This window comes from Aquarana catesbeiana, linkage group LG05, assembly GCF_042186555.1.
Source record: "Aquarana catesbeiana isolate 2022-GZ linkage group LG05, ASM4218655v1, whole genome shotgun sequence".
NCBI classification, from domain to species: Eukaryota; Metazoa; Chordata; class Amphibia; order Anura; family Ranidae; genus Aquarana; species Aquarana catesbeiana.
In genome coordinates, this window is record NC_133328.1 from 68,730,111 (window position 1) to 68,857,054 (window position 126,944).

Here is a 126,944-nt window from a genome sequence, read left to right on the forward strand (position 1 = left end):
GGTCTCTAACATCCACCAGCTCCATGATGCCGTCATGGAGGAGTGGAAGAGGACTCCAGTGGCAACCTGTGAAGCTCTGGTGATCTCCATGCCCAAGAGGCTTAAGGCAGTGCTGGAAAAAAATGTTGGCCACACAAAATATTGACACTTTGGGCCCAATATGGACATTTTCACTTAGGGGTGTACCCACTTTTGTTGCCAGCGGTTTAGACATTAATAGCTGTGTGTTGAGTTATTTTGAGGGGACAGCAAATTTACACTGTTATACAAGCTGCACACTCACTGCTTTACATTGTAGTAAAGTGTCATTTCTTCAGTGTTGTCACATGAAAAGAAGATATAATAAAATATTTACAGAAATTTGAGGGGTGTACTCACTTTTGTGAGATACTGTATATTGGACAAGACAAAAAAAAACATAAGGAGAAATTTCCCTGTTCTAAGGCGCTTTTTGTCATGCATTGTGTGATGTATTGTTCTCCTTCATCTACCATTTTAGTTGAAAGGTTGCTTACTAGAGGCTTCCTGCTACTCAGGGCCTTCTTTATCAGAGAATAGGTGCAGGAACTCCCCCAATTCCAAGTCGCCCCTTGTCTCTGCCCCCTACCACCCTTTGTAGAAAATACAGAAGTATCATTGTAATTTGTAGGAATGTGTTAATGGTAACAAGAAAAGCAGTACAATAGATCTCCTGAAGCCAGCAACAATAGACCCCCGATCAGCAACAACAGACCCCCCCAGCAACAATAGATTCCCCCAGCAACGCCAGAGCCTTGGCAACAATATACCCCCGCAGAAACAATAGATCTACCACGCGCAACAATAGACCCCTTCCAACAATAGAGTTCCCCCCTCCAGCAACAATAGATCTCCCAGCAACCTGCATCAGTACACTCCTCCCTCAACAGTAGATCCCTCCCAGCAACAATTGACCCCTCCCAACAACATAAGACACCCCGGCAACAATGGACCCCCCACCAGCAACAATAGATCCCCCGCTAATGATAGACCCCTCAACAACAATAGATCCCCCAGCAGCCAGCATCAATAGACCCTCCAGCACCCTCCAGCACACCCCAGCAATTATATACATTAGTGCTGGAGGTGCCAGAACTGCTTCTCCTGGGGAAAAAAAGCCCTGCTGCTCCTCCTATCATTGCTGGACAGAGCCAGAACATTAGATGGTCAGGAAAGGTGCAAGATGGGCAGAGGAGGTAAAAGGCAGGCAATGTGCTGGGTGTATGACCAATAGTTGCTACTAGGAATACAAGTACAGTAAAACCTTGGTTTGAGAGCGTTTTGCAAAACAAGCAACATTTTTAAATAAATTTTGACTTGATATACAAGCGATGTCTTGATATACAAGTAGCGTCAAGTCACAACTGAGTATAAAAGAGAAGAGAGGTGTCTCTAAGTGTAGCAATATGGTTACATTTAATGAAAGTACAACATTTAGCAACGTATTACTACACTTAGAGGCGCCCCTCTTCTCTTTTATACCCTGTAGCTCCTGCTGGATTTTGCTTCTAATCCCCATGTATTTGTGGATGGGCATTTTAGGTTACACAACCTGGTCACATTGCTATAATCTTTTTATATGGACTATAAACTGAAGGACCTATGAATAAATGGTTGTGGAATGAATCTTTTGAGTTTCCATTATTTCTTATGGGGAAATTTGGTTTGATATACAAGTGCTTTGGATTACAAGCATGCTTCTGGAACGAATTATGCTCGCAATCCAAGGTTTTACTGTAGTGGGAAAGAGTGCATCCTATATAGACTATCACTGTACAGCACTGCGGCAGTGTAATAAAGAGCAGCTGTCAATTATGGGCAGTTCCAGGCAGGCAACATGAAAATGAGTGAGATTCTAATGCTATCCAACAAATGTCAGAAAGATCTTTTCCTGAAGTCTGTGCTGTGTAACTTTCACTCTCTCTATCTATATTCCTCGCTCTCTCCTATTACATCATACTAATCACTCATCACTCAAGGCGGGTTTGAAACTGATTGGGTAGTGGGAGAAACTAGTAAGTACCAATATGTTTTACATCAGGTTTTCTGTTTAGGGAAAGACAGCGAGGGGCCTGCAGTGAATGTGTTTGGGAATTCCAGTCTTATATGCTGTATCTTGTTTCTATCATATAATGTAATAATATCTATAATGTTTCCCGGCTTATTTGACTGGACCCTCTTTTCTGTGCCCTGTTTCTGCAAAAGTTCTAATATTAAGTCTGTAATTTGCATATTTTGGTTATATAACCCTTTCCAGTCCACAATCTATATTATAAACCCTGTATTATTATAATAATAATACAGTATATTAATATTCCCAGAGGACATGTTAATAAATATCTTCTCCTATGACAGTCAGCAGCTGCCACTCTGAGTGTCTGCTGCCTCTCAATCCTTGCTGTCAGTAACAGCCAAGGTTCCCATTGATGATCGTAAACCACTCTGATTGGTTTCTGATCCTCAGTGGGGACCTTGGCTGTCAGCTCTAACACAGTGATCACATGCAGGCTGGCAGGAGTAAAATGAAAGTGCCATATACCTAATAGTTTAACTGTCAGATACAGTTGTACCATTAAAAATAATAACATAATAAAAGTACAAAAAATGTAAACAAAACAAAAAATACTTTTTTTTTTTTTTAAACTTTTGCATATGTGTCAGCCTATAAAAAAGAGCAGGAGTTTTGTTATCTAAACAGTGTACTCAATACAAACCTTTTATTTTCTTAATATGTGTAAAATGATTTAGGCCTGCTTATTAGACTAATGCCCTGTACACACGGTCGGACATTGATCGGACATTCCGACAACAAAATCCATGGATTTTTTCCGACAAATGTTGGCTCAAACTTGTCTTGCATACACACGGTCACACAAAGTTGTCGGAAAATCCGATCGTTCTGAACGCGGTGACGTAAAACACGTACGTCGGGACTATAAACGGGGCAGTAGCCAATAGCTTTAGTCTCTTCATTTATTCTGAGCATGCGTGGCACTTTGTGCGTCGGATTTGTGTACACACAATCGGAATTTCCGACAACGGATTTTGTTGTCGGAAAATTTTATAGCAAGCTCTCAAACTTCGACCGTGTGTACAGGGCATTAGAGCTATTTTTGGGACAACTGTCACAGCACAATTTGGCCTGGGCATCCAGGCATTGTTGACCTGGGGTGAAGATAGGGTTAATGCTTAACACTTGGTAATATTTGAGAATATTGCTTATGAAGAGGAAACACATGTACACATATAAGTTTTAAAGGAGAAGTAAAGCCAAAGGTTGTTTGGCTGTACTTCTGTGGATCAATTCGTTCTGCACTCCTGTGACCCATTTTCAGCAAATAGCGGGCTAAAACCCGCTGTCGGCTGACATCACAGAGCCAGTCCAGGCTTGGGAAAGATTGTGACCATATGGTCAGGATCTGCCCACATGCCTGGACCGGCACACCGGGTCAGCCTCTCAGCGAGCCGCCCCCTCCACAGCCCAGCGCTCCAGTGTGTGTGTGTGTGTGTGTGTGTGTGTGTGTGTGTGTGTGTGTGTTGGGGGGGGGGGCAGAGAGCCGGTGACTAACAGTCACCAGCTCTCTCCTGATGGAGTTTTGAGAACCGAGTGATCAGCTATGTTTAATCGCTTGGTTCTCAGTGTTAGAGCTGGCGGGGGACAGATGCTGAATCCAGCTAGGTAAGCATGATTATAAAGAAAACATTTCCATACTTCTCTTTTACGTTAGTGTCAATCATAGGACTCAAGCATTGCAAGGTGAGAGTGTTAACCAATTGTATACAAGTATCAGACTCAATAGTTAGTCAAACCCAGTATGTGAACAAGTGCTTCTGAGTTGCTTTGACTTGTGTTTGAGTTGTTCTGATTTGCCTTTTGGTGTTTAAGAAGTTGCTTCAAGCTGCTTCTGAGTTTCTTGTTTATTCACTTAGACCAGTGGTCTTCAAACTGCGGCCCTTTTTTTGCCTTTATCTGGCCATTGAGGCATAATTCCTGCCACTAACACCAACAATGGAGCACTATTCCTTCCACTGACACCAACAGTTTGAGGACGGCCCCTTCCTGTTCCAACATGACTGCGCACCAGTGCACAAAGCACGGTTCATAAAGACATGGATGAGCGAGTTTGGGGTGGAGGAACTTGACTGGCCTGACCTCAACCCGATAGGACACCTTTGGGATTAATTAGAGCAGAGACTGCGAGCCAGGCCTTCTCGTCCAACATCAGTGCCTCACCTCACAAATGTGCTTCTGGAAGAATGGTCAAACCTTCCCATAGACACACTCTTAAACCTTGTGGACAGCCTTCCCAGAAGAGTTGAAGCTGTTATAGTTGCAAAGGGTGGGCCAACTCAATATTGAACCCTGCAGACTAAGACTGGGATGCCATTAAAGTTCATGTGCATATAAAGGCAGGCATCCCAATACTTTTGGCAATATAGTGTATATTTCTATGGCAGTGCCTTTACTCAGTTGGGCCTTGTGTAGAAAGTGGGACCCCAACTGAGATAGCTGTGCTGAAATTATATGTGCAGTCCTTGTATGTGTTTTAAAAGCTTTAATGCAGTTAAACTTCTTACCTGAATTAAGAAGCTTTCTCTTGCTTCTCAGCAGTTTTGCCAACCTCCCAAAGTGAAATTTACTGACTGCACACCACAAATTTACTGACAACACCCATTTTTTTTTTTTTGCTGGTGGAACACAAATTTACTGACACTTCAAAAAAGTACATAAAATGACCATTTTCAGTGCAAAACAGTGCAAATATCAATATTTTAGCTACAAACATATAGCTAGTGCTATTAGCAATGTGTTTAAGGTATAACAAAAAACATATTTCTCCTTTTACATGAAGGTTAGGGTAATATAACCCAGCAGAGCTCTGTGGACCCTGATGTAAGGGGGTATGCTGGGGACTCTTGTGTAAAGGGAAACTCTGATGTAAGGGGGTCTCTGATCACCAGAGCCCCCCACCTTACACAAGAGGCCACAGAGTTCCCCTTTACATCAAAATCCACAGGGTTCCCCCTTACAGTTTCAGGGGAAACTCTGTAGGCCCTGTTGTAAAGGGGCCCAAACATAATATTCCCCACACACACGTTCCTGAAAATGGCTGTAGTAATGATGGGTACTGACCATGGACTGGAAACCATAGGGTAGAAATATCATCAGCACACCAAGGATTCCTCAGAAAGATCCAAAGCTTTATTCATATGGTCACACGGTACACATACGGCAATGTTTTAGAGTCATGCAGGGCCCTTTCGTGGCTCCGAAACGTTGCCGTATGTGTACTGTGTGACCATATGAATAAAGCTTTGGATCCTTCTGAGGAATCCGCAGATCATCCATGATGTAAAGGGGAACTCTGATGTAAGGGCGTCTCTGGCCACCAGAGCCCCCCTTCCTTACATAAGATTACACTGAGTTCCCCCTTACATCAGAGTCTGCAGGATTCCCCCATACAGTGCAAAGGGAAACTCCGCAGACCCTGATGTAAAGGCGAACACTGTGGACCATGATGTAAGGGGGAATGCTGCGGACTCTGGTGTAAAGGGGAACTCTGATGTAAGGCGGTCTCTGGTCACCAGAGCCGCCCCCCCCCCCGCCCCTTATATCAGAGTCCGCAGCATTTCCCTTTACATCAGAGTTTCCCTTTACATCAGGCTCCGCAGAATTCCCCCTTGCACTGTAATGCCCTGTACACACAATCAGATTTTCAGACAACAAAACCGTGGATTTTTTTCCGAAGGATGTTGGCTCAAACTTGTCTTGCATACACACGGTCACACAAATGTTGTTGGAAATTCCGAACGTCAAGAATGCGAGCCGAGAAAAAGGAAGTTTAATAGCCAGTTCAATAGCCTTCTGCATGACTCAGAGCATGTGTGAACTTTTGTGCAACGGACTTGTGTACACACAATCGGACTTTCCGACAACAAGTTTTGTTGTCGGAAAATTTGAGAACCTGCTCTCAAATATTTGTTTGCGGAAATTCCGACAGCAAATGTTCGATGGAGCATACACACGGCGAACTTTCAGACAAGCTCACAGCGAACATTTCCTGTCGGAAACTCCGATTGTGAGTACGCGGCATAAGGGGGAAACCTGCAGACTCTGATGTAAAGGGGAACTCTGAGGATACTGATTTAAGGGGGAATTCCGGGAACTCTGATGTGGGGGAGGACTCTGGTGACCAGAGACCACCTTCTGCAGAGTGAATACACTAAGGTAAGGGGGGTTACTGATACAAGGGGGAACTTTTATATCCATATCCCCCCACCTTAGTGTATTCACTTCCTGCTTACGTCAGTGATCCCTCCCCCCACAGAGACTGTGTGGTGACTAGCGAGGCTGGAATAATTTCACACTGACCTCATCCATAAGAGTTCGGTCCTCTGGGCGGCTCGCTCCGAGTACTCCTCTGCTTTCAGTCATCAAATCCTAATTCTGTCCTCCACCACCAGTCCTCCTCCTCCACCACCAGTCCTCCACCACCAGTCCCCGATGCTGCCCCGTGGCTACATTCTTAACGGACATTTATGGAAGTTTGTAAATCGGACAGTATTTACAAACTGTACATTTACGAACAGTTGGCAACCCTGTTTCTCAGGCTCAACAGTCCCTACGTTGAACTCAGGCTTCCCATGCACACATCAGGATGAAAGCAGCTTTCCATTAAACAGGGTGCTGGCCTTTGATGGCAGAATTTAGACCAGTAAAGTTTCTTGTGTATGCTTCAGTACAGCCTCAGATCTTTTATCCCTCCAACTAGTAAAGATTCCTCCCACAAGTACAGATCTCCCCACGGTAGAGTTTCTGCCCCAGTACAAATATTCCTTAGTACAGATCTCCCCTTAATACATTCTCTAACCCCATTGTGGATTTCCTCCCACAATACAGCTCCCCCTAGTACAGATCTACCCCCGCCCCCCCCCTTCCCAGTATAGACCACCAGTCACCATTAAGTAAGCAGGTGCTTCCAAGAAGGTTATAAAGAGTTAAACAGTTTTCTCTTGCTGTGTTCATGCTCTCCAGCTAAGTAGGTCAGCAAGGTACAAAGTGTAATAATGTTTTACTGTTGCTCTGTGTCCTCAGGTTGACCTGTCGGGCTGGTGGTGTCAAGGTAGTAAGGGTTAATGCTTTTCCCTCTCTTTTAATTATGTCACCACCCCCTGCAGATCATACCGTTTGAAACGGGCTCACTAAGTGCCCTGTGGGAGCTGTTGGGGAAAGACTGCCAAGATGTAGCCGTTACTCTGCCGGAGTGGATCACCCCCTTTTTGTGGGGGCGGTGAAAGTCCAGTTGCGGTTCTAAGTGGGGTCTGGAGCCTGTAGACCCTCATGAGCTTATAGCTGCCAGTTATGGTCTTGTTTACCTAAATAGACTCTTGCCTTGAGAGGACTTCTTTTATGAACTTTGCCATCTGCCTAAGGTGCAGTCACTTTATTGGGCTCTTTGAGAACCCTATACAGGAATGAGTGTGAAGATGTCATTTGAAAACTGTTCCTGTGTTATCCTTAACTTATTCAGTAAAGATCTTTTGTTGTTCTGCCTAGTCTGATGTTTTTTTTTAAAGAGTGAAGGGGACTGAAGTTAGAGAACATACAGTATAGAGTCTATGAATAGAATGCTGTCCAGAGAAAGCTAGATTGCCTTAGCCAATGACTACCATACTTGTGTCACTTGCTAATCAGCCAACCAACCAGGAAATGGGTGACATAGCAAAGGTAACGAAGGGGTGTTATGCTTAGCCCCCACACACTGGGACTGACCCCGTGACACAGATTAACTATCTACCTAGCCTGGAGTCACAGGAAAAGGAGATGTAGTAGGGCCCCAGGAGAGAGAACAAGCATGGAGTTGGGAAAAAATGCATTTCCTGTATCCAGTTGCAACAGTGGGATCAGTGGGGTGACAGAATTGCAATTGCTGAGTTCGTGGGGACTAGTACATGACCTGCGGTACCAGCTTTGAAATGCTACACACCTGGGGAAGTGGTGTTCTCTAACAGAAGTGTGTCCAAAGGGCTTAGTGTTAACAGTGTGAGAAGTATGGCCATGGATTACAAGGAGTAAACTGTGCAAGTTGTTGCTTACTTTTAAAGTCTGGAGTCCTGCCTTAATGTTGATTTCACATTACCCGCAGTTCCTGCCTGTGATTCAGAAAATAGCGAGTGCAGTTCCACAGTGTCCCCACTAGGATATATTAAGTCCCGCCCACAACTACATTCCCTCTCCACCAACCAGTACTCTGCGGAGTTATGTGACCGGAGCCGAGGAGGGGATAAGGAGAGCCTCCCTCCCTCTGAACTGCTGCTGCCAGTCTGACAGATGGCAGTTGCAGTGCTTTTATTGTGCCGTGCCCGTCGGCAACGCTGTATCCTGGCCTAGGCCAACAAGGCCCAGGCCTAGGGCAGCACTTTGCAGGGGGGCAGCACAGAAAGAGTCCCCGTCAGGTTGCGCTAAACTGTTAGTATAGCACCAGTCTTATGGGGCGGACTGGTTTGGGGGGCAAATTAGTCTAGCGCCCCCATAAAGCGGCCTCACTGCTTCAGGTATGTGAGTGGCTGGCATTCTGCAACTGCCGCTTCTAATTTTGACTGCCCTCTCATCCTGGACCACAAATCTTCCTCACTGTGCTATATGTTTTCTGCTGCACCATTGGCATGATTATATCTTCTTAGTCCTCTCCATAAAATTATCAGAGATCTGTGCTTAAAGTAGAACTATTGCAACACTTTTTTTTATCATTTTGTATTTGTAAGGGAGGGTTATAACCCCTGTCAATTTATTTTTTACCATCCCTGTCCCATTGCAGAGATTTCCCTTCACTTCCTGCCCCATAGCCAAACCAGAAGTGAGAGGAAATCTATGCAAATTAAGGGAATCCGTTGCCCCCCCCCCCGCCCTCAGAACTAGTGTCCCCACTCGAAAATTTCAGGGCGGGTCTTAAACAGCAAGGGGTGTGGCCTTGAGGAAGGGTGGGTGATATTTAAATTAGGGGATGCATGAGTTTAGTCAGGCCTAAGGTAGCACAAAACCTAAATACACTGCTGCCCCGTCAGCAGTAGTTGCAGCACCACAGATACTCCGGGGGGGTGGAAGTTTGAACCCCCATTATTTCTCCCCTTATCTACACCCCTGTTCCCCTGTTCAGTGTCCCCTATCTCTGGTGTCCCCCACAAGAAATGCTTGGGTGATGTCTCCCTCATAAAATAGTAACATTCTTAGGCATCACTCCCAATGGTCTGAGCCTTTGGAGTCTGGGCCACCTCCATTATTTCTACTCAGGTTAGTGCCATAAGCTCAAAAGAAAATACTTTTCCAGAAACGTCTGGAAAACCAACAAGCCGGCAGTTATTCCATACTACACTTAGCACAGCACCCTAGAGCCTACTCAACAGCATCTAGCAGATTATGTAACATAGAAAACACCACAGCAATCTGACGGAGACTTTTACAAAACAGCAAAACAAAAAATTATTAAAGCAGGCTTTAGGGTACACATCTCTACACAGACAGCAAAATACAGTCCCTTGAAAAAATATTCATACCCCTTGAAATTTTCCACATTTTGATCTTGTTACAACCAAAAACGTAAATGTATTTTATTGGGATTTTATGTGATAGACCAACACAAAATGGCACATAATTGTGAAGTGAAAGGAAAATGATAAATGGTTTTCAAAATTTTTAACAAATAAATATGTGAAAAGTGTGGCATGCGTTTGTATTCAGCCTCCCTAAGTCAATACTTTGTAGAACCACCTTTCACTGCAATTACAGCTGCAAGTCTTTTTGGGGATGTCTCTACCAGCTTTGCACATCTAGAGAGTGACATTTTTGCCCTTTCTTCATTGCAAAATAGCTCAAGCTCTGTCAGATTGGATGGAGAGCAATTGTGATCAGCAATTTTCAAATCTTGCCACAGATTCTCAATTGGATTTAGGTCTAGACTTTGACTGGGCCATTCTAACACATGAATATTCTTTGATCTAAACCCTCCCATTGTAGCTCTGGCTATATGTTTACGATCATTGTCCTGCTGGAAGGTGAGCCTTCTCCCTAGTCTCAAGTCTTTTGCAGACTCTAACAGGTTTTCTTCTAATGCTGTGTACACACGACCGGACTTTTCGACCGAACTGGTCCGACAGAACGAATCCGTTGGACATTCCGATCATGTGTTCGCTTCATCGGACCTTTATCGGACCTTTTGTGTCGAAAATTCAGACGGACCTAGAAATAGAGCATGTTTCAAATCTTTCTGATGGACTCGAGTCCGATCGAAAAATCCGTTCGTCTGTATGCTAGTCCGACGGACAAATAAGGAAACAAGGGCAGCTATTGGCTACCGGCTATGAACTTCCTTATTCTAGTCTGGTTGTACGTCATCACGTTCGAAACAATCGGACTTTGGTTTGATCGTGTGTAGGCAAGTCCGTTTCCTTGGAACTCCGTCGCAACTCAGTCGGAACTCCGTCAAAAAGTCCTTTGGAGTTCAGGTGGACGAGAAGTCTGCTCGTGTGTACGCGGCATAAGAGTGCCCTGTATTTGGCTCCATCCATCTTCCCATTAACTCTGACCAGCTTCCCTTTCCCTGCTAAAGAAAACCATCTTTACAACAGTATGCTGCCACCACCATGTTTCTCGGTGGGGATGGTGTGTTCAGGGTGATGTGCAGTGTTAGTTTTCCGCCACACATAGTGTTTTGCTTATAGGCCAATAAGTTCAATTTTGGTCTCATCTGACCAGAGCACCTTCTCCCACATGTTTGCTGTGTCCCCCACATGGCTTCTCACAAACTGCAATCAGGACTTCTTATGGCTTTCTTTCAACAATGGCTTTCTTCTTCCACTCTTCCATAAAGGTCAGATTTGTGGAGTGCACAACTAATAGTTGTCCTGTGGACAGATTCTCCCACCTGAGCTGTGGATCTCTGCAGCTCCTCCAGAGTTACCATGGGCTTCTTGACTGCTTTTCTGATTAATGGTCTCCTTGCCAGGCCTGTCAGTTTAGGCGGACGGCCATGTCTTGGTAGGTTTGCAGTTGTGTCATACTCTTTCCATTTTCGGATGATGGATTGAACAGTGCTCTGTGAGATGTTCAAAGCTTGGGATATTTTTTTTATAACCTCACCCTACTTTAAACTTCTCCACAACTTTATCCCTGACCTGTCTGGTGTGTTCCTTGGCCTTCATGATGCTGTTAGTTCACTAAGGTTCTCTAATAAACCTCTGGGGGCTTTACAGAACAGCTGTATTTATACTGAGATTAAATTATACACAGGTGGACTCTATTTACTAATTAGGTGACTTCTGAAGGCAATTGGTTCCACTAGATCAGTGTTTTTCAATTCCAGTCCTTAAGGTTCACCAACAGGTCATGTTTTCAGGCTCTCTATTATTTTGCACAGGTGATTTGATCAGTTTCACTGCCTTAGTAATTACTGCAGCCATTTCATCTGAGGGAAATCCTGAAAACATGACCCGTTGGTGCACCTTGAGGACTGGAATTGAAAAACACTGCACTAGGTTCTATTTAGGGGTATCAGAGTAAAGGGGGGGGGGGGTTGAATACAAATGCACGCCACACTTTTCAGATATTTAAGTGTAAAAAATTTGGAAAACCATTTATCATTTTTCTTCCACTTCACAGTTATGTGCCACTTTGTTGGTCTATCGCAAAAAATCCCAGTAAAATACTTTTACACTTTTGGTTGTAACATGAAAAAATGTGGAAAATTTCAAGGGGTGTGATTACTTTTTCAAGGTATGTGCGTAGAGGTGTGTTCTTTTTTTGTAGTGTTAGGCGGGTGCTTTGTAATGCTCAGTACATTGACGTGTTTTGACTTATTTTGAAGCGCGTTTCATTACGTTTTTAAATTTTGAGTCAATGCATGCATTAAGATTCAACAGTGTAAATATGCCATAATTGTATAACTTATAGAGGAAATTCACCCATTTACATTAAAAAAATGTTGATGGTCTTTTATCCAGAAAAAAAAAAACATACTCACAAGCCCAGAGAATCCTGTATTATCAGTTTGTCTGCTAGCACTCATCTGCTGCACATCTAGTCCCACGTCATCATCTTTGTTTGCTAGTTATCAGGGAGCTGGCTGTCTTTTCTGTGTTCTTGCAGCCGGCTCCCTGATGCTGTTACACAAGATGAATGATGATTTATCTATCTTTGTGGGGAACCCCCCTGGATATCTCAGGAGGCAGCAGGAAGAGGATTCAAGCCATTCTCGCCTAGGTAAGAATGGCGGCGAGGATGGGATTGGCAGCAAATCGTCTTAAAAAAGGTAAATAAAAGCTTCTTTAAAATGTGGGAGGATTGGGGTGGTGGAAAGATAATTTTTAGAGTGAATGGATGCTTTTAAGTTAATAAAGATGCAAGCTTTTAGCATGCCTTATATTCTGTTTTCAGAAGGCATCTAAGGCTTATCCAAAGCTTGCAGCTTTAAAGTTATTGTAAAGGTTGTGATTTTGTTTTTAAAAAAAAAATAACAAACATGTTATACTTATCTGCCTTGTGAAATGGTTTTGCACAGAGCAGCCCCCATCCTCTTCTTTTTGGGTCCCCTGCCAGCGGTCCTGTCACTTCACCTCTGCCAAGTTCCCCCAAAAGTAAGCCTCTTGCTATGGGGGCACTCAAGCAGCTTGCTCCCGCTCTCCTCTCATTGGCTTAATGGCTGTGATTGACAGCAGCAAGTGCCAATGGCTTCTGCTTCTGTGATTCTGTGGTTGACAGCAGCAAGTGCCAATGGCTTCTGTGTGAGCCAATGAGGAGAGAGACACCCAGGAGAGCCACTGCTCATGCACATCGCTGGATTGAGATAGGGCTCAGGTAAGTATAGGGGGGGGAGCTGCACCCAGAAGGTTTTTTACCTTCATACATAGAAGATAAAGGCAAACAAAGGGCCGCATCCATCCCCCAGGCCGCAGTTTGGAGACCACTGGGTTAGACAATACGTTTTCACTCAAAAAGTTCTGCAAGTTCAAATCTCAAAATGGAGACACCAACAGCAATACCATTTTTTTGTCAGAATGGGGAAAGGTTAGAACCCTTGGGAGATTCACTTTTTGTTGTTTGGTTGAGTGCAGGATGGGGGTGTGTGTGTGTGTGTGTGTGTGGGGGGGGGGGGGGGGGTTAATGGAGTTAGCTTTTGACAGGATCTCTGACCAATAACATTCATCCATTGTTGAAATATCATTGAATATTATTATTCATTAGTGTATTATTATTTTTTTACATTATTATTATGAATACTATTACATGTATTTATTAGTGTAGCTGATTTCTACAGAGTTTATTATTTCATCCAAGACTTATAAATACATTTTCCTTATAATGTTTTAGCCTGTCTAGTTCAGCAGTAAATGGGTTGGTTCTTTGAGGAACAAGGTGAACATTGTAAATGAAAATGTTTTATGAGTTTGGGTTGGAAAATAAGGACGCTCTCGCAGACAGTGTCCAGGGCTGCCATGTGAAAAAAGTCCTGGAGTGTAACTTCTTCACACCTCTTCTGCCAGATCCTCCATCACTGGTCCCAGGGCAGCTCTTAAGAAATGTGTGACATGGAAGAGATCCAGTCACTGGAGGGGTGTAACTGATTGAGTATTTGACAAATGAGTGTTTAATGGTTGTATCCAGAACCAAGCTATCTGCTACAGGTTCTAGAAGGAGCTGTCATTTTAGAAAAAGGCAAAAACTTAAGGTGAACATTTCAGTAATTTCACAATTCTTTTTTAATATATTCCTGACATGTCACAATGTAAGAAATACTGTAATATTTCAAAAAAGCTGTACCTTTTATCAGTAAAAAGTCATTGAGTAACAGTCCAGTGATGTTGCTTAGGTTGAGATGATATGAGTCTGCTGCAGGCAGAAGGAAGCATTTTTTTGGTCTCCTCTCCCCTAGTGATGAGCCTGCAACATTATAACTATGTAGTATGTCACGAGGGGAGAGGTTGTAGCATGGGGCTGATCTGTATCAGATATCTGTGAACTGAGCCACAAACTGTACAGGATTTACATCATTGTCACATCTCTGAGCAAGCATCTAAGTCCAAAAAGTCCAGGAAGTAGATGTTGACCCTGGGTGATACCTGCACAACAATGGCTCCATCCTTCTAGGGGTAAAAAGTTGAACAACTGATTGTCAGAGTAATCTCTGTGAGAGGTAAAAATTACCTTATTCATAACCTAGCCATCATGCACGTAACCACTTTCTACTGGTGTTATGCATATATGCAGCAGCAGAGCAGGTAGATCTTAATTCCCAGTTGGCACACATATGCATTTCTGCAACACCAAGGTTCTGCACGCTTCCAATATATTGAATGAGCCGTCACTGAGCGTTCTTGGTTATTGTTCGTGATTGGGGGCCCATCTTGATGATTTCCAATCATGTGACCACTTTAATCTCTGACAAGTCTCAAACAGCAAAGTGTCACCAGCACACCATCAATGTATCAAAAGGGGGATTTATTTGTTACAAACAAATATTTGTTCTAATATTTTGTTTGTGATGAAAAATGCCCCTTTTGGGGAGAGTTCTATTTACTTCCTGTGCTGTCCGACACCTGTCCATAATACTGGGACCCTTACACTCATTTCCTAACCAGGTCACAGATGGCAAGGAAGCCCTGATAGATGTTCTATACCTCTCCCACTCTATTCAAAACATGTTTGGGCTGGAGTTTTTAAATTTTTTAGTTCAGTGAAGTGTATGACCAAAATTATAATTACATGCTTCTCACAGATCAGTGGCTAATAATAGTATATGAGACTGAAAGAGTTTTTGTACAGAAGTATCTGTCTTACAAGAGCTAAGCAATTTTGAATGGAGCATTTTTTGTTTTGTTGATACAGCACAGACACTTTCATACCAGCTCTTATCAACCTATCTACCAGAGACATACCATCAACCTAGCAGAATATATGTCTGGATTGTGGAAGGACATCTTACAGTGGCGGTGCGTCCATTAGGGGGCGCTCAGGCGCTGCCCCCTCTATCCCGCCACCCCCCTCTGTGTAGTATGGATAGATTTATGCATAGCATGAATCTATCAATGGCTGCCACCACCCCCTATTGAGGCGCCGGCCCCTTTTTGGATGTCGGGCGCCTGAATTCCAGCGGTGGGGGGTGTTTTGGAAGCACCTGATTAGAGCCTTAGGCTCTAATGGGCTTCAAACAAGGTGAACTTGTGGCGCACAGCATTGCACTACAAGCCCACCCAAATGTGTTAGAAAAGCGAATGAATATTCGCTTTTCTAAAACTGAACCGCCTCTCAGCCAATCAGGAGGCCCAGATCTAATACCCATCACCTGATTGGGTGAAAGCATCGGCGCTGTGATTGGATGCCTAGAATAAGGAAGATGAGGCAAATGGAGGACACAGGAGCCGCCGCCGTCACCCGCTGCTCGTCCCACAGCTCCCTGACTGACCTGCTGCCTGATCCGCTACCAAGATGTGGTAAGTGCCAGGCAGTCAGTGGGCGAGCAGGGGGGGTGTTGCAGTGGCGGCATTTGATGGGCACAGTGGTGGCATTTGATGGACACAGTGGTGGCATTTGATGGACACAGTGGTGGCATTTGGCGGGCACAGTGGCGGCATTTGACGGGCACAGTGGTGGCATTTGGTGGACACAGTGGTGGCATTTGGCAGACACAGTGGTGGCATTTGGCGGACACAGTGGCTGCATTTGATGGGCACAGTGGCTGCATTTGATGTTTTTTTTTCAGTATTTTTCTGAATTTTGCGCCCCCCCAAAAAATTTTAAACAACAGCCACCACTGCATCTGAAGTAAATATTACATAGTAACATAGGCTGAAAAAAGACACAAGCCCATCTAGTTCAACCAACACATGGTGGATATCTTTGAGGAGAACCCAGGACTACAGTGGGGTGGAGTGTGGCAGAGTGCCTCTTTATCTACAGTACAGTGCAAGTCCCTTTGATTCAAACTCCCACAATCCTCTGGGTTCCCATCATCCCCTGAGCTCTTGGATACGCCCAGGGGATATAAGTTCCAGCTCTTCCCTGCTTTCTGTGCTCATAGAAACCCTGCCTGATAGGACAGCAGTGACTAGGCAAGTGAGCTGTCACCAGGTGCTGGGTTCTCCCGTTAAGTCTGGTGTGCAGAACACCAGCAATGAGCACAAGAGCACGCAACATGTATCTAAGCCCCAGTCACTGGAGAGGACTTTGCTACAGTTCCTTTGGAGAGGCTGCCCATGAAGTGGGGTGGCCCTATCTTCAGCCACCAGAACCTCCTGACCGAAGACAACAGCAGCAGTGCTAGTGTGAAGCCTGTGCCAACCCAGATGCACGCAGCCATGAGCTTCCCAGGACCTTCCTTCATAAGGTGGACATGTGAGAAATAATTGTCTTCTTTCTCCCAGAAGCTGAACTGACATCAGGAACTCTACTGCCATCTATTGGCCATTTGTAGAATTGTTCTTATATGTTCTATTGCTGTGTTCCCTACTGTTCTATACTATACTCCCCAGCCCATATGATATGCCCTATGCAATGTTATGTTGATTACCATTGTTTAGTAAAGTAGAATTTGCATATCACCACTGGTCTGATCATTTGGCTGATACCACTACACAACAGTAACATAGGCTGAAAAAAGACACATGGCCATCTAGTTCAACCAACCCATGGTGGATATTTTTTGATGAGAACCCAGGACAAGAGGGCTGCATGGCAGGGTAACTCACCCCTTAGCCAACCTGAAAACATTTAAGCAAATCTTCAGTTTAATCTTCCCATATACACATATACAAATGCATTCACTATTCACCCTCGCCACGCTCCAGTGCTCCTCCCACTTTATCTTAAACCAGTGGAACTCCTTTGGGTTGAATGGGGCCTATCATTATCTGACCTCCCTCTTGTGAGCCCAGAGCACCATGGACCCACCCCCCGGGAGGCATCATCATATCACCTTGGGCTTACAGTTCAATGCCATAAAGAATGACACTGAGCTCATAATATGAGTGCTTTTCTCTGCAGCATTGAGTACCTCCCACCATCATAGAACAGGTAGACCATTCCCTTCTGTCAGGTGACCACAAAAAAGACACCTGGAAAAAGGTATATATGCTGATCATTTAAAAAAATATTATCTGTGGAGGGGCTGTATGTTACTGGAGTTTATCTTTAACCAAGAAGGGGAGTCAGAAAAGTCCAGTGGCCTGTTCTTTGAGAATTAATTGATTCACAGTGCCTGCAGCTACTGAGATCAATGAGGGCTTGTTGAAAAGCTAATTTAATGTTTGTTAAGAATATGTTAATTCTTGAATATCCTGACCGCATGGTAAAACTTTAACCATATGTGTATTGGAGCTTATTTACCTGCCAAAACATTTTTATTTTTGTCCTGCAATTTCTGCAATTTGCACAGTCCTGCCGCAGAGCAGAGCTGGTTGAGTTTTCTCTACTACAGTTTAGGCATTAAAGCAAGGTCATTTTCCTAACCCAAGCCTGTGATTGGACAGTGAAGGGGAAGCAGCAGATGGATGAGTGTTTCTTCTGTCCACTGGTCAACACATAAGCACTGCAGCATACTTCTATTTCCTAATTGTGCTAAACACAGGGTTGCAAGAGGCTGAATCTAATGCACAGCTGCTTTAAAAAATACACTTATTGATGTTATTAATGAATATGCAGCTTTATAATGAATTAGTGTTTTTTTTAATTATTGCCTGAAGTTCAGCATTAAGGGTGAATACTGTATATTGGGCATCATGTTTGTATTCTGGGCTTAGTGACAAGATCTTCCCAGGAAAATCTCGAACTACATTCTCAATGGCTGTGGAAACTTACAGCCTTCTTTATTATGAAAAGTCTGTTAAAACCCAAATGTCTCTGCCGGAGTCCTTGTATAATATAAAGAGCTGGTTGCTGGTTACATTACTCAGCATCTATCCATGGATGGAATATCAGTTTGACGTAGACACAACCTTTGAGTGGAGCTTTTTATATTGTGCATAAGCAGGGGTTACCACGCTAAGGCCCCTTTCACACGGGCATCGTCAGTTTAGCCACGTTAAAAACGTATCAGTTCTTATCCGTTATTTCATCCGTCTTCATCCGTCATCCGTTCCGTTAATCTCCGTTTTCATCCGTTAATGTACACGTTTACATCCGTTTTTTCATCCGTTTTTGTATCCGTTTTCATCTATTTACAGCAGTTTCTTTGCATTTAAGGAAATTACCCAGAAAGCATTGCTCCACCCATCCTACATTGCCATGCGTGAACAATTTGCCGACTACTTTCTATCTCCATCAGGAGAAGTTTCATGGCAGTACCAATATATATATATATATATATATATATATATATATATAAATAATGCAGTGCACATTTAAATGTATTAATTCATTAATTTGGGTATTTCATTGTGTTTTGATGGCATAAAAAGACACAAAAGCACATGATATGTTCAGAACAGTTTTAGTTTTATTATTCTGCATAACCCTTTTAAAATAAAGGTTTTTTCACTTTGTTTTTTTATTTGTCAAAGTATGAACTTTGAATTATTTCTTCAAGACGGATCTTAACTGATCGGACGTTGACGGACATTGTCAGTTAACGTCAGTTAATATCCGTTTTGACGGATCTGGACGTAGCTTTGTACGTTAAAAAAAACGGATAAAAACGGAAGCGGAGGTTAACTGATGGTAACGCATGGCCATCCGTTTGCCCATAGGAATGCATTGTCGTCCGTCGACGGATGGAAGAAAAACGGATAGACGGTCCGTCCGTGTGAAAGGGGCCTAAGGATCTCTGCTTTGCCAGTCATTTGAAACAAACAAACAAACAAACAAAAAAGTCATTAAACTGGAGTTCTTTTAAAACTATTTGAATTCTTTACAAATACAAATCTTTTTTTATTGTTCAGAACATATTGGATGTCAGCATTGTATATGACATTTGGAGGAGTCAGTTGATAATGTGTATAATTACCATTATTTTTATACAGCAGACCTTAATTTTACATCTATATTTATCTTGGATTCTGACCTATGCCGGTGTGTAATTGTTCAGAGAATTATGAACAAAATGTCAAGTTATCCCTTCCTGCTGGGGTCCTGCAGTCAGCATATTCACAGTACTGAATGTGACAAGGTGGTCTTTACTCCCACTGAATCATTAAGTGTATACAAACAGTCCATCTACTGATGTATATATGCAAGGAAATTGTTCAAGCCATAAATAATATACAGACTTGTGTTTTTTATTTCTTCTCTATTTTTTAAAATTTTTTTTGTGTGTGTGTATATTTTATTGTTATTTGACATTACTTTCACAGCAAGAAAAAAAACAGCAAATAAATAAATCATTTAAAAATCGAAATCGACATTACAGAAATAAATAACAGCCTAATTTTTCTCTGATTTTTTCATAATGCACATTTTCACATCCCTAAATAAGTAAAATTAAGCCTAGTACACATGGGTCAATGCCAGGGGACATCGGCCAGTGCATGGCAGCCGGTCCTTTAGGCCGGCTTCTATTGGACAAGTATGGATAACCAGCAGCCACTCGGCTCCTGATCGGAGCTCTCAGCCAATAGGAGGGGGGGGGCAGCATCTGTCTTTTTATCGAACTATGCTGGCCACCCAGGGTCTTCCCCTGATCCCGGTATTTCTTATTTTTTTTTGTTTTATTTTTACCCCACAGGGTTGTATTACTGCTCTAGGACTTCCTACATAGGGCTGGACAAATGGAGATGCTTATTGTTTTGCCCTCCCAGTTACGAATATTCTACATGCGTTAAATCTGTTGCACTGAGTATGCCTTGAATCTGTTAAGCTGCCTTTGAAGCTGAGGCGGATATTCAATATGTGTCTCTGATATGCGTATGCTCATGCCTTAAATTGTACAATGCAACTGTTGGTTCAATAAAGGAATTACAAAAAAAAAAAAAGGTCTCCTTCACATTGGTTAGTTATAGTTATGCATGTTTTACTCTGTGTTACCACAATGCATGTAAACAGTGTGGCGCATGGCAGTGCCATTCCTTTTGAATGGTACCCTCACCCTGAGCAGTGTTACAGTAATGGGCAACGTGTCTGCACTGCAGCATATCACAATGTACATGCCATGTGTTGCTGTGCACTGTTAAAAAAAAAAAAAGTGCATGTCCATGCAACCCATTAAAAAATTAATAAGTTGCCTTATTGCAGTGCAATTGCATGTTCTTTAACTGGTACATAACTGCATGTGCAGGGGGCCATGTGAATCAATGTGACAACCGGGTGACTAACATTTTCAGAAAGAGAATTCAGCAAAATCAGCCCCCATGCTTACTTTAGTGTTAAGGGTTAAATAGACCCCGTCGCCAACTTAAAACATTGCAGTATGTTAAATATGCAGCTTTTTTCCTTTTCATAAACAATATTTATTTGCTATAATGTGCCCCTGATTTTGCTAGAGAGTTCTGACACTACAGAGTCAATTCCCTAGCACAGCCACAGTCCCCCTCCCTCTTTCATGTCATAGCCCTCTCCTCTTCTATGAATCCTTAATTACCATCTGTGTTGGCCCAGCTCCTCTGCCCCTCAGTTCCCTACATAATCTTTTAGGTAGAGGCCACGGGAGGAGCAAATGGGAATATTATAGAGCATCACTTGAGTTACAGCTCTGAGTTTACTAGAATGATGGTACTCAGAAGCATTCTCAGGACTATTGGATGTCTACACAAGAGAAGCTTTTACAGGTAAATAACATGAATAAAAGACATAAATTTAATATATAATCCTATAGGAAGATTGTTGTTAAAATAAATCGTCTGACGACAGGGTCACACTAATGCCCTGTACACACGGTTGGACATTGATCGGACATTCCGACAACAAAATCCATGGATTTTTTCTGACGGATGTTGGCTCAAACTTGTCTTGCATACACACAGTCACACAAAGTTGTCGGAAAATCCGATCGTTCTAAATGCGGTGACGTAAAACACGTACGTCGGGACTATAAACGGGGCAGTAGCCAATAGCTTTTGTCTCTTAATTTATTATGAGCATGCGTGGCACTTTGTGCGTTGGATTTGTGTACACACGATCGGAATTTCCGACAACGGATTTTGTTGTCGGAAAATTTTATAGTCTGCTCTCAAACTTTGTGTGTCGGAAATTCCGATGGAAAATGTGTGATGAAGCCCACACACGGCTGAAATTTCCGAAAACAAGGTTCTATCACACATTTTCCGTTGGAAAATCCGACCATGTGTACAGGGCATAAGTATCATTGGTAAAAGTGTTAAGGGTTAGGTTTAAGTGGTTCTAAAGGATAGCCATTTTTTACCATAAAGTAAAACTATAGGCAAAACCTTTTTTTTTTCATTGTGGATAGAGTAAGGAAGGTTTATGACCCCCTCTAAGGTTTATTGTTGCCATCTGTGTCGCATTGGGGAGATTTCCCTTCACTTCCTGTCCCATAGCCAAACAGGAAGAGAGAGGAAATCCCTGCAAATGAAGTGAATCTCTTGGGGAACCCCAGGTCACAAAACCTAGTGTCCCCATTGGAAAATGTCCCTTCTAATACTTTTCTGGGAACAACCCAAAATTTGGGATTTTCTTTTACTTTCTCTTTCAATGAGAGTGGTAAACAGGACAAATAGAGAGGATGAATCTCCCTAATGGGAACACAGACCTCAATAAAAACCTGACAGAGGTTCTAATCCTTCTCCACTCTCTTCAAAATGAAAAAAAAAAAATTTCTTTAGTTATACAGTAATACCTCAGATTGAGAGTAACGCAGTTAACGAGCGTTTCGCAATACGAGCTATTATTTTTTAAAAATCCTGACTCGGTTTGCGAGTGTTGTCTCGCAAAATGAGCAGGATTCAAGCCTCTTCAGTGTGCAGTACCGCATTTGACCAGAGGTGCAGGGGCGCTGGTGACACTCAGAGCCGTTCGGAGACGCTCAGATGCACTCGGAAACATTCGGAAATACTTGGAAACACTCTGTTTCCGAGCCTCTCCGAGGCTTTCGAGTGCATCTGAGCAGCTCTGAACAGTCTCCGAATATTTCCGAGTCTCTCCTGCACCCCCCCTCACCTTTGGCCACATGCGGTACTGCATACAATAGAAGTCAATGTGGAACAAATTATCTTCGTTTCCATTGACTTCTATGGGGAAACTGGCTTTGATATGCGACTGCTTTGGATTACAAGCATTCTCCTGGAACGGATTATACTGGTAATCCAAGGTTCCACTGTACTTTAATGCATTCCCTGCATTAGGGTAAAAAATGTCCCAGTAAAAGTATCGCGCCCCTCCACCTCCTTATATACTTACCTAATTCCTCACTGGATCCAGTGCTGTGCTCGTCTGTAGCTCTCTCCCTGCTCAGGCTTTGCTGAGGCAGTGGGAGCCATTGGCTCCTGCTGCTGTCAATCAAATCCTGTAAAGAGGGAGTGGGGGTGCAGGGCTGAGCCGCACAATGTGTTTAAATGGAGGCACACAGCCTGGCTCGGGAGCAAGCACACAGGTGCGCCACCATAGGAAGCAGCTTCTTGCACAGAGAAAAGAAGGAGTGGAGAACATTGGCTGGAGGCCTTAGCAGAGGAGGTTGAGTACCGCTGTGTACAATACCCTTGCACAGAGCAGGTAAGTATAACATGCTTGTTATGGTATCCTTCCATGAAGGTCCATGTTTAGGCACTTCTGTCATGGTGTGATAACACTTTCTCTCTGTTGCCTAATAGCTCCCTTGTGTTTTCGCCTCTTTATATGTGCTGCTGGCAGCTACTTCAAGCTGCCATGCCAACACATTGCACAGCCGTAGTCTGGTGTTGTCACCATCAGGAAGCTGATATGCAGCTGTAACTGGAGTGAAGTGCATATAGACAGGAAGTGGCTGTAATGGTCAATAGCACTTTCTTGAAAAGATAAAAAAGTAAAACTGTTTTCTAAAAGAAAAGAAAATGATAATTGCTTTTGTTACCTAGTGCTTCACCAAACAAAATGTCATCCAATTAATGTTCATATATATTTTACGCATCTGTTGTTGGCACTGAAACCCCTGGTTTCTTCGCATCAAAATGTACTAGTGTTTTGCGTATGCTATATATGTTGCTTCCATCTCTGAGTGCCTGTTTATATTTGTATCTATATTATAACCCTTACTATAAGGGTCGGTTCACACATGGGCAACACGACTTTAGCGCGACTTTGTACCGCGACTTCAACGCGGCTTCAGCGCGACTTCAGCGCGACTTCGGCAAATTACGAGGCGACTTGAAGTCGCCTCCATGACAGGCGACTTCGCCTGTGGCCAATCACCTCTCTGGGAGGGAGGGGGGGAGGGAGGGGTTTTCTCTGCAAAGTCGCTTGACTTTACAGAGAGATCCGACTTGCAGGCGACTTACATTGAGTTGAATGGGTACAAGTCGCCTACAAGTCGGATAGAAGTAGTACAGGAGTCTTTTCTGAAGTCGGAGCGACTTCAGTAGTGTCAATTAAGACGCTCCCATTGCCTACCATGTTAACCTAAATGCAAAGCGACTTGGGGCGACTTGGGGCGACTTGAGGGCGTACAAGTCGGATCCCAAGTCGCCCCAGTGTGAACCGACCCTTAAAAGTGGAGCATATAATAATGCATTAATATGTATAATGTATCAATATTTATTTACATGTATTTATTTGCAGTATATTATTTATTTGTATAGCATTTTTGATTGAATTATTCATAAAGTTACAACATGTTTGGTATCCTTTACCCTTATCTCTATCCTTTTAGAGAACCCGCATATTAACACAATTATGTGTCTACTGCTTTGTCTATCTGCAGAGCATCAAAAAGGGTTTGTGTCAAAAATGAGTATTACATACACATGAAACCATTTTTAGTTGCAAGATGGGACTATATTGGTGTAGCAACAATGTTTTTATTCCATTCCATTCTATTTTATTGTCACATGTGATAATCCCACAAAATCTATAAAACCACTTGACATGTCTATACAATATCACACTACCAGTGATATAATAGTGTGTCATAACATAACTTTCTCCTGATTGAATCAGGGTTATGTGTATTCATGGCGTAAAGCCACTTCTTCGGGTCCCGATCTTTTTCGTCACTCCAATTTTCACATCCACATTGTTACATATGTCGGCATTTTCCAAGCTGTTCTATATTAAACCATATGTACAATTTTTGTACAGTTTATATATACTTTATTACAACTTGAACTTTATTTTCCTAGAGTAATAATAACATTTTAGCTCCAAATGTATATCATGTCCTTCAACCATTTTAGCTGTCCTTTAATGACAATATATAGCAGCCATTCTCAACAATGGTTCTGTGAAACCACAGGGTTTCTTCAGAGGTTGCTAGAGGATTGACCTCCCATTTGATGGTGCCTACATAGTCCAGAGGGACCAATGCTACCTGGAAGAGCCAGTAGCAAAACACCAATGATTTTTTTTATCTGTCTGTAAGGGTGCCATTCTGACTACCATTATAAGGAGAACAATCTTCCCAATGACCACCAGTGTAAGGTGCATTTTTCTCACTAACTCCTGAGTAATTTTTCTTCTGGGGTAAAAGATTTGAAAAAGTTTGCTCTCTCCCTTTTCTCCTTCCATGGCACTACATAAACGTTTAGAGATGAGGGGCATATAAGGGGGACTCGACTTATTTCCACATGGCCGTCACGCGCAGCTTGGCTCTGTCTATACATACAAGGTTGCAAGGCGTCACACAGGTGTTCAGCCCAAACCACTTACTGTCACATGTCGGTCCTTGACTTCCTCTCCCCATCCTCCTGGTCATAGTCAGGCCGGTACAAGGGGTGGGCAGAAGGGGCGGATGCCCTGGGCGGAGCAATTTATTGTAGGAAGGGGGCGCAGTCTTGGCAGTGTGCTGTTAAACCGGTGTTGCTAACCGGCCATAAAAACAAGGCACTTTCTCCCTGTCCGTAAATGTCCGTGATAGCACAAATGTGCCTGTAAAAAATAGCAGCGGCTGGGTCGGCTTTGAAGTGCACATGCACAGTTCTGATGAGCTGCCCGACTCCTGAGCTGAGCCGTCGATCCGATCCTGTATTCCGTCCGGGCCCAGGGGGGCAGATTTGACAGAAGCTGTGTGGCGCGCTACTTGCGGAGAAGCGAGTGATGTCATGGCGCATCCCACCAGGCATGCCAGCCTTTAAAAATACAGTAGCTGAGCAGGCGGCCATGGAATGGAGGAGTCTTGCCTTTGCGGTGCCGGCGGTGGTCTGCCCAGACAATTCAGTAACAGCCCAGCAGCTGCCCAGGCATCCACAGCGCACACGGACCAGCTCAGGGCAAGCCTGCATTCTCAGACTTCCTTGCTTTAAGGTAATAAATAAATGAGGTGATGGGGGCAGGAGGAGCTTGTGGCAGGAGCTGGTGATGGTGTTAGAAGCTGGTGGGGGCAGGAGCTGGAGGGGGCTGGTGGTGGCAGGAGCTGGTTGGGGCAGGAGGTAATGGTGGTGGCGGGAGGTGACGGTGGTGGAAGGAGGAGCTGGTGATGGTGGCAGGAGCTGGTGGTGGCAGGAGGTGATAGGAGGAGCTGGCGGTGGCAGGAGGTGATGGTGGTGGCAAGAGGTGACAGTGGTGGCAGGAGCTGGAGGGGGCTGGTGGTGGCAGGAGGTGATGGTGGTGGCAGGAGCTGGAGGGGGCTGGTGGTGGCAGGAGCTGGTTGGGGCAAGAGGTGACGGTGGTGGCAGGAGGAGCTGGTGGCAGGAGCTGGTGCTGGCAGGAGGAGCTGGCAGTGACAGGAGGCGACGGTGGTGGCAGGAGGTGATGGTGGTGGCAGGAGCTGGTGAGGGCGGTGGCAGGAGCTGGAGGGGGCTGGTAGTGGCAGGAGCTGGCGGTGGCAGGAGGAGATGGCGGTGGCAGGAGGTGACAGTGGTGGCAGGAGCTGGAGGGGGCTGGTGGTGGCAGGAGGTGACGGCGGTGGCAGGAGCTGGAGGGGGCTGGTGGTGGCAGGAGCTGGTTGGGGCAGGAGGTGATGGGGGCAGGAGCTGGTGGTGGCAGGAGCTCCTGCCCCCATCACCTTCTGCCACCACCAGCCCCCTCCAGCTCCTGCCACCACATATACTGCGACGGGGCTGCAGCTACATTGTTTTACATCCATTGTTTTCTGGTTTTGAAAGGACACTGACTCTTTCTTTATACCGGGGGGGGGGGGGGGGCGCAGTTTGCCATCTTCACCCTGGGCACTAGATGGCCTTGTCCCAGCACTGGGCATAGTTATAGCTCTGGTGATTGACTATGGAAAGTGCCTCAGTGCATGCTGGGTGACTGTATATATGCCAAGGGCACATGTACTCAAGGTCTTCGGCTGGAGAGTGGGGTCCAGGAGGGAGGGGGCAGCTGCCCCTCCTCTGCACAAGCTGCAATGCAGCCTCAGGTGGTTGAGGGCTGAGGGCCTGAATCTGAGAATAACCAGATGTCCTGCAAAGCTGACTGGTAGGGAGACACAGTCGGCCTACAGTGAATACAGATCTGTGTCATGGGGCCTGTCCTGTGAGGGCCACCCCTTCAGCTATTAGAGTCAGTGGGCGGGTGCAAGTTAAAGGGGATGCTAGTGAGGGTCCCAAAGATAAACAGTTTCACCAAGTCTGCTGCCAGAGCAAGCAAAAGACTTATTCCTCCCATACAAGCGTTGTATGGTATAGCAGAGAGTCTACTACCACATTTAACCTGGTGAGGCCGAGTGAGAGTTGTCCTCATCTGTAATTAGTTCCAGTTGGATTATCCCACTATTCCCTTCTCCCATTTAAGTTCCAACAATAAATACCAAAAAAAACAAACCCCTGGATTGATTATTGGATAACGAGCAGATGAGAGTACAGATGGCTGTGTGAAAACCCCTAGTAACTGGCTGCAAGATAAGAAGGGAAAGCCCAGGGAAGTCTACACACAGCAATTCCTACGGAGGCAGTGCTACATGTGCAAGGGTGGAGAGTGCTGTTCTGTGCTGAATTAACTCTTCCTGGAGATGTCAAATATTCCAGCATGTTCAAGTGAATAAAAAATAATTTATGGAAAGAAAAACACACTGCAAGGAACCATTTAAAATACTTGATTTTTATGTGCTTTGACAGCACAAAAAAAAGGTCACCATACCAACGGCAAAAACAACTATTTTACAATGGCAGTGTCAATCTAAAGCTGCTATTTTATGAAAACTGGAGAGACAAAAGTAGATCCAAAGCAACCGCTTGAATGTCTGGTTATCTATCTTGATCTGGAAAAAAGACAGTCAGCACCCAACTGCTATAGATACTCTAATTCTCCTCCAATTTGAAAATATTAGCTCCAGTATATTCTATGAAGAATGTAAGGTGGGGGGACCAAAGCAACTTCGTGCCACCCCCACCAATGAGACTGTGACAGGCCGCAAAGATCTTTTGGTCCAGCTACTGCACTGCAGTACCACTAACCTGTAACTAATGGATTTTATGTGAGGTTGTCAGGTAATAGTTCTTCCACATGCCTCCAGTGACCTATAAAAGGGAAGAGAAATGCATCACTAAGTCAGTAACGAAAAGGCCACTGACATAAGAGCATCCTACCCTCCCTCCCATTGTCGCGGCCTATGTGGTTTCATCCCTTCTATGAGAAGGGGACAGTTGTCATTTTATTAGTTCATTTAATGATGAAATGTGATGTTCTTTACTTATTACAAGTATTGTTTTAGCTTTGGTTTATGCTTCTCATAATATAGTTATGTAATTATTTATGAATTAGAAAATTAATAACAAAACCAATAACAAAAGTGCCACAAACGATTTATAATCGAATACGTTGTGCTGTGTATTTTTATTTTTTTAAATTTATATTTGACTTCACACATCAAAGTTTCAGAGTTGGGCAGTACGTTTGCTCAAAGCAGGACTGGGGTAAGGTGGATTCAATTTACACCAATGTTGCTATCTGCATGGAGTGTGCAGCTTTAAACATGCTGCACACTATTGAAGTGACTTCTACCTGTGCTATGGGCTGAGTACAAATGTTTCAATGTGCTCTGAGCAGTGTTGTAGAACATATCAGCACTGCATTAATGAATTACATAAACCACTGATGAATGGTCAGGACTCTAATTTATTCCAAATTTCCTTGATTTGAAAGTTAAATCCCCTTCCTCTCAAGTACAGAGGGCTCACACTTTGCAGTATTATCTTGGTGCAAAGTATCAGAAAGAAAAACAAACAATGCCTGAAAAGCATAAACAGCCGGAGTAATTACGCAGATTCAGCCATGGATAATTTTCACCACTGATTCTTCCATTTCAACACCTGGAAATTTTAATTGCCCTCTTTTGTCAATGCTAGCATTTTATTTTATTAAGAAAACCATGGAAACGCATGGCAACAAGCTGTGAAATTATCACATCTCACACATCCGCCCCTCATGCACACACCTTCTTTTATCTGCTCACAATACGCAGCCAGGCATTTCAGAAACTTCTGTGATTCTCTTATTGCCTCTTCCCCAAAGGAGAGCGAGCGTAGAGACAGCACACTGCTGAATGAATGCATTTCTTGCGAGGACCAGCCAGGCAGGGGGGCACAGCTCCACAAAATTGTGGGTCCGTCTGTCCCTCTTTTTCCACAACTTCTCCTCCTTTCATTTCTAGAACTGTATAAATAATTGCAAAAATGTCTAAAGACAATTTTTATTATTATTATTATTTTTTTGTTTTTTTTCCTGTTTGTTTGATATGTGTATTCCATTGGGGGGATTTGTCTTTATTTTCTGTTCTATAGACAACAGGAAAACTCTCCAAAGTGAGGGAAACCCTCATTCAGGCAGTTGTCCCTATTGTACCATTGCCCCGCTATTGTTGCCTTCAAGTATGTTCACATATATTTTTGAGCTCCCTGTGGCCCCAAAGACTGAGATTTCCTAATATGCAAATAGTGACATGTGTTCCTAAAATCACACTTGTTCTTGCCCCTAAACGTTATTAATGGTTAGTGGGTTTATAGCAGGGGTGGCCAACCTTTGAGGGGTAGATATCTACCTGGATAACATGGAAGAAATCAAAGATCATTGTGGTTTGTACGCCTTTTTTTTTTTTTTTTTTTTTAAGAAATTAACTAGCAAGCCCCCAATAAAAAGTAAAGACAAGGATGGCATGGAAAAAACTTTGAAAATCTAATAAAAATAATGTTACTGTAAAAATATAAACTTGGCCTAACCTAAAAGTTAGCTTGAGAGAAACTCGGCATTCAATTTCGTTCACAATTTTTTCATGCCTAGGGATTAATTGGTCACTTGCACAAGTCTGATGCAGGAGCCCATCACGAAGGCAGAACATCTGGTACTGCAGGCTCACTTGCTCCAGTAGCTTCAGGCCTGACTGGCCTCAGTGCTAGCCTGGCTGTCTTCTCTGAGTTTTAGCCAATGTAAGTAGTATGTAGGGCATTGCCCAGGGTCAGTAAAGTCAGTAGTAGGTAGGGAAGTGTAAAGAGGTCAGCAGGCTGTAGGGCAGTGTACAGAGGTCACTAGTAGATAGGGTAGAGTAGTCTTCTGTCCCTGCTTGGCCACTAGATGTCTCCATAGATTGGGAGTGAGATGCAGCTTAGGAGCTGCTTGAGTTAGGTGCCAGCGCTGCCCCTGCTAGGAAAGGGGCAGCCTGGAAAAGGGTATATTAGGAAGACAGAGAGATTAGTTGCTCTAAGGAAACTTATTACTAGTTGTCTTTGTGGGTGGACCAGACCAAATCAACATGTAGGCAGTTTTATCTTATTAATTTAGCTTCCCTTTCGCAGGGAAGCCTGGATTGGTTGAAGGACTTCATGCATTTATAGGACTATTAGCATCCCCCTCTTGTCTCTCCTCTCGTGCCACATCTCTCTGAACTATACTGAATTGTTTGTAACTGAGTGCCACCACCTTCAAGAGATGGCTGAAGTGTGTAAATATTTTTGCTGCTATTGATTCGCGAAACCTGAAATTAAGCCTGTGCGCGAGGGGCAAAGCGGGGTCCATTAGTGTAAGGCCTGCAGTAGGTGTGCAAAGAGCTGTCAACAGGTACCAGTTAAGCCTGGACAGATTACCCTAAGGCATTCCCACATGCAAGAAAGTCGATAGTTGAGCAAATATCTATCTATCTCAGAGCAAGCAAAATAGAGACTCTGCCCTCAAGGGATATGAATCATGGCACAGTGGGGTTGATTTACTAAAGCTGGAGAATGCAAAATCTGTTGCATCTCTGCATAGAAACCAATCAGCTTCTAACTTCAGCTTATTTAATTAAGCTTGGACAAAAAAAAACAAAAAACTGGTTTCTATGCAGAGCTGCACCAGATTTTGCACTCTACAGTTTTCGTAAATCAACCGAGTGTGTCAATTCATAACATATGATTAGCAAGTAATTCATTATTGTAGTGCTGGCATGGCCAGGGGGGCAATCATAGTTAATGTTTAAGCAGCACCAGCTTCAAGTCTAGAGTCTGTAATTATTAGAATCTCTTGAAGAAAATATTTCTTTAAACTTACCATCAAAGTCAATATCTTCATAGAATGTACAGCCAGATGGACCAAATACAAGAATTAACCAAATGTTTGGAGACATCTGACCTGACCCTTATACCTATAAGTTGTTGGGCATCCCATTTCAAAACATTAATGTATAGTTTGCCCCCCTTTACATCTATAACAGACTCTACACTTTTAGAAAGGCTTGCCACAAGGATTTGGAGTGTGTCTCAGGGAATCTTTGGATTCTCAACATAAATAGCATTTGTGAGGCCAAGTATTGGCATTGAAAGGAAAGATTTGGCTCATAATCAGCATTCCAATTCACCCCAAAACTGTTTAGTAAGGTTGTGGTCAGGCCTCTGTGTTGGCCATTTAAGTTTCTCCACACTAAACTCATGAAACGATGAGCTGCCCACGTACCTTTGTCCATATAGTGTACATACAGTTCTGTAGGAAACGTGTTTATCCTCGTGGTGTCAGCCTTCATTCTTTAGAATTACATTAGACTATAGGGAATTTTTTTCCCTTTTTTGGCCTTTAAACTGGCATTACTGGCTGTATCATGTTTTCATGCTAGAATTACCCCCTACATTCTTATTTTTCTGTTGGCACAATAGAAATTGGTTGAAATGTTTGTAATTTTTTTTATTGAAATCTGCATTCTAGTACAGAGACAACTGTGAAATCCATCAAAATATTCCCAGTCCGCAGCACTGCATGTGGTGCCCGAGGGCAGAGTATTGTCAGGAAGGGCACGCCAGTGGACAACATGGTTCCTCTAGATGGACTTCTGTGCCTCTTCACAGGCTAATTCATGCTTCCTCTCATAAATGTAGGAATTTGGCTAATACTTATGCGCATGCGCTCATGCATATGGGCACACGCAGACGTGCTGCGCATCAGAGTGCTTACGTGCAATTGTGATAGATGTTGGTGCCAAATGGGCTATTTAAACTGTCAGTGCTCAGGATCAGTGCTGTTTTGTCTTTCAGCCTTCCCTGTATTCTGTGACCCTGTGATTCTGCATCCCGATTCCAGTTGCTGACCCGACTTGTCTGACCACTCTCTGAACTCTGCCTGCACTAACCCCAACTTGTCTTTGACCTCTGCTTCTGTCTTCTCCATTGGCTTCTCTTCCACTGATTGGTTCCTGACCCAGTTTGCACCCAGTCCTCAATTCTGCCTGCTCCTCTGTACCTGATACCTCCTGCCAGTGTATGACCCAGCCCGGCTGACTCTGCTAATCTTCCTGAGGTTTCTAGTATTTGCCTTACATCCTGCTGTGCCTGCTGTTCTACAGTTTGCTACCAGTGCATGCCTCACCCACCCACTGTCACCAGTACCAGCCTGCTTCAGTTTGCAATCCACCAGCTGTCTACCAGCCGGGCTGCTTCACTGAAGACTACTAATGACCTCTCATGCCTGGCATGGATACCTGCTCTGTTAATGTCAAGACCTAATGGCACCACTCTGCACTCCTATGCCTTTGGTTCACACTACCGGGGCCCCGAGTCAGAGGTGTAAGAGAGACCTTCCTCATCATTTAAGGCTCTGCTACCAGGTACGTGATAAGTATTATTTTTTGTGCTTTTTCAAAGGTATGAGTTGGTGTTACCTTAGTGGAACTATGGCCAAAATAAGTTACATACATGATGCAGTTTGTCAATAATGTTAACACAGCCCCTCACCCCAGTAACATCATTTTATTACTTGTTGAACATGCCTGTAAATCTGTTATTTTCCAGGTTCCTGTAACAGACTAAGCAGACCAGTAAAGACAACAGTTAGAGAGTTGAAACAAGCAATTTAAAGTTGTACAAAACCCATTGATTTCTCAAAACATTTACATTCAATGCATCCTGTAAATGATAACTGTCACAGTTGCTTGTTGCTCTCAATCGAACTGTCAAGCCATCAAATGGCTGTTGTCATAAATGATCACATTTACAGCACCATGGCAAATGCAGATCAAATAGAGGCTAAGGCAGCAGCTTCCTTGGCTGTAAAGGACAGGAGGGTTTAGTTCTGGTTTAACATTGACAGGGGTGCCTACAATGATCAGCATTTATTTATTCATTCAAAATCTTTATCCCAGAAGGTGGGGAAAAGTTAGAACCTTTTGTAGGGGTTTTTATTGCGATCTCTTGCACCACTGGGAGGGTTTTTCCTCTAGCCTTCCACCTAACGGGGAGTTCCTCTTTAACACAAACCTGGCATACTTCATTTACATTCTGTACCCAAATACAATTCCTTATTGTATTTTCTTCTTTCGATTCCAAAGACAACACTCTTTATTCCTATATAAAATTAAAATGTAGCATCAATAATGTGAATGTCATTTCAGTTTCTTTTGCATGACTTTACATCTCAGTCATTAACCTCCAAAATGCCTCTTAGAGTTTCCTGTAAGTAATAGATTTAAAATATTTTAAATGTGTCAGTAATAATGAGACACCTGGCAGGGGACAGCCTAAGTGTTCAAACAATGAGCATTGTGATTGAAGATTTTTAATGTTACCCGGAAAGTCGGCCCTGCTTGCAAGTAGAAAACATTGTTTTATTGTGTTAAAGAACAGCTCACAGTTCGAACTAAACTATATGAACATGTACTGTAAATTACTTACCAGGATACCTTTATATTGTGGGAGAAAACCAGACTAATACCATCCAAAAATGTAGAGAGTACATTCAAGAGGGATGGCAGCTGTGTAAACCACAGTACTAATCATTTAGCAGGGGGTGTAGCAAGTTGAACGGTGGGATAACCGTGTATAATATTCCCTTCGTACACGTTCCTGGAAAAGACATGCAGTAAACAGGTGCTGCAGCAACTGCCAGCTGGAAATCGGTACCAGCAGTCAAAGTATATATCACCAGCACACCAGGATCATTAAAATAATGTCCAAGCGTTTATTGAATGATCACATCACAGTGGTAAAGTGTACCATTCAGGACCACACAGGACCCCTCCATCATTCCTGCAGTGATTACCAGATAAACATTTCGACATTATTTCAATGATCCTTGGTGTGCTTGTAGGCAGGTGCCTAAAACGTTTTTATGTGTTGCATTTATTAGTGACTGTTTAGTGATGAAAGGGTTAAAATACAGTTTGTCGTTTAGCTTGTGGAGCTTCCCATATCACGGTTATACAATCGGGAAGGGGTTGGGCCAGAGTTTGGTTAGAGATAGGTCATGGGATTGAGAGGGACCATATGCAGTCTCGAGAGATGCAGTGTTTGTGTCTTATGGCCGCACCATCTTTGATGCATCTTTTTAGGGTGTGCCCCCCAAATATTTTGTTTGTCTATTGTATGGATTCTGACCAAATCCTTTTGGGTGAGGAGCACCCCACTCCCTCATTAAGTACCTCTCATTGGTGTCCACTTGTGTCATGGGTGTTCTCCCATATAGAAGAGTGTATTGCTCTCATGGTTCAGAGAAGCAGGATCTCCCAATCTATGGATAGTGTAGGACCCACTAACCATGGAGTACTTTGTCGCAGTAAGTGGGCTTAGCACCATATAGCAATATGGTGTGACCAAATCCCCATATTTTTTATAATGTTTTTTGAAAATGTTTAGGTATTTTAAACTAGCCTTGCTGGAGGTAAATGTCTTTTTTGCATGTGTGCGCTGTAATATTTTGTTCTGCTGGATAGCGACCAAATCACATACAAAAAGGTACGAGACACTATCCCATATATTAAAGAGGAGCGCTATCAACCTGAAACTGTTTGCACTGCCAATTGCCCATGCCAACTAATTTCAGTACGCAGAGTTGCTGGTCAAATGAATCATCTGGCCTGATTTGCTGTAAGTGCAAGGTGAGAGTGAAATCCTACAGTGTATGGGAATGGGGGAAAAAGTGGAAAATCTTTGTGTTAATTTCATGGGTAATGGGGAATGATAAGTCAAAGAAAGGAAGCAAAAGCAGACAGTTAAGGAGAGTTGGTGGTGGTGGCCAGTGATGGAGATTCGTTAAGAGGAGTGGATTGGTGGCTGTATGGTATACCCGTCTAAGCAGTTGGGACCTCAGGTTTGGGCCCACTGTGTTGCAGAACTCTCCTATGGACTGGGCCTAGACCACAACTGTACAAGGACTTGCGAAGTATACAGCAGCTTTTCTCCGTGCCTTCAGGTTGAAGCAAGTAAAGTATAAAGTCTAATGTGTAAGGCATTCCATGCTAATACATGGTGAAAGTAATTATACAAAGTTTATGACATGCAGTCTTCCATGCCCACCAAAATGCTGGCAATATACACTTTTGCCGATGATGGGATAAGACACATCTCCTGTAGTTTCTGCTTCCACCTGGGCCATATAACCAACCAGATCTTCAAAGCCAGAGCTTTTCCAACCAGAACAAAAACAAGAAGCAGCCCAGAAAGCTGCGTGTCAACAAATGTGGAATATAGACATTTTCTTCACTCTCAATGGCTCCTGTTTCTTATCATCCCAGCTGGTTCATGCAGTAAAGATAGCAGATGGAGCACCCTCCCAGCACAGCCTAGGAAATAAATGCAATTAATATCCACACAGTGCTTCAACTCTCTTGTTGAGTCTAAAAACTGCTCCCTGCACCATAGAAATGTCTTACAGGCCTACCTCAGCTCTTACTAAAGGTGGGACATGGAAACTAATGTTAAATTGCTCCCTACCAAAAAAACAACTTTATGAAATTCATCACCAGACTTGAATCCTTATACAAGGCAGAGTTAAATAATCTAAAAAAAGGCCTGTGCAATAGAATTAAGGAAAACCGATTGCCTAACACTTAACCATCCTCTCAATCCCAGGAGTGTAAATCCATTTCCAGGCTGGGCAGGATGCTGGGAGAGAGTAGTAAGAGAAGTGGTAAGAGAAGCAGGTTTTAAGACAGACCTATTGGATTGGTGGAGAGAGGTAACCAGGTAGGCTGTCTGGAAGTTCACCACTGATTTAAGCCGTTGTAGACCCACCTATTAACCTAAGAGGGTGTCCTAAAATTCTGGTGAGTGCATGTTTTGGGTGTGAGCACTTTGGAAGCACAAAGAGGCTGGAAGAAGGTGCTCTGTAGTTCACAACGAGTATACTGTAGTTGTGGTAAAAAAAAGTATTGTGGCTAAAGAGCGCAGGAAAAAAAGGACTGTTTTTGTTCACAGCACGTTTACAAGAGCATGATTTTTGAGTGACTTTCTGCACAAAAACAGACACTGATTTAAATTTTTTATTCTAGTTAGTTTTTTTCATTTGTACATGTATATTTTTATTGCATTTATTCACACAGTTACGTTATATTGCCACAGATTGTTTATTGTATGATTTATTAATGAAGTACACTTGTTTAGTAGGTTGGTTTATGGGTAGCACAGCACACCTGTTTTGTAAGTTTTGGTTCAATAGCTGTTGACCCTTTAGTTAAGAGAGGGTACATTAGTTGTGGTTGCAAGCAGCTTCCAGAATTAGGAGAGTTATTACACTTTAAAAAACTCCATAGTTTTATTTAAACTCTCACACATATAAGGACACTTAATCCCTTGCTCAATGCCCTCCACCAGAAAGCCATAACATTCCACTGGGGGTTTCCTTTCCCACTGGTTGGCCATCACATCATGGGGCCTTAAAGTGGAGTTCCAACAACATGTTTGAATTTTTTTTTTTTTTTTTTTTATGCATATCTTCCGATCAGAACATAGACATATACCACTCTGGTGTTTTGAAAATTTTGCCGCTCGATGTTCGCTTTAAGATAAAAAAAGTAACTTATATTATCCTGTCCTGGCAGTTCCCATATTGCTTGTGGGCATGTGAAGCCCACAAGCATATTCTTCCGGCATATGGCACTGCTGTATTCCCAGCATGCACCACCCGTTCTCGAGCATGTGCAGTAATATCACGTAGCGGCGCTGTAAACTATACAGGTTGCCATCACAATGGGCAGCGGCATCAGAAATGCTCGCCCCATTGTGATGGCAACGAAGCCCTCGGCGCTGCCCACTGACTCCTGGGAAATGATGACACACATCTCCCAGGAGCAGTAGCAAGCAGAGAAGCTGAGGGAAGTGACATCAGGAGCCTCGGTGAGGAAGGGGAAGATTAGAAGGGACCACATAGCAACAGGGGATAAAACGTACAGTGTCTTGCAAAAGTATTCACCCCCCTTGGCATTTTTCGTGTTTTGTTGCCTCACAACGTGAAATTATGATTTTTTTTTAATTTATTGTGAAGCAAACAACAAATAGGACAAAATAACAGAAAAAGTCAATGTGCATAACTATTCACCCCCCTAAAGTCAATACTTTGTAGAGCCATCTTTTCTGGCTATCACAGCTCCAAATCGCTTTGGATAAGTCTCTATGAGCTTGCCACATCTTACCACTGGAATTTTTGCCCATACCTCCATGCAAAATTGCTCCAGCTCCTTCAAGTTGTATGGTTTGCGCTTGTGAACAGAAATCTTTAGGTCTGACCACAGATTTTCTATTGGATTGAGGTCTGGGCTTTGACTAGGCCATTCCAACACATTTACATGTTTCCCCTTAAACCACTCAAGTGTTGCTTTAGCAGTGTGTTTGGGGTCATTGTCCTGCTGGAAGGTGAACCTCCGTCCTAGCCTCAAATCACACACAGCGTGGTACAGGTTTTGCTCAAGAATATCCCTGTATTTAGCCTCTTCCATCTTTCCCTCAACTCTGACCAGTTTCCGTGTCCCAACTGCTGAAAAACATCCCCACAGCATGATGCTGCCACCACCATGTTTCACTGTGGGGATGGTGTTCTTTGGGTGATGTGATGTGTTGGGTTTGCGCCAGACATAGCATTTTCTTTGATGGCCAAAAAGTTCAATTTTAGTCTCAGACCAGAGCACCTTCCTCCATACATTTTGGGAGTCTCTTACATGCCTTTTCGCAAACTCAAAATGCACCATTTTGTTTTTTGCTGAAAGTAATGGTTTTCTTCTGGCCACTCTGCCATAAAGCCCAACTCTATGGAGCGTACGGCTTATTGTCGTCCTATGTACAGATCCAGTCTCTGCTGTGGATCTCTGCAGCTCCTCCAGGGTTACTTTAGGTCTCTGTGCGGCCTCTCTGATTAATGCCGTCCTTGCCCGGTCTGTGAGTTTTGGTGTGTGGCCATCTCTTGGCAGGTTTGCTGTTGTGCCATGTTCTATCCATTTGGTTATGATAGATTTGATGGTGCTCTTAGGGATCATCAAAGATTTGGATATTTTTTTTTTAACCTAACTTGTACTTCTCAACAACATTGTCCCTTACTTGTTTGGAGAGTTCCTTGGTCTTCATGGCAGTGTTTGGTTAGTGGTGCCACTTGCTTGGGTGTTGCAGCCTCTGGGGCCTTTCAAAAAGGTGTGTATATGTAATGACAGATCATGTGACACTTAGATTGCACACAGGTGGACATCATTTCACTAATTATGTGACTTCTGAAGGTAATTGGTTGCACCAGAGCTTTTTATGGGCTTCATAACAAAGGTGGTGAATACATACGCACATGCCAATTATCAGTTTTTTATTTCTGAAAAATAGTTTTATGTATATATTTTTCTAATTTTACTTCACCAACTTAGACTATTGCGTTCTGATCCATCAAATATAATTCAGATTAAAAAAACATTGAACTAAAGGCTGTAATGTAACAAAATGGGTAAAAAGCCAAGGGGGTGAATACTTTTGCAAGGCATTGTAAGTTAAGAAAAACAAATTCTACAAATGTCATTTGTTATGTTATTTGCTGCACAGTTATGTAAAATTATTTTTATGGGTGGAACTCCGCTTTAAAGTGTTTGTAATCCCAACATTTCATATTCCTGATATGTGCCTGCTGCACCATATTCTTGTATGAAAATGTATCCTATTATCTTTGCATTGGATCCTTTGTGTGAAATCCCCAGTGTTCCTGCCAGTTCCCCTGCTTTCCTATTAAAAACTGACCACACTAAGCAGGAGAACACATCATACATCATGGTCTGTTCTCTAGCTATGCTGGGAACCCAGTGTGATCGCCTCCAATGATCAGACTTGCCCTAACACACACACACACAGCCTTTCACTGGGAAGATCAGTGAAGATCTCCTCCCCCTAGCTCTTGCAGCTGAGGACGGAGGGAAGGTGATCACTGATAAAGAGGAGGAAAAAAGTATTCATAATGCGTTTTTCTGTTTACACACAAATGTTTTGCCTTTCATTTCTATTTTAAACAGAATGGGTCATTGTACAAGGTGATCGTTTACAATCACTTTAAAGTTCTTAAAGGGACCACTCCTCTTTTCTGGGAATTTTTTTGCTGTCTCAGATAGACCTTCCGGAATGGCCTGTTGCTGCCTTTCATTGCAAAATCTTCACACATAATGCTTTTGGAAGAAAGCCTGATTCCTCTTGGGACCTAGTTTTTTATTCTTATACCTGATAGTCCAACTCTCCAAGGGAACATTTTCCACATTGAGACCTTCACACCTATTCTGGATGCTTTTACACTACATTTTCTAATACACTTTTTTTTTTTTAATACACCTTGGTATTATTGTTTTACTGCTCCATTGTTACTGTTAAAGTGATTGTAAATCTTGTTTTTTTTCTTTAACAATAACAAACATGTTATACTTACCTGTCCTGTACAGTGGTTTTACACAGAGCAGCCCGGATCCTCCTTTTCCCAAGTTTCTCTTCGGCTCTCCTGGCCCCTCCCTCCTATTGAGTGCCCCTACACCAAGCAGCTTGCAATGGGGGCACCCGAGCCGAGCTGCAGCTCCGTGTATCCATTCAGACACTGAGCCCTGGTTTTTTATGCCCCCCCTCTCTCTCTCCTCATTGGCTAACTGACTTTGATAGCAGCGGGAGCCAATGGTGCCACTGCTGTGTCTCAGCCAATCAGGAGGAAGATTCCCAGATGGCTGAGGCACTCATGGACATTGCTGGATTGAGAGGGGACTCAGGTAAGTATTGGGAGGCTAAGGGGGGCTGCTGCATACAGAAGGCTTTTTATCTTAATGCAAAGAATGCATTAAGATGACAAAAACCTTCTGCCTTTACAAGCACTTTAGGCCAGCCATAGATTAATTGAATCTCAGTACAACCAGCCTGTTTTTTTTTTTTTTTTTATATATGCGATTACTGCTGGAAAATACAGTGGGAACGGAAAGTATTCAGACCCCCTCAAAATTTTTCACTCTTTGTTATATTGCAGCCATTTGCTAAAATCATTTAAGTTCATTTTTTTTCCTCATTAATGTACACACAGCACCCCATATTGACAGAAAAACACAGAATTGTTGACAATTTTGCAGATTTATTAAAAAAGAAAAACTGAAATATCATATGGTTCGAAGTATTCAGACCCTTTGCTCAGTATTTAGTAGAAGCACCCTTTTGATCTAATACAGCCATGAGTCTTTTTGGGAAAGATGCAACATGTTTTTCACACCTGGATTTGGGGATTCTCTGCCATTCCTCCTTGCAGATCCTCTCCAGTTGTCAGGTTGGATGGTAAACGTTGGTGGACAGCCATTTTTAGATCTGTCCAGAGATGCTCAATTGGGTTTAAGTCAGGGCTCTGACTGGGCCATTCAAGAACAGTCAGTTGTTGTGAAGCCACTCCTTCATTATTTTAGCTGTGTGCTTAGGGTCATTGTCTTGTTGGAAGGTAAACCTTCGGCCCAGTCTGAGGTCCTGAGCACTCTGGAGAAGGTTTTCGTCCAGGATATCCCTGTACTTGGCCGCATTCATCTTTCCCTCGATTGCAGTCGTCCTGTCCCTGCAGCTGAAAAACACCCCCACAGCATGATGTTGCCACCACCATGCTTCACTGTTGGGACTGTATTGGACAGGTGATGAGCAGTGCCTGGTTTTCTCCACACATACCACTTAGAATTAAGGCCAAAAAGTTCTATCTTGGTCTTATCAGACTAGAGAATCTTATTTCTCACCATCTTGGAGTCCTTCAGGTGTTTTTTTAGCAAACTCCATGCGGGATTTCATTTGTCTTGCACTGAGGAGAGGCTTCGTCGGGCCACTCTGCCATAAAGCCCCAACTGGTGGAGGGCTGCAGTGATGGTTGACTTTATACAACTTTCTCCCATCTCTCGACTGCATCTCTGGAGCTCAGCCACTGTCATCTTTGGGTTCTTCTTTACTTCTCTCACCAAGGATCTTCTCCCCCGATAGCTCAGTTTGGACGGCCAGCTCTAGGAAGGGTTCTGGTCATCCCAAACGTCTTCCATTTAAGGATTATGGAGGCCACTGTGCTCTTAGGAACCTTAAGTGCAGCAGAAATTTTTTGTAACCTTGGCCAGATCTGTGCCTTGCCACAATTCTGTCTCTGAGCTCTTCAGGCAGTTCCTTTGACCTCATAATTCTCATTTGCTCTGACATGCACTGTGAGCTGTAAGGTCTTATATAGACAGGTGTTTGTGGCTTTCCTAATCAAGTCCAATCAGTATAATCAAACACAGCTGGACTCAAATGAAGGTGTAGAACCGTGTCAAGGATGATCAGAAGAAATGGACAGCACCTGAGTTAAATATATGAGAGTCACAGCAAAGGGTCTGAATACTTAGGACCATGTGATATTTCAGTTTTTCTTTTTTAATAAATCTGCAAAAATGTCAACAATTCTGTGTTTTTCTGTCAATATGGGGTGCTGTGTGTACATTAATGAGGAAAAAAAATCAACTTAAATGATTTTAGCAAATGGCTGCAATATAACAAAGAGTGAAAAATTTAGGGGGGTCTGAATACTTTCCATCCCCACTGTATATACGCTAACACAGAGGTGTCAAACTCAATTTAATCGGGGGGCCGCATCAGCAATCTCGTTGTCCTCAAGGGGCCAGTTGTATATCTAAGACTATGTATCTAGTCTTAATCATATTAAATAATTGCCTCTGAATTTGAATATAGGAAAAAAATGGCGTGGTAAAATGGATACTGAACAAGTAAAAACAAACATATCAGAAAAACATATACAAAAAACATTGTACATTTCATGACTAATCGTAAATACATCATGCAACAAATTGCGGCAAAATACTGACAAGGATACCCCCGAGTAGAGGGGAAATCTTCCAAAGGGGACACTTATTTCAATAATCACAATCTAAGCAGAACATTTTTCCCACATTGCAAAGATATCCTGACACTCTCTGTCGAGTTTACAGGTCAGGAAGTGAATGGAAATCTCCCAAATGATATAAAAAATGTCAAAAAACAACCGTTTTAACCTTCCCCTACTCTATCCAAAACTAAAATAAAAAAAAAAACGTTGACTGTAGATATACTTTAGCATTTTTAAATATTTTATCACATCAATTTTTGAATTTAATAAGGAGTTCTTCTTCAGTGCAGTAACCCTTAGCAACCAATTGGGATCCATCCTGTACAGTTATGACTTCAGAATGTAGTATGTTTTTCTTCTTCTCGATGTATTACCTTGTGTTTTTTTTTATTTTGCCTTTCTCCGTGGCTGTGTATATGGAGATTCCTATTTATTTTTTTTCTATTGGTTGAACTAGCTGGCCTTGTATCATTTTTCAACCTGACTAACTATGTAACTATTATGCACAAATATTATATTACCACTGTAATAAAAGTGGAGTCACATTTTAAAATTGTCTTACTAGAGAAGCTAACTAGCTATTGTAGATTGTACGCACTCATGGAGCGGCCTGTGTTTATCTCATTAGGCTCCAAATATCATTTTGTGACCTTTTACTTTTTGTGCTGTGCTGATTCTTGGCGTTTTCTAAATGCTGTGTATTAATCTTAAATGCTGGAGGTAGATTCATCTTTCATGGTGTTGCATCTTGTTACTTGGCTATGCACATTCTCTGTATAATGACTCCCCATAGAGATACCTGCAGTCAGGGCTTGGTACATAAATCCACATTGTACTCAGAGTTGTGTCTAGGATGGAATCTAAGGAATGTCTTAGCAGCAAACCACATAACTGCCAAGAGGAAGATCATCAATAACAAATATAATGTTCCAAGAGGAAAAGTACAAACTATTCCCTGTGAAGGCAAACTTCAACATACAAGTTAAAGCCCACCTACTACCAAACTTCTTATTTTGTTTTGGATAGAGGGGGGGATGGTCAGAACTTTTTATGTTTTTTTACTGCTGTCTGTATCTCTGTAGATAAAGCTGACCATACATTGATCAAAATCCAGCTGTGCCAGCAGCTAAATTTTGATCAGTCTGTGGGCTCTGTCCACTTGACAGAAGTTGATTGTTTAACTTCTGTCCAAGGGACAGGGCCGCCATCGGGGGGGGGGGGGGACAACCAATACACACGTGAGGGGCCTGAGCATCCCCAGGGGCCCGATCGCCAAGCAGGGTCAGGAGGCACCTGGCTGCCCTGTCTTTCTCTATGCATTCATTAGCAGAAGAAGAAGAGTCGGCAGCTGCTGCTCTCTGTTATTTTGCTCACATCACGCTCTTTACTGCCACCTGTGGCTGCTTCCTGCATGCGCCTCGTGTGAGTGCTGCTTGTACTGTATTCTGGATTGTGATCGGCTGTAGCTCCTCTCTGAGTCAGGAGACAGAGGCATGTGCGGACATGGTACAGGGGTCAGAGGCATGTGCGGACATGGTACAGGGGTCAGAGGCATGTGCGGACATGGTACAGGGGTCTGAGGCATGTGCGGACATGGTACAGGGGTCTGAGGCATGTGCGGACATGGTACAAGAGGGGGTCTATCTCTGGGGATAGACCTGCTCCTGCTCTGTCTTTCTGTCCTCCCTCCCCTCCTCCCTCCTCAGTTCAGTAGGTCAGCACAATACATGTCTGAAGTCTGACTGACCTGGATAGATGGTCAGTCAGCGCTAGCTTCCAGAATCCAGGCACAGGTAAAGATCGATCTCCTCAGACCCCTGCTGTGGTGAGGCAACACCGAGAACGAGTGCCTGCCATTCAAAAGGGCACCAGGCGACGCCATCACATCACTGCGCATGCGCCTGACTGAGTGTGTGCGAGTTCTCCCGAGTCTCGCAGGCTTCAGAACGGTGCTGTCGGCCCGCAGCCATCTTTTTAACGGGCACGGCTGCCCGTAACGGACATTTATGGGCGGCCCAAAAATGGGCTGAAATTTACAGGCTGCCCGTAAATTAACAGCCGGTTGGCAACACTGCTAGAAAGACCTCCTTTACATGTAGGATCCATGTGTATAAGTGAGGGGAGGGGCTGATTGTGTACAAGCGGCCCATAGCTTTGTGTGTGTATTGTGTGTAGGTGTTGTGTGTGTGGGTGTGTTGAATTTTATATGGTGGGGAAGTGGAAGCCAGTGAGGGGATTGGTAGAGGGGAGCAGCAGTCATGGATCGGTTACTAAGATGTATTAGTCTAGCAGCAGAATTCATAATAGAGTGAAAGAGGGATAGCCTGTTTGAGGATAGGCAAGTGAGGAGAGAATTGCAGTAGTCGAGGCGGGGGGCGAATTATGGAAATGTTGGGGAGGCTAAGGCAGCAAGCTGTAGCCAGAAATTGGATGTGGGTGCTGAATGAGAGCTCAGAGTCTAGGATTACAGATAGCACCTGGCATATGTGGAGGGACTAATGGTTGTGCCGTTGATTTTGATTGTAAAGTCATGGGGAGAGTATTGGGGAGGAGAAAATGTCACAAGCTCAGTTTTAGAAAGACTGAGTTTGAGGAAGTGGTGTGACATCTATACTAATATGTCACTCAGTATGTTTGTGACACGTGAGGAGATTGGGTTTCATCAGCACAGAGGTGATATTGGAAGCCATGGGAGGTTATCAACTGGCCCAGGGAAGAGGTATAGAGATAGAGAATAGGAGGGGCCCAAGGACGGAGCCTTGGGGAACCGCAACAGAAAGAGGAAGAGGAGCAGAGGAGATGGTGTTGTATGTGACACTGAAAGTGCTCTGAAATAGGTAGGAGAACCATGATAGAGCAGAATCACTGAGGCCAAGGGAGTGGAGTTTGTTGAGGAGGAACAGGTGTTGAAGGCTGCAGAAAGGTCCAAGAATATGAGTATGGAGTACTGGCCTTTGGTTTTAGCAGTTAGGTCGTTGGGGAGTTTTAGTAGGGCAGTTTCAGTGGAATGTTGTGGGCGGAAGCCAGACTGTAGGGGATCAAAAAGGTTGTTGTCAGTGAGGTAGCAACTCATACAGTTGTGGACAAAAGGCGTTCAAGAAGCTTGGAGGCAAAGTTATTCAAACAGTTGGGGTCCAGTGAGGGTTTTTTTTAGGTATGGGAGTAACCAGTGCATGTTTGAGCGGAGAGGGAAAGGTGCCAGAGGAAAGGGAGAGGTTGAAGATGTGGGTTAGAGAGTTTAGGAGCAACTGTGAGGGGACAGGTGGCGAGGTGGGCTGTGGAAAGGAGTTTGGCAACTTCCTCAGTGGTAACAGGGCTGAAGGAGGAAAGTGTTGAGTGCGGTGTTGGACCTGGTGTGTTGGTTGGGGGAGGATCCTGGACGCTGGATATCTCATCATGAATTGTGTCGATTTTGTCTTTGAAATGATTGGCAATCTCCTGGGCAGTAAGCAAGATGGTGGGTGGAGGCAGTGGGGAGTAAAGTAAGGAATTCAGGGTAGAAAAGTGCTGACGTGGTTTGGATGAGAGGGGCTTTGATGAGGGTGGTTTAGTAGGTTTGTTTAGCAGTGTGGAGGCAGGAGTTGTATTTGAGAAGGGCAGATTTGTAGAGGGTGAAGTCTTGCAGGGATTTAGTTTTATGCCACACTCACTCAAGAGCATGGCTGCGTCTCTTGAGTCTTCTGGTGTCATCTTTAGCTCTTTGTTGTTTTTTTTGTTTTTTTATAAAGACTCTTTGTTGATTTTGGTGGAGTCATTCACTGATCTCCAGGTACATCCTTCTGGTGATACAGTATATTTTGATAGATATTAGCATGTAAAATTTGAAAACCATGTCAAAATAATTTAAAGGTAAAGGGACCATTAACAAAAGAAACGCACTACTGTGTAAATTCATGATTATTTCCCTTTAAATGCAAATAGCAGGATGAATTATATAGGTTAATGTATGCAAAGAGAAAATAGAAATGCATTCAGAATACCCTTCATTTGTGTCCCAAGGACATGTCATGGTAATTTTATTAACATGTTCTATTTAATTAACATGACTTGTAAAAAAGGCTGATAATTCTCCTTTAGGGTTACTGCAAATAACCATTGCACTGTTAATCCAAGATTACCTGTCTTTGCCCTTTCCTGGAACGAAGTCTGCTTTAGATAAACAGACTCATGTCTAGGATTGCCAATTGATGAGACAGGATTGAAAAAAAGAAAAAAATCAGAATTAAAAGAAAAAAATATGTAAAAGATTCAGTTTTATACTTGGGGAAATTTAATACTGGATTAGCTGTGCTGAAACTAATTTTCTAGAAGACAGAAGACTCTTCAAATCCTTGCTCGTTTGCAAATTAGATTACATTAAATATAATTAGCTTAATGGAATGAAGTTGCAAAGTGACAATCGTGCTCCTTCTTAGCCACCTTGGAAGTCACCTGTCTTGGCAAGAGTACCAAAGAGCTATTAGGGTGTTTAGTGTACTGCTTGGGTAATCAGGGTTATAGCACAGCTGAGACACAGCAAAATGTGCAATTTGTATGGCTAGAGGTACACAGCATATATTAGTAGCTAAATAGAGCTACAAAAATCTCTACCAATGAATTGCTAAATGTAGCATCAACTGTAAAATGATATTGGCCTTGCTGTAAATGTGGCCCACAAAACTCCCAGAGGGCCACACAATAGCATGTTTTCATATGAGGAGGTGAATTATGTCAAGTTATACTGACCCCATAATGGCCTGTAATGCACTGCAATTTCAGTCTTGCTCCATTTCTTGCAATGTACTGCAACACACACATTGAAGAGAAAGTGGGAGTTATGTAAATCCTATCATTAATGTCAGCAGTCCCAGTAATAACCCTGAGCATTGTTCTCAGTGGCTGCAATAATAACCCTCAGTGTTGGTGCCAGCGGCTTCAATAATAACCTTCAGCGTTGGTGCCAGCGGCTTTAATAATAACCCTCAGCACTGGTGCCAGTGGCTTCAATAATAACCCCTTAGCAGTGGTGTCAGCGGCTGCAATAATAACCCTCAGTGTTGGTGTCAGTAGCTGCAATAATAACTCTCAGGGTTAGTCCCAGCGGCTTCCAAAATAACCCTCAGCATTGTTGCCAGCGGCCGCAATAATAACCCTCAGCGTTGGTGTCAGCGACTGCAATAATAACCCTCAGTGTTGGTGCCAGCAGCTTCAATAATAACCCTCAGCATTGGTGCCAGCGTCTTCAATAAAAACCCTCAGCATTGGTGCCAGCTTCTTCAATAATAACCCCTTAGCATTGGTGTCAGTGGCTGCAATAATAACCCTCAGCATTGGTGCCAGTGGCTGCAGTAATAACCCTCAGCATTGGTGCCATCTGCCGCAATAATAACCCTCAGCATTGGTGCCAGCGGCTTCAATAATGACCCTCAGCCTGGGTGTCAGCAGCTGCAATAATAGCCTTCAGCGTTGGTGTCAGTGCCTGCAGTAATACCCCTCAGCATTAGTGCCAGTAGCTTCAGTAATAACCCTCAGGGTTGGTGCCAGCGGCTTCAAAAATAACCCTCAGAATTGGTGTCAGTGGCGTTGGTGTCAGTGTCAGTGGTTGCAGTAATAACCCTCAGTGTTTTTGCCAGCGGCTTCATTAATAACCCTAAGCATTGGTGCTAGTGGCTTCAATAATAACCCTCACCGTTGATGTCAGTGGCTGCAATATCAACCCTCAGCAATGGTGTCAGAGGCCGCAATAATAACCCTCAGTGCTGGTGTCAGTGGCTGCAATAACAACCCTCGGCCTTGGTGCCAGTGGCTGCAATAATAACCCTTGGTCTTGGTGACAGTGGATGCAATAATAACCCTTGGTCTTGGTGACAGTGGATGCAATAATAACCCTCGGCCTTGGTGACAGTGGCTGCAATAATAACCCTCGACCTTGTTGGCAGTGGCTGCAATAATAACCCTCAGCGTTGGTGTCAGCGGCCACAATAATAACCCTCAGCGTTGGTGTCAGCGGCCACAATAATAACCCTCAGCGTTGGTGCCAGCAACTTCAAAAATAACCCTCAGCATTGGTGTCAGTGGCAGCAATAATAACCCCTGTGCATTGTGCAAAAACCCAATGGTACAAAGACAGCAAAAAAAAAAAAAAAAATACTCAAGGGTTTTAAACCTTCTCCACTAATCAAAACTAAAAAAAAAAAAAGCTTGAGCTATACATACACTATAATGAATAAAGGATATCTGCATTGTATACCCATGAATAAAAAAATTACATATTGTAGTTTTCTAGTCCTTGAGGGCTCACCGTGCCTTAGTGCATTGGGGTGCCATTCAAACTAGATGGCACCATAACACAGCAAAACATGTACCATGCATTCAATCCAGCACTGTGCCTGGCTTCTGTTCTCTCTCCTCTTTCTTCTCTCACAAGCTTTACTAAGAGCTGTCAGTCAAATGATGTGAGGAGGGAGCAGGGGGCGGGCCGAGCCTTGCTGTGTGTGTGTGTCTATGGCGGCACACAGCCTGGCTCAGCAGCGAGCCTGTATGTCTGCTTCCATTGCAAGCCGCTTACTGACGGGAGACCCCAGAAGAGGAGGTTCGGGACCATTCTGTGCAATACTATTGCACAGAGCAGGTAAGTATAACATGATTGTTATTTTAAGAGAAAAAAAAAAACAGCCTTTAGAACCGCTTGAAATCTCATACCATGTTACCAGCTAACGTTTGTGTACTACAAAAGAAACTTCCCCCTAATGGAGATAAAGAGAGGAGTTGATAAGCAATCAAGGGTCACAACCCACAACAGAAAAGAATAGAACAGAGGTTATGGGTCTCACCAATGAGGAATATAAAGAGAGACGTGACACTGGTCTGGACTTGTGGTGGGAGTCACCAGTGAGAATGTTATCACTTTATTTGGTTGAAGGTTTTTGGAAATCATCAGATTATGTTTTCTTTACATATTTTGGATTAAATTGTAGCAAAACATTTTATACCGCATGGACCTACTGTGCCGTGACCATGCCTGAGGTTCATGGAAATGAGTCTGTTGGAGATAGCCCTAAACCACTACAGCTAGTGCAGAACACAACAACCAGGGGGCTAACAAATCTGACTGCCTGCATCATATATCCTGGTGAGCAAATTGGTTAAGAAACCAGATGAATCAGCAAACTGCACATTTTTTAAATTATTCTCATCCCAAGTATGCAGATGTGTCCAGTCTTCAGATAATTGTAGAATTCATGAATCACAATTGCCTAGACTCTTACACAGTTCTCTGCAGCTCCCACAGATCTCTATATGAAAATATTCAGGAGAATCAAAGAGCTGAAATGACCAACTTAGGGCCAATCACATTATGCATATTGGTAATCCACATGCATAGGTATGAATGGGTCCTATGTTGTTCTTCACATTTCTCTCCGCTGTTGGGTGAGTTAACACATAAACGTTAATGTGCCTGGTGTTAAGGTAGCTACTTTTGATATGAAAGCAACCAATCAGATTTCATTTCCTAAAGGCAAAGTATAACGTATGTTCTGCGATCGCATATTTTGGGTTATTAGTGCAGTTTATCCTAAAGTAATGTTTAGGCCTCATGCACAATGGACGCTTTTACAGCTTCTAGGGGGCGTTAGGCGCTTTTTTTTTTCTCCTGCCTCTAAACTCCCCTGCATGTTAGCCTATTTATCCATTATTATTATTATTATACAGGATTATATAGTGCAGCGCTTTACAACATGAGGGCAGAAAGTACAGTTACAATACAAATCAATACAGGAGGAATTTAGAGGGCCCTGCTCGTTAGAGCTTACAATCTAGAAGGGAGGGTCAAGTGATACAAAAGGTAATATCTGTTTGGAGTGAGCTGATGGAGAAAATAAAAGTACAGTTGTTAGGTGGAGACAGGATAGGCTTCCCTGAAGAGAAACATTTTCAGGGATCATCTAAAAGTGGATAGAGTTGGAGATAGTCAGACAGATTGGGGTAGGGAATTCCCAAGAATAGGAGAAGCTCAGGAGAAGTCCTGGAGGTGAGTATGGGAGGAGGTAATAAGGGAACTAGAGAGCAGGAGGTCTTGAGAGGAATGAAGAGAACAATTTGGTTGGTAATTTGTGATTGGGTTATTGATGTAGCTGGGGGCCAAGTTGTGGATGGCTTTATAAGTTATTGTTAGTATTATGAATTAATTAGTTGGGTAAGTGGCTGCCAATGGAGGGATTGGCAGAGAGGGGTAGCAGACACTGAGCCATTTGTAAAGTGGATGAGCCTGGCAGCAGCATTGATGATGGACTGAATAGAGGATAGCCTATGTAAAGTTTAGCCAATGAGGAGGGAGTTGTAGTAGTTGAGGCAAGAGATAACTAGGGAGTGGATTAGAAGATTTGTGGCGTCATTGGTTAGGAAGGGGCATATTTTTTGGGATGTTGCAGAGGTTGAGGCGCCAAGCTTTGGAAAGTGATTGGATGTGGGACTGAAAGGAGAGTTCAGTGTCCTGGACTACACCTAGCACCCTGACATGCAGGGATGAGTTGATGGTTGTGCCATTGATCTTGACAGAGAAGTCAGGGGAAGGGGCACATGGGGGAGGAAATATTATGAGCTTGGTTTTGGACAGGTTGAGTTTGAGGAAGTGGTGTGATATCCAGACTGATATGTATGTTAGTAAATTAGTGATGTGTGAGGAGACTGATGTTGTGAGCTGATGTGTGGAGAGATAGATTTGGGTGTTGTCAGCGTAGAAATTATATTAAAAGCCATGGGAAGCTATCAGCTGACCCAGGGAGGAGGTGTAGATGGAGAATAGGAAAGGTCCAAGAACAGAACCTTGGGGGACCCCAACAGAGAAAGGAAGAGGAGAGGAGGAAGTATAATTGTAAGTGACACTGAAGGTGTGGTGGGATAGGTAGCATGATAGCCAACGAAGTGAGCAGTCACGAAGACCAAATGAGTAAAGTTTTTTGCGGAGGAGGGGGCGGTCAACCGTATCAAAGGCAGCTGAAAGGTCCAGAAGTAGGAGTACAAAGTAGTGTCTATTGTTTTTTTCTGTTAGTAAGTCATTTGTCAGTTTTAGGAGAGCAGTTTCTGTGAAGTGTTGAAGGCGAAATCCAGACTGAAGGGGATGAAGAAGGTTATTCTTAGTGAGGTGGTCACTCAGTTGGTTGTAGACAAGCTGTTCAAGGATTTTGGAGGAAAAGGGGAGCAAGGAGATTGGGCGTAGGTTGTTAAGCTCAGTGGGTTCCAAGTAAGGCTGTTTATGTATGGGGGGTGACAAGCACACATAGGTTTTTAGCAGCGTTACTGGCAGGAGAGTTTAGAGGCAGGAAAAAACCCCACTGCCAGTGCGTCCAGGAGCAGCAGAAAAAACACTTGACACTTGTAAACGTGTCAAAATGCGTGTTAGTGCTTGAGCGTTAATTCATTTCAATGGCCTCAATAAATTATTATTCTGGCCAACTAATGGAATTAACGCTCAAATGCTCCACACCTGTAAAATGCTCCAAATCTTGTTAGCGTTATACACGTTTACAATGTTTAGCCATTTTTACTGCCAAAACACTGCTGCCAGGATGAAAGGCTTCCAGGAGAGTGTGCAAAACATCCCGTGTGCATGAGTCCTTAATGTGACTGACATTTTATTCACGCATATTTTTTCATAAGAAATGGCTTGCCAATGCACTCCAATTGTCGAAAATTAAACATAACCCTTGCTAACTCTGTAATAGTTATTTCATAAACGTTATTTAAAGTCCACGGAGTCTGTAACCATTTGCTGACTGAGGTACATATAAAAACGTCCTGTAAGCAAGTGGTTATTACAAGACCATGGCCGCAGCTGCTTTATTTCTCAGCTGGTGATTGGCTATTTTGTAAAAGTGATTGCTTTGACAGAACTATGAATTGCTGCTGCCCCTCCCTACACTGCTACTGGGGTTTCCCAGGCTCCCCCATCCCTCTGGGGAGCCCAGGACCATAGTAAGTGTCTGGTACTGCCTCCCACAGAGCAATTGCATAACACATGTGAGGTATTGCTGTGAACTTGAGAGCGAGAGCAATAATGATTAAAGCAATTAAAACTCAAAAGCAAACATTTATTATATTGCACCTCACCTATTCTTACATGTAATGGCTGCATTATGTTTTCTTTTTAGCCTTTTTTCTTTTATTTTTATCCGATGATCAGGTCAGTAAGTCTGTTGTTTTTCAAAAGAACAAGCTCTCCTACAGATGTATCACTTATGTCCATTTACCACTGATTGGGGGCTTACAATAACCAGCTTTTATTTATTCATGGAAAATCTTTACTCCGAAAGAAATAAAAACTGTTGCTGTAACTGCTTATATCTTAAATAGAGTTTGGGTTTGATTTGTTAATGTATTTAAACCTGCTAGTAAATCTAACACTCCCCTTCCCCTAAACTGACAATGTTGTTGCCCAAAGGTGCCCCATGTGCTCCTTCATCCAGAGTGGGGGCAATCTAATACAGGAGGTGTGTTACTGGTGAAAACAGAGAGAAAAAAAGCCTAAAAAAAGAAAATCAAATGCAGCCACCACATATAATGATTCGTAAGCTGCAATATATTACATTTTGGGGGTTTTGGATTTAACACCGCTTTAAATCCAAACTGATAATCTGGCTTTTAAAGAGTCACCTATGTACAGTTTTAAATTTAAATCTTGACATGTTTGGTATCAATTTACTTGGTGATGGATTTACATCGGGGACACTGTTTTTTAATTTTTTATAAAGGAATTGTCAAAAACTGTCTCTCCGTTTTTATTACTTGACACTTTTTTGGTCAATGGGTAGGGTTGTGGGGATGAGGCCCTTGTCCCCATTAAACAGAGCTCCCCTGCCCCAAAGCCCCCACCACCATGTTGAGGGAATGTGGCCTGGTATGGTTTGGGGGGGGGGGCGCTCACTTGCCCCCCCCTTTCCTGACCTGCCAGGCTGCATGCTTAGATAAGGGTCTGGTATAGATTTTGGGGGGGGGGGGGGGGGGGGACACAACATTTTTTTTTCTTTGTTTTGTTTTTTAGCAACAATTTTTTTTATTATTATGCAGCTGTCAGCATTATTCAGCTGATGACTCATCAGTTGTTAAGGATGGCGCGGCAAAATGTGGGACTGTCGCAGGCAATCCGGGACACGTGGTCACCCTATTTTAAGGTGAGTTGGGTCTTTAGTGCAATAGTAACATTTCCAGTGGTGTGCTTTTCACCGTCAATTCATCTCCAACTTCCATATGTTAGTTTGACTCTAGGGGGCGTATGTATGTGAGAAAATGTTTTGCTACTGTAGTGCTTCTAACCCCCGGAGGGGCTGCTGGAAGTAACCCAGATTGCCTCTACCTGTCTAGAGGCTGCCAGCCCAGGATCTGACAAAACTCATGCAGTCTAGGGATTAATTTTTGAAGATATACTGCAGTACTTAAACACAGGCCAGTAGAGAGGTCAGGGTCCAGGATACTCCAAAACACAAGCAGGTACGGGAGGCCAAATTCCCAAGCAAAGTTCCTCTGTAGCAGTCAAAGTGGTTGTAAACCCTCCCATATACCCAGTGAAGTGAATAGCCTCAGGTGATACACAGAGATGAAACACATTCTCCTACAAGTTTTACTTGTTTATCTGCAGTCTTATTTTGTCTACAACCCTTCAAAAGAGCACAATTGTGATAAAATCCATGTGCATCTGTGAGGAGCAGGGAGGAGGGAGTGTAAAGCTGCAGTTAGAGCTCTGTATGAGAGCTGATTGGAGGAAAGGGACACCCCCCACCCCCCCTCTCCACATAAACAGAGGAACAAAAGAACATGCAGAGCTGAATTCTGAATAGACAAACTGTGTGCTTATCTCCCTCCCCATCTCATGTATCGGGAAAAATTCTCAGAAGTGACTGATAACAGAGGAACGAAGCACCAGAGAGAAACGACACTTAGAGAGCTTTGGAGAGAGATAAGTAAACACTTCAGATATATGTGCTTTGCTCACATTTCATGACTGGGGTTTACAACCATTTTAAGTGTTGCTGGAAGTAGAGGGGACAGCTAGCTATTCTAAGACAGTTATGAGCAGTCACAGTCAACAACCTCTGGCACCTAACCCTCAAAGTACTGTCATTACTGGAGCTCTAGTCAAACAGTTCTACTCACAATGTCCAGAGACAGCTCCCCAACCAGTTTCCCTGCGACACTCTGCAGTGAAAGGGTTCCCTCTCCAGCCGAGCTTTCACAGGCAATGTCTTCCAGCAAATTTCTTTAAGTCTATGTTCCTCCAAGGCCCACAGCCAAGCACATACCTCTTCTGTACCACACAGACTACCTCCTAGGGGAAGACCCCAGGAGAGGGAGACCTCTGATCAGACCCTCCCAAACATGTATCTTCTCCTTAGACACACAATCTGGGCCTCCCTCCCAGGGATTGTCTGAGGTCACATAAATAGCTATAACCCAGTGGTTAACCCTCCTACTCTATTTCTGGAAGCTTCTTCTAGAGGCAGACAGGAGCAATCAACCACCAGGCTTAGGGATAGATTTCACCAGGCTTAAAAATAAAATGCTGCTTGCCCACCAATTAGAATCCTTGCTTTATTTTCAACTCCGCAGGGCAAGAAAATTACTTCTGGAAGCTGATCAGTTGTTATAGGCAACAGGAAACTTTCCTCTGAGCAGACTTTACATATACAGTATATATCTCTAGGTGAATACATTTTCTTATCCTGCCCCATGACAGATTATGGTAATGCCTTTACATTTCCTCCCAGGAATACGAAATTTCTTACCCATTTTGCTATCAAGAGTTTAATCACAATTAATCTACAATCTTTCCTACCTAATGTGGACAATAGAAATCTTCAATTTACATATAAATAGATATAAGAATCAAGGCAGGATTTTTTTTCAATAACACACATGATGGGCTTGATAGGATCAGTAATAAGCCCTATGTGGTGCTATCAGCAGTATCTGATCAAGGCTTGTTTTCTTTGCACTTGTAAGGTTAAGTGAAGGGTGAAAATAAAAGTGGCACGCCGAGGAATAAAAAAAATTACAGTCACAGTCTGTGACAGTGTTGTCATGTTATACCTGTAACGTGTCATTTATATGTTATATTCTTTATGCCATTTTGTAAATGATATCATGCTGTATAGCTAGAGCAGAGTGCAAATTTATTCAGAACAGACCATTTGTACAGAGTCTGAAGCTACAAAGGAGCCCACTGGGATTGGGGGGTCAGGAGGTTTCTAGGACTTCTTTCCACCATCTTCGGATCTGGCAGTAAGTCATGCATAATTCTTCTTTCAGTTCCTTCTGATGCCCTTTTGGATTGGAAGTCAGAGGGATGTTGAATGTCTGACCACAGCCATAGATGCAAACTTCCCCGATTTGGCCATACAGTCCCACGTTTTGGACCTCAGTCCCAAAGATGCATAACCTGGGTGATGTCCTGAGATCACTGAGTTACTGTGTAGTAATTCAATAAGACATTCATTACAGTGATGCAAGGCAAGTGGGTTGTCCCAGCATAATTAGAGGTTGGGTTTGGGCAGGCCTCTCCGATGAGTGGAACTGTCCAAAGTGGATAGTGGGTGTGGTTAACAGTGTCCCGAAGAATTGTATGCTATCCATACAAGTGTTTGTACTTGGACAAATAATTAAAAACGTGATCTTTTTAATAAGGGCCCATTGCTGACTATATCTACCACTGAGACAAATCTAGTGTATGTTCTCTCAAAGATGACCATGGACATTACATTCTGATTGGAGAATTTCTGTAGATCCTCCTTTGGATATACCAGTAACTGTGTATTGTGATGGTCTATCCAAATAATCTATTGAATTTCTAATTAATCAGACTGCATCTTTGTATATTCTAAGGATGACCATACACCATGACCTTGCACTACATAGCTGTTGGTATATCTAAAGTAGGTTGTACAATGTGTACATTGACACATAAACTTTCTGGAGTTGAGTTTAGGTGCTTTTGCGAAAAAAAAAAAAAATGCCAAAAGCTCCTAAACTCAAGTTTAGGAGCTATAGTGTACATAAAGCTTTAAATGGGTTGTAAAGGCAGAAGGTTTTTGATCTTAATGCTTTTTATGCATTAAGATAAAAAGCCTTCTGTGTGCAGCAGCCCCCCTAATACTTTCCTGAGTCCCATCTAGATCCAGCGATGTTGCAGGAGTGTCTCAGCCGTACGGACTCCCCTTCTCAGTGGCTGAGACAGCAGCGCAGCACCATTGGCTCCCGCTGAGGTCAAAGTCAGTCAGCCATGTCTGAATGGACACAGAGCTGTAGCTCAGCTTGATTCGGGTGCCCCCATAGCAAGCTGCTTGCTGTGGGGGCACTCAACAGGAGGAAGGGGCCAAGAGAGCCAGCGAGGGACCTGAGAAGAGGAGGATCTGGGCTGCTCTGTACAAAACCACTGCACAGGGCAGGTAAGTATAATATGTTTGTTATCTTTAATTAAATAAACAAGACTTTACAATCACTTTAAACTAACTTTTGTATCTCTGTCCCACTCTGTACAAAATAAAAGTTTTGGTTGGAGATGCATTTTAAAGGATAACTATACCAAAGAACAAAAATGTAATATTGCAGCTTAGCTTTCCTTAGATGTGGTAGTTGTATTAGCTTTCATTTTACAGTCTTTCTTCCTCTTTATTTTCACTTGCTGATCTGCAAATAATACACTTCCTGTCCCTGGCTGTCTATGCTCTTTTCTTCACTGTATCTATGGAGGGAGTCATGCTTGCCACTTAAGCTGGACTTGAAATATATGTAGATCAAGTACAGAAAACTTCCCAGACATTCTGCATCCTTGTGAGTTGAACTGGGAACCTAAAACAATGTTATCTACCTTCTGTAAACTACTAATCTCCCCCATGTGATGAAGAAAGGAAGACATATTTGAAGCAGCTTCAAAGTTCTGTTTGTCACCTTGATAAAGAGGATCGCCATGTCGTGGAAATGCTATGTTAGTCTTGAATGGAAGTCCAGTAAGATACTTAACTCCTTCCTGCCCAGCCCCGGCGTGACCACTGTGATTGGTTGTCACAGTGGTAACATGACAGGGAGCCATTCTCGCCCATTCTTACTTATTAGTACAGACCGAGAGCTGTCTTTGACTGCTCGATCACTGTGCAGTGAGCATGCTTTCAGTACAGAAAGCTCTGCCACCAATGAAAGCATATTTGCATTGCGTGGATATTAAAGCCCACACTCTTTGCCTCCACACTTATGCGTTACGTGGGTTTCAATAGGATAACTGGGATGTGACGAGCAGGTTTCTGCCTGGGTGGCAACCATGACTCCTTCCATAGAAATTAGCGTAGTCAGTAAAAGACAGAAAGTGTGATGTTTGCAGGATTACCAGGTGAAAGTAAAGAGGAAAAAGCCTAAGGCCCCTTTCACACGGGCTTTCCGATCAGGTCCGCCTTTTGGTTTTTCAGGGGGACCCGATTGGAGCCTCCATTCACTCCTATGGAGCGGCGGATTTCAGTGGTGACATGTCCGCTGACACCCGCCGCTATCCAATCCTGTCTGTGAAATCCAGACGGATGGTGACCCTATCTTCCATCCGTCTGGGGGAATCGGATGAAAATGGACAGGCGGTCTGTTTTCATCTGAGCGGGGCTCTGACAGGTCCCATCTCAGCACAGTGAGAGAATACCGACCTGTCTTCCGCCTGCTCAGCGGAGCGATCCCCCGCTGAGCAAAACGGAGCCTGCCTGGTTGACCGCCCGTGTGAAAGGACCCTAAAAGTAAAAATGAATGCAGTCTCCACATCTTAGGAACGAGTAAGCTGCAATATATTACATTTTTGTTCTTGGGCTTAGATGCACTTTAGCACTGAAACATATTACTGAAGCAGACTGGCAGACTGCCTCTATTCTATAGCTGTAATATGCAGGTACAGGCTGTGGCCAGGCATGCTTTTGTTTTGCTTTAAAAGGTAACCACGGTCTTAACTGCCATTCCATCTCCATCCTGTTACCTGATTGCTATCCCGTCCAGGTCTCTGTTCATTGCTGGCTATTGGAGGAAACTGTCACCAACTTCCATCAGGACAAACATCCTTCCTGAGCAGGAGCACCATTGTTAGCAGAGGTGAATGTCACGGTAAGAAAAGGTTTGCCTATTATTCCTTGTCTCGCACGCGCGACAAACTGCCTTATCTGCAGAAACATTTCCTGACCTGCATTTTCATCCCACCCTGCATGGATTAAGCAATTTCCCTTGTTTTGTTTTGTTTTTTTTCTTACTGTTTCTAATTTTATGGTTGCTAAAAAACAGATTCTAAGTTATGCAAAATTCATATTTCTTTTAAAAGGCCCCCTTTCTTTGTATAATGACACTTATTGGTTATTATTGATGTTTCCCCACACAGCCAATAATTGGGCTCGTCGTGAAAGGCAAAGATTAGGATGCAGTAACCCAAAGTATCCAATCAGCATTCACTGAAATTATGAAATGTGAACTTTACTTTGATCCATGTAAAAATTATACAATCAATTCAAAAAGATACGAAAACATTAATATATTCATTTGTTAAAAAGCATTAAAACTGAAGCCAAAAACACATTTCTGCAACTTCCTCTAACATGCTTCTTCATACTGAAGATAAATAATCATTTGTAAGTGAAACCTTACTGCGTACGTCCTGGTGTTCTTTGTCGTTTGAACCATTGAGAAAAGTCATGCTGTGCCAACTGACCTGTAACTAATAGATAAAGGTCTGAAGACTTGTAGAATTCAGAACTTCAGTGTTGTCATTCACAGTAATTTGGCGCCCTCTAGTGTTCACATTTTTCCTGCATGCTGGTGGGCGGGAGGCTCAAGGGTTTCTGTGTTTGTTCTATAGAAAGTAAAGAAATGCCTCTGTAATCATTCGGAGCACCGTTATTAAGTCAGTGGACTGGTCATAAGGGACTAGCATAGCTTTATTCCGAGGCTGATAGAGTAACTCTATATAGGATTATAAGGTATTCCTAATAGTATGATACGAATCAATACACCAAACAAAATGTAATTTAATAAAGTCCAAAAGTGATAAAATAATCAATATTCATTGTCAGTATCAACACCATCCGCCATCTTGAAGTGTGTGATCCAGTAAATACCATCACCATAGACAAATTGCTCACTTACCAGCTTGCACAGACCTCCTATTACAGAAGGTCAGTGACACTTGTGGCTATATACCCAGCCAGGGCCTTTAAGTACGATCTAAGGATCCTCTCATGACATGCAAACCAACCATCCAGAAGGCGTTGTCAAATGTAATCCCCAAAATACAAAAGGCTCACCATAGCATAAAACCCTAAAACTTTATTACAAATGCTCAATAAATTGCACTTACATTGAAGAAAGTAAATCATCGCCTTTAAAAAAACTATTGCGCTGACCGGCAGGATAGCAGCAGCCCATCTCTCCAAGACTTGAGGACCGCGATGACATCAGCACGTTGCTCCGCCCTACATGTTTCGTCATATAGTGCCACTGTCCCTTTGTTCTAGAGAAAGTAAAGAAATAACTCTTTAATCATGCAGGGCACCACTTTAAATCAGTAGGCTCGTCAAAGAGACTTACACAGCTATATTCCCAGGCTGATAGGAATACCCGCTTAAAAAGTGATAATAAAGGTGTATCTTTTATTTATTTATTTTTTTAATAAAAAAATGCTATAGTTACCTTCTCTGTACAACGGTATTACACAGAAAAAATTGCTTATTTCTTCCTCTGGTAGTCCCCACCCCTTTTGGGTGCCTCCTTTAGCAAGCTGGGTTTTAAGGAGGCACACATCTGTGCAAGCTCTCACTGGCTTCTAAACCTGGCTGTATGTCTCTTTAGACACACACAGTGCCAGTAAGCCACACCCCCACTCCCTCCTCACAGGAGTCTGACAGACAGCAGCAACCTATGGCTCTGCTGCCCTCAATTTCTCCTGTGAAAGCAGGAAGTGAAGGGAGCGGCTCTGGAGCTGGAGACATGGAGCTAGGTAAGTGTTTAGTGATAAAAAGGTGTAGGACAGGTAGTGGAATTATTTTTACCTTAACCACTTGACCTCCGGAAGATTTGGGACCAGACCGCTTTTTGCAATACGGCACTGCATTATTAACTGACAATTGCACAGTCATGGAACGCTATACCCAAATAAAATGTAAGTAATTTTTTCCCCTATAAATAGAACTTTCTTTTAGTGGTATTTGTTCACACCTGCGTTTTTTTTTTGTTTTCTTTTTGCTCTAAAAACAAAAAAAGACTGACAATTTTGAAAAAAAAACAAAAAATATTTTTTACTTTCTGCTATAAAACATAGCCAATAAAAATTTTTTAAAAAATCTAATTTCTTCATCAATTTAGGCCAATATGTATTCTGCTACTTGTTTTTGGTAAAAGAATCCCAATAAGCATATATTGATTGGTTTACACAAACGTTTTATTGTCTACAAACTATGGGATATATACTGGAATTTTTATTTATTTATTTTTACACTAGTAATGGTGGCGATCAGCGACTTATAGCAGGACTGCGATATTGTGGCAAACGATCGGACACTAACTGACACTTTGTGGGAACCACTGACGCTAATACAGTGATCAGTGCTAAAATTATGCACTGTCACTGTACTGACACTGGCTGGTAAGGGGTTAAACATCTACGGGATCAAAGGGTTAACTGTGTGCCTAGCCAGTGTTTACTTTATGTATTCACCTCACTCCTTTAGTCTTCTCTCGCATTACTAACTTACTAACTGACATATCAGCATGGATGTCGCACCACTTCCTTAAACTAAATCTCTCTAAAACTGAGCTATTAATATTCCCCCCCGCCTGTGCCCACCTCCATGACTTTTGCATCAAAATCAACAATGCAACCATCAGTCCCTCCCCTCATGCCAGGGTACTAGATGTCATCCTAGATTCTGACTTGTCATTTCAGCCTCATATCCAATCGTTATCAAAAGTTTGTAGAATTCACCTCCGTAACATCTCTAAAATTCGCCCCTTTTTAACAAATGAAACCACCAAGCTCCTCATTCACTCCCTTGTCATCTCTCCCCTTGACTATTGCAACTCCCTTCTCATTGGCCTGCCTCTCCATAGGCTATCCCCTCTTCAGTCTATCATGAATGCTGCTGCCAGACTTTTACACCTTACCAACCGCTCAGTGTCTGCCAACCCTCTCCTCCAATCCCTACACTGGCTCCCAATCACCCAGCGAATTAAATTCAAAATACTAACCACAACATACAAAGCCATTCATAACTCTGGCCCGAGCTACATCACCAATCTTGTCTCCAAATATCACCCAAATCGTCCTCTCCGCTCTTCTCAAGACCTCCTACTCTCAGCCCCGGTTCACACAGGGGCGGCAAGACTTGCAGGTCGCCTCACCGAGGCGGCCTGCACACGACTGCCACGGCGACTTGCAAAACGACTTCTGTATAGAAGTCTATGCAAGTCGCCCCCAAAGTAGTACAGGAACCTTTTGCTAAGTCGGAGCGACTTGCGTCGCTCCTATTAGAACGGTTCCATTGTACAGAACGGGAGGCGACTTGTCAGGCAGCTAGGTCACCTGACAAGTCGCCCCTGTGTGAACCGGCACTCAAGCTCTCTCATCTCTTCCTCTCATGCTCATCTTCAGGATTTCTCCAGAGCCTCTCCCATCCTTTGGAACTCACTACCTCCACCTGACCGGCTATCCCCTACTCTTGCTACCTTCAGGCGATCCCTGAAAACTCATCTCTTTATGAAAGCCCATCACATCTCCAACTACTCTTTTACCACTTCCATCAGCTCATTCCTCACAGTTACAACCTTTTGTACCACCTGCCCCACCCCATTAGATTGTAAGCTCTTCTGAGCAATGCCCTCTTAATCCTCTTGTGTTTTGTTGTATTATAACTGTATTGTCTCCCTTTTATATTGTAAAGCGCTGTGTAAACTGTTGGTGCTGTATAAATCCTGTATAATAATAATAAAACTGTACGTGCTGCTTTTATTAGGGGAAAGAGATGGTATTTATTCCCTGAATAATCACAGCACAAGCAGCACGTGCGTGCGCCCCCTGCAGGTGGAAGGGCAGGATCACATATATATACACATACACAGCTGCCACTCTGTAGCAATAAAACTGCTATAGGGCAGTCAGCAAGTGGTTAATACAGAGAATGCATTACGGTGAAAAATGTTTTGACTTGCTGGTAAAATGTTAATTTATATGTATATGTTAACAGAACATGGTGAGTAATTGGGGCAGCGACAAAGGATTGTTGGGGGAAATTTAACCACTTGCCGCCTACGTAATGCACATGTGCATTGGCAAAAAGGTGGTTCTTTAGCGGCCACATGCCGCATGCATCTATGGGAGGCATAGGTTCTTGTGCTGAGAGCGCACTCACTGCATGCTCCCAGCTAAGAGATCGAGCTGTCAATGACAGCTCTCAGTCTGTACTGATGATCAGGAAATGTCAGGACCAGGTCTCGATCATGTGACCACTGTGACAGTCAATCACAGTGGTGAAATCTTAAGACAGACCTTCCCACCCCTCCCCCCAGACATAATATCTAAGTGAAAGAAACGCTGTGGTGGGTGGGAAGAGTTGCCTAAACATGTAAACACTGTGATTGGCTGTCACAATGGTCACATGATTGGGAGCCGGTCCCAGTGGTTCTCTTTCATTAGTACAGACCGAGAGCTTTCTTTGACAGCTCAGTCTCTGTGATGGGAGTGTGCAGTAAGTAAGCTGAAATAGTCCTATAGAAGAGACCCAACACCCTGTTCACATTAGATGTGGCTTTGAAATTGTGCTACTTCCTCGCAATTTCAAATCTGTGCGACTTCATGCACAGATGTCTATGCAAGTCGCACAGAAAATTGCCAAAAATAGTGCAGGAACATTTCTGAAATCGGTGCAAGTCGGAGTTGCACCGATTTGAATGGTTCCATAAGGCACAAATAGGGTGCGACTTTTCATGCGATTTTAAACGGTCAAAGCGAATGACAAGTTGCACCAGTGTGAACGGGGGCTAAGGGTGTTTAAAATGTTTCCAAAATATAAAACAAGTTCCATGGATGGGTTACGGAGAATTGCTGTACATGGCAGTAGTCAGCAGAGACATGAGAACCTTTGGCTGCACATAATACACAATGTATTGGTAAGGGCGGTATTAAAATCAGTGTTGCGTGGCCATTGTGTTCATGTTTTCATCATTTTCCAGGATTTCATTTAACCCAAGAAAAACACCTATTTTCTTTTAATCAATACTGGTGACTGGAAGGCACGCTGCATCATCATCAGGTTTCATTTTCATCTCTCTATTTCTGCTGGAAAATAGGTTTACTACCTACAGCCGGGCTTTGTTCAGATTCAGCTCTGTAGTGTGAAGTACACAATCTCTGCATGGAATTGTCCTGCCTGGAATGGAATGAAAAACTCAGAATTGGCACTTGACAGAGAGGGGCTGTTTCCAATGCTTACCATCTATAGGGAAGTTTATGCAAATAAATAACAGACCTAATTAAAAGGAATTTATCCCTATGATGGACATGCATTTGGCCTATATGTGTATTATTATATATACTAGGAAATATTGTGTTAAACACATTGTTTCCAACTTTCTTCATCTGTCTTCTTTCCTTGTAGATCTAATATACAGAACTCTTATACTTGTCCCAGAATATTGAATCTAGTGCTTCTATATTAAAAGGAGTAAAGGCAGAAGGTTTTTTTTTTTTTAAATCTTAATGCATCTATGCATTCAAAGTGAGTCAGCCAATCAGGGGAGAGGGCTCCATGTCTGAATGGACACACGGAGCTGTGACTCGGCTCCAGTGCCCCCATAGAAAGCTGCTGACTGTGGGGTCACTGGATAGGAGGGAGGGGCCAGGAGCAACAAAGAGGGTCCCGAGAAGAGGAGGATCTGGGCTGTTCTGTGCAAAACTATCTGCACAGAGGAGGTTGACATTTTTTTTTTTTTTAAAATAACAAACTAGAATTTACAATCACTGTAAGACCCTTTCATACATACAGTGTATGCAGATCCCAAGTAGGTATATGTAAACTCCAGTACATCCTATATTTATTAGCAATCATATAATGCACGTCACATATATGGTCATCATTTTCTTGATATTCAGTGATTCCTTGGGGTAGACGACTCCCCGTGGGTGTGTTTTGATGCTCCAGCGCCCGTCCAGGGGATTCTTTGGTGCTGTTCTGTGCTGAGGTGAGACCACATGACAAATTCATGGTTGCAGTATATACTGAATAGATGTACATATTATGTAAATACATTGTAAATCGTGTTTTTCTTCAGATGAGTGCATTAATTCTTTCATGAGCCCTGATGAAGCAAATCTGGCAAAACGCTTTAACACATGAAGATCTACTGTATCCGTTCTCAATTTTTTGTGTATGACTTACACAAGGAACTCTACTAGCATTGTTTGGTTTTACTCATATAGTAACATACATGTTGTATGATTTTTAACTATTGATACCTAATACATCGTAATTTAAAAAAAATATCTAGCTCCGTGTCTAGCCTGTACAGTCTGAAATCTATTTGCTCTTTTTCCTTTAGAGCTACAATGATTGTCTGCCACCGCAGCAGATGGCTTGTAGTTCTCAATGAACTTCCTGCTCCTCAGTAACTGTGTGCCCATAGAGAAGGTAAAGGTAGACAGCTATCCTGAGATTCTGCAGGAGCCAGACATCGTACCAACGATCTGCTGATCTTGGGTGCAATGCTCTGCAGGTTACAAAAGAAAAAAATAATAGATGCACTTTTTTTTACCTACAAACATATGTGAATTTTTAAAAAAGGAAAACCTAGCCTTTAATCCTTGTTTGCATATTCACCTTTCCTAGGCTGGGATCCTCTGCGCACCAAAAATTAACTTTACTACTTTACTGTAAAGGGGGGGCTGAAAACTCTTGCATTTTAGTGGATGTATATCCTTTTTTTCAAAATTTTGGATGGGGGTTATGCAGATGTAACAATGGTTTTGCAGAGCAGCCCCGATCCTCCTCTTCTGGCAGTGCTCCTTTCTCCTCCTGTTTGGTGAGTGCCCCCAAAAGAAGCCGCTTCCTATGGAGGCACTCATGCTGGCTTAATGCAGAGCTGTGCTGCCTGCATCCATAGAAACAAACAGCACGGCTTGGCTCCATCCCAGTTACAGGATTTGATTGACAGTGGCAAGAGCCAATGGGCTCTCTGTCCTGTGAGGAGAGAGCCAGGAGAGACACAGCACTGGATCAAGATTGGGCTCAGGTAAGTATATGGGGGGGGCGGGGGCCTGGAGCGGTCCTAATAGCAGAAGGTGTTTGGTCTTAATACAAAGAGTGCATTAAGTAAGTTTTACCTTTAGAACCACTTTAACAACGTGAGGGGGGTGCCTCTTAATTGTCACTAAATCAGGGGTCCCCAATGGTAGATTTCCTATACCATCTGTTCTACTACATTGTACTTTGAATTTCCCATCACTTTCTGTCTCAGTGACATTAACCATCAGGACAAATACAGAGGGTGAATCTACCAAGAAGAAATAAAGAAAGGAAAAAAAAAACTTGACAAAAAGGTTCTAACTTTTCACACTCTATCCAAAATTAAAACAAATATTTGCACCATGGCAATCATTAGATGTGGTGGTTGCATCAGCTTTCTTTTTTTAGCCTTTTTTTCCCCTCTGTTTTCACCGGGTGAACTGGCCACTCTGGGTGAAGGAGCACGGGCACACAGCAGCAATGTCTGTAATCTGAGGGTAGGGTAGTATTAGAAGTACTATCAGATTTAGATACACTAACTCACTGAAGCCAAACTCCAGCTCACACAGTTACACAAACAGTTACTGCAACATTTTTTTTTCTTTTGGGATAAAAGGTTTTACATGAATAAATAAAAGCTGATCACTGTAAGCACCCCTGTCAGTGGTAAATGGTTTGCCACAACACTGTTACCTATTACACTTGCAGGAAAGCTTGTTCGTTTCAAAAACAACAGACTTACGCTCACCAGATGAAAATAAAAGGAACAAAAGCCTAAAAAAAACCCCCAAAAAAACAATGCAGCCATCACATCTAAGAATTAGTAAGCTGCAATATAATAAATATTTACTTTTGGATTTAATACTGCTTGAAGAAAATAACACCAAGATCCAGGCAACAAAGAAAATCATTTCCTGCGCTCTTTCAGGGGCTACATATACTAAACGCCAAGCATTGTTTTTGCCTTCTAATCACCAATGGTGCTGTAGATGACATATAATCATAGTGACAAGGACGGTGTCAGTGGCTGGGTGTCAGGCAGGTGAGGGATGTTGTCCTTGGGAAACAGTGTCACCTAGTGGAAGAATTGCAGGAACTGCAAGAACAGAGTCATCTGTCAAGTCACTATGACCCTCCAAGGCAGATTATCATAACTCTTCAGAGGCACTGAGGTTGTCAAGCTGATCTAGAACTTGGAATCCCAAAGCTGAACACCTCTGAAATAAGTTTACCTTTATATAGGACTGTACTTACCAGCCTAATTCCTCAGTCCATTCCTTCCAAAAACACTTTTTGACTTTTTTCATGAAAACATTAGCAAAATATACTCAGGGAACAGTGCCACATAATACTGAAAGTCCAGGAAAGGCACTCAATTACTGTAAGATGGCAAAATAGATGTAAAAAAAAGATTGTATGATAGAAAATGGATAAAAGATATCCACATGGGGTTCAAATCCACAAGAAAACAGCTAAACACAAATAAAATACATACATAAGAGCCCTTGCACACTGGGGCGGTTTGCAGGCGCTATTGCGCTAATAATAGCGCCTGCAAACCGCCCCGAAAGTGCCGCTGCTTTCATTCCAGTGTGCAAGCCCCGAGGGCTTGCACACTGGAGCGATGCGCTGGCAGGACAGTAAAAAAAGTCCTGCTAGCAGCATCTTCGGAGCGGTGAAGGAGCGGTGTGTATACCGCTCCTTTACCGCTCCTGCCCATTGAAATCAATGGGACGGCGCGGTTATAGCGGCGTTTTACCGCCGACGCCGCCCCCCGCCCCAGTGTGCAAGGGCTCTAAGAGCGATTTCACCTGTAAACAGATTTTCATTTGGGTACAGTGTTGTATGACCACGCAATTGTCAAAGTGCATCAGCACTGAAAGCTGAAAATTGGTCTGGACAGGAGAGGGGTTTAAGTGCCCAGTAAGCAAGTGGTTAAATAATTACAGGTGGATGGGTAGCTGAATATCTCTCATAGAGGGGACCCAGACAGACCTAAAAAGCAGAATAAAAAAAACCTTAAAGTGATACTTAAGCTTTGTTTTTTTTAAAATAACAAACATGTCATGCTTACCTCCACTGTGCAGCTCGTTTTGCAGAGTGGCCCGAACATCCTCTTCTGGGGTTCCGCGGCGGCTCCTCCCCGCATTAGATAACCCCCTAGGAGAAGTGCTCTCCCGAGGGGGGGTACCTTGCGGGCGCGCTCCTGAGTCATTCATTCGGCGTCCATAGACTCCGTGGAGAGAAGAACGGCGCGTCCCCGCCAAGGAGATGAAGGGGCTCAGGTAAGTAAGCCGGGGGGGGGGGGGCTGTGGTGCGGTGACTGCCAGGTGTTTTTTCACCTTAATGCATATGAAGCATTAAGGTGAAGAAACACAAGCCTTTACAACCCCCTATATTAGCTGTGCAAACTGCCAAGCTGTAATAAACACTGACATATACATTCAGCAAGGAGATGCTTATCTAGTTTTCACAGGGAGCTAGCATGTCAATGCTCTGCTGGTTGAAGGGCAAATGAAGCTGTCCATTTAAACCCTCAGAAGCTCACGAAGGCAGGGTCCATGTTAATTAACAAAAAAATACAATTAACACATACATTTTACATAAGTGTTGTGTGCTGGATCCAGCCAATGTTGAAAAAAAAAAAAAAAAAGTAGAATATGTCAGTTATAATTATATTAATGTAGAATAATTTACGATTGTACAACACTACAGAATATGTCAGAGGAGGTAAATGACACCTGGAAGGAAATTTGAACAAATTTGCATAATAACTGCCACATCTGCTGACCAGTAATGTTGCAGAGATTTTGCTAATTTGCATAATAACTGCCACCCAGGAAGAGCTAGTTGCCGCGGCAACGCATGTTCAGTGATGATGTCATAGTGAGTCCTACCTGATAAACAGCTGCTCACAGATGCCACTCTGACACTTCTAACTAGAAGCTCGTAGAGTGCAGACGTGTTTTCAGTTGCTCCATTTCAGAGTTGATTAATTATTTATTCTGTTATACAGAACATTATATAATATATATTAGAGGAAGGACATTACAGTCTAGGAGTTAAAGAGCAGTTTGTTTATACTTAAATTTATAAAAAATAAAATAATAAAATGGTGAGACAGATCCGTAAGAGGAAGGAGCCTTTTGCTCCAATCTCCCAGAGGCAACTTAGGGAATCTAAGGAGGAGGAAGAAGAAGTAGTCAGCAGAGTTGAGAATATCTGCTGTTCAACATCTAATAATTCAGATATGAGCACCAGAAAGAGGTGCAGAGAGGAAGTATCTGATAGCACTAGAGAGGAAGGAAGGGACTCTGTGGAGGGGAATGGTGCAACCCCAAGGAAGCAGAGCAAATATGACAGCGCTGCAGAGACAGGACAGAGCTCTGCACAGCAGAGAGGAAAGAAGAGGAAATCTAGTGAAGAGCCTGAATGTGAGAGTCCTGTGGTGAAGAAGAGGACAGTACAAAGCTCTTCAGAGGAGGAAGATGATACTACAAGGAAGCAGAGCAAATATGACAGCACTACAGAGACAGGACAGAGCTCTGCACAGCAGAGGGGAAAGAAGAGGAAATCTAGTGAAGAGCCTGAATGTGAGAGTCCTGTGGTGAAAAAGAGGACAGTACAGAGCTCTTCAGAGGAGGATGGTGCTAGAGAGACAGTACAGCACCCTACAGAACAGGGAGGCAAGAAGAGGAAATCCACTGAAGAGACTGAATGTGAGAGTCATGTGACCAAGAAAGGAAGAACAGACAAAGCAGGTAAGTGTTATACTAACAGATCATCATGCAGTACATGGGGGGGGGGTATTTCTCCATCAACTTCAACATTAGATAAAACTGAATTCAAACAGCGGAAATTTGGTTTGTTATACAGAAGATCTAAAAATGTTAAAAAAGTGTAACTGACAGGAAAGTAAAATTACATACATGATACAGGCCGTCAGCAGACTGCAGTCTTTGTTTTTCTGAGTCCCACCTGTAACAGTTTATCACCTGGTGATCTGGTCAGTAAGTCTTTGGTTCAGCTTCCTTTAACAGACCAAGCTGGCCAGCAAAAGATGACAGATGAAAAGGGTCATAAGGAGCTAGCAGGAATGGTTTGAAGGGAACCTGTAAAAACAATACAGGGGCTCCAATTGCTGACCTGTTCGTAGCCTCCCTGGTGGTTTTCCCGAGTGTGGCTCGGGGTTAAATTTCAGCACCATTAGCAGTAACCCCGAGCCACACTCGGGATTGCATTGCAGGAACCTGGAAGAGGTTACTTACCTTGTCCCCAGGATCCTGCGATGTCCCCCCGCTGTGTCCTCCGCCCCGATGTCCTGTGTGCCGACGCAAAAAAGAAAAAGAAAATTCATAACACATACAGTACACTGTAATCTTACAGATTACATTACTGTATGAAATCATTTCACATCCCTTTTGTCCCCAGTGCTTTGTCCAATGCCCTGCATGCAGTTTTATATGATATATACTGTTCTTTCTGCCTGGAAACTGGAGATTGTCCATAGCAACCAAAAAGTGTCCCTTTACGTCAAAAGTGGTTTTAGACCAGGTATAAAACAGCGATAGTAAATTAGAACACTTGCAGAAATGAGCAATAAAGAGGAGAAATTTATTTTATTATTATTATATTGTTTTTTATAATTATTTATATTTATTTATTATATTTTAATTTATGATTTTGTGTTTCAAACACAAGTGTATTATTGCTAAGAATAACAGGCCTACAATATAAAACGCCAAATTTCTCTGCAAAATAATTGTACCGCTTTGAGATGCAAAATTCTGAAATAATCATTTTTTTCTCTCTTTCTCTAGGAGTTAGCGGAATGACATTGACTCACAGCACAAAAAGCAAAGAATGTGAAACGGCCTCCCTGGGTCCAGAGGACTTCATCTTCCATACAATACTTAAAGGAGGCTTTGGGAAGGTAAGTGATCAAAGATTACAAAGAGGGGCCATAAACACTGGGGGGACACAATATGACCCTCCTCACAGAAGACTGTACACCATGTGCAGCATAAACATGTACACTCAGCTAAGTCTGCGGGGAAAGGAGGGGAATGAAGTTCTGAGCAAGAGTATCTCTACACCCTCGCCCCCAACTACTGCAAGGGTTAAATGCTCATTTTGCCTAGGGGAGGTGAATATGGTGAGATCCTTAACTTATTAATCACTTCCCTGGCAGCCAGTGCTCTCCTCTGCTTCCCATGGCCCTCAACATCCTCCATATAATGCAGGACTCCTGGATCTGCACTATATGGGATGAGATCAGAGCTGCAACTGGCCAGGCAATGAAGGGAAGAGACTTCGGAGGGAGTGATCATGCAGTGCAGAGTAAGCCTGCGGGAGTAAGGAATACAGTAAATACAGTATATCACCTTATTGATTATCCCTAAGGTACAATGAGCAACTAACCCTTGTAGTGCAGAGGGTGACCCCACTGCAAGGGAACATTTTAATAAGGAGTGTCACACTGTGCCTGGTGGTGCAGCAACCAGACTTCTGCAGAGTAAATTCTGATTGGTTGGTCTGGGTTATGATACTTATGAATAAGCCTCCTGTGGTGAATAAGGCTGACAGAGTCTCTCTGTGTATATGGTGCATATGGTAGTCGGTCAAATTTCAGCAAATGGCAAAACCAACAGGGCATAAAAAGAAGATAGATAATTAGGCATAGAACATGAGGATTGTCTAATAATGATGTTACAGCTAGAGTGCATGGAAAAGATTATGTATTAACTGTCTCTCTTCTACAGGCGGTGCTGGCGACACATCGTGACAGCGGAAGACTGGTGGTTGTGAAAATAGTCCACAAGTCGATTCCAACTGGCAAAAAAACAGACATGATCCTCAATGAGCGCATAGCTCTGGAGAAGGCTGGGGGCAGTCTTTTCTGCACCCATGCTTATGCCGCATTCCAGACGGAGGTAAGTAATTTTGGAAAAGCTAAAAATTCAGAATTATCAAATGAACAGTATATTTAAAATGTTACAGGAGCACAAACATTGCTTGAATCCATTGCTTGAATCCAGGATGAGATGACATTAATCCGATGTAGGAGAAGACACCAGAAACATGTTACCAAATAATGTACAGTGCTTATAAAAGTTTAGTGTATGTGTCCTTTCTCCATGGAACACTACAGTATTTACAGCAACTGCTTGAAAGTGAGATGCTAAAGCAAATTATACAATGGTGTCATTTACAAGCTGTATATGGGATAGATAGATAGATAGATAGATAGATAGATAGATATCACGTAGTGTGTTTTGATAGAAAATTGTAACATGTTACTTTCATTTGGACCTTTTAATTGAAATTCATTCACTGACCTGTCTGTATTCTTTCTCCAGAATTACTTATTCTATGTTATGGACTATATGAGAGGAGGACATCTTTTTAACATGTTGGACTACTCGGTCCCATTTGAGCTCCCCACGCTCAGACTCCTGGCAGCGGAGCTCGTGTGTGGTCTGCAGTACCTGCATTCCAGAGGCATCGTTCACAGGTAATATAATTTTATTCAATCATTTTACAGTTCACCCCCCCCCCTCCCCAAATGAATGAATGGTTCAGCTGCTGTAGATCCATCTATTCATGAGTTACTACAATTCTTCTCCTTCCTCTGTTGTAAGCGGAAGGGAAGCGATTAACATTGTGGTCATCACAGCAATCGCAAGGTACTGAGCTGTTCAGATCAGCTCTGCACACTGTGTCTGTGTACTGAGCTGTACAAGCATGGCTCGGTACACAGTGGTTAGAGGGCACAACAGCTGCCCAAAGGTGTTGTATATAAACAGCCCAGTAGTGGTCTGTAAGGTGGAAGGTAAGTGGTTAATGACAGCGCAGCTCATTTAGTGCAATCAGTTCATGAAAGATATGACTGTGTCCTGAATCATATCAAGCTGTGCATGGACTGTGCTAGAAAAGGGAGCTTTGTGATTGTTGATCCCTCTGTGCATCAGTAATATTGGGTTACAAGGGGGATAATTGTCTGAACTGCAGGCCTCATACTTCTTTTTTCTTCTCCACAGGGACATCAAGATTGATAACATTCTTGTAGATAGCACCGGTCATGTAAAAATTGCTGACTACGGCATAGCAGTAACCAACGTGTATGGATTCAACATGGTGACAGAATACCTTAAATTTATGCTAAATGGGGCCCCAGAAGTAAGTAAAAGAACATTTATCTGCTTTTACAATATGCACACAGCAATTATCTATTATATTAGTCCTGAAGAAACCTGTATAAATCTGTCAATAAAGAACCAGTCTCAGCTGAGGGTCCCATCTGGCACTAAAGAAAGCCAACGACTCCCAGCAGCAGTGCTAGTTCCAAAGCTAGCAAGTCCTAGTGTGGCCTGCCCTGGTCTACCCTTTGGAGGTAGAATAATCACAGGTCTCAGGACTAAAATGCATTTTAAGCTGGGACAAGTTTAATCCACAGGGATAGGTTCTCTTTAATGTGCCAATAACTGGGAGACATATAAGGAAAGTAAATAACTGCTTTAACTGGACTGTAGAAATCTCAAATTTGTGTTCTGCAATTGAAATTTAGCTCAAAAACCATCCAGCCCTGGGGGTCCTGTCCAGTTACCACCCAGCCCTGGGGGTCCTGTCCAGTTACCACCCAGTCCTGGGGGTCCTGTCCAGTTACCACCCAGTCCTGGGGGTCCTGTCCAGTTACCACCCAGTCCTGGGGGTCCTGTCCAGTTACCACCCAGTCCTGGGGGTCCTGTCCAGTTACCACCCAGTCCTGGGGGTCCTGTCCAGTTACCACCCAGTCCTGGGGGTCCTGTCCAGTTACCACCCAGTCCTGGGGGTCCTGTCCAGTTACCACCCAGTCCTGGGGGTCCTGTCCAGTTACCACCCAGTCCTGGGGGTCCTGTCCAGTTACCACCCAGTCCTGGGGGTCCTGTCCAGTTACCACCCAGTCCTGGGGGTCCTGTTCAGTTACCACCCAGCCCTGGGTGACCCATCTCTTTGTTTAGGATTATTTGAAATGCATATATTATGTATCCCTGATATCATTATTCTTAGTGTCAGGATAAAAATTACTCTTGCAATTTGACAAGGGTCAGAGAATTGTACTTATACTTTGTGTGTACAGACAGTGAATCTGGACAGTGTGTAATGGCTAGTTTATGTTGGCTCCACATAGAGGTTGGATGATTCTAAATTACCTAAATTATACATTTAAATGAAAACTTCTGGGTGGAGCCTTGTTCTAAATGATGCTGCTTTCCAGTCTGATTTATCACTCTAATCCTACTCTCTCTCTGATTTTCCCACAGATGTTTTTCAAGATCCCGTATGATGGAGCCGTGGATTACTTTGCATTGGGGGTCTTACTATTTGAGCTAATCTTTGCTTATCCCCTCTATAATGGCCGTTACGGTGATACAAAAACCATAATGTATGAAGTGCCACGCTACCCAGATGGCACTGACCCCGACCTCAAGGACTTTCTGGAAAAGGTACGTAGTGACAGTCCAAGTGGGACAGGGAAAGTAGACATATAGGCTCAGCCAAGGAGTCAGTGTGCTTTATAAATACGATTGGAACTTCACTTGCTTTGGGACTGAAAAAAGTGAAGCCCCATTCATTGTAATGATTGTATAAAAATGTTTTAAAAAGTGTCATGTGACAGCACTCATATCCTATGATCAAGCATTATTTGCAGCATTATGCAGAGAACACACCGCAGACGCCACATTGCGCTCAGCATTTTATTAATAGGATGTACATTGCCAGCGCCGTGTGGAGTATTTCCTGCGATGTGCGGAGAGTGACGGCCACAGGACTGTATAAATAGACTTCTTAGCAATGTTATGCCATAGCTGTCATTTCATGTTTTTCTATTTTTCCCCTACAGCTCCTATGTAAAGATCCATGCAGACGCAATGATTTCATTGCCGACATACAAGATCATCCATTTTTCAACGGCATAAACTGGAAGGAACTGGAAGCGGGGAAGGCACCCCCTCCTTTTTTCGTACAAAGGAAGGTAAGTAAAAAAATCTGAGCAGTGTGTGTATGGTCCACCAACCTGTCACTGTACACAGCCGTGACCAATCATGACACTTTTAGCGGGGGTGTTTATAGAGGAAACAATATACTGTGTAGTGCAAGTGCAGCTGCTCTAGATCCGAGGGAAAGCTCTGCTGATTTCTATCATCCAATCATGTGCAAGTAAAAATGTGTTTTTTTTTTCCTTGCAAGTGATTGGGTATTCTATGTAAAGTGAAAAGTGAAGCTTTACCTCATTTACTAAGCTCTAAAGCAAGCTCACTTGCAGTACACAGAATACTTGCCTTTACTAAATCAACCCCAATGTGTAAAGCTGTGAATGTGAAGATAGCAACTGGCAGATCTCAGCCTGACTCTCAATCTGAAGACTCAGGAGAAGTGAGTAAAGTGAGATTAGGGGACAAATATAAACTATTCAGAAGTGAGTTTGCACAATTCTAATAGTGAAAATCCTCATCTTTACTTATGCACAGTGGTGACTGGTATTTGACATCTCACAGAGGTCATAGGGGCATTTCTTGTAATTAGTAGTGGATCTCATGGATTTCTCTTTTTTAGGGCTTCAGAAACTTGACAAGAGAGACGATAGAACCGGAAGACCTGATGAACAACATGAATGATTGGGGAAATCCTATGGATCCTATTTCAGCTGAGAAACAGAAGCTGTTTGATGGCTTTTCCTTTGTCAGTGACGAATGGAAAGCCATGCAGAAGCTGAAATGAAGCCAAACACACCAGGTTGTTGGGATCAGGGTAGAGGTAAGGGGGTTGTGCTAGGAGGGATTAGGGAGTTTAGTGTGCTAGGAGGGATAGGGTGGGCTGTGTTAGGAGGGATTAGGCCAGTTGTGCTAGGAGGGTGATTTGGAAGGGTTTGTGCTAGGACCGGAGACCTAGCACTCTTTCCAAATCATCTACAACCATGTGCTAGAAGGGGGATTTGAGAGCAGGTGAGGGGGTGATAGGAGGAGGAATTTGGGTGGGTTTGTGGCTAGGAGGGTGATTTGGAAGGGTTTGTGCTAGGACCGGGGACCTAGCACTCTTTCCAAATCATCTACAACCATGTGCTAGAAGGGGGAATTGGGGTAGAGGTGGGTGGTTTGTGCCACCCAACTTGCCCTATGCCACTCCAGCCTGCCCTACATCACCCCAACCTGCCCTATACCACCGCAACCTATCCTATACCACCCCAGCCTGCTCTATACCACCCCAGCCTGCCCTATACCACTGCAAACTGCCCTATACCACCGCAACCAGCCCTATACCACCCCAGCCAGCCCTATACCACCGCAACCTGCCCTATACCACCCCAGCCTGTCCTATACCAACCCAGGCTGTCCTATACCACCGCAAACTGCCCTACACCACCCCAGCCTGCCCTACACCACCCCAGCCTGCCCTATACCACCCCAGCCTGCCCTATACCTCCCCAGCCTGCCGTATATCACCCCAGCCTGCCGTATATCACCCCAGCCTGCCGTATACCACCTCAACCTGCCCTATACCACCCCAGCCTGCCCTATATCTCCCCAACCTGACCCATGCCACCGCGAACTGGCCTATACCACCCCAGCCTGCCGTATATCACCCCAGCCTGCCGTATACCACCTCAACCTGCCCTATACCACCCCAGCCTGCCCTATATCTCCCCAACCTGACCCATGCCACCGCAAACTGCCCTATACCACCCCAGCCTGCCCTTTACAAATCCAGCCTGCCCTATACAACCCCAGCCTGCACTATACAACCCCAACCTGCCCTATATCAAACCAGCCTGCCCAATACCACCCTATACTTTAATTTACAGGGGCCATTTGGAGGTGCGCCTGCAGGGCGCTGGACAGGATAGGGTGATTTGGAAGGGTTTGTGCTAGGACCGGGGACCTAGCACTCTTTCCAAATCATCTACAACCATGTGCTAGAAGGGGGAATTGGGGTAGAGGTGGGTGGTTTGTGCTAGAATGGTTATTTGAGAGCACGTGAGGGGGTGATAGGAGGAGGAATTTGGGTGGGTTTGTGGCTAGGAGGGTGATTTGGAAGGGTTTGTGCTAGGACCGGGGACCTAGCACTCTTTCCAAATCATCTACAACCATGTGCTAGAAGGGGGAATTGGGGTAGAGGTGGGTGGTTTGTGCCACCCAACTTGCCCTATGCCACTCCAGCCTGCCCTACATCACCCCAACCTGCCCTATACCACCGCAACCTACCCTATACCACAGCAGCCTGCCCTATACCACCCCAGCCTGCTCTAAACCACCCCAGCCTGCCCTATGCCACCGCAACCAGCCCTATACCACCCCAGCCTGCCCTATACCACCGCAAACTGCCCTATACCACCGCAACCTGCCCTATACCACCCCAGCCAGCCCTATACCACCCCAGCCAGCCTTATACCACCCCAGCCTGCCCTATACCACCGCAAACTGCCCTATACCACCCCAGCCTGCCCTACGCCACCGCAACCAGCCCTATACCACCCCAGCCAGCCCTATACCACCGCAACCTGCCCTATACCACCGCAACCTGCCCTATACCACCGCAACCTGCCCTATACCACCCCAGCCTGCCCTATACCAGCACAAACTGCCCTATACCAGCACAAACTGCCCTATACCAACCCAGGCTGTCCTATACCACCGCAAACTGCCCTACACCACCCCAGCCTGCCCTACACCACCCCAGCCTGCCCTATACCTCCCCAGCCTGCCCTATACCTCCCCAGCCTGCCCTATACCTCCCCAGCCTGCCCTATACCTCCCCAGCCTGCCGTATACCACCTCAACCTGCCCTATACCACCCCAGCCTGCCCTATATCTCCCCAACCTGACCCATGCCACCGCGAACTGGCCTATACCACCCCAGCCTGCCGTATATCACCCCAGCCTGCCGTATACCACCTCAACCTGCCCTATACCACCCCAGCCTGCCCTATATCTCCCCAACCTGACCCATGCCACCGCAAACTGCCCTATACCACCCCAGCCTGCCCTTTACAAATCCAGCCTGCCCTATACAACCCCAGCCTGCACTATACAACCCCAACCTGCCCTATATCAAACCAGCCTGCCCAATACCACCCTATACTTTAATTTACAGGGGCCATTTGGAGGTGCGCCTGCAGGGCGCTGGACAGGATAGGGTGATTTGGAAGGGTTTGTGCTAGGACCGGGGACCTAGCACTCTTTCCAAATCATCTACAACCATGTGCTAGAAGGGGGAATTGGGGTAGAGGTGGGTGGTTTGTGCTAGAATGGTTATTTGAGAGCACGTGAGGGGGTGATAGGAGGAGGAATTTGGGTGGGTTTGTGGCTAGGAGGGTGATTTGGAAGGGTTTGTGCTAGGACCGGGGACCTAGCACTCTTTCCAAATCATCTACAACCATGTGCTAGAAGGGGGAATTGGGGTAGAGGTGGGTGGTTTGTGCCACCCAACTTGCCCTATGCCACTCCAGCCTGCCCTACATCACCCCAACCTGCCCTATACCACCACAACCTACCCTATACCACAGCAGCCTGCCCTATACCACCCCAGCCTGCTCTATACCACCCCAGCCTGCCCTATGCCACCGCAACCAGCCCTATACCACCCCAGCCTGCCCTATACCACCGCAAACTGCCCTATACCACCGCAACCTGCCCTATACCACCCCAGCCAGCCCTATACCACCGCAACCTGCCCTATACCACCCCAGCCTGCCCTATACCACCGCAAACTGCCCTATACCACCCCAGCCTGCCCTACGCCACCGCAACCAGCCCTATACCACCCCAGCCAGCCCTATACCACCGCAACCTGCCCTATACCACCCCAGCCTGTCCTATACCACCACAAACTGCCCTATACCACCCCAGCCTGCCCTATACCAACCCAGGCTGTCCTATACCACCGCAAACTGCCCTACACCACCCCAGCCAGCCCTATACCACCGCAACCTGCCCTATACCACCCCAGCCTGTCCTATACCACCACAAACTGCCCTATACCACCCCAGCCTGCCCTATACCACCCCAGCCTGCCCTACACCACCCCAGCCTGCCCTACACCACCCCAGCCTGCCGTACACCACCCCAGCCTGCCGTACACCTCCCCAGCCTGCCGTATACCTCCCCAGCCTGCCGTATACCTCCCCAGCCTGCCGTATACCTCCCCAGCCTGCCGTATATCACCCCAGCCTGCCGTATACCACCTCAACCTGCCCTATACCACCCCAGCCTGCCCTATATCTCCCCAACCTGACCCATGCCACCGCGAAATGGCCTATACCACCCCAGCCTGCCGTATATCACCCCAGCCTGCCGTATACCACCCCAGCCTGCCCTATATCTCCCCAACCTGACCCATGCCACCGCAAACTGCCCTATACCACCCCAGCCTGCCCTTTACAAATCCAGCCTGCCCTATACAACCCCAGCCTGCACTATACAACCCCAACCTGCCCTATATCAAACCAGCCTGCCCAATACCACCCTATACTTTAATTTACAGGGGCCATTTGGAGGTGCGCCTGCAGGGCGCTGGACAGGATAGGGTGATTTGGAAGGGTTTGTGCTAGGACCGGGGACCTAGCACTCTTTCCAAATCATCTACAACCATGTGCTAGAAGGGGGAATTGGGGTAGAGGTGGGTGGTTTGTGCTAGAATGGTTATTTGAGAGCACGTGAGGGGGTGATAGGAGGAGGAATTTGGGTGGGTTTGTGGCTAGGAGGGTGATTTGGAAGGGTTTGTGCTAGGACCGGGGACCTAGCACTCTTTCCAAATCATCTACAACCATGTGCTAGAAGGGGGAATTGGGGTAGAGGTGGGTGGTTTGTGCCACCCAACTTGCCCTATGCCACTCCAGCCTGCCCTACATCACCCCAACCTGCCCTATACCACCGCAACCTACCCTATACCACAGCAGCCTGCCCTATACCACCCCAGCCTGCCCTATGCCACCGCAACCAGCCCTATACCACCCCAGCCTGCCCTATACCACCGCAAACTGCCCTATACCACCGCAACCTGCCCTATACCACCCCAGCCAGCCCTATACCACCCCAGCCAGCCCTATACCACCCCAGCCTGCCCTATACCACCCCAGCCTGCCCTATACCACCCCAGCCTGCCCTACGCCACCGCAACCAGCCCTATACCACCCCAGCCAGCCCTATACCACCGCAACCTGCCCTATACCACCCCAGCCTGCCCTATACCACCCCAGCCTGTCCTATACCACCACAAACTGCCCTATACCACCCCAGCCTGCCCTATACCAACCCAGGCTGTCCTATACCACCGCAAACTGCCCTACACCACCCCAGCCTGCCCTACACCACCCCAGCCTGCCCTATACCACCCCAGCCTGCCCTATACCTCCCCAGCCTGCCGTATATCACCCCAGCCTGCCGTATATCACCCCAGCCTGCCGTATACCACCTCAACCTGCCCTATACCACCCCAGCCTGCCCTATATCTCCCCAACCTGACCCATGCCACCGCGAACTGGCCTATACCACCCCAGCCTGCCGTATACCACCTCAACCTGCCCTATACCACCCCAGCCTGCCCTATACCACCGCGAAAGTGCCCAGTATTGAGGTGGTTAATTTGCAGCTTGCTATTGGGGCACTCTAAAGACAGGAGGAGCCAGAGGCATCAGTGGGGGACCCCAGAAGAGAAGAATCGGGGCTGCTCTGTGCAAAACCAGAGCAGGTAAGTATACCATCGTTGTTTAAAAAAAAAAAAAAAATGACTTTAAAGATTGTGCAGGGAAGATCAGCATCTGAACCCAGAGAGGGTGAAGGCTGATAGACTGGAGGTAATAGAAGGCATTACTATTACATTTAAAGTAAACTTTTACATGGAGGCAAGCCACATTACGTGGGAGCAGGGCACATTTCAAGGAGGCAGGGCACATTACTATTATCATGTGCCTCAGTGTGAATGGGGTCTAAATAAAAAATGTGATCTCTGAGTCTGATGATATTTACCAGATTCAACCTCCAATAGTATATACAGTATATCTCCTCTGTCTGTTATTCTCAGAGTGGATTAGAGATTTTGCTCCCTAATCCTATAGTTGATTATTTATATTTACCACTGCATACAGATTTTGAAGAATAAATTGCCTTTTTTTAAACTTTACACATTAAATTATACACCACACTTTTTTTAAGGTTATTATCCGATTAATCGAAACAATAATCGGCCAACTAATCGATTATGAAAATAATCGTTAGTTGCAGCCCTACTGAGTACTGTATTTTTGCTATGATTCTGTAACCTTGTTATTCATACCTTTGTTATGTTGTAAAACTCAATAAAATCTTTATAAAAAAAAAAAAGTTTGGATTTCTTCTGTAGGCGCTTTGAGTGCACATAATTGATGTACCCCGCTCTGCAGGGGCGGGCCTTAAAGAACCGAGGCATATGGGCAGCACAGAGGCTTAGTGGTTAGCCTTGCAGCACGGGGGTCCTTGGTTCAAATCCTGACCAGGACACTATCTGCATGGAGTTTGCATGTTCTCCCTGTGTTTGCGTGGGTTTCCTCCAGATACTCAGGTTTCCTCCCACGCTACAAAGACATGCTACCTTGTGTTGGTGGTGCAGTGGTTAGCATAGCTGCCTTCCCAGCAGCTGACCCGGGTTCGATTCCCGGCCAACACCATCTCCAAGTACTTGGAGTCCCCAGAGAGAAACGCACTATACAAGGTCAATGCTGAGTATATTATGCGGTGGAATAAAGAACGAATAATGAACGCATCAAAAATACACCAGAGTGAATCTAAACACATCAAATATACACCAGAGTGCATCTTAACGCATCAAATATACACCAGATTAGGGCTGGGAGATTTTCTTAAAAAAAAAAAAAAAAAAAACTTCTTTGATTTTCTTTAAAAAAAACTCGATTCACGATTCGAATCGAGTTTTTTTTTTTTTTTGGACACCGCGCTGGTCCTGAGGCACTGCGGGCATGAGTTTTTAGGCGAGGCCGCGGCTTCGGCCTAGTCCGCAGTGTCCGGCCTTGCGGACTAGGCCGAAGCCGTGGCCTCACCTAAAGGCTCCTGCCCACAGCTCCTCAGGACCGGCGCGGTGTCCGCACCGGTCCTGGGGAGCTGCAGGCAGGAGATTTTAGGCGAGGCCACGGCTTCGGCCTAGTCTGCGGCGTCCAGCCGAAGCCGCGGCTTCGCGTAAAAACTCATGCCCGCAGCGCCTCAGGACCGGCGCGGTGAGAAAAAAAAAAATCTAATAAAATCGATTTGCTTAAATTTTGAATCGATTTGACCTCTCAACTCGATTCAAGATTTTAATCGCTTTTTTTCCCCAGCCCTACACCAGATAGCATCTAAACGCATCAAAAATACACCAGAGTGCATCTAAATGTATAAAAAAATACTGCAGAGAGCATCTAAACGCATCAAATATACACCAGATTCATAGTTGTCAACATTGCAAAAAAAAAAAAATGTGGGACACTTTTTTGGCTGTAGGCGGAGCCGTACAATAATTAGGGGGCGGGACATTCATTTGTAGGTGTGGCCTAGTAAAAATACAAATGCGGCGCGCACAGCACATTGCAACGGAGTCCCCCCTTACATCAGACATTGCAGCGGAGTCCCCCCTTACATCAGACATTGCAGCGGAGTCCCCCCTTACATCAGACATTGCAGCGGAGTCCCCCCTTACATCAGACATTGCAGCGGAGTCCCCCCTTACATCAGACATTGCAGCGGAGTCCCCCCTTACATCAGACATTGCAGCGGAGTCCCCCCTTACATCAGACATTGCAGCGGAGTCCCCCCTTACATCAGACATTGCAGCGGAGTCCCCCCTTACAGCAGACATTGCAGCGGAGGCCCCCCTTACAGCAGACATTGCAGCGGAGGCCCCCCTTACAGCAGACATTGCAGCGGAGGCCCCCCTTACAGCAGACATTGCAGCGGAGGCCCCCCTTACAGCAGACATTGCAGCGGAGGCCCCCCTTACAGCAGACATTGCAGCAGAGTCCCCCCCTTACAGCAGACATTGCAGCGGAGTCCCCCCTTACATCAGACATTGCAGCGGAGTCCCCCCTTACATCAGACATTGCAGCGGAGTCCCCCCTTACATCAGACATTGCAGCGGAGTCCCCCCTTACATCAGACATTGCAGCGGAGTCCCCCCCTTACATCAGACATTGCAGCGGAGTCCCCCCCTTACATCAGACATTGCAGCGGAGTCCCCCCCTTACATCAGACATTGCAGCGGAGTCCCCCCCTTACATCAGACATTGCAGCGGAGTCCCCCCCTTACATCAGACATTGCAGCGGAGTCCCCCCCTTACATCAGACATTGCAGCGGAGTCCCCCCTTACATCAGACATTGCAGCGGAGTCCCCCCTTACATCAGACATTGCCAGCAAAGCTCCCCTTACATCAGACATTGCAGCGGAGGCCCCCCTTACAGCAGACATTGCAGCGGAGGCCCCCCTTACAGCAGACATTGCAGCGGAGGCCCCCCTTACAGCAGACATTGCAGCGGAGGCCCCCCTTACATCAGACATTGCAGCGGAGGCCCCCCTTACAGCAGACATTGCAGCGGAGGCCCCCCTTACAGCAGACATTGCAGCGGAGTCCCCCCCTTACATCAGACATTGCAGCGGAGTCCCCCCTTACATCAGACATTGCAGCGGAGTCCCCCCTTACATCAGACATTGCAGCGGAGTCCCCCCTTACATCAGACATTGCAGCGGAGTCCCCCCTTACATCAGACATTGCAGCGGAGGTGAGGGAGAATTTTTTTTTTCCCCTTCAAACAGAAGCTGGGTGCACTTTGACTTACCGAGTGACACAGACTAGCTCCCCCCACGTGGCGCTGACTGTTCCCTGGTGGTCCCGGCCTCGGGCTCCCCCCAACCTTTCACGTTCTCCTCCTCGGGGTCCCTCCCAGGCTGAGCCTCAGGTGCTGTGTAAACAGGGGGAGGCAAACTTCCTCCTCCGAGTGAGAGTCCTGGCACTGACACAGCAGCAGCATTCAAGACAGCGGTGCGCACCTCCTCCCCCATCCATCCATGTGCTCCGACTACGAAGTAGCCACGCCCCTGCATGCCATACTTGGCAAATCAAGGCAGGCAGAAAGAGCATGTGTCCTCCTTGTCCAATAGAAGACAAGGAGGACAAACTGAGGCAAGGGGGATGCTCTGGAGTAGGGGAGGATACCAGGCTGCTGCTAAATAATAATTAACTCTTTATTGCCCACATTTTTTTCCAATGCTCGGGACAAGCGCCAAAATTCGGGACAAATAGCGGGAAACAATAAAATCGGGACGAGGCTCCAAAATTTGTGAATGTCCCGGGAAATTCGGGACTATTGGCAACTATGCAGATTGTATCTAAACTAGGGATGCACCGAAATTTTGGCCGCCTATTACGGGGGTGTCGTTCTGGTGCGCCCCAGTCCTCTCTTTTCTCCTTCTCCCCTCCCTCCTCCCTGCGATCTGCATGTGTCACAGAGCTGAACTGCACAGACCGCAGTAAAAATGTCCCACCTCCTGTGACAGATGGCACACTGATCCAATGGTGGGACATTGAATCAGTGTGACGTGGTCACAGGAGGCGGCACATTGTTACTGCAACCCTGGCAATTCAAATACAGCTCAGTGACACACAGATCACTGCACTGATTCGAGCACTGGCAGGCTGCATGACGGGCACTGGTAGGCGGCATCTTATGGGCAGAGGCAGGCTGCATGACTGGCACACGCAGGCTGCATCCTATGGGCACACGCAGGCTGCATCTGAGGGAAACACGCAAGCTACATCTGAGGGACACGGAGGCTGCATCTGAGGGGCACACGGAGGCTGAATCTTATAGGCACACAGAGGCTGCATCTGAGGGGCACACGCAGGCTGCATCTGAGGGACACGGAGGCTGCATCTGAGGGGCACACGGAGGCTGCATCTGAGGGGCACACGGAGGCTGCATCTGAGGGGCACACGGAGGCTGAATCTTATAGGCACACGCAGGCTGCATCCTATGGGCACACGCAGGCTGTATCTGAGGGAAACACGCAAGCTACATCTGAGGGGCACACGCAGGCTGCATCTGAGGGGCACACGGAGGCTGCATCTGAGGGGCACACGGAGGCTGAATCTTATAGGCACACGCAGGCTGCATCTGAGGGGCACACGCAGGCTGCATCTGAGGGGAACACGCAGGCTGCATCTGAGGGGAACACGCAGGCTGCATCTGAGGGGCACACGCAGGCTGCATCTGAGGGGCACACGCAGGCTGCATCTGAGGGGCACACGGAGGCTGAATCTTATAGGCACACGCAGGCTGCATCTGAGGGGCACACGCAGGCTGCATCTGAGGGGAACACGCAGGCTGCATCTGAGGGGAACACGCAGGCTGCATCTGAGGGGAACACGCAGGCTGCATCTGAGGGGCACACGCAGGCTGCATCTGAGGGGCACACACAGGCTGCATCTGAGGGGCACACGGAGGCTGAATCTTATAGGCACACGCAGGCTGCATCTGAGGGGCACACGCAGGCTGCATCTGAGGGGAACACGCAGGCTGCATCTGAGGGGAACACGCAGGCTGCATCTGAGGGACACACGCAGGCTGCATCTGAGGGGAACACGCAGGCTGCATCTGAGGGGAACACGCAGGCTGCATCTGAGGGACACACGCAGGCTGCATCTGAGGGGAACACGCAGGCTGCATCTGAGGGGAACACGCAGGCTGCATCTGAGGGACACACGCAGGCTGCATCTGAGGGGAACACGCAGGCTGCATCTGAGGGGCACACACAGGCTGCATCTGAGGGACACACGCAGGCTGCATCTGAGGGGAACACGCAGGCTGCATCTGAGGGGAACACACAGGCTGCATCTGAGGGACACACACAGGCTGCATCTGAGGGACACACGCAGGCTGCATCTGAGGGGAACACGTAGGCTGCATCTGAGGGGAACACACAGGCTGCATCTGAGGGACACACACAGGCTGCATCTGAGGGACACACGCAGGCTGCATCTGAGGGGAACACGCAGGCTGCATCTGAGGGGAACACACAGGCTGCATCTGAGGGACACACGCAGGCTGCATCTGAGGGACACACGCAGGCTGCATCTGAGGGGCACACACAGGCTGCATCTGAGGGGCACACACAGGCTGCATCTGAGGGACACACGCAGGCTGCATCTGAGGGGAACACGCAGGCTGCATCTGAGGGGAACACGCAGGCTGCATCTGAGGGACACACGCAGGCTGCATCTGAGAAACACAGGCAGGCTGCATCTGAGAGACACACGCAGACTGCATCTGAGAGACACACGCAGGCTGCATCTGAGAAACACACGCAGGCTGCATCTGAGAGACACGCAGGCTGAATGTTATGGGCACACGCAGGCTGCATCTGAGGGACACACGCAGGCTGCATCTGAGGGACACACGCAGGCTGCATCTGAGGGACACACGCAGGCTGCATCTGAGGGACACACGCAGGCTGCATCTGAGGGACACACGCAGGCTGCATCTGAGGGACACACGCAGGCTGCATCTGAGGGGCACACGCAGGCTGCATCTGAGGGGCACACGCAGGCTGCATCTGAGGGGAACACGCAGGCTGCATCTGAGGGGCACACGCAGGCTGCATCTGAGGGGCACACGCAGGCTGCATCTGAGGGGAACACGCAGGCTGCATCTGAGGGGCACACGGAGGCTGCATCTGAGGGGCACACGCAGGCTGCATCTGAGGGGCACACGCAGGCTGCATCTGAGGGGCACACGCAGGCTGCATCTGAGGGGCACACGCAGGCTGCATCTGAGGGACACACGCAGGCTGCATCTGAGGGGCACACGCAGGCTGCATCTGAGGGGCACACACAGGCTGCATCTGAGGGGCACACGCAGGCTGCATCTGAGGGACACACGCAGGCTGCATCTGAGGGGCACACACAGGCTGCATCTGAGGGGCACACGCAGGCTGCATCTGAGGGGAACACACAGGCTGCATCTGAGGGACACACGCAGGCTGCATCTGAGGGGCACACACAGGCTACATCTGAGGGGCACACACAGGCTGCATCTGAGGGACACACGCAAGCTGAATCTTATGGGCACACGCAGGCTGCATCTGAGAGACACACGCAGGATGCATCTGAGAGACACACGCAGGCTGCATCTGAGAAACACACGCAGGCTGCATCTGAGAGACACGCAGGCTGAATTTTATGGGCACACGCAGGCTGAATGTTATGGGCACACGCAGGCTGCATCTGAGGGGCACACGCAGGCTGCATCTGAGGGCCACACGCAGGCTGCATCTGAGGGGCAGACTGCATTTTTCTTGAGCTTTTCTTGCACTAAACGTGCCAATAATGGCCAACAATAAATTCATATTGATTTAAATTGATGATATTAATTAAAAAGTTGAATACAATACAACTATATAAAAATATAAATATTTTTTAAAAACTGTCATTTTGGGTATCGGTTTTCGGCCTAGTGCATCCTTCATTTTCGGAATCAGTTTCGGCACCAAAATTTCCATTCGGTGCACTCCTAGTAACTATATGTTGGAGTGCGGCCATCCGGATTTAATTCTTTTCTATTGCAGGGCAGGGCACCTAGGGAGATCAGACAAAGTACTACATGTATTTGTATCCCATTGGTAATTCAACAATGAAAAAAAGTGATATTCTTTGTAATATGAAGTCCAGGTTTCCTGTCACTAGTTTGTTAGGGCCAAGCTGGCCCAAACAAATTATTTTCATTGGTAATTATTTTTATTCTGCCACTGTGAGCACTGTAGTAGCATCAGAGCTACATACTACAGCACAATGCTCTGCAGCAGTATAGAAGACAAAATTGAGTCAGGTGGAGTGCTTCTCAGCCATTCAGAAGAAGCCTTGAATTTGTATCAATGAATACAAGGCTTCCTCTGATTGTCCAAGGTGGAGATCGTGATATCATCCACCCACATCTCCACCTCGGCCAATTAAAGGAAGCCTTGTGTTGACCAATGAAAATTCGGGGCTTCCTCTGAATGGCTCAGGAGCACTCAACCCAACTCAATCTCGTTCTGACAGCAGACGGGAAGTCCTTATGCTGCTGTCAGAACAGAGCGCTATATACTGTATGTAGCTGATACTACTACAGTATAATACGCTGCTGTCAACGAATGACCCAACACACGATTTAAAAGTGAAAGAAAACCTGGACAGTTTTAAAGTATACCTATAGGCAAAACTTTTTTTTTCTATGTACAGTTTTGGATAGTGGTGAGGGGTTGCAGCCCCTGTCAAGTTTCTATTGCTGTGTGTGAGGGGTTGCAGCCCCTGTCAAGTTTCTATTGCTGTGTGCCCCATTAGGGAGATTCATTCTCTATATCTGTCCTGTTTACCATTATCACTGAAAGAGAAAGTCCCAAAACTGGGCTGACCTCATAACAGGAATAGTGAGGATATCTTAACCACTTCAGCCCTGGAGGATTTGGCTGCCAAATGACCGGGCCACTTCTTGCGATTCGGCACTGTGTCGCTTTAAATGACAATTGCGCGGTCGTGCGACGTGGCTCCCAAACAGAATTGACGTCCTTTTTTTCCTACAAATAGAGCTTTCTTTTGGTGGTATTTGATCACCTGTGCGGTTTTTACTTTTTGCGCTATAAACAAAAATAGAGCGACAATTTTGAAAAAAAGCAATATTTTTTACTATTTGCTATAATAAATATCCCCAAAAAATAAATAAAAAAACAAATTTTTTGCTCAGTTTAGGCCGATATGTATTCTACTACATATTATTGTTAAAAAAAAAAAAAAAAATCGCAATAAGCGTATATTGATTGGTTTGCGCAAAAGTTATAACGTTTATAAAATACGGGGTAGTTTTATGGTATTTTTATTAATAATTATTTATTTTACTAGTTATGGCAGCGATCTGCAATTTTTATTGAGACTGCGACATTATGGCGGACACATCGGACACTTTTGATGCTGTTTTGGGACCATTGTCATTTATACAGTGATCAGTGCTATAAAAATGCACTGATTGCTGTGTAAATGACACTGGCAGTGAAGGGGTTAACCAGTAGGGGACGGGGAAGGGGTTAAGTGTGTCCTAGGGATGTGTTCTAACTGTGTGGGGGCGGGGCTTAATGTGACAAGACACTGATCACTGCTCCCGATGAGAGGGAGCAGATGATCAGTTTCCTGTCACTAGGCAGAACAGGGAGATGCCTTGTTTACACAGGCAACCCCCCCCCCCCCCCCCCCAGTTCTGTGACCCGATCGTGGAATCGGCGGCAGATTCAAAGCAACATGTATATAGATATATATATATATATATATATATATATCTATATACATATATATATATGTTGCTTTTGCCTGCCTGCCCAATTCTGCCGACGTATAAGTGCGTGAGGCAGTCGGCAAGCGGTTAAAGTGTTTGTTAACCCAAAAAAAAATTTTGAAAAAATATATACAGATCCTGGTCCATTAAAGCAGATTACACAGCACAGTACTTGGCTGCAGACACTGCCCGCACCCCATTGTGAAAGGGGCCTAATAGGGTGGCAAAAGCCGAGGAAAGGTTGTAAAGATTTAGGCCAATACCACCACAGAAGCTGTGTTATGCCCTGTACACACGGTCGGACATTGATCGGACATTCCGACAACAAAATCCATCGGATTTTTTCCGACGGATGTTGGCTCAAACTTGTCTTGCATACACACGGTCACACAAAGTTGATCGGAAATTCCGAACGTCAAGAACGCGGTGACGTACAACACGTACGATGAGCCGGGGAAAATGAAGTTCAATAGCCAATGCTGCTCTTCTGCTTGATTCCGAGCATGCATGGAACTTTGTGCGTCGGAATTATGTACACATGATCGGAATTTACGCGAACGGATTTTGTTGACGAAAAATTTGAGAACCAGATCTTAAATTTTGTGCGACGGAAATTCCGATGGAAACTGTTCAATGGAGCCTACACACGGAATTTCCGACAAAAGGCTCCCATCGAACATTTTCCATCGGAAAATCCGACCGTGTGTACAAGGCATTAGAGAAGCTGAAGAATGAAGCAGAGAAAGGCTGAATGGAAAAAAAGAGGCGTCCTTGTGTAACGCTGGTTTCTGAAAACCTACTGAAGAATGTATTGCACACACCATAATATATCACTCCACAGATCATAAATCTTTGTGAAAGTGTTTGATTTTTAATATGTGCGTCACAATTGCTGGTGTGAAAATTATCTGGATGCATTCATTGGGCAATAACTTAAATAGAATTTCTGACAACCGGTCGCTGGAGAACAAACAGAAAATGTACTGCTTCTTTTGCTTGCAAAACTAAAAGTAATTTTTTTAATTCAATTAGGAATAAATATCGTTTCTGCAATTAATTTTTAAATGGTCCATTAAAACTTCTAATTAGTTGCTACATTTATTCTAGGCATTAAAATTTCTATTTGGAGTGTATATAAGACCACTTACTGCAAAGTGAAATGTGATAATAAATGAGGGTTTATGAATTTATTGGTTTCAAAAGGACACACCTTGTTAACAAGGAAATATTACCCAGAGAAAATCTGCCTGTAGTATGGATAGAGTAAATAGACCCTTTTTTATCCAACTTTATAATAAATAACATTAAATAATAATAATGGTGTTTTTATTATTTTAGTAATATTACATTTTGTTATTACTGTTTTATTTCTATTGCTAAATATAGAATATATTAAATATTATATAAGAATGCTGTGGTGTATATTGGTGTGTACACATAGGACGGGTGAGGTCATACAGGGTACATTTACCTCTGTGAATTCCCCTCCTGGCACAGTTGACTCTCCTGAGGGTCTCCACCATTGTCTTGCAGTCTAGACCTCAGTCCCATCCTGTGCCGGTCACTGACCACATTTCCCCCCCCCGATGCCAGCAATGTGTATGGAGGGGAGATCGATCTTCTGTCACAGTTCTCTGTCCCCTTTCACAACCAGAATGAGGAGAAGAGGCATCCATAGACCGGAGCGCACACCTACCCCTCCCCCCACGTCCCCACAGTCTTATACCCAGCAGGAATACATGGCCATATAAAATCTGCACGAGTCTCTGGGAAGAGTCTATCCCGGACCTCCAACTACCGCACAGGACTCTTTTTTTGGTCCACACCAGAATTGTATTGCATGGGTGTTCCCTCTAAACTAAGTCTCACATTGCCCCTCCTCCTCTCTTACATAGCAGCACTTCCGCATTACCTCTCCTAGACGAGAATAGCGTTTGTGTCACCGAACTCACTCACGCCCCCCCCCCATTAGATTTAGCTCCTTCAATGATAATCTGCCACTGCCCACACTAGTCAATGTAGAGGTCCAGGCATTCAAACAAATGCACTAATGTGCACACCTTCTTTTATCTGGGATGTTGTTCCAGAACAAAGAGGACACAGTGAGATTCTCGTTGGTCAGTGTGGTCACATGCCCATGCTGACCAATTACTGCTCACCAACACAAGCTTTAACCACTTCAGCCCCAGAAGATTTGGCTGCTCAATGACCAGGCCATTTTTTTGCGTTACGGCACTGCGTCGCTTTCACTGACAATTGCGCAGTCGTGTGACGCTGTACCCAAGCAAAATTGATGTCCTTTTTCCCCACAAATAGAGCTTTCTTTTGGTGGTATTTGAGCATCTCTTTTTGTTTTTCGCGCAAAAAATAAAAACCGCAAAGAGCGACAATTTTGAAAAAAATACAATATTTTGTACTTTTTGCTATAATAAATATCCCCAATTTATTTTTAAAAAAGCTAATTTTTTTCCTCAGTTTAGGCCAACATGTATTCTTCTACATATTTTTGGGTATAAAAATCGCAATAAGCATATATTGATTGGTTTCTGCAAAAGTTATAGCATCTACAAAATAGGGGATAGATTTATGGCATTTTAATTATTATTATTTTTTTTACTATAAATGGCGGCGATCTGCGATTTTTATCAGGACTGGGACACATCTAACACATTTTTGGAACCATTGGCATTGATACAGCAATCAATGCTATAAAAATGCACTGATTACTGTGTAAATGTCACTGGCAGGGAAGGGGTTAACACCAGGGGGCGATCAAGGGGTTGTGTTCCCTGACTGTGTGTTCTAACTGTAGGGGGGATGGGACTGACTATGGGAGATGAGAGATCGTGGTTCCTAGCTATTAGGAATTCATGATCTCTCTCTCCTCACAGAACAGGGATTTGTGGGTTTACACACACACACGTACCTATTCTGCCTCTCGTGCCCGCGATCGCTCGTGGCCGGCGGTCACGAGCATCGGCACCCCCGCAGTGCAGCACCTGCTATCCCGCTTAAAGGGACCAATGTACAGCTACGACGGTTTGTGGAATAGTGCCAGCCTGCCGCAGTATAATGACAGTGGCTGGTCGGCAAGCGGTTAAGATGTCACTGCACTGGCCGCCATGGGTGGCACAGAATAGTCATGGAAGAAGCCAAGTTAAGCGTGGTGGGGGTGGGGAAGTAGTCGTTCGTTCTCCTTTTGTTTTTTTTGTGAAAAGGTTAACATAAGCTGGCAATACACTAGTAGAATTTTGTTTCATTTTAAAAGAGAAGTATGTTTTTTTTTTATTCATACTTACCTAGGTGGATGCTGCATCTGTCCCCCTCCAACACTGAGAACCGAGTGATTGAACACCCAATCGCTCAGTTCTCACAGCTTCCCAAGCAGAGAGCTGCTGACTGTCAGTCATCGCTCTCTGCTCTGCCCCCTCCTCACTCACTGGAGCTCTGGGCTGTGGAGGGGGTGGGAGCGGCCGGCTCAGGCTCTCAGCGGCCCGCTGAGAGCCTGAGCCGTGTGCCGGTTGAGGGATCTGAGTGGAACCCGACTCCACGGTCGTGATGAAACCTGAGCCTGGACCGACTCTGTGACATTAGCAGAGAGTGGACTTCAGCCTGCTCTCTGCTAAAAACGGGTCACAGGCGTGCAAAACAAACTGCACTCCTGTGTTCCATAGGAGAAGTACAGCAACTTGTGGCATCATTTCCTTCTCTCTATAGAGATCTGTGGTGATCACTTTTCAGAGAGTGGCTGGGAGGAGATAGGTCACCTTCTCACTGTCTGCTTTACCTCTGAGGCCTCATTCACACCAGCAGTGGGGGGAGGGCTGTACACATAATGTGACAGAAATGATTCTCCCTGCTAAATTAATGGGACCAATCCACAACTACATGGAACTCAGGCAGTAGCGGTGTGGTAGTGTGGGGGTCTCAGGGGGATACCAGCGGTGATGATGAGGTGACAGATTCCTCCCAGCCTGAAAAATAAAAAAAGGAAAAAAGAAGGTGCCGCCATCTAAGTGTATCGATTTTAATAATAAAAACATTCAGAAATTAAAATAGGTTGCACTCACAAAGGTAAAGAAGAATGTGCGGGTCATCTGTCTCCTCAAGATGGTAATAATAGCAAGCGATCGTTTCCTCCTAGCCGCCTGTCAGAGCTTTGAAAAGCCCCAACCACACCCACCTACATTATACTTCATTGTGGCCCCGCCCCATTCACCTACCTGGGCTGTAACCGGTGTACAGCCTCCACCAACCGCAGCTTCTCCTGCAGGTTGGCGGTCGGTAATAATGCAGCTTCACCGCCATCCATGTGAATGAGGCCAATCACAGATCATCATCAGTCAGGCAGGGTCAGAGTTCAGGATTTGGGAAGATGGGAACACCGTCTGCCATACACAGCACCCCCATATCATACAATACAGCCCCCCATATCATGCAATACAGAGCCCCCCCAATATCATGCAATACACCCCCCCATATATCATACAATACACCCCCCCACATACGAAGAGAAGACAGTGAGAAGCCCAGTGTGCGCAGGAAGGAAGTGAAGGAGAAGGTGTATATAGATGTATATAGGAAGATGTCCCTGAAGTTTGCGAAGCCAAGTGGGCATCCCATAACCTCCCATCCCTGTCCAAGTTTCTAACCCTTGGACCCCTTTCACACTGAAGGCGCTTTTCAGGCTCTTTAGCGCTAAAAATTGCACCAGTAAAGCGGCTCTCAAGCCTCCCCAGTGTGTAAGCCCTCGGGCGGTGGTCTTGCAGGACCGCAAAAAAAAGCCCTGCAAGCAGTGTCTTTGGGCCGGTGCGGGAGTGGTGTATACACGGCTCCTAAACCACCCTGCCATTGAAATCAATGGGCAGCGCTGCCAAAGTGCCTGCAAAGCGCTTCGACAGCGAAATGTTGTGGGAGGTTTTAACCCTTTCCTCGGTCGCTAGCGGGGTTTAAAGTCCCCGCTAGTGGCCGAGAAGCACAGCTATAACAGCAGTAAAGCGCCGCTAAAACTCTGGTGTCACATTTGGTACCTTTCAGGGGGAAGGTGGAACGGGGACCTGTTTATGACAGGTCCCCTTTCCCACTTTCGGGAGACGGGCGGTGGCCCAATTTGCAGGCAGTTCGGCCCCCCTCCTCCTTGCCAATTAGAAAATGCAGCGCACTTCGCGCATGCGCAGTAGGGCTTCACTGCCTGGTTCCCTTACCAGGAATGGCGGCGGCAGTACCCGTGAGTCGAACTGAAGATCGGCTTTGGGTGCCAACATTGCAGGCTCCCTGGACAGGTAAGTGCCCTAATATTTATAGTCAGCAGCTGCAATATTTGTAGCTGCGGATTTTCAATTTTTTTTTACCCATGCTGGAACTCCTCTTAGTCTGTAGACATTTCCAGTTATAAAGCTGTATACGGGTGAGAGGCTCTCATTTACACAAGGCGTGGCTGAAGTTTTAAATCCCGTGGATCCTTTCTGGGTAAAAGTGCATCTCATCTGTGCTTTAAATGACAATGATTGATGTACCACTATTGGTGAATATGCCCCTATGTAAACTGCAACTTATTGATAAGTGGTTTTAAGTAACTTAAAGTGACACTAATCTAGTTCATACAAAAACAAAAAAAAAAAACGTATTTAAAGCGGAGCTCCAGCCCCCCCCCACCAAAAAATTAAAAGTCCACAGCTACTATATTAGGACACTTACCTGTCCAGGGATCCGGCGATATCGGCACCCCAGATGATTTTTCAATCAGCTCCCGGGTGCTGCCGCCTCCATTCCTTGTAAGGGAAACCGGCAGTGAAGCCTTACAGTTTCACAGCCTGTTCCCTACTGCGCATGTGCAACGCGCGGTGCGTTTTGTGAATGGCTCGGTGGTGAGGAAAGGAGGAGGGGGGGCCGAACTTCTGGGGGTCATCACCGCAACATGTGCATGACTAAAAAATTTGTTTCATTTAGACTCATTAATCTTGTTATTTATTTTATTTAAATTCAGTTGATTCATTCAATTCTTATTCAAATTCGGAATTACTTTTCAAATTTTCCATGAAATTACAGATTTTTTCATTTTGAAACGTTTGGAATCAATTAATTTCTAATTGGTCGAATAAAATTTTTTATATTTTTCTAAATTCGAATGCGACAAAGTGAACAAAAGCTACCCACGATCTTTCGGAGGAATAACAGAACAGCAGTCTGCCTATGTAAACAAGGAAGAGAGAGATCTGTGTTTTCTACTAATCAGGAACACCGATCTCTCGCAGCATCCCCCACACAGCAGTGTGGATATAAATCAATGATTTTTTTGGATTTAAATCAAATTTATTTTAATAAAATGCCTTTGGAGTAAAAATCTATCTAAAGAAAGTTTTCTATTTAGGATACATTATTAATTTAGCCTATTCAGCATGAAATGGAGCTCAGTTATGTAGCATGAGGCTGCATATTCTGCAATAACATTTTTGGTAAACTCATTTAATGAATCCAAGCTCTGCAAGCTGAGATAACATGCACTGCATTGATGCATTCACACAATTTCACAGTAACCATGGCATAAAACAAAGTTCAGGAATATTCTTTTATTCCATTGTTTTGCAAATCTATGTACACTACAAACTGTATGATTGAATCGGTTCTGATATCGCTGTTTTACTAACCTGACAGCTATTATTCTAAATAGGAAATCTTAATTGTGTTTGCAAATATTAAAGATTCTAACTACCAGCAAAAATAAGTCTTTCCATGTAAAGAGCACCTGCCGCCACTGAGGGGCAGAAAATACAGTTGCTCTTTAAAAATTATGATTTAAATCAAGTTGATTTAAATCAAATCCACCCTGCCACAGAGTAAGACTCCTTTCACACTGGGGCATTTTTTCAGGCGCTAAAGAGCTAAAAATAGCACCTGTAAAGCATCTGAAAAACACCTCCCCTGCAGCCACAGTGTGAAAAAACGATTGCTTTCACACTAGAGTGGTGCGCTTGCCGGACGTTAGAAAAAGTCCTGCAAGAAGCATCTTTGGGGCGGTGGAGAAGCAGTGTATACACCGATCCTAAACCGCCCCTGCCCGCTTTGCGGTCGCTTTTAACCCTTTTTTTGGCCGCTAGCTGGGGTTTAAAGCACCTCGCTAGCTGCCGAAAAGTGCCGCTAAACGACAGTAAAGCACCGCTAAAACTAGTGGTGCTTTATCGCTAACGGCAGGCGTGCTACAGTGTGAAAGGGCTCTATGAAAGCACAAACAGGGAAAAGAATTAACCCTTTTGATTGCCCCCGATGTTAACCCCTTCCCTGCATTTTTTTTTTTAGCACTGATCACTGTATTAGTGTCACTGGTCCCCTGAAAGTGTCACTTAGTGTCCAATTTGTCCGTCACAATGTTGCAGTCCCGCTAAAAAAACTGCTGCCATTACTAGTAAAAAAAATGTTTTTTTTTAAAAAAAAAGTCCCTAAATCTATCCCATAGTTTTTAGACGCAATAACTTTTGCGCAAACCAATCAATATACGCTAATTGGGATTTTTTGTAAAAAAATATGTAGCAGGATACAAATTGGCCTAAATTGATGAAGAAATTAGATTTTTACATATTTTTTTGGATGTTTTATAGCAAAAATAGTTTTGTTTTGTTTTTTTCAAAATTGTTGCTATTTTTTTGTTTATAGTGTAAAAAATAAAAAACGCAGCACGACCGCGCAATTATCAGTTAAAATAATGCAGTGCTGTATCACAAAAAATGGCCTGGTCATTAGGGGAGTAAATCCTTCCGGGGCTGAAGTGGTTAAATCACCTTTGGCTTAACAAAAACATTAACATTATTTTGAAATGGTACTAATAACACACACAGTCTTTGATTTCAGAAATATGTTTACAGTTTGAATAATTCGATTTAAAATCCAATTTGAATTTTGTTTCGTTATTCAGAGCATTCGGTAAACTTTGTTTATACTGTAATACGGGTATTCGAATATATCCGAATCTCCAAATAACAAAAAATTTGTTCGAATATTAATTCTGAATGAAATGAACCGCAGATGTCTAGTACCCGATACCCCCCGAAAGGTGCTAAATGTGGCAGCGGAGGGAGCAAACAAGCAGAGCTTCCCCTTTTGGGTGGAGCTCTGCTTTGAGGGGTTTGGGTTCCTGGAGGAATGGGCCGACTTCTCAGTCGATAATCAGTACTATAGAAGAGACGGACTGCACCTAAATAAGGAGGGTGCAGATCTGCTGGGAATGAAGATGGCCAAAAAGTTAGAGGGGTTTTTAACCCCTTCCCGCCGACCGAACGCACATATGCGTACTCGGCTTTCTGGGATTATACCGGGATGATGCCCGCAGCTGCAGGCATCATCCCGGTACCGTTGTTTACAGCGGACGATCGGCTACCCGAGTATAACAACCGATGCGGCTAAAAGCCGCTCGGCTGTTATACCGGAGGAGCGGGAGGGGACATCCCCCCCCTCCCGCCGCCTCCCGCCGCTGTTACCGGGCCTCCCGTGCGATCGGGAGGCCCGGTGTCCGTTCGGCTGCCTTCGGCGGCTGGGGGCGGACTGGAATGAAGCTGCGAGCGGCTTCGTTCCAGCCTTCTTGTTGTAAATGCGGAAGCGACGTCATGACGTCACTTCCCGTTTACTCGGCTGCCAATGGCGCCGAATTTAAAAAAGTACACAGTATTCAGAATCGCCGTTTTCGGCGATCTGAATACTTTGAAGTGTAAAGGAGGGATGGGGGGTCTTTTAGACCCCCCATCCCTCCATAAAGAGTACCTGTCACCACATATTACTGTCACAAGGGATGTTTACATTGCTTGTGACAGCAATAAAAGTAAAAAAAAAAAAAAAAAAATTTTAAACACAATTTATAAAGTACAAAAATAAATAAATTAAATTTAAAAAAAAAAAAAATTTTAAAGTGCCCCTGTCCCCGCGAGCTCGCGCAGCGAAGAAAACGCATACGGAAGTCGCGCCCGCATATGTAAACGGTGTTCAAACCACACATGTGAGGTATCGCCGCGATCGTCAGAGCGAGAGCAATAATTCTAGCCCTAGACCTCCTCTGTAGCTCAAACCTGGTAACCGTAAAAATTTTTTAAATCGTCGCCTATGGAAATTCAAAGGTACCGTAGTTCGTCGCCATTCCACGAGTGCGTGCAATTATAAAGGGTGACATGTTTGGTATCTATTTACTCGGCGTAACATCATCTTTCACATTATACAAAAAAATTGGGGTAACTTTACTGTTTGGATTTTTTAAAATTCATGAAAGTGTCACTTTTCCAAAAATTTGCGTTTAAAACACCGCTGCACAAATACCGTGTGATAAAAAATATTGCAACAATCGCCATTTTATTCTCTAGATTCTCTGTTAAAAAAATATATATAATGTTTGGGGGTTCTAAGTCATTTTCTAGCAAAAAATACGGATTTTAACTTGTAAACACCAAATTTCAAAAATAGGCTTAGTCATGAAAGGGTTAAACTAGGCGATGTGGGGAGGGTCCAGAGGCAGAGATAGCCAGCGCGGAAGATATTCCAGAGGGTAGTATTGGGGGCATTAGTGGTAGGTTAACCAAAGCACAAAAACACAAGGTGAGTATAGTAGCAAGTCCTAGTTGCAATCTCGAAACACCCAATACGAGGACAATATGCGACCGGTCTAAACTATGTGGCATGTTTACCAATGCCAGGAGCATGGCGGACAAGATGGGTGAACTAGAGATACTGTTGTACAAGGAGGATTTGGATTTTGTGGGAATTTCAGAGACCTGGTTCAACAGCTCTCATGATTGGCTGGCAAACATTCAAGGGTATACCCTATACAGCAAGGATAGAGAGGGTAAAAAAGGGGGAGGGGTATGCCTATATATCAAGAATAATGTACAAGCGAATGTGAGAGATGACATCACTGAGGGAGCTAGAGAGGAGGTGGAATCCTTATGTGTAGAGCTCCAAAGGGATGAAGCTAAGGGGAAAATAATACTGGGAGTATGCTATAGGCCCCCTAACCTGAGGGAGGAAGTGGAGACGGATCTCCTATCACAAATTGGATTAGCAGCAAGGATGGGAAGTGTTATCATAATGGGGGATTTTAATTATCCAGACATAGACTGGGCGGAGGGAACCACGCATTCATTTAACCACTTGAGCCCCGGACCATTATGCTGCCTAAGGACCAGAGGTCTTTTTCCAATTTGGCACTGCGTCGCTTTAACTGCTAATTGCGCGGTCATGCAATGCTGTACCCAAACGAAATTTGCGTCCTTTTCTTCCCACAAATAGAGCTTTCTTTTGATGGTATTTGATCACCTCTGCGGTTTTTATTTTTTGCGCTATAAACGGAAAAAGACCGAAAATTTTGAAAAAAAATGATATTTTCTACTTTTTGTTATAAAAAAAATCCAATAAACTAAATTTTAGTCATACATTTAGGCCAAAATGTATTCGGCCACATGTCTTTGGTAAAAAAAATGTCAATAAGCGTATATTTATTGGTTTACGCAAAAGTTATAGCGTCTACAAACTAGGGTACATTTTCTGTAATTTACACAGCTTTTAGTTTATGACTGCCTATGTCATTTCTTGAGGTGCTAAAATGGCAGGGCAGTACAAAACCCCCCCAAGTGACCCCATTTTGGAAAGTAGACACCCCAAGGAAATTGCTGAGAGGCATGTTGAACCCATTGAATATTTATTTTTTTTGTCCCAAGTGATTGAATAATGACAAAAAAAAAAAAAATATTTACAAAAAGTTGTCACTAAATGATATATTGCTCACACAGGCCATGGGCCTATGTGGAATTGCACCCCAAAATACATTCAGCTGCTTCTCCTGAGTATGGGGATACCACATATGTGGGACTTTTTGGGAGCCTAGCCGCGTACGGGGCCCCGAAAACCAATCACCACCTTCAGGATTTCTAAGGGTGTAAATTTTTGATTTTACTCCTCACTACCTATCACAGTTTCGGAGGCCATGGAATGCCCAGGTGGCACAAAACCCCCCAAAATGACCCCATTTTGGAAAGTAGACACCCCAAGCTATTTGCTGAGAGGCATATTGAGTCCATGGAATATTTTATATTTTGACACAAGTTGTGGGAAAGTGACACTTTTTTTTTTTTTTTTTGCATAAAGTTGTCACTAAATGATATATTGCTCACACAGGCCATGGGCATATGTGGAATTGCACCCCAAAATACATTTAGCTGCTTCTCCTGAGTATGGGGATACCACATGTGTGGGACTTTTTGGGAGCCTAGCCGCGTACGGGACCCCGAAAACCAATCACCGCCTTCAGGATTTCTAAGGGTGAAAATTTTTGATTTCACTCTTCACTGCCTATCACAGTTTCGGAGGCCATGGAATGCCCAGGTGGCACAAAACCCCCCCAAATGACCCCATTTTGGAAAGTAGACACCCCAAGCTATTTGCTGAGAGGCATGGTGAGTATTTTGCAGCTCTCATTTGTTTTTGAAAATGAAGAAAGACAAGAAAAAACATTTTTTTTTTTTCTTTTTTCAATTTTCAAAACTTTGTGACAAAAAGTGAGGTCTGCAAAATACTCACTATACCTCTCAGCAAATAGCTTGGGGTGTCTACTTTCCAAAATGGGGTCATTTGGGGGGGGGTTTGTGCCACCTGGGCATTCCATGGCCTCCGAAACTGTGATAGGCAGTGAAGAGTGAAATCAAAAATTCACGCCCTTAGAAAGCCTGAAGGCGGTGCTTGGTTTTCGGGGTCCCGTACGCGGCTAGGCTCCCAAAAAGTCTCACACATGTGGTATCCCCATACTCAGGAGAAGCAGCAGAATGTATTTTGGGGTGTAATTTCACATATTCCCATGGCATGTTTGAGCAATATAACATTTAGTGACAACTTTGTGCAAAAAAAAAAAAAAAAATGTGTCTCTTTCCCGCAACTTGTGTCGCAATATAAAATATTCCATGGACTCGACATGCCTCTCAGCAAATAGCTTGGGGTGTCTACTTTCCAAAATGGGGTCATTTGGGGGGGTTTTGAACTGTCCTGGCATTTTATGCACAACATTTAGAAGCTTATGTCACACATCACTCACTCTTCTAACCACTTGAAGACAAAGCCCTTTCTGACACTTATTGTTTACATGAAAAAGTTATTTTTTTTTGCAAAAAAATTACTTTGAACCCCCAAACATTATATATTTTTTTAAAGCAAATGCCCTACAGATTAAAATGGTGGGTGTTTCATTTTTTTTTTTCACACAGTATTTGCGCAGCGATTTTTCAAACGCATTTTTTGGGGAAAAAACACACTTTTTTAAATTTTAATGCACTAAAACACACTATATTGCCCAAATGTTTGATGAAATAAAAAAGATGATCTTAGGCCGAGTACATGGATACCAAACATGACATGCTTTAAAATTGCGCACAAACGTGCAGTGGCAACAAAATAAATACATTTTTAAAAGCCTTTAAAAGCCTTTACAGGTTACCACTTTAGATCTACAGAGGAGGTCTACTGCAAAAATTACTGCCCTCGATCTGACCTTCGCGGTGATACCTCACATGCATGGTGCAATTGCTGTTTACGTTTGACGACAGACCGCCGATTGCGTTTGCCTTAGCGCGAGAGCAGGGGGCGACAGGGGTGCTTTTTTTTTTTTTTTTTTTTTCTTTATTATTTTTCTGCTTTTTTTATCTTATTTTTAAACTGTTCCTTTCATATTTTTTTTTTTTAATCATTTTTATTGTTATCTCGGGGAATGTAAATATCCCCTATGATAGCAATAGGTAGTGACAGGTACTCTTTTTTGAAAAAATTGGGGTCTATTAGACCCTAGATCTCTCCTCTGCCCTCAAAGCATCTGACCACACCAAGATCGGTGTGATAAAATGCTTCCCCAATTTCCCAATGGCGCTATTTACATCCGGCGAAATCTAAGTCATAAAATGCTCGTAGCTTCCGGTTTCTTAGGCCATAGAGATGTTTGGAGCCACTCTGGTCTCTGATCAGCTCTATGGCCAGCTGGCTGAATCACCGGCTGCATTCTCAGGTTCCCTGTTGAGACAGGAGAGCCAGAGAAAAACACGGAAGACGGTGGGGGGGGGGCATTCCCTCCCACGGCTTGTAAAAGCAGTCTAGAGGCTAATTAGCCGCTAGGATTGCTTTTACATGAAAGCCGACCGCTGGCTGAAAAGAATGATACCAAGATGATACCTAAACCTGCAGGCATCATTCTGGTATAACCACTCAAAGTCGTGAATGGCGTACCTGAAGACAAAAAAATGGTTAACAATAAAGCACAGTAAACGGTAAAGTATAAAAAATTGCATACCTGAAAAGCAAACATGATAAAACATAACAACAATAAAACATTGCAGAATAGAATACAGTAAAAAAGAGCAGAACAATAGAGAGAGAATAGAGAGAGAGAAATCAATAAAACGACAACTATTTTTTTTTATTTTATATATATATATTTTTTTTGACACTTTTTTTGTAACTAACTTTTGTAACTGTAACCGGTTCCAGGTTCGGGTCTCTCAAAATGCGATGGCATCTTGGGAGACCCTGTGAAAGTGTGCCTAGTCTGTGCAATGCTGTACCCTACGCTAATACTCAACTAGTGAATGGTAGCGTTCAAAACATTCACCAATGCAAAGACCAGGATTGTCAGGACAGGAGGGACAATAATAGCGGGTGTCACGTCTATATCCGTGCTTCCTGCAGACACAACATCTTTTTTGGGGGGGTTCGTTGGGTAGGGGTACTCGGGAGGACATAAAGAAAATGCCTCTCATGCAGCCGACTGCATTTGGTTGGGGATGTGAATGGGGGAAGTACGGGCGCTGCAGAAGCGGTGGGTTCCCAATTAGGATTGGCGAATGCAGCAGGAAGGGCACTATGGGCACGACGGGCCTGTGTTTGTCTTCTTGGTGGCAGCGGGACACTACTTGTGCTTGCCACCTCACCAGCTTGAACTGCACTTATGGGACTCGCCACGTCACCAAGTGTTGCTGCAGTGCTGGTTTGACTACGACCGGGGTGTACTAGGGCGCTGGTGCTTGCCAGTTCACCAAAACGCTACCAAAAAAACTGTTAGCGATCGCAGGGATCAGGCCTGACTCTGCGAACGCTGCAGTTATGTGTTTAGTGTTTTGTAAGTGTCAGTGATCGATCGATACTGCACTTGGGTGGGCTGGGCTGGGCCGGGCGGAGGGGCAAAACATAGGTGCTAGCAGGTATCTGGGCTGATCCCGCTAACACTGCGTTTTTGGGAACCCTAAACTGCTGGGGACGCTAGTATAGATCTGATCGGATCAGATATTGATCCGTTCAGATACTATACCACTAAGGGAGGTGTATGCTGCGTGCGTGGGTGTTAGCGGTACTGGCGCTAACCTGACGCTGCCTGGGGCTGGTGCTTGCCAGTTCACCAAAACGCTACCAAAAAAACTGTTAGCGATCGCAGGGATCAGGCCTGACTCTGCGAACGCTGCAGTTATGCGTTTAGTGTTTTGTAAGGGACAGTGATCGATCGATACTGCACTTGGGTGGGCCGGGCCGGGCGGAGGGGCAAAACACAGGTGCTAGCAGGTATCTGGGCTGATCCCGCTAACACTGCGTTTTTGGGAACCCTAAACTGCTGGGGACGCTAGTATAGATCTGATCGGATCAGATATTGATCCGTTCAGATACTATACCACTAAGGGAGGTGTATGCTGCGTGCGTGGGTGTTAGCGGTACTGGCGCTAACCTGACGCTGCCTGGGGCTGGTGCTTGCCAGTTCACCAAAACGCTACCAAAAAAACTGTTAGCGATCGCAGGGATCAGGCCTGACTCTGCGAACGCTGCAGTTATGCGTTTAGTGTTTTGTAAGGGACAGTGATCGATCGATACTGCACTTGGGTGGGCCGGGCCGGGCGGAGGGGCAAAACGCAGGTGCTAGCAGGTATCTGGGCTGATCCCGCTAACACTGCGTTTTTGGGAACCCTAAACTGCTGGGGACGCTAGTATAGATCTGATCGGATCAGATATTGATCCGATCAGATACTATACCACTAAGGGAGGTGTACGGTGCGTGCGTGGGTGTTAGCGCTACTGGCGCTAACCTGACGCTGCCTGGGGCTTGCTTGCCAGTTCACCAAAATGCTACCAAAAAAACTGTTAGCGATCGCAGGGATCAGGCCTGACTCTGCGAACGCTGCAGTTATGCGTTTAGTGTTTTGTAAGTGACAGCGATCGATCGATACTGCACTTGGGCTGGGCCGGGCGGAGGGGCAAAACGCAGGTGCTAGCGGGTATCTGGGCTGATCCCGCTAACACTGCGTTTTTGGGAACCCTAAACTGCTGGGGACGCTAGTATAGATCTGATCGGATCAGATATTGATCCGTACAGATACTATACCACTAAGGGAGGCGTATGCTGCGTGCGTGGGTGTTAGCGGTACTGGCGCTAATCTGACGCTGCCTGGGGCGACGCATATCACCGCCGGGCGATCAGGGGGCTAAACCTTTATTCGGTAATAAACGGCGGGTGCCCTGACACTATAAAAAATAAACGAACTAACCAGCGTCAACCGTAACGTTTATACGGTGATCAGTGGTGAAAGGGTTAACTAGGGGCAATCAAGGGGTTAAAACATTTATTAGATAGTATATGGGGGTCCCTGACGCTATAAAACGCTGACGGCGAACCTAAATATTTACGTCCCTAACTAGCGTCACCAGTGACACTAATACAGCGATCAGAAAAATGATCGCTTAGCAACACTGGTGACAGGGGGTGATCAAGGGGTTAAAACTTTATTAGGGGGGGTTAGGGGGGTATCCTAGACCTAAAGGGGGGTAATATTCACTGTCCTAACACTGTAACTGTCACAAACTGACACCATGCAGTAATCAGAAAAAAAAAAAAAAAAAAAAAGGCTGGTGTCAGTTTGTGACGGGGGGGGGGTGATTGGGGGGGGATCGGGGGGCGATCGGGGGGGGGATCGGGGTGTTTTGTATGCCTGGCATGTTCTACTGTGTGTGTAGTGTGTTGTGCACTTACATTGATGTCTTCTCCCCTCGGCGCTGGAACGGAATACCGAGCTGAGGGGAGATGACATCATTTCCTTTGCTGCTGTTTAGCATACAGCAGCAAAGGAATGTTCCCATTGGCCGGCGGCGATCGCGAGGGGGGGGCCACGAACGGATGGCCTCCCCCTCATCTCGGATCGCCGGGGAACAGAACGGGACCGCCTCGGGCGGCGGTCCGATCAGACCCCCCACCCGCGGAAGGCAAATCACGTACATGTACGTGATTTTGCCTGCCCGTGCCGCTTTGCCGACGTAAATCGGCGTTAGGCGGTCCTTAAGTGGTTAAGGCTCACCAGTTCCTTAATGTCTTGCAGGACAATTTTATGGGTCAGATGGTAGACGCACCAACTAGAAATAAAACATTACTGGATCTACTGATTACCAACAATACAGACCTGATCACGAATGTGTAAATACGGGGCAATTTAGGTAACAGCGATCACAGGTCAATTAGTTTCAGTATAAATCACACAAATAGGAAACATAAAGGGAATACAAAGACACTGAATTTCAAAAGAGCCAACTTCCCTAAACTACAAACCTTGCTAAAAGGCATAAATTGGGATAAAATATTAGGAACAAAGAATACGGAGGAGAGATGGGTTTGCTTTAAGAGCATATTAAATAAGGGCATTAGCCAATGTATCCCATTAGGTAATAAATTTAAAAGAGCGAACAAAAGTCCTGGATGGCTTAACTCCAATATAAAAATGCATATAAAAGCAAAGGAGAAGGCCTTCAAAAAATACAAGGTTGAGGGATCATCCTCAGCATTCAGACTTTATAAAGAATGCAACAGGAAATGTAAGGGTGCAATTAGGACAGCTAAGATAGAACATGAAAGACACATAGTGGAGGAGAGCAAAAAAAAATCCCAAGAAATTCTTTAAGTATGTAAACAGTAAAAAAGGGAGGACAGACCATATTGGCGCCATAAAGAATGAGGAAGGACATCTGGTTACAAAGGATGGGGAAATGGCGAAGGTATTGAATTTATTCTTCTCCTCAGTCTTCACGAGTGAATCGGGGGGCTTCAGTAACCAAAACTGCAGTGTTTATCCTCATGACACAACACAGGAAGCACCTCCATGGTTAACAGAGGACGGAATTAAAATTAGACTTGAGAAACTTAACATTAATAAATCACCGGGACCAGATGGCTTGCATCCGAGGGTACTTAGAGAACTCAGTCAAGTGATTGCCAGACCATTGTTCCTAATTTTTACAGATAGTCTACTGACTGGAATGGTACCAGCTGATTGACGAAAAGCCAATGTAGCATCAATATTTAAAAAGGGCCCAAAATACATCCCTGGGAATTACAGACCAGTTAGCCTAACATCAATAGTATGTAGACTCTTGGAGGGGATGATAAGGGACTATATACAAGATTTTAGTAATAAGAACGGTATCATTAGCAGTATTCAGCATGGATTCATGAAGAATCGTTCTTGCCAAACCAATCTATTAACCTTCTATGAGGAGGTGAGTTGCCATCTAGATAAAGGAAGGCCCGTAGACGTGGTGTATCTGGATTTTGCAAAAGCATTTGATACAGTTCCCCATAAACGTTTACTGTACAAGATAAGGTCCGTTGGCATGGACCATAGGGTGAGTACATGGATTGAAAACTGGCTACAAGGGCGAGTTCAGAGGGTGGTGATAAATGGGGAGTACTCGGAATGAACAACAAAGGGGGAGGGAAATTGGGACTTTATATGAAACTGCGCCGGGTAAAGGCCGCAAGTTTCCATCCCTATGACACAATATCTAAAAACCCACAAGCAAAAGCCAGTGGGAAAGGGAAGGAAAGGGAGGGAGAGAGGGGGAGTGGTGGGGGAGGGGGGGGGAAGTGAGCATGGTGTGGAAATCTGTAAGTGAGTGGATGAAGTGAGGAAAGGAGTGAGGGAGAGAGGAGTGAGTGAGGCTGGAAGATAACATGTGATCGACCAATAAGTAGAGTGGCATTACCTGTGTGACAGGGTGGTGTGGAGAAAGAACCACCACCGCATTGTAGTGTACTTGTAGTGTACCTCGAACGCCGCACCGCCCCAGGTAAACAAGAGCGCCCATATATAGGCGCCGCCGCGGGGAGGTCCGCCAACGTCACGCACGCACGGCCAAAGGTGGGAGGAGCCACAGCGGGGAGCCGACCAATGATCGGCGGCCGCTGGGACCAACCCACCAAGCCTGCGAGCATAGCAACAACAGCGCAGAGGGCGCGGCGGCGCCGGGAGGCGCAGCACACGTCCGCCGCGGGTGGCGTGACGTCGATGGGCAGTGGAGGCAAGCCCCACCCCCCCACACACACGCCCACCAGGACGGGCGGGCGGGGGAGGAGGGGGGGGGGAAACGTGTTGCCGACAGTGCCCATCGCAGCTCCCGGGCAGGCAAGGGCCGGACGGCCCACCGGCCAGCCACGAGCCATCCGCCCAGGATTGGGTTGAACTAATGATCAATAAAGGTTAAAGGTTAACCATAATTGTTGAATATTAAACCTAATCACAGGATAAGAAACATGGCATGTACAATTTAGAACTGGTGAAATGACACAAAGGTAAACACAGGTGAGGCTACCAAGAAATCAATAAGGGCAGATTAATAACAATTGTTGATAACATCAAGGTAGAGCAGTAGAGCAAACCAAAGGCTTCCATCCCTATTAATATGAACAACAAAGGGGGAGGGAAATTGGGACTTTATATGAAACTGCGCCGGGTAAAGGCCGCAAGTTTCCATCCCTATGACACAATATCTAAAAACCCACAAGCAAAAGCCAGTGGGTGAAGGAGGAGGTGGGACTTTAAATGAAGCCAATGGTTTGCAAGCCGACACATAACGGTGGGTCAATAAAATTCTTTTATTGCATGTTCATACAAACAATGGTATCAGACAATATCAATTTAACACTTGGTAAAATGTTAACAATGATAACCAGGGATCAGCATAAGGACCATTAGTATAGTTATCAAAGATAAAAGGGGTAACATGAGTAATAACATGGGTATGAGCAATATTACTGAAGATGGACAAGGGATCACCAGGTGTCAGAAAGCATAGATAGTTAAAACAAGGTAATGACTGCCTGATAACTGGCCTCAAATTCCTGTTAAAGGGTAAAACTCTGTGTAGCATGGATTGGAACAATAAAGGGCAACCGGTAGCTCGACGCGTTTCGTGGTTCAGGACCACTCATCAGGAGCAGACATGTCAAGTTTCTGGAAATTAAAAATAATAATAATAGTATCATGGGTCAGAGTTACAGTGGGTACAAGGGGCCAAGTAATCCCCCAAAAAACAAAAGTACTCACAGCAGGCATGGGTAGATGGTGAATGGCCAGGTACGGCAACCGTCCGGGACTGATGCCGGGCCGGGAGCTGAGGCGGGCCCCCCCGCCGCGGCGACCAAAACAGGCACCCCCCCAAAGGCGATGCAGAGCCACGAGGCACCCTAGAGTAAAGAGTGATAGATGAGTGATGATGCAGGGGGTATGGGTGCAAGGGGAAGTGAGGAGTATAAGGATGAGGGGGGTGAGTGGGAGGAGGGGGGGGGGAAAGGGAAGGAAAGGGAGGGAGAGAGGGGGAGTGGTGGGGGAGGGGGGGGGAGTGAGCATGGTGTGGAAATCTGTAAGTGAGTGGATGAAGTGAGGAAAGGAGTGAGGGAGAGAGGAGTGAGTGAGGCTGGAAGATAACATGTGATCGACCAATAAGTAGAGTGGCATTACCTGTGTGACCGCCCCGGACCTCCCCGCGGCGGCGCCTATATATGGGCGCTCTTGTTTACCTGGGGCGGTGCGGCGTTCGAGGTACACTACAAGTACACTACAATGCGGTGGTGGTTCTTTCTCCACACCACCCTGTCACACAGGTAATGCCACTCTACTTATTGGTCGATCACATGTTATCTTCCAGCCTCACTCACTCCTCTCTCCCTCACTCCTTTCCTCACTTCATCCACTCACTTACAGATTTCCACACCATGCTCACTCCCCCCCCCTCCCCCACCACTCCCCCTCTCTCCCTCCCTTTCCTTCCCTTTCCCCCCCCCCTCCCACTCTCCCCCCTCATCCTTATCCTCCTCACTTCCCCTTGCACCCATACCCCCTGCATCATCACTCATCTATCACTCTTTACTCTAGGGTGCCTCGTGGCTCTGCATCGCCTTTGGGGGGGTGCCTGTTTTGGTCGCCGCGGCGGGGGGGCCCGCCTCAGCTCCCGGCCCGGCATCAGTCCCGGACGGTTGCCGTACCTGGCCATTCACCATCTACCCATGCCTGCTGTGAGTACTTTTGTTTTTTGGGGGATTACTTGGCCCCTTGTACCCACTGTAACTCTGACCCATGATACTATTATTATTATTTTTAATTTCCAGAAACTTGACATGTCTGCTCCTGATGAGTGGTCCTGAACCACGAAACGCGTCGAGCTACCGGTTGCCCTTTATTGTTCCAATCCATGCTACACAGAGTTTTACCCTTTAACAGGAATTTGAGGCCAGTTATCAGGCAGTCATTACCTTGTTTTAACTATCTATGCTTTCTGACACCTGGTGATCCCTTGTCCATCTTCAGTAATATTGCTCATACCCATGTTATTACTCATGTTACCCCTTTTATCTTTGATAACTATACTAATGGTCCTTATGCTGATCCCTGGTTATCATTGTTAACATTTTACCAAGTGTTAAATTGATATTGTCTGATACCATTGTTTGTATGAACATGCAATAAAAGAATTTTATTGACCCACCGTTATGTGTCGGGTTGCAAACCATTGGCTTCATTTAAAGTCCCACCTCCTCCTCCTTCACCCACTGACTTTTGCTTGTGGGTTTTTAGATATTGTGTCATAGGGATGGAAACTTGCGGCCTTTACCCGGCGCAGTTTCATATAAAGTCCCAATTTCCCTCCCCCTTTGTTGTTCATATTAATAGGGATGGAAGCCTTTGGTTTGCTCTACTGCTCTACCTTGATGTTATCAACAATTGTTATTAATCTGCCCTTATTGATTTCTTGGTAGCCTCACCTGTGTTTACCTTTGTGTCATTTCACCAGTTCTAAATTGTACATGCCATGTTTCTTATCCTGTGATTAGGTTTAATATTCAACAATTATGGTTAACCTTTAACCTTTATTGATCATTAGTTCAACCCAATCCTGGGCGGATGGCTCGTGGCTGGCCGGTGGGCCGTCCGGCCCTTGCCTGCCCGGGAGCTGCGATGGGCACTGTCGGCAACACGTTTCCCCCCCCCCCTCCTCCCCCGCCCGCCCGTCCTGGTGGGCGTGTGTGTGGGGGGGTGGGGCTTGCCTCCACTGCCCATCGACGTCACGCCACCCGCGGCGGACGTGTGCTGCGCCTCCCGGCGCTGCCACGCCCTCTGCGCTGTTGTTGCTATGCTCGCAGGCTTGGTGGGTTGGTCCCAGCGGCCGCCGATCATTGGTCGGCTCCCCGCTGTGGCTCCTCCCACCTTTGGCCGTGCGTGCGTGACGTTGGAGGACCTCCCCGCGGCGGCGCCTATATATGGGCGCTCTTGTTTACCTGGGGCGGTGCGGCGTTCGAGGTACACTACAAGTACACTACAATGCGGTGGTGGTTCTTTCTCCACACCACCCTGTCACACAGGTAATGCCACTCTACTTATTGGTCGATCACATGTTATCTTCCAGCCTCACTCACTCCTCTCTCCCTCACTCCTTTCCTCACTTCATCCACTCACTTACAGATTTCCACACCATGCTCACTTCCCCCCCTCCCCCACCACTCCCCCTCTCTCCCTCCCTTTCCTTCCCTTCCCCCCCCCTCCCACTCTCCCCCCTCATCCTTATCCTCCTCACTTCCCCTTGCACCCATACCCCCTGCATCATCACTCATCTATCACTCTTTACTCTAGGGTGCCTCGTGGCTCTGCATCGCCTTTGGGGGGGGGTGCCTGTTTTGGTCGCCGCGGCGGGGGAGCCCGCCTCAGCTCCCAGGCCCGGCATCAGTCCCGGACGGTTGCCGTACCTGGCCATTCACCATCTACCCATGCCTGCTGTGAGTACTTTTGTTTTTTGGGGGATTACTTGGCCCCTTGTACCCACTGTAACTCTGACCCATGATACTATTATTATTATTTTTAATTTCCAGAAACTTGACATGTCTGCTCCTGATGAGTGGTCCTGAACCACGAAACGCGTCGAGCTACCGGTTGCCCTTTATTGTTCCAATCCATGCTACACAGAGTTTTACCCTTTAACAGGAATTTGAGGCCAGTTATCAGGCAGTCATTACCTTGTTTTAACTATCTATGCTTTCTGACACCTGGTGATCCCTTGTCCATCTTCAGTAATATTGCTCATACCCATGTTATTACTCATGTTACCCCTTTTATCTTTGATAACTATACTAATGGTCCTTATGCTGATCCCTGGTTATCATTGTTAACATTTTACCAAGTGTTAAATTGATATTGTCTGATACCATTGTTTGTATGAACATGCAATAAAAGAATTTTATTGACCCACCGTTATGTGTCGGCTTGCAAACCATTGGCTTCATTTAAAGTCCCACCTCCTCCTCCTTCACCCACTGGCTTTTGCTTGTGGGTTTTTAGATATTGTGTCATAGGGATGGAAACTTGCGGCCTTTACCCGGCGCAGTTTCATATAGAGTCCCAATTTCCCTCCCCCTTTGTTGTTCATATTAATAGGGATGGAAGCCTTTGGTTTGCTCTACTGCTCTACCTCGATGTTATCAACAATTGTTATTAATCTGCCCTTATTGATTTCTTGGTAGCCTCACCTGTGTTTACCTTTGTGTCATTTCACCAGTTCTAAATTGTACATGCCATGTTTCTTATCCTGTGATTAGGTTTAATATTCAACAATTATGGTTAACCTTTAACCTTTATTGATCATTAGTTCAACCCAATCCTGGGCGGATGGCTCGTGGCTGGCCGGTGGGCCGTCCGGCCCTTGCCTGCCCGGGAGCTGCGATGGGCACTGTCGGCAACACGTTTCCCCCCCCCCTCCTCCCCCGCCCGCCCGTCCTGGTGGGCGTGTGTGTGGGGGGGTGGGGCTTGCCTCCACTGCCCATCGACGTCACGCCACCCGTGGCGGACGTGTGCTGCGCCTCCCGGCGCCGCCACGCCCTCTGCGCTGTTGTTGCTATGCTCGCAGGCTTGGTGGGTTGGTCCCAGCGGCCGCCGATCATTGGTCGGCTCCCCGCTGTGGCTCCTCCCACCTTTGGCCGTGCGTGCGTGACGTTGGAGGACCTCCCCGCGGCGGCGCCTATATATGGGCGCTCTTGTTTACCTGGGGCGGTGCGGCGTTCGAGGTACACTACAAGTACACTACAATGCGGTGGTGGTTCTTTCTCCACACCACCCTGTCACACAGGTAATGCCACTCTACTTATTGGTCGATCACATGTTATCTTCCAGCCTCACTCACTCCTCTCTCCCTCACTCCTTTCCTCACTTCATCCACTCACTTACAGATTTCCACACCATGCTCACCCCCCCCCTCCCCCACCACTCCCCCTCTCTCCCTCCCTTTCCTTCCCTTTCCCCCCCCCTCCCACTCTCCCCCCTCATCCTTATCCTCCTCACTTCCCCTTGCACCCATACCCCCTGCATCATCACTCATCTATCACTCTTTACTCTAGGGTGCCTCGTGGCTCTGCATCGCCTTTGGGGGGGTGCCTGTTTTGGTCGCCGCGGCGGGGGAGCCCGCCTCAGCTCCCAGGCCCGGCATCAGTCCCGGACGGTTGCCGTACCTGGCCATTCACCATCTACCCATGCCTGCTGTGAGTACTTTTGTTTTTGGGGGGATTACTTGGCCCCTTGTACCCACTGTAACTCTGACCCATGATACTATTATTATTATTTTTAATTTCCAGAAACTTGACATGTCTGCTCCTGATGAGTGGTCCTGAACCACGAAACGCGTCGAGCTACCGGTTGCCCTTTATTGTTCCAATCCATGCTACACAGAGTTTTACCCTTTAACAGGAATTAAAGGGTAGTCATTACCTTGTTTTAACTATCTATGCTTTCTGACACCTGGTGATCCCTTGTCCATCTTCAGTAATACTGCTCATACCCATGTTATTACTCATGTTACCCCTTTTATCTTTGATAACTATACTAATGGTCCTTATGCTGATCCCTGGTTATCATTGTTAACATTTTACCAAGTGTTAAATTGATATTGTCTGATACCATTGTTTGTATGAACATGCAATAAAAGAATTTTATCGAGTACTCGGAATGGTCAGGGGTGGGTAGTGGGGTTCCCCAGGGTTCTGTGCTGGGACCAATGCTATTTAATTTGTTCATAAACGATCTGGAGGATGGGATAAATAGTTCAATCTCTGTATTTGCAGACGATACTAAGCTAAGCAGGGCAATAACTTCTACGCAGGACGTGGAAACCTTGCAAAAAGACCTGAACAAATTAATGGGGTGGGCAACTACATGGCAAATGAGGTTCAATGTAGATTCAATGAGGTAAAATGTAAAATAATGCATTTGGGTGGCAAAAATATGAATGCAATCTATACACTGGGGGGAGAACCTCTGGGGGAATCTAGGATGGAAAAGGACCTGGGGGTCCTAGTAGATGATAGGCTCAGCAATGGCAGGCAATGCCAAGCTGCTGCTAACAAAGCAAACAGAATATTGGCATGCATTAAAAGGGGGATGAACTCCAGAGATAAAACGATAATTCTCCCGCTCTTCAAGACTCTGGTCCGGCCGCACCTAGAGTATGCTGTCCAGTTCTGGGCACCAGTCCTCAGGAAGGATGTACTGGAAATGGAGCGAGTACAAAGAAGGGCAACAAAACTAATAAAGGGTCTGAAGGATCTTAGTTATGAGGAAAGGTTGCGAGCACTGAACTTATTCTCTCTGGAGAAGAGACGCTTGAGAGGGGATATGATTTCAATTTACAAATACCAGACTGGTGACCCCACAATAGGGATAAAACTTTTTCGCAGAAGAGAGTTTAACAAGACTCGTGGCCACTCATTAAAATTAGAAGAAAAGAGGTTTAACCTTAAAATACGTAGAGGGTTCTTTACTGTAAGAGCGGCAAGGATGTGGAATTCCCTTCCACAGGCGGTGGTCTCAGCGGGGAGCATTGATAGCTTCAAGAAACTTTTAGATAAGCACCTGAATGACCACAACATACAGGGATATAAAATGCAATACTGACACATAATCACACATAGGTTGGACTTGATGGACTTGTGTCTTTTTTCAACCTCACCTACTATGTAACTACTATGTAGTATGTATTCTTAATGCAAAAATGTCCCTTCTATTGCTCTCAGCATCCTCCAAATGTTTTATTTTTTTTTAAAGCTGCTGTGATCTGAAATCCTGTTAGAGGGTGGCTAAGTCCGTTCTCTATGGTCCCACTGTATGTAGGAACACAGTCACCCTCTCCTTTTCACTCTCCAGATGGACTAGGAACTATGGACAATGGGATGTGTAGTGTGCATAGAGCAGTATATATAACTGCAACAAAAGACGCACTGCTTGTTTCAAACGCAAGTGAGATGGAAACGGAGAGGTTCGGGAGCTCATGGAGGACGGGTAAAAGGAGGCAGGAAAATACAACACAATTTATTACAAAATAGATGATAGATCCATTAAGTAGTGGATGTGTATGGATTATTTTTGGATAATTAGGATACTGCTTAGTGTCACTTTAACATTGATTTCCTCATTGCTATATTAACAAGGACTGGACAGATACTGGGGTTGAGTTACTAAAACTGAAGTGTGCAAAACCTGGTGCTCTGCATGGGAACCAATCAGATTATATCTTCAGCTTGCTCAATTAAAGTGGTTGTAAACCCATTACAACCACTTTTACCTACAGGTAAGCCTAGATTAAGGCTTACCTGTAGGTGCTCGAAATATCTCCCAAACCTCCAAGGTTTAAGAGATATTTGGATATTAGACCAGTGCATGCGCTGTAGACAACGGCGCACTTAAGACTCCTTTAAAAACGGCGAGCGTGCCGTTCCTAAAGGAGATCGTGCCGTGATTGGCGGCTCCCGTGCGCATGCACGGGAGTGAAGTCACTGCGGCTCCGGCCAATCACAGCATCGGAGCCGCGATACCCGGAAGGAAGATGGACGCTTCATGGAAGAGGGGACAGCGGTGACATCGCAGGCTTCGGTTTCAGGTAAGTGACACATAATGGGCTACTATGCAATACATAGTAGCCCATTATGCTTTACCTTTGCAGGGAAACAAAGAGGAAGTAAAACCCATCAGGGTTTACTTCCTCTTCAAGCTTTGACAATAAAACCTGGAAAGTGATTGGTTTCTATGCAGAGCTGCACCAGATTTTGCACAATCCAGTTTTAGTAAATCAACCTCAATGCTCTCTATGGAGGGTAGAAATCATGACTTCACCCCCGATCACAGCAAACTCGACTTAAATCGTACAACTTTACGTGAAAATACACAATTTCAAAGCCGCATGTCAGTGCAACATCAGATGTGACTTGGCTGAAATCTGTGCGATCATGCACAGATGTCTATGCAGCTTGCACCTTAAATCGGCAAAAATAGTGCAGGAACTTCTGTTTTTAAATGGTGTGGCACCGCAAAGTCCGATTTAAACTATTGTATTGCCAACAATAGGGTGCGACTTGTATTGCGATTTGGACCTGTCAAATTGCATGACAAGTTGCACCAGTGTAACCGGGGGCTTAGTGCCCAGCTCAGCAGCCTTCGGTATGTCACTCTCTAGTTTAGTGGCCATTTACTTGCTTCTGTTGGCATCAGAGCTCTCCCTCTCTACCAAACTGTTGTCTTCAGGAATGACACTCCACAGCAAGAGAGACCCGGGTGAAGGTGTCATTTCCATTTCTTGCAAACCTAGAATGTGTCCCAGGAGGTAGATAAGAGTGAGCTGTGAAGAGCAGCATGACAGCAAATGGCAGTTGGTGACCACTAGACTCAGGGACACGGACCTACATCAGAAGAAATGGGGTTGATTTACTGAAGGCTAATAGGCTTTTCACTCTGCAAATAAATTTTCCCTTAGCTTAGTTAATGAGGTGAAACTGACAACTTCCATCTTATCCGTGTGTGGCATATCAATGATTGTGCTGCCATCTATTGGGAGCGATTGATCAGAAGAGAAATCGATCATTTATTGAAGTGTGTATTTCCACTGTTAGAGGTGTGAAAATTCCCTTGCAATGTGAACAGTCTATTTGCCTTTAGTAAATCAATGAACAGCAATGGGTACAGGAAGAATGGCCATCACCTCGATAAATGATCGATTTCTCTTCCGATCAATCTCTCCAAAAAGGAATAATCAATAGTTTGCAACACAATCCTCTGGAACTCCAAACTCCATCTGGACACACACAAACTCCTGGACCCACTACAATTAGGCTTCCGCCCAGGCCATGGCACAGAAACGGCACTCCTCAAAATATGGGACGACGCCCTTGAAGCAGCACATGATGGAGAATCATGTCTCCTAGTACTGTTGGACCTCAGCGCAGCGTTCGACAGTGGACCACAATATTCTACTCACCCGCCTCACAGAAGTAGCAGGAGTAACAGATGCAGATTTACCATGGTTCGCATCCTTCTTAGGAAATCGCTCACAGATAGTGAAACTAGGAGCCTTCACCTCTGAACCTCGCGCAATTTCTTATGGAGTCCCGCAAGGATCACCCTTGTCACCCGTGCTCTTCAACATTTACATCCGCCCACTCCTCAAAATCACCAGGAAATCAAACCTATGCTTCCACTCATACGCGGATAACACTCAACTCTACTTTCGCATCACCGGACAAAAAGACCAATATCAAGGATTAGAAAAATTCCTCTCATCGATTGAGGGAACTCGCGGTCATCCAGTCATCAAACTCAATGGATCCAAAACAGAGCTGCTTCTCCTCCACGCAAACCAAAATACAAAAACCAAGCTCCCATGGACACCACCTACCATCCTTGGACAGACCATCTGCCCAAGCGCCAATGCTAAAAGTCTCGGAGTCATCTACGACTCGGCGATGTCAATGGATGCATAAATAGGATTGGTAGTCAGCGGATCTCACCATCTCCTCCGCCTGCTATGTAGATTCATCCCCTTCATTCCAGAAAAGGAGAAAGCAGTAGTAGTTTGAACCATCATCAACTCCCGTCTCGACTACGCAAACTCCCTCTACATAGGTCTACCTAAATACCAGATTCAACGCTTTCAAGTCGTCCAAAACATGGCAGCAAGACTGGTAACGGGAAAAAAACCCTGGGAATCCATCTCCTCGTCACTGAGGATCTACATTGTCTAACTGTGAAGAATCGGATCACATTCAAGACCCTCTGCCTCACCCACAAATGCATACAAGGAAATGCTCCTCGATACCTCTGCGAGAAAATAAAATACTACACACCCAATCGCAGCCTCCGCTCAACCAACCAAAACCTCCTCCTCATCCCCAAGTTCCGCTACAAATCAAAAGGAGAACGACAATTCGCAGTCCAAGGACCTCGGCTATGGAACGCTCTACCCACTAACATAACATCATTACAAGACCCACCTCTTCTAAGTATGCAGGACAATTCAGGATGGATCAGCGCCTTGAGGCGTTTCAGTTCGCATTTGTAGCGCTATACAAGTCTTTCATTCATTCATTCAACCCCGTATGTCCAGTCAGCTCCTACCCTGTCCGCCTCACTCCACCTAAGAACTGTACTTGAGTCACCTCCATCAGATCCTCGGCTGCGCAGCAATTATCTTTTGTACCACCCCCCCCTTTAAATTGTAAGCTTCACGAGCAAAGCCATCCTATTCCTTCTGTATTGAATTGTATTGTAATTGTGCTGTCTCCCTTTATATTGTAAAGCGCTGCGTAATATGTTGGCACTATATTCTGTATAATAATAATAAACTCAAACTGATGATTGAATCATATCAGTGCTGCCAATTGATGCAAAATCATTACTAATTTTCTGCCCTGGCTGATCGTCTCAATTTAATTGAATCCAATCCAAACAGAGTCTCATTCAACTGGAGTGGAAGTTACAGCTAAATCCAATCCAAACAGAGTCTCATTCAACTGGAGTGGAAGTTACAGCTATTCGAATGGTTTCAGATTCGATGGAATCGCACATTGATCGGATAATGGAATCAAAGCATGTATGACGACTACCATACCCTCCTATAAAAAAATACTTGTGAAAAAATAAAATAATAAAAAACTACTGACACCCCCCCAATGCTTACATTGTCCACTGTCCCAACCCCCTCAAAAAATTAAAAACAAATTCAATTGTAAAAAAAAAATTTTAAAAACACAAAAATAAAAAAAACTGACACCATCCTCTGCCCTACTGACACCATCCACTGCCTCATACCCCTCTCCACCCCATTCCCCAAAAGCAATGTGAAAAAAAATATTAAGAGAAATATCAAAAAATAATAAAAACAACAAAATTGTAAAAAATAAAAGATAATAAGATAATAAAGAAAAAAAGAAAATACTGACACCATCCACTGCCCTACTGACACTGTCCAAACACCCCCCCCCCCCCCTCAAAAAAAAAATCATTGCGAAAAAAAAAAATAATTTTAAGAAATAATTTAAACAATAAAATTGTAAAAAAAATAAATAAATAAAAAATAAAAAATTATGACACTGTCCATTCTCTCTCCATTGCTCTCCTGACATCGTCCACTGCCCTAGTGACACCACCCACTGGCCGCCAAAAAGCATTTTGAAAAAAAATTAGAAAACAAATACTAAAAAAAAAAAAATTGTAAAAAAAATAATAAAATAATAAAACTAAAAAACTACTGACAGATTCCTGAGCATAATACCCACCACTGTACACTCTGCACTCCTCTCCTGCACATACTACCCACCACCATACACTCCACACTCCTCTCCTGCACATACTACCCACCACCATACACTCCTCTCCTGCACATACTACCCACCACCATACACTCCATAACCCTCTCCTGCACAGGCTACCCACCTCCATACACGCCTTACTCCTCTCCTGCACATACTACCCACCACCATACACTCCACACTCCTCTCCTGCATATACTACCCATCTCCATACACTACATAACCCTCTCCCTAAACACACACTACCCACCTCCACACACACCGCACTCTTCTCCTGCACATACTACCCACCACCAAACACATCCCATTCCTCTCCTGCACATACTACCCACTGCCATACACTCCACACTGTACATTCTCTATTTAACATTACTGCATTCTGCACTATGCAAGTCATCTCAGACTATTAAACCACACCCCATTTGGCCACGCCCAACATTTAGCACAATTTAAGCCACGCTCATTTTCCCCACAATGGCACGCTTCTGTGCCTAGGGCCCACTTTTTATCTTTCACACGGGCCCACTCATTTCATGATATGTCCCTGCTTCAGTGCAATAAAAAAAAGTCATTAACTTGGAATCAAGGAGTACAGACTAGGAGTTTTGGCGTTCCTCATTGGCATACTTATTACAGGCCAATGACAACAAAAGTATTGGTAAAGCAAAGCAACTAACATTTAGAAAGAGGTGGCAGCCTTGGTTTTCCTATCAGTACAAGTTTTTCAAGTTCATCACAGCATAACAAAACCACAACCCAGACAAGACTCATTCTATAACTCTGTACAATTGTCTGGATTTCACAGAAGCACAAATTCAGAGAGGTGCATGCACTGACATCAGTGGCAGGGGCTGTTCTGTAAGACAGAGGACCTTTGTGAATCCTTGCTTGCCCTATGACAGCAGGCACATTAACTGTTCCTATATACTAATAAGAAACATGAGTTTCACTCTTTTGGCACACAATGTTTTCAGCCAAGGAAGCTGCCATCTTGTCCTTGTAAACTTAACAAAAGAAAAAAGGATCCTGTACCTTTAAAGCTTGTTTACAGCACAATGCTTGTGCTGTGTAATTTGGCCCCTTGTAACACCTGAAATACCTGGCTGATCCTGCCAGTTTCTGCCCTCCCTTTTGGAAAACTGACCACAGTGTATCATGGCTGCTGAGCCCTGACACAGAGGTAATTTTACGTGATTCTGTCATCCACTGCATCTCCTGTCTCTCCTGTCCTCCTCTCCCTCCTCCCTGGACGTTGGCTCCTGTGTCAGGGCCCGCCCCCTCCCCTCCTGCTGCTAAAATAGAATTATATAGGCCATTTAATGTTGTCCGTTTCCCAATGATAGGTGCTCTTGTCTGTGCTTTATAAAAAAAAATGCCAATTATACCCAATTTCAAAGCGCCTCTCGGCGCTCATGTGACTGGCCGGTTCTCTCCTTCCAATCAACGTCAGTGGGGGAATCTTGGTCCCACCCGCTGCATCTGTCAGACGGAGTAAGGAGAGAGCCGGTCGGTCACGTGAGCGCCTAGCAGCGCTCTGAAATGAGGTTTAATCAGCATTAAAAAAATGTAAAAAAAAAAGGACACAGGAACACCTATCCTTAGGAAATGGAAAGAATTATATGAAGTTTTTACAGTGGGTTAACAACCACTTAAGGACCATACCACGTACATATACTGCGGCAGAGCGGCCCTTAAGCGCAAAGTCACGTACCTGTACGCAATTTCCCTTCTCGGGTTTGGAGCGGTGTGATTGGACACAGCGGGAACCAATCAGCGGGTCTGGTGTCCACGATCGTTCGCAATGTAAACAAGGCAGACCGTCGTTCTGTCAGACAGTAAGAGAGGTATTGTGTTCCTGCTAATCAGGAACACAAATGTCTCTCCCTCGAGTCAGTCTATCCCCCACACAGTTAGGAAGCATATCCTAGGAGTACTTAACCCTTTGATTGCCCCTGAAGTTAACCCCTTCCCCGCCAGTGTCATTTATACAGTGGAACAAACAAATATACATGTGGCGCTGGTACTGTAACAGATCCTATAGTACTGAAGTCCAAGTGCCTGCTATGCAGCCTAAAAATAGTCTATTGATTCAGGGCCAGCCTTAGCAGGGAAGCGGAAGCTGTCTTCAAAATATACAAGAAAAAACAAATGCGGGTGTCTCTGAGTTAGACTGTAAAATGTGTATTAATAAACACACATAGTAACTTACATACTTACATCAAGGTAAATAAGGAAGGGTACATCTGTGGGTAAATGCTCTGCGGGGCATCCATCGCACTGGTCAGTAGAAGGTACGCTGTTCTCAGCCACTCTGTGGGCTCTCCCGACCGGCAGGAAGATGGTATGGTGGTGGAGAGCTGGAGAAGAGGCTTGGATTGCTCCCTGGACCGCAGTGCTAGAAGGGATGACGTCACAGGCGTGATCGCGACATGTTTCAGGGATAGCGCACCTTGGAAGTGGGGGGAATGCGCTCTCCTTTTTCAAGCTAGTTCAGATGAGTTGGATGTACTGTACTAGTATTTATATATACGTTGTGCTGCCATCTAGTGGAAAGATCTCATTGCTACAGGCAGCATTTTTAGTAAGCATTAACCACTTGCCGACCACCTAACGCAGATATACGTCTGCAGAATGGCACGGGCAGGCAAAATCACGTACCTGGTACGTGATTGCCTTCCCGCGGGCGGGGGGTCCGATCAGACCCCCCCCCGGTGCCAGAGGAGGTCGGCTTTGGTCTGGGAGCGTTCAGAGATGAGGGGGAGGCCATCCATTTGTGCCCCCCCCTCGCGATCGCTCCCAGCCAATGAGAATCCTTCCCTGCCTGTGTAGATGTGATGTCATCTCTCCTCGGCTCGGCAGTTTCCGTTCCGGCGCCGAGGAGAGAAGACATCTGAGTGAGTGCACAAACACACAGTAGAACATGCCAGGCACACTTTACACCCCCGATCCCCCCCGATCACCCCCCAATCACCTCTCCCCCCCCTGTCACACTGACACCAAGCAGTTTTTTTTTCTGATTACTGCATGGTGTCAGTTTGTGACAGTTAGAAGTGGTAGGGCAGTTAGTATTAGCCCCCTGTAGGTCTAGGCTACCCCCTAACCCCCCCTAATAAAGTTTTTAACCCCTTGATCACCCCCTGTCGCCAGTGTCGCTAAGCGATCATTTTTCTGATCGCTGTATTAGTGTCGCTGGTGACGCTAGTTAGGGACGTAAATATTTAGGTTCACCGTCAGTGTTTTATAGCGACAGGGACCCCCATATACTACCTAATAATGGTTTTAACCCCTTGATTGCCCCCTAGTTAACCCTTTCACCACTGATCACCGTATAACCGTTACGGATGACGCTGGTTAGTTTGTTTATTTTTTATACTGTCAGGGCACCCGCCGTTTATTACCGAATAAAGGTTTAGCCCCCTGATCGCCCGGTGGTGATATGCGTCGCCCCAGGCAGCGTCAGATTAGCGCGAGTACCGCTAACACCCACGCACGCAGCATACGCCTCCCTTAGTGGTATAGTATCTGACTGGATCAATATCTGATCCGATCAGATCTATACTAGCGTCCCCAGCAGTTTAGGGTTCCCAAAAATGCAGTGTTAGCGGGATCAGCCCAGATACCTGCTAGAACCTGCGTTTTTCCCCTCCGCCCGGCCAAGCCCAGCCCACCCAAGTGCAGTATCGATCGATCACTGTCACTTACAAAACACTAAACGCATAACTGCAGCGTTCGCAGAGTCAGGCCTGATCCCTGCAATCGCTAACAGTTTTTTTGGTAGCGTTTTGGTGAACTGGCAAGCACCAGCCCCAAGCAGCATCAGGTTAGCGCCAGTAGCGCTAACACCCACACACGCACCGCACACCTCCCTTAGTGGTATAGTATCTGAACGGATCAATATCTGATCCGATCAGATCTATACTAGCGTCCCCATCAGTTTAGGGTTCCCAAAAACGCAGTGTTAGCGGGATCAGCCCAGATACCTGCTAGAACCTGCGTTTTTCCCCTCCGCCTGGCCCAGCCCAGCCCACCCAAGTGCAGTATCGATCGATCACTGTCACTTACAAAACACTAAACGCATAACTGCAGCGTTCGCAGAGTCAGGCCTGATCCCTTCGATCGCTAACAGTTTTTTTGGTAGCGTTTTGGTGAACTGGCAAGCATCAGTGGCCTAGTACACCCCAGTCGTAGTCAAACCAGCACTGCAGTAACACTTGGTGACATGGCGAGTCCCATAAGTGCAGTTCAAGCTGGTGAGGTGGCAAGCACAAGTAGTGTCCCGCTGCCACCAAAAAGACAAACACAGGCCCGTCGTGCCCATAATGCCCTTCCTGCTGCATTCGCCAATCCTAATTGGGAACCCACCGCTTCTGCAGCGCCCGTACTTCCCCCATTCACATCCCCAACCAAATGCAGTCGGCTGCATGAGAGGCATTTTCTTTATGTCCTCCCGAGTACCCCTACCCAGCGAACCCTGCCAAAAAAGATGTCGTGTCTGCAACAAGCGCGGATATAGGCGTGACACCCGCTATTATTGTCCCTCCTGTCCTGACAATCCTGGTCTTTGCATTGGTGAATGTTTTGAACGCTACCATTCACTAGTTGAGTATTAGCGTAGGGTACAGCATTCCACAGACTAGGCGCCATTTCACAGGGTCTCCCAAGATGCCATCGCATTTTGAGAGACCCGAACCTGGAACCGGTTACAGTTATAAAAGTTACAGTTACAAAAAAAAGTGTAAAAAAAAAAAAACACAAACAAAAATATAAAATAAAAAAAAATAGTTGTCGTTTTATTGTTCTCTCTCTCTCTATTCTCTCTATTGTCCTGCTCTTTTTTACTGTATTCTATTCTGCAATGTTTTATTGTTATTATGTTTTATCATGTTTGCTTTTCAGGTATGCAATTTTTTATACTTTACCGTTTACTGTGCTTTATTGTTAACCATTTTTTTGTCTTAAGGTACGCCATTCACGACTTTGAGTGGTTATACCAGAATGATGCCTGCAGGTTTAGGTATCATCTTGGTATCATTCTTTTCAGCCAGCGGTCGGCTTTCATGTAAAAGCAATCCTAGCGGCTAATTAGCCTCTAGACTGCTTTTACAAGCAGTGGGAGGGAATGTCCCCCCCCCCAAATCCGTCTTCCGTGTTTTTCTCTGGCTCTCCTGTGTCAACAGGGAACCTGAGAATGCAGCCGGTGATTCAGCCAGCTGACCATAGAGCTGATCAGAGACCAGAGTGGCTCCAAACATCTCTATGGCCTAAGAAACTGGAAGCTACGAGCATTTTATGACTTAGATTTCGCCGGATGTAAACAGCGCCATTGGGAAATTGGGGAAGCATTTTATCACATCGATCTTGGTGTGGTCAGATGCTTTGAGGGCAGAGGAGAAATCTAGGATCTAATAGACCCCAATTTTTTCAAAAAAGAGTACCTGTCACTACCTATTGCTATCATAAGGGATAATTACACCCCCTGAGATAACAATAAAAATTATTTAAAAGAAAAATGAAAGGAACAGTTTAAAAATAAGATAAAAAAGAAAAAAATAATAAAGAAAAAAAAAAAAAAAGCACCCCTGTCCCCCCTGCTCTCGCGCTAAGGCGAACGCAATCGTCGGTCTGGCGTCAAATGTAAACAGCAATTGCACCATTCATGTGAGGTATCACCGCGAAGGTCAGATCGAGGGCAGTAATTTTAGCAGGTCTTGTCCCTCTCTTAGCCTGTAATTGGACAAAGAGAAGCAGCAGTGTGACGAGCATATCTCTGCGACTCTGCTCTCTTATCCTATCAGCATGCTCCTTACACTACAGCACAACTAATTGGCTTCTTGTGCTGCTTCTCCTTGACCACTTGCCATCGCGCCACAGTACATTTACTGCAGTGGGGCAACACAGGCAGGCTCAGTCACACATATAGATTAAATATATATATATATATATATATATATATATATATATACACACACACACACACTTACACTTGTGCGCATAAGTTTACATACCCTGGCAGAATTTACGATTTCTTGGCCATTTTTTAGAGAATATGAATGATAACACAAAAACTTTTCTTTCACTCATGGTTAGTGTTTGGTTGAAGCCATTTATTATCAATCAACTGTGTTTACTCTTTTTAAATCATAATCGCAACAGAAACTACCCAAATGACCCTGATCAAAAATTTTCATACCCTGGTGATTTTGGCCTGATAACATGCACACAAGTTCACCTGTGATCTGTTTGCTTGTAATTAGTGTGTGTGCATAAAAGGTCAATGAGTTTCTGGAATCCTGACTGATCCTTCATCTTTCATCCAGTGCTGCACTGATGTTTCTGGATTCTGAGTCATGGGGAAAGCAAAAGAATTGTCAAAGGATCTGCAGGAAAAGGTAGTTGAACTGCATAAAACAGGAAAGGAATACAAAAAGATATCCAAGGAATTGAGAATGACAATCAGCAGTGATCAAACTCTAATCAAGAAGTGGAAAATGAGGGGTTCTGTTAAAACCAAACCACGGTCGGGTAGACCAACTAAAATTTCAGCCACAACTGCCAGGAAAATTGTTTGGGATGCAAAAAAAAAAAAAAAACCCACAAATAACCTCAGGTGAAATACAGGACTCTCTGAAAACATGTGGTGTGACTGTTTCAAGATGCACAATAAGGAGGAACGTGAAGAAAGGTGGGCTGCATGGTCGAGTCGCCAGAATCAAATACCACCAAAAGAAAGATCTATTTATGTGAAAAAAAAATATATACATATATATTTAATTTTTGTATAGTGTTGCATGACTGCGTAATTGCCAGTTAAAGTGATTGTAAACGATCACCTTATAAAGCTACCTATTCACCACTTACTGACCGGCTCCTGTATATATACGTCGGCACTTTGAAGATGGATATCTCGGTAACGGCAGCAGCTGCTGCCACAACCGAGGTATCCATCTTTACAGGAGCCGGTTCTGTGTACGATAATGGTGGTCTCTGCAGTGGGTTCGCCGCGAGATCACCTTTATCGGCGGCGGGAGAGGTGCCACCCCCCCTCCCGCCGCTCACCGGAGCCGTCGGTAGCGGCGGAGGAGATTGGGACCTCTCACTGCTGAGGTATGGAGACGAGTGAGGCTAAGATGGCCGCCACCCATCTCCATACCATAGGAGGGCGGAAGCGACGTCATGATGTCAGCTCCGCCCATATGTCTTAAAGGCATATTTTTTTTTTTGTCATTTTTTCAAACGACTTTTTTTTTTTTTTTTTGCATTTTAGTCCAAATATGAGATCTGAGGACTTTTTGACTCCAGATCTCATATTTAAGAGGACCTGTCATGCTTTTTTCTATTACAAGGGATGTTTACATTCCTTGTAATAGGAATAAAAGTGATCCAATTTAAAAAAAAAAAAAAAAAGTGCAAAAATAAATATAATAAAGTAAAATTATTAAGAAAATGTAAAAAAAAATGTTTTAAAGCGCCCTGTCCTGACGAGCTCGCGCGCAGAAGCGAACGCATACATGAGTAGAGCCCGAATATGAAAACGGTGGTCAAACCATACATCGCCGCGACCGGTAGAGCGAGAGCAATAATTCTAGCCCTAGACCTCCTCTGTAGCGCAAAACATGCAACCTGTAGAATTTTTTAAACGTCACCTATGGAGATTTTTAAGGGTAAAAGTTTGACGCCATTCCACGAGCGGGCGCAATTTTGAAGCGTGACATGTTGGGTATGAATTTACTTGGCATAACATTATATTTCACAATATAAAAAAAAAATGGGCTAACTTTACTGTTGTCTTATTTTTTTATTCAAAAAAGTGATTTTTTTCCAAAAAAAGTGCGCTTATAAGACCGCTGCGCAAATACAGTGCAAAAAAAAAGTATTTCAATGACCGCCATTTTATTCTCTAGGGTGTTAGAAAAAAAACAATATATAATGTTTGGGGGTTCTAAGTAATTTACTAGCAAAAAAAAACTGTTTTAAACATGTAAACACCTAAAATCCAAAACGAGGCTGGTCCTTAAGTGGTTAAAATAGAAATGAAAGGCAAAACATTTTTGTATAGATATAAAAAAAAAAAAAAAAAAACACATTATAAATCCCTTTTCTCTTTTTTATAAATGATGATCACATTTACTCTGTTCTCAGCTGCATAAAAGCTGGGGGAGGAGAAGCAGCAGTACACTGAGCTTGAAAGTGAATGGCTGTGCAGCGGGGGGGAGGGGAGTGTCAGGATAAGTCTAATTATTGGAGGAGAGTACACTAAGTTCCCAGCATAGCTAGGGAACTGACCACAGTGTGCTCTCCTTCTTAGCATGGTCAGTTTTTAAAGGAAAGCAGAGGGACTGGTGGGAACATCGGGGATTTCACACAAAGGAAGCCTACAAAGAGAACAGGATACTTTCTTATACAAGTGCATGGTACAGCAGGCTCATATCAGGAATATGAAGTGTTGGGGTAACAAATACTTTAAAGTAGCGCAGTGCTGAATAGCAAAAAATGCCCTGGTCATGAAGGGGGCAAAACCTTCTGAGGTGGTTAAGCCAGTCTGGGCTTGGCTGTACTGGGATGTAAGAGGTTGATAAAATAAAATTCAGGTACTTTCATTGGAATTAAACGTATATTTAAGGGTGTACAATGAATATGGGCCTACATTTCCTGTACTTGTTATATATGCCTGGAGTCTAAACCCTGCATAAAAGGAATCATATTATTACTACAATAAATGTATACAGTATCTCACAAAAGTGAGTACACCCCTTACATTTTTGTAAATATTTTATTGTATCTTTTCATGTGACAACACTGAAGAAATGACACTTTGCTACAATGTAAAGTAGTGAGT

At 44.8% G+C, this 126,944-nt stretch overlaps 1 protein-coding gene and 1 long non-coding RNA gene across 3 annotated transcripts; one reads left to right on the top strand and one right to left on the bottom strand.

Annotated features, from left to right (window-relative positions):
- Positions 1–54,670: 54,670 nt before the first annotated feature.
- LOC141145801 (uncharacterized) lies at positions 54,671–120,867 on the bottom strand. 2 transcript variants are annotated; one of them, XR_012244646.1, is made up of 4 exons: positions 120,326–120,867; positions 58,914–59,066; positions 57,549–58,409; positions 54,671–55,012 (listed from the first exon to the last, which is right to left on the bottom strand). It is a non-coding gene; the product is annotated as an uncharacterized lncRNA (long non-coding RNA). The 2 variants fall into 2 exon arrangements; XR_012244645.1 differs by lacking the exon at positions 120,326–120,867 and adding an exon at positions 82,666–83,316.
- On the top strand, positions 71,201–74,796 carry LOC141145800 (protein kinase C delta type-like). The gene is made up of 5 exons (XM_073632667.1): positions 71,201–71,341; positions 71,868–72,006; positions 73,131–73,313; positions 73,712–73,843; positions 74,425–74,796. The coding sequence occupies exons 1-5, from the start codon at positions 71,205–71,207 to the stop codon at positions 74,587–74,589; spliced, it is 756 nt and encodes a 251-aa protein (XP_073488768.1). The 5' UTR covers positions 71,201–71,204; the 3' UTR covers positions 74,590–74,796.
- Positions 120,868–126,944: the final 6,077 nt, after the last annotated feature.

What these genes read in the sequence shown, in the direction of transcription:
- LOC141145800 (XM_073632667.1), top strand. Translation starts at nt 71,205, where the DNA reads ATGGACTATATGAGAGGAGGACATCTTTTTAACATGTTGGACTACTCG. An exon ending in TGCTAAATGGGGCCCCAGAA is followed by an intron (nt 72,007 to 73,130) that starts GTAAGTAAAAGA and finishes ATTTTCCCACAG; the next exon opens with ATGTTTTTCAAGATCCCGTA. An exon ending in CTTTTTTCGTACAAAGGAAG is followed by an intron (nt 73,844 to 74,424) that starts GTAAGTAAAAAA and finishes TCTCTTTTTTAG; the next exon opens with GGCTTCAGAAACTTGACAAG.